Raw genomic sequence first — 141,228 nt, forward strand, 5'->3', positions numbered from 1 at the left:
GCGTATACACTGACTCTCTTTCCTGTATAACTTCCTTAAAACTGTTGTTATATGTTTATGCTGTATGTTTCGGTGACCCTGGTGACAGGGTTTTTCGCTCACTCCTGGCTCACCTTTTGAGAAAGAGCACGTGTGAGTTGTAGTTTGATGTTATTCTGTGTATGTGAAGTAATATTATTAAGTTTTTGTTTTCGTTGTGGGGGAGTAATGTAAGCAATGTTCTGTTTTATGTTCTGTTTTATGTTATTATGTTTGTTATGTTTTATGGCTTTAACTTGATTTTGTTTTGGTTTATAGTTTTTGTTTGTTTGTCTAGTATTGTGTTGGGGTAGAATTAGGATAGTGTATGGGATTGTGTTTGGGTTAGCGATTCAGGACGTGTTTTTGGGGTCCTTGAGGTCATCGTGATTAGATGTCATCGTGATTATATATATATATATGGGTTAGTGGAAATGACAAGGTAGTCCAGAACACTGCAACATACAGTAAGTTTTGCTGAGACTTTACAGTCTCACAGGGGGGAGTAATGTTGTGAAAAATCCTTGAACACAGGAATGCCTTAAAAGCAGAAGTGATATGCCTTAAGAGAATTATGATTGGAGTCATAAGACACATAGGAATACACCCCAGATGTTGTAATAATTTTAAGGTAATATATAACTAGAGAATATATTAACCACACTTGAGTCAGAGGGTGGATAAAAGAGGAAATGTTTATTATAGTAACTTAGTAAACAGGAGAAGAAAGAATGTAAATAGGGGATCCAGAGGCAGAATCGGAGGGAGAAGAAGGAATGTAAACAGGGGATCCAGGGCCAGAATTGGAGGAAGATGGCAAGGCGGGAGAGAGAGGACGAATATAGGCATAAGGAAGCAATGAGGGAGGAGGAGGAGATACAGGAGTAGAAAACTCAGGGCAGCAAGGCTCAGCATGGGGAAAGCCATCAGTTTGAGTTCTCTGGAGAATAGAGCTGTTCCAGGAACGTAGTGGGTGCACATGGGTGATATGATGTCAAGATCCAATGAGCTCATGGGTGATATGAAGAGCTCATGGGTGATATGAGGCAGCTGGAAGCGGCGATAGCCTGCCATTACGTCAGCAGGCACTGGCCTTGAGTAGCTTGAGATACTGTATCACTCAAGATATACAGGTATGGAATCTTATGTGTAATGTGTAAAGTTCTCCGTTTAAATATAAGAAAATAACAGAATTAATCCACAGTAATCCATTCCATCCATCCATTCCAACTTTCCCCTGTGGCAGACTGTTGAACTGCATGTATACCTTGAGTGACAGGTGTCTTGTCCAATCACAAACTATACCAACCGCTTCCGGGTTGTCTGAAATGTCGTTGTGTTTTCTGATTTGTTAATGTCTTTTCTGATTTGTTAATGTGTTTCGTGCACCAATTCAGACAACCCGGAAGCGGTAGGTATAGTTTGTGAATGGAAACTTACCAATCATTGGACAAGACAACTGTCATTAAGGATATACAGGTGAATGAAAGGTGTCTCGTCCGATGATGGTAAGTTTCCATTCACAAACTATACCAACCGCTTCCGGGTTGTCTGACTTGTTAATGTGTTTTCGGATTTGTTAATGTGTTTTGGGATTTGTTCATTTGTTTTGGGATTTGTTAATGTGTTTTGGGATTTGTTAATATGTTTTCAGATTTGTTAATTTGTTTTCGGATTTGTTAATTTGTTTTCGGATTTGTTAATGTTTTCGGATTTGTTAATTTGTTTTGCACTTCCCGGCCACCGTACCCTAGAGGTCAGGAAAGTAATTACAAGCCAAGAAAACACACAAGAAGAAGAACAGAAAGATGCACTGGGAGAGGGATATATTTTTACTCTTGATGCAGTAAAAGGCCATGATAAAGATAAGATAGAAATGGGGCAGAGTTATAGTTTGCCTCAAAGTAAGAGTAAGAACAGAGAAAGAAAACCTGAGCAATTTACCTGGGACTAAGCTCCTGAACATCCAGGACCAGTTACTTAAAACATGACTAGCTGGTTCCACTCCACAAAATATAATTATTTGACCAAATATAAGAGACCTAATATAGTCACCTAAGGTAAAAATAAAAAAAAACTCACAAGGGCTTGTATAAAGAATGGACAGGCAGTAATGTTCAACAAGAAGAACTTTATTATTTAATCTTATTATTTAGTCTAATTAATAATGAACGATTTCTACAATTAACAGGAATTTGAGACATTCAGACAGAAATATAGAACACACTTTAACATCAGTATTTTAGATTCAATGTGAAAAAACCTTCTAAAGACAAGTGAAGGTGGTCATTAATTTTTACAATTGACATTGAATTTTGAAGGGAAAAAATAGCAGTTAAGAAAATAGAAAGAAAATAAAGGTGAGTAAACAAAACCATTAAATTATAGTATTTAATATAGTATTTTAAGTGGGTGGATCATTTACATGAGGACTGTACACCATGGTGGTGTTCAGAAAATCCAGAGACTCTGGCAACAAAGCAGCAGATCTGAAGTAATGTCTTGATCATGTGATGATGAAGATGATGATGATGATGATGATGATGATGATGATGATGATGATGATAATAATAATAATATGTTACTGCATTTTGATCCCATGTACATGTGTAATGACAATAAAGTTGAATCTAATCTAATCTAATCTAATGTTGTTATGGATGAATATAAAATGTTGGAGCTTAAATTTTGTAGTATTTTTTTTTTAACCTTGAAGGTCAGCATTTAAAATTTACATTAAAAAAAATAAAGGTTAGATTTGGGATTTTCTGGGATAATCTATTACACATTTTTTTTTTTTTTTTTGTGGAAGATGTTTCCATCTGGCTGCACCTTCCAGGTCACAGTGGTGTTCTCCAACATTCTGTTTCCTTTCAGTTGCTGCTTAATCTGAAGGTCAGAATCAGGATTCAGGTGTCAGTCCAAAAAGATTGAAAATGTTTCTTACTCATGCAAAAATGTTTGTGAATAACAGAAATTTGAACAGGTGAGCAGCGATAACAGGTGAGTCGATATTTCAGAGACGTCCTGAGACTCACCTGCTCTAAAATGGACGACTGAACAGCAGGATCAAACACACTGCCATCAGACTTCACCTGCAGTCTCACTGTCTGACTCCTCATTGGGGAAACTGTGGAACACACACACACACACACTCAAAATAGTTAATCATAAACATGATGTTTTAAACTCTTATAAACTGCAAGCAACTTTTCTGTATTCAGTTATTTTTAATGAGGCCACATCAAACATCCCTCACTTTATAAGCTTACAGGAAGTTGGACCTGTACTCACTGGTGTGACAAAAAAAATAATGCAGGTTGGTGCATCGTTCATCATATAAGAATCCGTTATAAAAAACTGCACAGTTCTCACTGTAGTAATATTTGTCAGGTTGTCCAGGATACCATGGGAGGTTTGAAGCTTTGGTCCCATCTGACCAACTCCAAGAATCCATGTCTCTGTATAGACCAATCCAAGAATCTCCCTGGATAATCATTATCTGCTTGAACAGGGCATCGTCTGAGCTGTTAAGGGCGCTCGCCAAGTCTGTGTGATATGTCTGACAGTAAGCCCTTGCTCCTGGCCAGGTCAGCAGAGGATTACTGATGCGGATGAACTTGGCAGAACCACTGAAATTAGCTGTGAAATACCATCACACAGACACACACACACACGCACACACACACACACACACACAGACGCACACACACACATACATACATACATACATACATACATACATACATACATACATACACACACACACACACACACACAGACGCACACACACACACACACACACACACACACACACACACACACACACACACACATACATACATACATACATACATACACACACACACACACACACACAAGCTTTCAAAGATTTCAAAGGCACTGTGATAAAAACACCCACGAACCAAAAGTAAACCAAACAAACCAGATTGCTGACTCACCATTGTAGCATATGAAAGGTCTTATTAGATTGCATGCTACATCGTGCCACTGATAAGCTGCAGCTAATATACCACATGTTTCTTGTGTATAATAATTATCAGGCTGACCAGGGTACCAGTTGGTGTACGTGACATTATTCAGTGGGATATTATTTAAGGTCCAGCGCCAGGTATAAATATTGTTATAAACTCCGATCCAGGCATTTGTTTGCAGACCTTTACTTGTTGTAACTTTCTTCAATCTTAGAAAATCAGTATCACTTAGAACTGTTGCCAGGTCATCATACATCATCCTGCAGTTTTTCTGTGCATCAAACCATGTCTGGGTCGTCATCATTATTTCATATCTGTGAGGAACAGTTCGCAGGATGGATACAGTGACCGCAATAAGACCTGGAAAATTCACAATTATGGTTCAATTATTTTATAACCTTCTCTGTATTTATATGATAATGTGTGTGTGTGTGTGTGTGTGTGTGTGTGTGTGTGTGTGTGTGTGTGTGTGTGTTATTAACCCAGGCAGAATTCAACTTATAACTGAAATTATAAGTGATGCCATACAGAACAGTTACAAATGCTAAACTGATAAATGAAGTAGTTCAGTTTTATTAATCACTGTTTACACTGTTTATAATCCAAATTGTATTAATGTAATGTAAAAGTATTATAAAACTACTCTGAGTGTTTTACTCTGAAACAAACTGGAGACATACTTTATTGTGTCATGATATTTTGAATCGGGTTGAAGACATTTTTACGAAATATTTGTGAGGATCCACTTATTGTCAAATTTTTTTAGATGAAAACATTTCATGATTAAAAAAAACAACAAATAAATGAGAATATGAAGAGAATTTGATAACATAGTAGAAAAAGAGACAGTGCAGTGAATGTTAACATGACAGATCAAGTTATTCATTTTACTGAGTGTAACGTATTTAATTATAAAAAGAATTAATTGTTTGTAATTCTTCCTTCAGCATATGTTTATATTCATCTATATGTTTCTTTTGTTGGAGATGAATTTGTTAAATTTGCATTTGTTTTAAAAATTCTTTACAGTTTCACTAAATAAAATAATAAAGTAAACATATATTACATCCGTGTGTGGCAGGAGGAGTGATTTTGATTATGTGCAGGTGCAGCATCAGCTTATTGGCAGCTCCACGGGGCTATAAAATCAGGAGCATGCACGTTTACCTGGGATGCGTCACTTGGTTACTGGCCGCGTCGCTAACTCGCTTCCATCACTTCCCGGAACTGGATGAGAGTGCTTGAGACGTGACGGCGATTTGTTTGAAGAGCACTTCTGCCTTGACCCTACGAGTCGCTCTGCAATGTCGGTTTAGTATCGTCACATAAATTGGGCATAGATATTGAAGCAGCTGTGAGAACCTGACGCAGTGCTGGATCACTGTTTTGTACCGGGCTTTTGCGGTAAAAGATTCCGTTGGCTCTCTATAGAATGTTAATATCTGCGATTGGTGTTGTGACGTCCCGTAATTATTCCAGTCGGCGTGCTCCGCGTTTGTGTGTGGCTGCAGTGCTGTCCTGTTTCCAAATGTGGTCCTAAATCGGTTTCCAGACCTGTTTCCAAATGTGGTCCTAAATCGGTTTCCAGACCTGTTTCCAAATGTGGTCCTAAATCGGTTTCCAGACCGGTTTCCGAACCTGTGTTCAAGTTCACCTTTTGTTTATTTTCTTTTTTTTGTGGCTGTTTTATATGGTTTTGCCTCTTTTACTTTTGAAGTATTTTATTTGCAATTTTGATTTGTTTCTTTAGTTTGCTTTGATTCTTCAGTTGCATTCGGTTTCGATTGCTTCTGGGGTTTGAATGGTTAATTGGATTTTGGATTTCTTATTTAATTTACTTTCTCTTCAATTGTATTGGATTTAGTTTTCAACTATATAATTTGACAAAGTCTATTTTCTTTTTCTCTTTTACAATTTAATTTGTATCTTGTGGAAATTGATTTATTGTAGCAACTATTTATTGGTTGAGAATTTAATTATTTACTTTTTTTTTGAGTTGACTCAGTCTCTTAGGTGACAGTAGTTGTGTCATCTTTTTCTTGGCAGGGCCTGAGCACCAGGGGTGAAGGACTGGTTTTTGGTGGTGGTATTTCCTCACAAGTGTGCAGTGACCATCTCATTGTGTGTGTGCATGCATGTGGGTGTACACAGTGAAGTACAGCGATTCACCAATAATGAGTGTGGTCTGATTCCTGCTTTCTGTATTGGTAAGCTCTAGTCCCTGTCCCTCAACTCGTTCAAGAAAGAGATCTGTAGCTCGTTTGGTTGAAGAATGTTTCTTTATTTATTTTAATTTGTTTAATTGTTTTAATGAAGATGTCAAAGAGAATTTTGTATTGTTACCTATGTCTCTGACTCTAATTGGTGATACCCCCCCCACACACACACACACACTGCTACACCTGTAATATTAATTTATTGAATATCGCTTATATTGAGTAAAAAAAAGTTTATATAAAGGTTCTCACCAGTGAGACATAGGAGAAAAAAAAGATTGAGCTTCATGATGGTTGAGCAGCTGTGGAGTCAAATCTGTTAGATACAGGAACAAAACTAAAAAAAGAAATAAATCAAGAATTTATAAGTTGAATGTAGTTTATGTATTAACATGAAGTTAATTGTAGTTTATTTATCTCTGTAAATTCCTCAAATGTTATGATTAAATCTTTCTAATTAACATCTATGATGATTCTTGAGTAAATTGACTAAATAAAAAGTTCTGTTTACTGCCTCACATTTTAGAAGTATACAGCATTAAACAAAAATAACACTGCTTCAAGTAACAAGTAGTTTTAAGCACTTATAAGCAATTATAATTCTAACAATGATACACATCCAGAATTAAAATATACCTTTAATATGAAAAATCTGAAGGCTGGCGTTCCTTTAGTTGTTTTAGATCTTCACTGCTTGCACACAACTCTCTATAAGATGGATTTGTTTACTCCACCGACCCTCTTCTTAAGCACAGACACGTGTGACGCAGACTGATTTCCATCACAGTTTAACTTTCACACAGACTCCAGACACCTTATTTCAACAAAACCAAATTCTGCCCCTTTTTCCTCAGATTTCAGCACAGACAGAAAGTGAAGGAGTCCATCAGGTTTCTTTAGTGTTGAATAAACATGCCAATAATCAGATCCAACATTCAGCATGTACAATATGATCATACAGTAGCTGCTTTATAAAATCATCACAGTCTCTTCTTGGTAGCTAGGAGGCAGCATTTTTGGGCAGTGAGATAAAATCCAATATATATAAAATATAGAGGCATCTTAATTATAATGATTTCAAAATGATGGGTCTACAAAGGACTCCGTCCAGGGTGTATCCTGCCTTGATGCCCGATGACGCCTGAGATAGGCACAGGCTCCCCGTAACTCGAGGTAGTTCAGATAAGTGGTAGAAAATGAGTGACTGAGGGTCTACAAAGGAGCTCCATAATATTGTAATTATAAAGGAAGATCTACATTGTGTTAAAGGTCAGAAACAGGTCAGAATTGTTACACTTTACTTTTGTCATGAAAATATATTCAAATAGAAAGGGCTTCGTCTGTGTTGGACTTACATGTAAATCAGCCTCCGCATTGGAGGAACAACTATAAAAACAAAATGTGTCACTATGGAGGTTACAATTAAATGAAAATGTTCTTATATACTGTATTTTGAATATTGCTAGTGATTACAACTTGGATAATCCTGGGATACATAGTAGCAGTTATGTGCTCTGGGTTTTTTTTTACTTTAATATCACCGCTGAACAGGAAACCTACATAAACTGTCACAACTGTTTCTGTTATTAGAGTGGAAAGGTTTAATGCAGTGATCAAGGTTGCATAGAAAACTATATAGATCCATATGAGGGAGTGTTTGCGAGACGTAATGAGCAACATCTCTGTTCCTTACCTGGATGACATGAGAGTTCAGTCAATTATTTGAAGAGCATGTGCATCTCCTTTTTTTAATAATCACTCAAAGAAGAACATGAGATATTTCTTTAAATTACCTATGTGTCTAAACATTTCTCATTTTTTAGCTCACCATAGTACCCTGCAATACTGTAGTGAAGCTAGTATTTCATGGTCAATAAAAAAGGATGAATGGCTAATCACTGTTCTTTTACAGGTGGTTGATATGGAAGGTAACTTCTGAGGTATTTTTGTAGATAGATAACTGAGTGTGACTTTACTAGACATTGTAGGTTTGGATGTATTGGGGCTGAACTAAAAAGAATAACGAGTATTAACTTGTCAATGTGGATGTCACCATTTTTCAAACAATCAAACAAAATCTTGAACGCAGAGTTCAAGTTTAAGTTTTTCTTTTGGATTTGTTTACACTCCCTTTCTATGTTAATCATTTTTTTTTGTTGTTTTTTTTTTACTCTCCAACATTTGCATGTAAAATATTTACTCTCCTTCCTGGCATTTCAAGACTGCCTTGCAGTGTGGGTCTGTAAGCTGCTCCACAAACTCCACAACAAAAGCATTAAGGTTCATGTTCTGGTTCTTCACCAGGCTCGGGTATCAATGGTGGAAGAAATGTCCTTGAGATTCTCATCCACACTTACAGTCTCGAGCACTAAAGTCATTTTAATTTCTAGTGAATCAACATGTCACTAATTTTAGTGAGCATTGAATTTAGTGAGAAGTTCTCGCCTGGTCACAAACGTGCATCTGGTGGTGAATCTGATGAAGGTTTACGTCTTGTAGTATCCACAATAGCAGGTGGTAGAATGTAACAGGAATGTAAGTCCTTCAACAAAATCTACAAGCAAACAAACCATATAATGTCTCTCCCATAACAAAGAACCCACATTATAATTCAACATGTGTGATATAAAGAAGAACCTCTTTAATTACAGCAAACTCAACAGTGTTAAAAAATCCAACCACAAAATACAGTTCATGAAAAAAGCAAATAAAGCATTTTTTTACTTTTAGTTTTTAGTAGCTTAAAATACTATTTCACAACAAGGGTTGTGGAATTTTTTTGAACACAGGATGAAAACCATGCTTTCAACCTCACATGGTGTTCTCTTCCTCCACTTCTAAAAACTCTACATAATTCAGTGAATTAGGTATGCTAGGCCAGAAACAGGTCAGATCAGGATTCTTACACCTTACAATGTTATGAAAAGTGCACTGTGACTATTTGAATGTATTTTCTTAGAAAATAACAAACTAGCACTGCTCTCCAGTGTTGGAATACATGTTCAACAAGCCTTCAGACTGCAGTATGCAAGTAGAAGTAGAAGTAGGTTGGATGCTGCAGGATGGGATTGAGGAGTCTGTCAGCCCTGGGTCCAGCCCCATTGTTGTCGTGACTCTCTGTAATCGAGTGTCGGAACTTAGAGCCCGCCTCTAAGTAAACACATCGCAGGATGACCTATACTCTTAGACTTTTGGTTAATATAGACTGTTTTAGTTAGACTTAAATGATAACTTTATAATTACTACAAACAAAACAATGAGAAAACTCCTCAGACCTGGATGAGAATGAGCAAACATCTTTATTGTGGTCAATCAGCCAACAATTCTCTAAGAGAAATTGCCAAGTTGAAAGTAACAAAAGAAAAACCCAAAAAGAGCATCTTCATGAAGAGCATCTGCATGCAATCAAAAACAAAACTCTCAAGACGTTCTTGCAAAGTAAAGTTTTTTACACTCCTTACCCCAAGAAAATCTCCTCAATATATACCCTGGCGCTTCTAGGCGCCTCCTCCTTGGTTCCCATCCTCTCAGGCAAGTTCCCAGTATTTCTCAAAGTCCCACGGTGAAGTTCCACCTGGTGACCTTCATCATATCTCCTTATTTACCGGAATTACCTCCTACGTTTTCTAAATAACCTAACATCCTGTTCATTAACTTCCCCTTATTTCCCAGGACCACGCTCTACCTTTTACCCATATGCCCATTTATGGATTTTCCTCCCCTTAGTTCCCAGGGCCAAGGTCTTGGAACCACGGTCTGGGAACCAGGGTCTTCTTCATTCTACATAACAATGTATGAGCTAAGGTCTGGGAACCATGGTCTTCTTCATTCTACATAACAATTTATGAGCCATGGTCTGGGAACCATGGTCTTCTTCATTCTACATAACAATGTATGAGCTAAGGTCTGGGAACCATGGTCTTCTTCATTCTACATAACAATTTTGTTATTGTTATTAAAAATGTGCTCAAAAAAGCTTTACTTCCTGGTCAATGTCACATTTGCCTCTCAGTCTTTCTTGACAGACGTCCTGAGGATTAATCCTTCATTCAACTACAATGAGTAAGTTTCTCTTTTGCTATCTTCTTCTGTATATGATTTTTACTGATTATAAGTCACTCTATGAGTCTGGTTTATGTCAAAAGTTATTATGTTAAAAGCTCTTATTTATTCGTTATCTTATATTGTTACTATTGGTAAGCTATTGCTGCTATAATGTTGCTTGCGTACAAATGGAGTTCTTTGATGACTCCTCAAGCCTGCTAAACGCCTGAATTTATTATGATCTCATCCTGTCTCTTCCCAGGCTGGGCTTGCTTACGCATATCTCAAGCTTCAGTTCCTCTATCTCTACTAAGTTACTCCCCTCTTCTCCCCTTAGATCCTTCGCCTCGGGGTCAGCCAATTCATCCTGGTCACACCATCTGCTTCATATCACCCATGAGCTCACTACGTTTCTGGAACAGCTTTGTTCTCCTGAACTTCCTGAGCATCCTTATCTGCTTTTCCATATTGTGAGGAGTCCTCGCACTCGCACTTCCTCCTCTCAAACTCCTCTGGCTAACCTCGTGGACCAGAGAACTCAAACTGATGGCTGTCCTCATGCTGAACCTTGCTACCCTGAGCTCGGAACTCCCGTCTCTCCTCCTCGTCCCTCAGTGCTTCCTTATGCCTATATTTGTCCTCTCTCTCCCGCCTTGGCATCTCCTTCCTCCGATTCTGGCCCTGGATCTCCAGATTACACTCCTACTACCCCCGTTTACTAAGTTTTTATAATAAACATTTTCTCTTTTATCCACCCTCTGACTCAAGTGTTGTTATTTTATTCTCTAGTTATATATTACCTTAAAATTATTACAACATCTGGGGTTTATTCCCATGTGTCTTATGACTCCAATCATAATTCCCTTAAGGCATATCACTCTACTTTTAAGTGTCGGTGTTTGTCAGCTATCCCCTCCCCCTCCAAATAAGTGTTTTGCCGAATCACTTTTATCAAACAGCTTTTTTTTTAATTCTGACAGATTTGAGGTGTCCTGATGATGATTTTGTTATGGATTCATCATTAAACGCCACCTGACCTCTTCTCTAAGGGATATAATGTGACACGTGTTACGCAGACTGATTTCCATCATGGTTTAACTTTCACACAGACTTCAGACACCTTATTTCAACAAAACCAAATTCTGCCCCATTTTCCTCAGATTTCAGCACAGACAGGAAGTGAAGGAGTTCCTCAGGTTCCTTTAGTGTTGAATAGCCATGTGCCAATAATCAGATCCAACATTCAGCATGTACAATATGATCATGGCTGCTTTATAAAATCATCACTGTCTGTTCTTGGTAACTAGGAGGCAGCATTTTTGGGCAGTGAGATAAAATCGAACCCATTGGGAAACCAGAGGAAAAATGTAGAGGCATCTTAATTATAATGATTTCAAAATGATGGATCTACAAAGGAGCTCCAGAGTATTGTAATTATAAAGGAAGATCCACTTGATGTGTTAAAGGACAGAAACAGGTGAAGGCTAGATTACTACACCTTATAGTGTGAGAAGTGCACGGAGACAATTTGAATACATTTACTTAGCAAATAAAAAGCACTTCTGTCCAAGCTGTGAGCATAAAAATCTGTAAGGTTTAATATTATATTAAATACTTCTATCAGTATAAATCTGTCTGAACAGTAAATTAAAGCAAAGATGCACTTTATTTATGAACATAACTTAAATTGCTCTACATTCTTGAAATAAAATAAGGTAGTAAATATACTCCAACATCGTCAGTCTGTAATAATGCATCGTGAGGCTGAGGATTCATTTGCAGATTTATTGCACACTCTCGTAGTAACAACAGGCAGGGTCAAAGAAACGACAGACACAACAACGTAGGCAAGGCAGTAACGAGGTCGATAATAACAGGCAGAAGGTCGGGGCAGGCAGCAAACAATCATAAACACAGAAATACATCAAGAAACAGGGAATCAGAAACAAACAGGAAACGCTCAGAATGACAGCTGGAGCAAATCGAGACTTCGCACCAAGGTAAAGTTCAAGTTCCTTTAAATTGGAAGTGGGTGATTGGAACCAGGTGGCGGTTCAATCAGTCCCGGTGAAGGGCTATGGGAAGCGTAGTCTGTAAGTGATTAGTATTCAGGTGAACGTTCCCTCTGGTGGCGCTCAGAGGATGAGGCCGGTGCCTCATTCATGATGAAGCATGTTCTCCTCTCGTTCTCCTCCCGGACCACCGGCGGGTTTAAGGAGCGAGACATGGAACGTAAGAGAGATGTGGTACGAAGCTGGCAATGCCAAGCGGTATGACACCGGGTTTATCCGCTTTATGATCTTGAACGGACCCATGTACCTGGGGCTGAGCTTTCTGCAGGGCAGGCGCAGACGGATGTCGTAGAGAGCCAAACCCACTGCCCAGGCTGGTAATCTGGATGCGGTCTGCGGCGTTTGTCGGCCTGGAGCTTTTGCTGCCTGATGGCTCTCCGCAGCTGGTGATGAGCCTCGTTCCAGGTCTCCTTGCTCTGGTGGAACCAATCATCCACGGCGGGCAGATCCGAGGGCTCACCGGACCATGGGAAGAGAGGCGGTTGATATCCCAGTATGTACTGAAACGGGCTGATGCCGGTAGTTGCTTTGGTAATTGAGTGCTGGGCGGAAAACGAGAGCTGGGCGGAAGTTCTCTGGTACGTAGGTCTTGGCAGGTGGACAATGGGCAGGAGGCGGAGCCAGCGTGTTGGCTTGGGGATGATGGGACCGGTAGGTGGGTCCTGGTTGGACTCGTTGTTCAGGCAGGAGAGTGCGTCGGCCTTAGTTCTGTAGGTTACTGTGAAGCGGAGGCGCGTGAAGAACATAGCCCATCGTGCCTGGTGTGTGTTCATATGCTTGGCAGAGCGTAAATATTCAAGGTTCTTATGATCCATGAGAACCGTGAAAGAGTCGCCACTCCTCGAATGCTGCCTTCCTGGCTAGCAATTCGCGGTCCCCTACGTCGTAGATGCGTTCTGCAGCCGATAATTTCCGGGAGAAGAAATCACACGGGAACATTTTGTCGGCCGACCCCTGTCGCTGTGATAGGACCGCTCCGATCCCTGTGCTGAAGGTGTCTACCTCGACGATGAATGGTCGAGTCGGGTCTGGGTGATGGAGAATGGGAACCGTGGTAAAGCGCTCCTTCAGGAGATGAAAGGCTGCAACTGCCTCAGGCGACCACGTCAGACGGGACGGTGCTCCCTTAGTCATGGAGGTGAGTGGAGCCGCGATGGTACTGAAACCGCAAATGAAGCGGCGATAGAAGTCCGCGAACCCGAGGAACCGCTGTAGTTCCTTAATGGTTTGGGGTCGTGGCCACTTTAACACCTCCCCCGCGGGAGGTGTTAAAGTGAGGTGTTAAAGATAATGTAGCCCAGAAAGGATGTGGATGTCTTGTGGAACTTGCATTTCTCTGCTTTAGCATAGAGCCGATGTTGGATCAGCCTCTTCAGTACAGCTCGCACGTGCTGAATGTGTTCCTCTAATGTCTCGGAGTGAATTAGGATGCTGTCAATGTACACGATCACTCAGTGATCCAGCATATCCCGGGAAGACATCGTTAATGAACAATTGGAATACTGAAGGACTGTTAGCAAGGCCGAACGGCATGAGCAAATATTTGTAGTGGCCTGACTGGGTGGAGAAGGCAGTTTTCCACTCGTTTCCTTCTCTGATGCGAATTAGGTTGTAAGCGTTGCGTAGGTCCAGTTTAGTGAGGTATCTGGCCTTGCGCAGTTGTTCGACAGCTGATGGAACGATTTTGGAGTGGATAATGGAACTTTACGGTCAGCTTATTTTCTTCACAAAGAAGAAGCCTGATGACACCAGTGACACTGAGTGCCGAATAAATCCCTTCTTTAAATCCTCCTTGATGTATTTATTCATGGCTTCAGTTTCAGGTTGTGATAGCGGGAAGATTCTGCCCTTGGGTGGTGTGGCATTGGGCAGGAGCTCGATGCAGCAATCACTGGGTCGATGAGGCGGTAACTCGGTGGCCTTGACCTTGTTAAAGGCCTCTGAGAGGTCGTGATATTCGACCGGCAGGCCGGGAATTGTCGGGGAGTCAGGTGTGGCGATGGTAGAGTTAATCTGGAATGGTGTCTTGGAGGGTCGGAGGTGTTGGGCTCAGGTGTTGTCCCAGGAGATAATCTGTGGTTCCCTCCAAGAAATGACAGGGTTGTGGAGCTTCAGCCACGGCAGACCCAAGATCAGTGAGCGATGTGGAGAGGGGATCAAGAGAAGGCTAATGGTTTTGTTATGAGAAAGGCCCACTTGTAGTTCGATCTCTGTATGACTAACTGTATTCGTCCCTTTCCAAGCGGTCGCCCGTCTATCGCTTCCACTGCCATGGGAGAGGCGCATCTAGTCAGTGGGATGGCGTTAGCTCTCGCAAACTCCTCCAAGATGAAATTCCCGGCCGCGCTGGAGTCGATGAGTGTTAACAGACTCAACTCCTTTCCCCGAAACTGTAATCGCACGTCAAAGTAAGTAAAGCTCTTTTGAGCACATTTTTAATAACAATAACAAAATTGTTGTGGAGAATGAAGAAGACCATGGTTCCCAGACCTTGGCTCATAAATTGTTATGTAGAATGAAGAAGACCATGGTTCCCAGACCTTGGCTCATAAATTGTTATGTAGAATGAAGAAGACCATGGTTCCCAGACCTTAAATTGTTATGAAGAATGAAGAAGACCTTGGTTCCCAGACCTACCTTGGCTCATAAATTGTCATGAAGAATGAAAAAGACCTTGGTTCCCAGACCTCGGCTCTGGGAACTAAGGGGAGGAAAATCCATAAATGGGCATGTGGGTAAAAGGCAGACCTTGGTTCTGGGAAATAAGGGGAATTTAGTGAACAGGATGTTAGGTCATTTAGAAAACGTAGGAGGTAATTCCGGTAAATAAGGAGATATGAGGAAGGTCACCAGGTGGAACTTCACCGTGGGACTTTGAGAAATACTGGGAACTTGCCTGAGAGGATGGGAACCAAAGAGGAGGTGCCTAGAAGAGCCAGGGTATATATTGAGGAGATTTTCTTGGGGTAGTGTGTGTAAAAAACTTTACTTTGCAAGAACGTCTTGAGAGTTTTGTTTTTGATTGCATGCAGATGCTCTTCATGAAGATGCTCTTTTTGGGTTTTTCATTTGTTACTTTCAACTTGGCAATTTCTCTTAGAGAATTGTTGGCTGATTGAACACAATACAGAAGTTTGCCCATTCTCATCCAGGTTCGAGGAGTTTTCTCATTGTTTTGTTTGTAGTAATTATAAAGTTATCATTTAAGTCTAACTAAAACAGTCTATATTAACCAAAAGTCTAAGAGTATAGGTCACCCTGCGATATGTCCACTCGGAGGCGGGCTCTAAGTTCCGACACTTCCTCTAAAGCAAATCTTCAGAGCTTCAGAGCAGGTGTTTGCTCACCTGTTTAAAGAAACAGTCAACTACTATACAGGAGTAAAGAATAAGAATAGAAAGGGTTTTGTGTATATTGTGTGTGTATATATATATATATATATATATATATATATATATATATATATATATATATATATATATACACACTCACCGGCCACTTTATTAGGTACACCTTACTAGTACCGGGATGGACCCACTTTTGCCTTCAGAACTGCCCTAATCCTTCGTGGCATAGATTCAACAATGTACTGGAAACATTCCTCAGAGATTTTGGTCCATATTGACATGATAGCATCACGCAGTTGCTGCAGATTTGTCAGCTGCACATCCATGATGCAAATCTCAAGGTTTGACGTGTTATGCGTTCAGAGATGCTCTTCTGCATACCTCGGTTGTAACGAGTGGTTATTTGAGTTACTGTTGCCTTTCTATCAGCTCGAACCAGTCTGGCCATTCTCCTCTTACCTCTGGCATCAACAAGACATTTGCGCCCACAGAACTGCCGCTCACTGGATATTTTCTCTTTTTCGGACCATTCTCTGTAAACCCTAGAGATGGTTGTGCGTGAAAATCCCAGTAGATCAGCAGTTTCTGAAATACTCAGACCAGCCCGTCTGGCACCAACAACCATGCCGCGTTCAAAGTCACTTAAATCACCTTTCTTCCCCATTCTGACGCTCGGTTTGAACTGCAGCAGATCGTCTTGACCATGTCTACATGCCAAAATGCATTGAATTGATGCCATGTGATTGGCTGATTAGAAATTTGCGTTAACGAGCAGTTGGACAGGTGTACCTAATAAAGTGGCCGGTGAGTGTATATATGAATAAAATAAGGAGAGAAAGCAGAAATGGGTGAAAATGCTTTGCATTCTATGTCCGGAAGGTGAGAATCACATCACTCGTATGTTTTTAGTATCTTACGGTGTATATTATTTTCAGGTGTAGTTATTTAATTGGCTCAATTTAATTTCCTGTGTTCATATATATGAAATGAGATGACAGGTGCAGTTTCTCAGTTAAAAGTATTAAAGTTTAAACCTTTGTAGGCAGTGGATATGGTAGGACTCCACAGATAGCACTGAATCGAAATGTTAATTTAGTTTCTGCCACATGTTGCTTCACAGTACCAGATTGCAGAGCAGGAGGTGAGATGGGGTGTGTGACTCTATTTGAGCCTGTGGTGGGTCTACATGCTTTTGCCATGTTCATGACCTATCCTCTACTACAGCAGTATATCTACAGGAGGCTGTGGGAACAACTGAGTGGATCTCTATTTCCTGTCAGTATAAACCAGTCTCATTGCTCCAACAACTACACCAATCTGACTATTCATCAGGTAGGATTCACACACAGCCCTTAGGCTTCCCCCAAACTTTAACATTATATATACAAATTTAACTTTGACACTTTTAAAACTTTGAAGATTGCATAAAAGTTGAGTTTTGTGTTTACCAAGAACTTAGTTATTGTAATCCAGAATAATTACTCTATATTAAATATCATGTGCTCTTAGGATATTCAAAAATGCAAAGCCAATATTTTCTCTTTTTACCCATACAAGTTCATTAAGAACCAGTTCTGCAAAATACGATCCGGTTTGTACCTTTTAGTGTCATAATTACTGTATGTGTCATTTGATCTTTGCAATCTTAGCTAATTCCTTACTGTCCTTACTATTTCCCAGCCTGGTCTCCTTAGTGCTTCTGTTGTCATACAGTGACTATGGTGGCCATAAGGTGGCAATGGCTCACCCATTGGTGGGCAGTTTTTTCTTCACTCTCACTTTCTTCATAGTGGGCAAGTACACACTCAGATACCTCAGGTACTTTCTTGGTGCTGCTTTTTTTGCTGGGCTTTTTGGGGTAAACATACGCTGACTGGAGACTGTTTATTCTATGTGGCTGACAATTGTGTACTAGACTAAGCAGAGAATAGAAAAAGAGTAAAGGCTATTCAAATGACTCGTCTAGACATTGTTCTAGGTGTGCTGTCTGATTTGGGCTCCCTTTGCACTGGGTTCTATATTCAAGATGCTGGCTTCAGCTGGCCATTCCTCTCTGCATCCATAGTTCATGTGCTCAACCTGATTTATGTGCTGGGGATGCTGAAGGAGCCTCAGTGTCCTTCAGTACAAAATCTGACTCTGAAGCAGAGCTCGTCCAGCCACAGGGCAGCTGCTGAACCTTTCCCTCAGACAAGGTGTTTTTATGGTGTCTGTCTGCTTTTTGCAGCTTCTACAAGGAGACAAAATGTAGTGCTGCTTCTCATCCTGAGTGCCTTTGTCGTCTGAGTGCCTTTGTTTTTATCGGAGGTGATAAAAACTGGATAATTAATCTAGATTTTCAATAGGTTACAATTGAATTTTTTTCAAATTTCATTACATGTATGGTGAAGTCACATACAGTAATTAACTATAGTGCATAGAGTATTAAAACCTTTTAAACAACATTTTATTGAAGATTGTTCCTTCTTGCTTAGCATTTGCATTAATCACACATTTAAACAGTTTTATAATCATTAATTACTATATCAATGTGTCAATCCAAGGGTAACATACAAAAATAGTAAAGCAGTGTTCTATTTGTTTGCTACAAAATGTAAATTCTGGGAAATAGAATGTGAAAGTAATGTATTTTTGTCTGAAAAGTAAATGTTCATATTTGTGATTGATTCTGGAGTAATTTTTCAATTTTCATTTTTTCATAAATGACCCATTAAGTCTATGGGCAGTGGGAAGATGATGGTGGAGTTCTTCTCAGTGGCAATAGTGTTAAGGGTTTGCAGGTAACGGAGCTGAAGAGCAGATGGAGATTCAGCTATCACCAGAGAAGCTTCTTTCAGAGCACGTGAAGCGTTCATTTCTCCCTCTGCTGCGATCACCTGTATAAATAACAGACGTTTAAAATTTTAGAAAATAAGATTATTCATTTATTGATGTGGATTACAGGGCAATAATATTAACAATTGACTGATGATGATTACTCCAAACTCTATTTCACTGCATATTTGTAGTGAAATAAAATCTGCTACTATTTGATTTTCTTTAATAGTTTGTTTTAAGGGAAATATCACCACAGAATATTACACAACCAAAATAAAATCCTGTCAAAATATTTAAATCCCATCAGATATATTCTTGAAGGTTGAAGTCTCTGACCTTAGCTCTAGCTTCGCGGGTTGCCTCAGCCTCAGCTGCCATGGCCCTCTGAAGCTGACGAGGCAGCTTCACGTCTTTTATTTCCACACGCTCCACCTTAATGCCCCAAGAGTCTGTGGCGTCATCCAAAGTCACCTGAAGAAAGTGTGTAGTTTCATTACATGAGGTTAAAAAATTAAAAAGACATAAGAAATTAATAAATTATGTCACACTAACTGGATGAATAGATAGATGTCTATTAGGAGTCTGTTGTCAATTGCACTTTTCATGTCATTTATTTTCTCACCTGCATACTATGAGAGATGCCCTCACGGTCTGACAGAACCTCTGATAGGTACTTGGTGCCCAGAACATTCCTCAGAGTAGTCTGAGCAAGCAGGCGAGTAGCGTAATCAGCATTGTTGACATTTGCCACGGAAGCGATGGGATCACTCACTCGGAAATACACCACTCCGTCCACACTTACTGTCACTGAGTCCTTTGTCAAAATCTATGAACAAGGGGGTGGATAAAATATATATTTACTGCATAAAAATATATAAAATAAGCCCTTAAAGCTATTACTAAACTTTTTAAGTATATACTGAATAAAACAGTTTGTATATAATTATAATGCTAAACATTGCTCAAAATGTTGGAACTGTTTATTAAACTGTCATTTAATATTTAATATATAATATATAATACTCCTCTTGTAATCCTATCTCTATCCATAGCCTCTAACCAACACCCACACAGACCTGTATAACATGAAGCAACACATTAAACTCATTTGTCCAGCCTGAAACACAAAGAGTATATATAAATTCAAGAAATTTAATATATATGTTTAATTTATTCCAGTAGACTGTTTTCTTAATTATTTTGCTGATCTTGTTACTGTGTTATAAAGTCCAGCATCCTTAATCCTATATCTTTATAAATGTAGAAGTAATGTCATTAAGTATATAACACAGGGTATGTCCCTATCCTCTTGTTCCCCCTTGATAAATCACCTTACGTTAAATGATTGCATAATATATTGTACACTGAATGTGCTTTTGTCCTACGCTCACGAATTCATCCTCAGTCTAACCTACCTCTTGAGGAGGAATGTCGAATGATACTGTTCTCATGTCCACCTTTACAAAGCTGTCAATGCAGGGAATGATAAAGACGATACCTAGAAAGGGCAGAAAATAATACAGTCACAACTTCTGACCAATTTTTACCTGTGTTCATTTTTTCTGTCCTAATGGAAGTGGAGTCTTCAATGAGGACATTGTCTCCTCCTCAATGAATGACTGAGGAGTATAAAAATAATGGCAATCAAAGTCAAGAAGTATCAACATGTTTGGGAGCTTTTAAAGTGGCTTGTTAGACAATTTTATGTGATTTTTTTATTTCTCATCTGACCATAAAGGTTTTGTCATTGGAAATAAACTTTCAAGTGCTCTTCATCCAAATAATTTATTATAGCTTTAACAAAATATGTCAGCCAAACATTAAAAGCCAGGACTAGAATACTGGAAAAGAATTATTATTAATAGTAAAAGATAAAAGCAGTATTTTACCTGGTCCCTTTGGCTTTTTAGCTATAATGCGGCCAAGTCTGAATATAACGGCTCTTTCATATTCTTTAATAATCTATAAGAGAAAAAAAGAACATGATCGTCTTTTCTATTATGCTCAGAAATGATGATCTTTCATATTACAACAGGTTAACAAATCACATTTGCCTCCATGGTATTAAAATTAAATGAAAAATATTAAATAAAAGACAATATGTTTGTTGAGAAATATTGTTGTTAAATATTTTATTTAAGGTCACACAGTGGTGTATATTATTAAGATTTATGCTTGTATTTAATTTAGCCCTAATAATGCTTTGTAAACTGCAGGTGATTAATTTTTTGTTATGTTCTCAGGGAAGTGGGACTTCCTTCCTTACATAAACTTCCAAGCAGCTTTTTTTCTGGTGTTTAATAGTTAATTCTCAATTCTTCTGAACTCTACAGTGCTCATTTCCTAGCCATTTCCAGCTGTTTCAGATTACCACAATGTTTATTATGCCTTTTGTGGTATGGTATTATTTAAATATTTATATATTTTATACACATTCATGCACATGACAAGCAAATATTGTTAACAAATCGCTCTGAGATTTCTCATCAGGCAGGATGTCACAGAGATTTTACAAGATACTATGAGTGTCTTGAACAATCTGTCCTCACAAATGGTGCCACAATAATTCTGAACTTGACTGCATTTGTATTTTATATTCAATTCTATTTTAATTACATTCTTTTTTTCTTATCTCTGTTTGATGCTTATTGCATAACCACAACTAGCATGAATAACCAGAGTAAAAAGCTCTGTGCATCTGTAAAGCAATTTTTATCAGATACACTAAATCTACTATATCATTTCCACAAATTCCATTAAAAATGTGTTTTTGTACCTTGAGGCTAATACCAATTGTTATTGGGAAGAACAGCACTGTGAAAAAAGTAGACAGAGCAACAATTATCCATCCACAGAAGCCAAGGCCCGGTACACTCTCATCTAAGAGAGAGAGGGAGAGAGAGAGAGAGAGAGAGAGAGAGAGAGAGAGAGAGAGAGAGAGAGAGAGAGAGAGAGAGAGAATTGATACTCTATAGAATGTCTTAATTAATACTTATCAGTTTCTAATTATTTTAGCATTTTCAAATTATTTTCTCTTTTCTTAAAAAATACCTTTTGGGAAATTATCATTTACTGGTCTTTAGAAAAATATTTAGAACTGTATTTGTTGATATTTGCTGCCTTGGTTGAGTCACGTGTTTGGAGCCCGTGCTCTGGGTAGGGAGGAGCTCCCATTCTGTGAGAATTTCCTGTAATAGGCACTGATTTCTGGTTGCTGTCTTGATTATGCAAGACTAAACTTCCACATGTTTTAAAGACTTCACAGGTTTTATATATTAGGAAAAACCATGGTGATATGCATCAGACCAACTTTCATATATGAATATTTATCGTGAACAAACAGTGTCTCAACTTTATGCATACTGCATACACATGACCCATTATACAGTATATATACAGTATGTGACCGGAATGAGACTACTTTCGCTTTAAGAGGGTGGGTAGGATAATTACACAGGTGTTTAAAGTCTCGCGACTCTGAGAAACTATCGTTTGATCTCGTCCCCTCTGGTATTTGTGTGCGTTGGAAAGACTGCTGTGACTAGTCCGTTACACGATCTTGCTAAAAAAAAAAAAACTATCCTTTCATTCCGTTTTCTCTGGTATGCGTGTGCTCTAAATGTTGCTGTGGATATTCTGCCTCTTCAATTTGGTGGATTTAGTGACTGCTGGGCATTCTTAAGGAGTGTCATTTATCAGTTCATAAATGCAGACGCACAGCTTTCCAGAACAGGATGTGTAACAAATAAATCAATTGCTCAATAGCACCTGATATCATAAGTCAGTTTTATTCATATTGGACAAAGGGGAAAAGCTTCTCTGCAAAATAGGCAGCCAGTTAATCTGGCTTTTTTAAAAGGAGGAGTACTTTTGGCTGTTGACTAGGCAACCACTGTTTCTTTCCTTTTGTATTTTTCATTTATTTTCTTTTCCATTTTTTGTATTTCTTTACACTATTATACCCGATAAAATACAACGGGGAATTATACGCTCCCGTTTTACTAAGTTTGATTTGGGCATAAAATCTCCCTCTACCTGGGTTTGCGCTGTGGGTTTGTGTAGGAATTGAGTTCTTGTGTATTGGGTGTTTTCTTATTTGTTATTCTTTGGATTTGAGGTGCGATTGAAATATTTTCATACAGGTTTATTTCTGATGTGATTTTTATTGGTTATTTATATTTTTTATTAAAGCTAGAACTCATTCTTTTATGCCCAGTGGGTGTTTAAATCTGAACCAGTAGGCAAGCTGTTGACAGTCTTTGTATATGTGGAGCTTGTATTTTACCATCGCTGTTGAATAAATAGTAAACTCCTTTGCACTCTGGCTTCTAATTCATTCATTTGAATTGCTTGAGCGGGTCGTCTTATTTTCTCCCACTAAGTTGTTAAAGTGGTTGGTGGCGTATCCATTCTCAGTTTAATTATCATAATTAGGAATTTATACCTTTTATGGTTCACATCAGGGGCGTAGATTACGCGGGGGACATGTCCCCCGCACTTTTTTATAAAAAGTAAATTTGTCCCCCTCACTTTTTTAGTGGAGAGTTGTGTTCACCACATGTTGAGGTTTTAATGGAGCAATGTATATAAATGCAGAGTGATTTAAAATTCAAAGAGACAAGAAAGTTTAAGATAGTCTATACATTACGTTGACGGCAATCAGTCACTCATTTGTCACGTCATCATCACGCGCCCCCAGTACTGTAGCTCGAGTCGCACCCGCGGTCCAGCATTCGGTTACGATGAGCTCAAAGCGGCAAAAAACGCTTCACTTCTTTTTTATAAAAATGTCAAGCAGTGTAAGTTGGCATATGGTATCCGAATTGTGTTGCACAATGTTTAGTAACTCTGCCTGTTGCTCTTGTTGAATAATGAGCAAGTTTTAATTTAAAGGATTATAAGGAAAAATAGCTGCTTTGACAAACGTTATATAAACTCTTTTATAACGTCTTTTGTTTTAACAAGTGTGTTATCAAAACCATTCAAATAACTGAGATTTTACAGCATGTTTAACTCTGCCAATTCTACATAATATCAAGTATGTGTCACTGTATGTACACGACAGAGACGAGGACGACGAATAGTGACATTAAAGATGTCATTTTAATAATAAGGAGCAGGTAAATCACACGATAACCGACAATGAGTGAAGACAGTGGTGATGAGTATAAATAGAGTCCGGGTGAATAGACAGGTGAAGACGGGAAACAAACATGGTGGATGACGTGGTGCAAAGGATGATGGGTAATGTAAAAAATGTAAATAAGGTACAAAGATGTCCTTTTAAGGGTACTGTCCCAGTGGCAAGCTGTTCTATTTCTTTCTTTCTTTCTGTTTTATAATCATATATAATCATAACGCATATAAAGCATGATTAAAAAAATCATGATTAAAAATAAAACCTGTCATTTACACAAGGGTTAACTGAAGAAAAAAAAACAGATAACACTAGACATTTCGTCCCCCCCACACTTTTTAAATGATGGCTACGCCCCTGATTGACATGCTATTTGTCTCATACAGACATGCGCACACACACACACACACAAACATACTTGGCAATAAAGTGTGAGTGTGTGTGTGTGTGTCTGTGTGTGTGTGTGTGAGTGTGCGAGTGTGGAAACTTGGTATGGTTCATCAGCGACATATTCTGAGCGCATCTGATCGGCTTGACCCCGTGTGTGTGTGTGAGTGTGAGTGTGTGTGTAATCCACAGCGTCACAGAGCTCTGTTTCTGCTTTCAGGGGAACTTGTGAGGCTTGGTGCAAATGACCAGCACCACAGTGACACACACACACACACACTCACACTCACACACACACAGACGCATACAAACACACACACACACTCACAGACACACTCACACACACACACAGACTTCTTGTTGTGGCTCAGGCTGAGTCCGACGATCCCAAAAATATCATAGTGAAACCTACTTCCTGTCCGCCACTTTGATTTTTAAAAACAGCTATTTTCGCTTATAACTTCTGCAAACTTGAGTCTAAAATCATGAAGGAGGTGTTAGACTCCTTGAGGCATGCTGAGTCAAACGATACCAAACAGTTTTTGGATGGCCATTTTGAATTTTAAAGTTAAGTTCAGTATTTTACTAATGCAATGCCATATCGCTACGAAACTTGGTATGGCTCATCAGCGACATGTTCTGAGCGCCTCTGATCGGCTTGACCCCGGTATCGCTGCTTGCAGCTATCTTTTTTATTAGGCCTGTAACTAGGGTGATAAAAAAGGGTTCATTGGTCATGTTTACGTGTATGCATAAAGGTGAGCGATAGTTGATAGCTTAGAGAGAACAATGTTTGCTCAGTATACAGCAAAATCATAAATAAAGGTTGGTCTGATGAATATCTTTTCAAGGCTGAGTGGAGGGAAGTATATTAGAGTAAAATAAAAAAAACAAATGCTATTGTCTTTTAAATGGAAACAAATGTGAGATAAGGACAAATATATAAATGCATACTATACAAAGGTCTAGTGTAATTAGAGTATATAATATACAGTATATTTACTGGGAAAGAATGATTTCTTGCTCTGCTTTGTGTTTTGTATGAAAGCAGATAAAAACGATATACAATAAGTTTAATCCTAAGGAATCTTTTAGTTTTTCTGTAAGTTTTCTCTTTCCCTGTAACCGCTCCTCATAATCTCAGAACTACTTCTGATGTTTGTGTGTGCAGGTGAAATGTCACATATCATAATCATCACAACAGCAATGATCATCCTTAACTGTAAAGGCAAGCCACGTGACATGTGTCCTTAAAAATTCATAAACTTTGCTCTTGTGAGTGTAGAGCTTTTCAGAAGCCAAGAGATTCAAAAGATTAGAGTAAACGAGCATATTATCATACATACTGTGCGTTTTTCCTGAATAAATGTAAACAGAATAAATTTGGGTAAATGAGACATTTAAATGGAATGATTGATAAGAAAGATAGAAAAATATATATTAACTTACTAATTAAGTCTTGCTCACTTGCATTTCCCCTCTCTATTTGATGCTCCATTTCTGTATAACAAGTAGTCCCTGATCAGCAGGATGTGTATTTTTTACTGAATAGTATCTAAAATAGTAAAATATCAGCTTCTGCTTCATACAGTAAAATCTATAAATGCTTTGAGTCCAGCTTTTCAAGTAATGCGTAAAGTAGTATGTGGACCCCTGACCATCACACCCATATGTGGTTCTTTCCCAAAATGCTGTGGCAGATCAGAATCAGAATCAGAATCAGGTTCATTGGCCAAGTGTGTTGACACACACAAGGAATTTGGTTCCAGCTGTTTGTGACTCTCAAAAGTACAGACTTAAATAACATTATACTATACAAACTATACAAGACAATACAGACAATGAGATACAATATAGACAGAATGAGTATTAAATATGAATATAGAATATGAACATAAAGTGTTCATGGAGTGCAAATAACAATATTGTGCAATATTATGCTTTTTGTACAATATATAGCAGCAGTAATGTGTGTAATATATACAGATGATTTGATGACTGACAGTCCTGATAATGCAGTACTTATTGATATGAAGCAGTGAATATAATTATGGTGACTTGTTAAACAGGGTGATTGCATGGGGAAAGAAACTGTTTCTGTGTCTGGCAGTTTTAGTAAGCAGTTCTGTAGCGCCTGCCAGAAGGGAGGAGCTGAAAGAGGTTATGTCCAGGGTGCGAAGGGTCAGTGGTGATTTTCCTGCCTGGTTTCTGGTTCTTGTGTCGTACAAGTCCTGGAGAGTGGGCAGGGGGGCGCCAATTATTTTGTCTGCTGTTTTAACTGTGCATTGCAGTCTGTTTCTGCCCTGTTTTGTTGCTGCACCAAACCAGATGGTGATGGATGTGCACAGGACAGATTCAATGACTGCAGTGTAGAACAGCATCAACAGCTCCTGTGGCGGACCATACTTCCTTAATTGACATAGAAAGTACATCCTCTGCTGGGCCTTTTTGATGATGGAGTTTATGTTACACTCCCATTAAAGGTCTTGGGAAATGGTAGTGCCCAGAAACTTGAAGGCCTCCACAGACAAGGTGCTTTTATGGTGTCTACCTGCTTTTTGCGGCTTCTACAAGGAGACAAAATGTAGTGCTGCTTCTCATCCTTAGTGCCTTTGTCTTCTACAAGGTGATAAAAAATGGATAAGTAATCTAAATTTTCAATAGGTTACATAATTAACTATAGTGCAGAGAGTATTGAAATGACTTTTTAAACAACATTTTATTGAAGATTGTTTCTTCTTGTTTAGTATTTGCATAAATCTCACATTTAAACAGTTTTATAATCATTAATTACTATATCATTGTGTCAATCCAAGGGTAACACACAAAGATAGTAAAGCAGTGTTCTATTTGTTTGCTACAAAATGTCACAAATTTCTTTATATTTTTCCTTCTTGTCTGTGGTGTTTTCTTTGCACAAATTTGTAATGTTTATTTTCTGAAATGTCTTTATTGTATAGCAAAAACAAACAACTGGGCCTTGGCAATCTAATTCTTTTGAAGTGAACTATACGTACATAAACTGTAAATGTGGCATATGTTAAAATAATTAAACAGTTTATTGTGTTTTTATGTCTCTTTCTGAATCAGTTTTCACAGAACACTGCATAGTATCAGCAAAAATACATAGCACTGAGAACAATAATAAATGTTCCAATGTCAATCAATGGGTTTATAAAAGGCTTGGTACGTCAGAGCAGAAATAGAGCTGAAGGAATAGTTTGTAAGTCTTAGTGCAGAGTGTGTGCTTAAATAGTGTGTAGTGGAGATTGAGTCCAGGTGTGTGCAATGAGTATTGAGGTGAACTTGAACAAGTGAACTAGGAGTTGGAGTCCATGGTTGTCATGTTTGTAGTCAGAGGTGAATTCTGGAAAATAGAATGTGAAAGTAATACATTTTGGTCTGAAAAGTAAATGTTCATATTTGTGATTGATTCTGGAGTAATTTTTCAATTTTCATTTTTTCATGAAGTGACCCATCATGTCTATGGGCAGTGGGAAGATGATGGTGGAGTTCTTCTCAGCGGCAATAGTGTTAAGGGTCTGCAGGTAACGGAGCTGAAGAGCAGATGGAGATTCAGCGATCACCAGAGAAGCCTCTTTCAGAGCACGTGAAGCGTTCATTTCTCCCTCTGCTGCGATCACCTGTATAAATAACAGACGTTTAAAATTTCAGAAAATAAGATTATTCATTTATTGATGTGGATTACAGGGCAATAATATAAACAATTGATTGATGATGATTACTCCAAACTCTATTTCACTCCATATTTGTAGCGAAATAAAATCTGCTACTATTTGATTTTCTTTAATAGTTTGTTTTAAGGGAAATATCACCACAGAATATTACACAACCAAAATAAAATCCTGTCAAAATATTTAAATCCCATCAGATATATTCTTGAAGGTTGAAGTCTCTGACCTTAGCTCTAGCTTCGCGGGTTGCCTCAGCCTCGGCTGCCATGGCCCTCTGAAGCTGATGAGGCAGCTTCACGTCTTTTATCTCCACACGCTCCACCTTAATGCCCCAAGAGTCTGTGGCGTCATCCAAAGTCGCCTAAAGAAAGTGTGTAGTTTCATTACATGAGGTTAAAAAATAAAAAAGACATAAGAAATTAATAAATTATGTCACACTAACTGGATAAATAGATAGATGTCTATTAGGAGTCAATTGCACTTTTCATGTAATTTTTTTTCTCACCTGCATACTGTGAGAGATGCCCTCACGGTCTGACAGAACCTCTGATAGGTTCTTGGTGCCCAGAACATTCCTCAGAGTAGTCTGAGCAAGCAGGCGAGTAGCGTAATCAGCATTGTTGACATTTGCCACAGAAGCGATGGGATCACTCACTCGGAAATACACCACTCCGTCCACACTTACTGTCACTGAGTCCTTTGTCAAAATCTATGAACAAGGGGGTGGATAAAATATATATTTACTGCATAAAAATATATAAAATAAGCCCTTAAAGCTATTACTAAACTTTTTAAGTATATACTGAATAAAACAGTTTGTATATAATTCTAATGCTAAACATTGCTCAAAATGTTGGAACTGTTTATTAAACTGTCATTTAATATTTAATATATAATATATAATACTCCTCTTGTAATCCTATCTCTATCCATAGCCTCTAACCAACACCCACACAGACCTGTATAACATGAAGCAACACATTAAACTCATTTTGTCCAGCCTGAAACACAGAGAGTATATATAAATTCAAGAAATCCCTATCCTCTTGTTCCCCCTTGATAAATCACCTAACATTAAATGACTGTATAAAATATTGTACACTGAATGTGCTTTTGTCCTACGCTCACGAATTCATCCTCAGTCTAACCTACCTCTTGAGGAGGAATGTCGAATGATACTGTTCTCATGTCCACCTTTACAAAGCTGTCAGTGCAGGGAATGATGAAGAAGATACCTAGAAAGGGCAGAAAATAATACAGTCACAACTTCTGACCAATTTTTACCTGTGTTCATTTTTTCTGTCCTAATGGAAGTGGAGTCTTCAATGAGGACATTGTCTCCTCATCAATGAATGACTGAGGAGTATATAAATAATGGCAATCAAAGTCAAGAAGTATCAACATGTTTGGGAGCTTTTAAAGTGGCTTGTTAGACCATTTTATGTGATTTTTTTATTTCTCATCTGACCATAAAGGTTTTGTCATTGGAAATAAACTTTCAAGTGCTCTTCATCCAAATATTTTATTATAGCTTTAACAAAATATGTCAGCCAAACATTAAAAGCCAGGACTAGAATACTGGAAAAGAATTATTATTAATAGTAAAAGATAACAGCAGTATATTTACCTGGTCCCTTTGGCTTTTTAGCTGTAATGCGGCCAAGTCTGAATATAACGGCTCTTTCATATTCTTTAATAATCTATCAGAGAAAAATAGAACATGATTGTCTTTTCTATTATGCTCAGAAATGATGATCTTTCATATTACAACAGGTTAACAAATCACATTTGCCTCCATGGTATTACAATTAAATGAAAAATATTAAATAAAATACAATATGTTTGTTGAGAACTAATAAATATTTTATTTAAGGCCACACAGTGGTGTATATTATTAAGATTTATGCTTGTATTTAATTTAGCCCTAATAATGCTTTGTAAACTGCAGGTGATTAATTTTTTGTTATGTTCTCAGGAAGTGGGACTTCCTTCCTTATATAAACTTCCAAGCAGCGGTTTTTGCGGTTTCTGGTGTTTAACTCCACAGTGCTCATAGCTCAATAATTTGCTCATGCATTATTTTCCTAGTTATTTTCAGCTGTTTCAGATTACAGAAATGTTTATTATGCCCTTTGTGGTATGGTATGATTTAAATATTTATATATTTTATACACATTCATGCACATGACAAGCAAATATTGTTAACAAATCGCTGAGATTTCTCATCAGGCAGGACGTCACAGAGATTTTACAAGATACTATGAGTGTCTTGAACAATCTGTCCTCACAAATGGTGCCACAATAATTCTGAACTTGACTGCATTTGTATTTTATATACAATTTTTTATATTCTATTCTCTTTTAATTACATTCTTTTTTCTTATCTCTATTTGATGCTTATTGCATAACCACAACTAGCATGAATAGCCAGAGTAAAAAGCTCTGTGCATCTGTAAAGCAATTTTTATCAGATACACTAAATCTACTATATCATTTCCACAAATTCCATTAAAAATGTGTTTTTGTACCTTGAGGCTAATACCAATTGTTATTGGGAAGAACAGCACTGTGAAAAAAGTAGACAGAGTAACAATTATCCATCCACAGAAGCCAAGGCCCGGTACACTCTCATCTGAGAGAGAGAGGGAGAGAGAGGGAGAGAGAGGGAGAGAGAGAGAGAGAGAGAGAGACAGAGAGAGAGAGAATTGATACTCTATAGAATGTCTTAATTAATACTTAGCAGTTTCTAATTATTTTAGCATTTTCTAATTATTTTCTCTTTTCTTAAAAAATACCTTTTGGGAAATCATCATTCACTGGTCTTTAGAAAAATATTTAGAACTGTATTTGTTGATATTTGCTGCCTTGGTTGAGTCACGTGTTTGGAGCCCGTGCTCTGGGTAGGGAGGAGCTCCCATTCTGTGAGAATTTCCTGTAATAGGCACTGATTTCTGGTTGCTGTCTTGATTATGCAAGACTAAACTTCCACATTTTTTAAAGACTTCACAGGTTTTATATATTAGGAAAAACCATGGTGATATGCATCAGACCAACTTTCATATATGAACATTTATCGTGAGCAAACAGTGTCTCAACTTTATGCATACATATATATATATATATATATATATATATATATATATATATATATATATATATATATATATATATATGCATAAAGTTGAGACACTGTTTGCTCACGATGAGTAGGTATATATATATATATATATATATATATATATATATATATATATATATATATATATATATATATACCTACTCATTTTTATTAGGCCTGTTACTAGGGCGATATAAAAGGGTTCATTGGTCATGTTTACGTGTATGCATAAAGGTGAGCGATAGTTGATAGCTTAGAGAGAACAATGTTTATAATTATAATGTTTACAAAGTTTACAATGTTTATAATGTTGCTCAGTATACAGGTCATAAATAAAGGTTGGTCTGATGAATATCTTTTCAAGACTGAGTGGAGGGAAGTATATTTAGCTTCAACCATATTTTTCAGAGTAAAATAAAAAACAAATACATAAATGCATACTATATAAAGGTCTAGTATAATTATAGTATATTGCACTTCTTGCACTGCTTTGTGTTTTGTATGCAAGCAGATAAAAACGATATACAATAAGTTTAATCCTAAAGCATCTTTTAGTTTTTCTGTAAGTTTTCTCTTTCTCTGTAACTGCTCCTCATAATCTCAGAACTACTTCTGATGTTTATTTGTGTGTGCAGTTGAAATGTCACACATCATAATCATCACAACAGCAATGACCATCCTGAACTGTAAAGGCAAACACGTGACATGTGTCCTTAAAAACGCATAAACTTTGGTCTTGTGAGTGTAGAGCTTTTCAGAAGCCAAGAGATTCAAAAGATTAGATTAAACGAGCATATTATCATACATACTGTGCGTTTTTCCTGAATAAATGTAAACAGAATAAAGTTGGGTAAATGAGACATTTAAAGGGAATGATTGATAAGAAAGATAGAAAAATATATATTAACTTACTAATTAAGTCTTGCTTGCTTGCATTTCCTCTCTCTATTCGATGCTCCATTTCTGTATAACAAGTAGTCCCTGTAGAGGTTTGTAGGAGAAGAGTTGTTTGGGACCCTGGAGGAAGTGATTCTTGCTTTAATACCCTGCTGGCTGCAGAGGCGTGGTTTTATGGAAAGTGTGCCATTACGAAATATCAGCAAACTGAATCATGTATGAAGATTGTCTCTAATTTGATTAGAATGAATAGTTTATGATAATTATCCATCCGTAACTCAGATGTTAAATCTAGTATTACTCCCTCCCTCTGCTTCTTCATGCTTAGCAGTATCTGATCAGCAGGATGTGTATTTTTTACTGAATTTGGTTCCAGCTGTTTGTGACTCTCAAAAGTACAGACATAAATAGCACTATATTATACAAACTATACAAGACAATGCAGACGATGAGATACAATATAGACAGAATGAGTATTAAATATGAATATAGAATATGAACATAAAGTGTTATGTACATAAAGCGTGGGAGTGCAAATAACAATATTGTGCAATATTATGCTAATATTGTGTGTAATATAGTATATGCAGTTCTGTAGCGCCTGCCAGAAGGGAGGAGCTGAAAGAGGTTATGTCCAGGGTGCGAAGGGTCAGTGGTGATTTTTCCTGCCTGGTTTCTGGTTCTTGTGTTGTATAAGTCCTGGAAAGTGGGCAGGAGGATGCCAATTATTTTTTCTGCTGTTTTTACTGTGCATTGCAGTTTGATGATCCATCTCCACTCATCGCCATCTTGGATAAGACCGATGAGCGTAGTATCATCTGCAAATTTGAGTAGATATCACTGGATAAAGAGGATATCTTTGATTTTAGAATTTAAGATTAAGCTTTATGGTTTCCCTTCACTGGAGCTGTTGAATACTGATATGATAATGATTGATATCAGTGCTGAACTTATTTATTTTATTCTTGTGGCTGAATTCAAATCACTCTAAGCACCATATTAATGCTGATAGTTTTAGAAAGTGATGTTCAATACTCTGATGTTCAATACTCTGTGTCAACATATTTGTGCCCGTACATTTCTCTCTCTCTCTCTCTCTCTCTCTCTCTCTCTCTCTCTCTCTCTCTCTCTCTCTCTCTTTCAGTCCCTTGCATAAGTATGAACTCTCCTGTATTTTGAAATGTGTTGTAGTGAAACAGCATGTAGGAATGAGAAAGAACACACCTCATCAACTGATAGAAATTATTACAATTTAATTTAAATATTTACGTCTAATATTTGCAGGCACACAATGTGTTTTTGTGACACAAAAAAAACCCCACAATTGGCAGTATGTATATTCATAAATGTATTATTTCCATACCATGATGGTAAATACCTATGGAATCAAAACCTTTACTTTTTCACATTTGTGTACTACACTATATTGTTTTCCCCTCACTTGACACTTATGGGCTATGTTTATGTAGATTTGTGTCATTCTGATTTCTTTATCAGTTTCTGCTTAATCTCACAACATAGATCCTTGTTGTACATTAAACACACACACACACACACACACACACACACACACTCCTCTAAAAAAAACACTAATCTGAAATAGATATCTCCAGTTATTAATAACCAGTATACAGAGGTTGTATTAGTGTGGGCCTTGTATACTGTGGGCCTTGGCAAATGCAACACGATTTTTTAGTTGTCTTCTGTTTAATGCTAGTTTCTGGTGACCAGTTGTTATGTAGCTTTTTCAACTATGTAGCAGTTGAAATGGTCCTCTCGAACAGTTGTCTTACAGGGTCTGCCTGACCAGAGCCTGTCATGAACTTCACCAGTTTCTTCAAATCTTTTTCTTATCCTCTCCACTTGACGTTTAAATACATTAAAGATGTAACAGGAGACTTGGTCTTCAGGCTCTTAATGATCAGCACTTTGGTCTGTGGTTGAATCTTTGACATGCTGTCAGAGGTCAGGATGCATTTCAAATGTAAGTTGGGTGTGCTGGGGTTCTTCTTCTACACACCTGGGAATGTGTTAATTACAGTATTTCTCACAGGTGACACTTCAATCTGTGATTGGTTGAATCCTTTAAAGATGTGACAAGACTTTTGTCTAAGCAAAGTCTGACCTTTCTGTCCTAATTAAATAATTAAAAATCAAGGCATGATAAGATTTTATTTTGGTAAAATAAGCGTAATCTAGAGGCTTTTGCCTTTCATATAAGCCACTTCTGATTCCAAATGATCAAATAGAAGTCAAGTTATAATTTGTTGTTCCTACAACTTGGATAGGTGACAAGACTTATGTCAGGGAGTGTAGATTATCTGCTGAAGGCTGAAAGGCTGAAAGTCAGGAAAGAGACAAATGGACTGGCAAAACAAGGCATCACTCAACAGCTGAAATACACAAAAGGCACCTGAGGACTGAGCGGGTGTTTTATGCATTAGTATTTGCTCACAGCAGACACGGCATTATTCCTCGATTTTTTCCATTTTGTCACTGATATTTCACATTAGCTTAAACGCTTACAGAATGTGTTAAGAATTGTTCGTGCTAAATACATTTTACACTTATGTAAAAACAAAAAAGACTACATTCTATAGTAATTGGATGGCAAAATTATATGATGAATCAATAATGATAATATAGTGATAAGTACATCATATTCTATATTGTGAATGAGACCTTGATCACATGGCAAATGAGTCACAAAGGCATTTTCACCTGTTGTTTATCTGTTGTGCAACTGTATATAACTGGAGATATTTATTTCAGATTAGTGATTTTTTTTAGAGTGTGTATGTGTGTTTAATGTACAAGGATCTATGTTGCAAGATTAAGCAGATGTATACGATGAATACCAAAATAAAACTGAAGCAATGCTCTTTCCCTGTTTGCCAGCTTTAAATATGCAGGGGTTTTTGTACATATCTGCATCACTGCCTGCATCTGAAGAATTATTTTCAAATTAAAACAATCTTTATCTTTTTTTTAATTACGGATACATGTATAACAGAAATTATCAACCCATCTATCCATTATAGTTATTTGAGTTTGATTTATGTTTTATTTTATTATATAAACTTAAAATTTTGCGCTTTTAAAATTCAGCTTTTGGGTTAATTTATCTTGGATAATAATTTTCTTGAATAATAATTTTAAGCAGTAAATAAATTTCTTGAATTTCTTCATTCCTATAAAATGAAAGCGCTCTTCAGTTACTTGTCCAAATGCTCACCATCTCTTACACACAAAGGACAAAGCTCAATTTTAAATGCTGTGGGTGGTATAAAACATTTGAGCTGAAAGCATACAAAGTCTGCCATCCTGAATATTAATATATTTTATATAAATATAACTGAGAAAATGTTACCAAAAATCTATGGTGGGGAGGTACTATTTTTTTAACCATGGATAAAATAACATGAAACTAGTAGAACTTTGAGTAAACAGTATCATTGACAAAAAAAGGGGATAGAGTTCCTGAATGAATAATTTCACTGAATGACAAACAGCACAGAACCTATTGACCTTTCTGTGATCCTGATCAGATCAATTTCAATATCTATTCAGTTCATCAGCTGTAATAATAATTGCATAAATCCTTTAAAAGTTCAAATAGTAACACTAATACGTATGCTGGATATATACACAAGAAAAACCTGAACACATTATTACCTACAAAGGCACAAATATAAACAAAATAAAAACATGCATCATCCTTGAGAAGTGACTGAAGACATCCTAAATAGTGTTTGATTAGAGCTGATTCACAAGACCACATGTCCTCAGTGTGGTTTAATTAAATACCAATAATATATATTTAGTGGATAATTTGTGTTTGTTACATTGTGCAGTGCTAAAACTGTATAACTAAACAGTTTTTTACTGAAAAGAAGGCATGTAGAAAAAAATTATTTATTTCATGAGAAATAAAGCAGCCTACACCTACTGTTTTGTCTAGTACAGTAATTGATAGTCATCAACTTCATCTAAAAACATGTGTAAATCCATGACTAGTTCAAGAAATCTTATTTACCCATATTCCTTTTATACAGACACCAGTAAGTAAAAAAAAATCATAAAAAAAATAAAATAAAAATAATAAAAAAAAAAAAATCAGTCCAACACACAAATCATACACATTTACCAGCTGCTTTCATTTGTCACGGGTATTTACACATACAGTATATTACCAACAGAAGAAATTCATGGTAGAAATTCTAACTTGCGCAGTTTTAGGGAAGAATGAGGAAAATATCAAGATAGTCCTCTTCACAGTACTTATGCTGTGCATCCATAATTTTTTCATGGTTTGGTGGTTTAAAAACATTATGTTAAACGAAGGAAAGGTCCTACTGCTAAATATATATTTAAAAAAAATAATAAAAATAATTAACACCACACAATACTGTAGTAAGGGGGCACGGTGGCTTAGTGGTTAGCACGTTCGCCTCACACCTCCAGGGTCGGGGTTTGATTCCCGCCTCCACCTTGTGTGTGTGGAGTTTGCATGTTCTCCCCGTGCCTCGGGGGTTTCCTCCGGGTGTGTGAGTGAATGAGTGTGTGTGTGTGCCCTGCAATGGGTTGGCACTCCGTCCAGGGTGTATCCTGCCTTGATGCCCGATGACGCCTGAGGCTCCCCGTGACCCGAGGTAGTTCGGATAAGCGGTAGAAGATGAATGAATGAATACTGTAGTATTAATTCCATACATTCCAAAACTTCTGATATCTCTTCAAATCATTATATCATTGCTCAGATAAGCTCTCAGACTTCAACAGGAATACACATATCAAAGAGGTCAACAAATAAATCTTCAATTTGTTTACTCCCGCTCAATCTCTGGTATTTCTGAGCATTGCTGATTTTTAAACCAGCCTCTACACACTAAGTGACTCACTAAAGACCACATTAATTCTGAGAATGCTCAGTGTCTCACTCCATATTTCATGCACCCTTTCACCCCCTCACACACTCAGCTCAATGAGGTACTCATACTCTGACTGCTTCCTTTTCTCAGAGCTTGTAACAATAGTTTTCATATCATGAAAAATGCCTTTTTTTTTTCATCCGTTTAATACATTGTGTTTCTGTTAAAGGAAAAATTCCTACTCAGCTACACATAATAGGTCAGTTCCCCAAAAGTTCAACTTCCATGCTAATACCACCATCAAGCTATCATGCTTGTCTTGTGGATCATATAAGATCTGCAATAACTGCACAACTGTCTTATCAGCTGTCAGAAATGCACTCCAGAACATTTTTAATGTTTTCAGGTTGGAGTGTTCCATTGAGGGCAACCATAAGTTTTATTTATTCTTTTACTTGGACTTCAAACTGACTACCACTTTTTACCTGGTATTGTGTTAATCACAAAACTCTATTTTTCCATTATCAGCTTTTTATACTAGCATAATAATTTTAAGTTGAACTGTTACAGTGGTTATTGCATGCAATGCTGCTTTTAAACATAATGCTAGACAACTTTCCCCAAAAGAGATAATGGCCAAGGATAATGATTGTATTTTGAGGTGTCCACAATATCACTGTGGATGTTTAATATCATGGGGCATCCTGCAACTGATTATTGCCAGCCAAGCTGTGGGTGAAGACCGGGTTGAAGGGGAAAGGGGGTTCCCGCAGCTGGAGGGGGAAATGGAGACCCTGCAGGATAGCTGCTGAAGCCATTAGGTTGTGGAGAAAAGCTTTCCAGTGCAGATGCAGAATGAGCCTAAACATCAAAACACAGATTAGAATAAGACCAGTATACAGTATTACACACAATAGAATTAGGATTTTTTCATTCATTCATTCATTCATCTTCTACCGCTTATCCGAACTACCTCGGGTCACGGGGAGCCTGTGCCTATCTCAGGCGAACCCCGACCCTGGAGGTGTGAGGCGAACATGCTAACCACTAAGCCACCGTGCCCCCCCGAATTAGGATTTTTACATATTAAAATTATTATTAGTCAGAATATCCAGAGTCAAGTGGAGCACACTGTACATTAATGAAGTGTGTCCTATAGGTTGTTGGTACCTGCAGCAAAGCCGACTGCACTGCTGGGTTGTGGAGGCCTGAGAGAGCTGCAGGAGCAGCACTGGAGGTAAAACCAGGAACTCCTGCAGGAAAAGACAGCAATCCAGGAAATGCAGCCCCTCCTGGGGCCTGAAGACCACCACTGAAGAGACATCAAAACAAAGGCTTACAAATTTGAGATAAATACATGTTTTTAATGCAACCAATCCTATGCAGAATGTTAAACTAGGTAAAGGGGTCATTTAATAATTGTTTTTTGACCCATAAGCCCAATACAAAAACTTGAAGGCTTGGAGCTGCTCTTTGGAGCTGCTCTCTCCTCATATCAGAAATGTCTCTTATGTCATGCAGTAATTAGGGAAGACTATCCATCATTTACAATTTTAGTTTTTTAACTAATTTCTCTACTCCATCAACACTCCATGTCATACTTAGTGTTAAAGGGTTTGCATATATAGTCTTGTGAAAAATGAGGACACTCCATTACATTTTTAGTTCTTTATTAAGAAATATCAACATGGCAATTTCTAATCTTGTTTTAATTTTCACCTGTAGATGAAAGTGATGTAATTGCATGTAGACAACAAAAAACACTTTTAAACAAAATTAAATCACAATAAAAAACAAAATTGTTTCAATTAAACAAAATAAATCAACAAAAATATGCATTTCAACTGAGGAAAAAGTTAAGGCACCCTGCATCCTAATAGCTAGTGTTTTCCCCTTTGGCATAAATAACCCGAATGAGAGGTTTCTTGTAGCCATCTACAAGTTTCTGACATCAACTGGAAAAAAGTTCCCCCCACTCCTTAATGCAGAATTCTTTCAGCTGTGTGATATTTGAGGTGTTTTACATGTATAGGTCAGTTTTAAATCACCACACAGGATCTCAACAGGATTTAGATCCGGGCTTTGACTTGGCCATTCCAGAATTCTCCATTTTTTTACTTTTCAGCGATTTCTTGGTGGATTTATTGGTATGTTTTAGGTCATTGTCATGTCAAGGTCCAATTCCACTTCAGCTTAAATTATTTGACAGATGCTCTCATGTTCCTATTTATTGTCTTTTGTGTACTGCATTTTTTGTACTTTTTGTATTGTCTTGTAACTTGTGTCTGCACTGTCATTGTCCTGCACTGTCTTGTCCTGCACTGTCTGGTCCTGCACTGTCTTTAGTCCTGCACTGTCTTTTGTCCTGCACTGTCTTGTCTGTCTTGTTTGTCTTGTCCTGCACTGTTTGCACCAGGTTGCACAGTTGCACTTTATGTGGCTAAGACTACTTACAAGTCTTTAGCCCTGTCTTTGTTTCTATGTAGCACCTTGATCCTGGAGAAACGTTGTCTCATTTCACTATGTACTGCAACAGCTATATATGGTTGAAATGACAATAAAAGCTTCTTGACTTGACTTGACTTGACTTGTTCCTCAAGCATCTTCTGATACAATGTAGACTATATAGTGGATTCTGTGATGATGAGCTGGCCAGGTCTTTCTGCAGCAAAGCATCCCTTGTATCCCTTGACATCAACTGTAGCAAGAGCTTACTGTGTGTCCTGTGATAATATTTTAGGGTTTTTAAAGACTTTAAGCATCTTGTAGTCTGCTCTTTGGGCGAATTTGTTTGGACAACCTGACCTGGCCATATTGGTAGCTGTTTTAAATGTTCTCCACTTGTAAATGATTCTCAGACAGTGGAATAGCTGATTAATATTCTTTTAAGATCTTTTCATATCCCTTACCAGACTCATGAGCATTAACAATCTTCTTTCTAAAGGATTCAGAAAGCACTTTGGATCTCACCATGGTTATAGCGCTCACATCAACAATTAAGAGCAAACCAAACTAAATATCTAAAATTTAAATAAGGCAAACCTTTTTCAAAATGCTCTATAACAATGTCCAAAAGTTGCACCTGATATGATGCACCTGTAGGTAATCTTATCCAATTTAAGTACAAATAAATGTACTTACTTTTTCCTGACAATTTTTTTATTTATTTACATTTTGTAGATCATTTAAAAAAATACTTTTTTTTGGTTTTATTTGTTTAGTTATATTATTTGAATCTTCCAATATTGTTAAAATGAAGATTAAATGCCCATATGTTTAACTGTTTAAAAAAAGCACAGGCTTTCATGGGGTGTCCTAATTTTCACGTCAACCATAATCGCCTTTGTGTCATTTAATAGCCTTTAGCTATTGTCCTTTCAAAAAACTTGACTTTCACAGATTTGCTAATTTCATTTTTACTTATTTTTTTATTTTATATTATTTAAGATATAGATTGGTCTAAGACTGCTCCAAAATCAGTTGAAACTTTTGATAAATAGTGTTGATGTTTAAAAACTTGCACACACTTACCCTGCCTGGCCCACCAATGTTGGGTTGAAGTTGGAGCTAAATGCAGAAGCAAATCCAGGAAGCACGGGCGAAGTGGATGGAACACCTGCTGCTGCCGCCACTGCAGCTGCTTGTAGAGGAGCCACTGTGGCCACTGAGGAAGAGGCACCTGGAAGCCCCATAAAAGAGGAAAGCACAGGGCTGCCTGCTGCTGGATGACCTGAACCCCCAAACCCAGGGAAAGCTGGGCTCTGCCCTGGGGCCAAGCCTGGGATCATAGAGGGAGTTGTGCTGAGTCCAAGGCCAAAGGGTGAAGGAGAAGAAGCCCCAGTGGGGTCACAGTAAGCAATGGAAGGTGTTGGCGGAGCGGAAGAAATGGAAGAGTGCATGGAGGACTGAACTCCAGATAGAGGTGATGCTGTGGACAGTGTAGGAAAAGGAGAGATGCATTGGAATGGTGTGGCAGGACTGCCTCCAGCCTGGGAACCTAGGGTGCCCAGAGGAGAGGCTGCACTGTGGCTCAAACCCAATGATCGGGCAGCAGAGTTTGGCATTACTAATGAGCTGAGCGAGGGTGTGCCTGACCTGGATGATGGCCCTTTGAAGGCAGAGGGGACAGGGCTGTTACTGCCACTGCCTCCACTATGCTGGACCACTGAGTTTGAGAGCTGGTCACTATACAAGGCAGGATTAACTGTGCCAGTCTGAGATGGCTTGGGACTGGGTGTACAGGGGGTCACTGGGGTACCTGAGGATAACGTACCCATTACCTGCATAGGAGTGGAGCGTCCATGTGGCATGCCTGAGGGTGTGTAACTGCGAATGACTGAATTGTTAGAGCATTTTGAATTAGCAGAATTTAACTGGAGCTCAGCAGAAGGCAGAAAGCCCTTGGAGGATGAAAGTGCTATACTCAGTGAAGGATCTGCTACCCCCTTGGAAGTGGGAATGCCTGACGGTGTTCCTGCCCGGGACGTTCCGTAGGGTGGAGGAGGTATGCCAGGAGTGCCAGATGGGGTGTGAGATCTGATAACTGAGGGTGTGTTTCTGCCAGAAGATGGAAGACCAGTGGATGTAGGGGTGCTATGACCACTGGGGTTTGGTGTAACCTGAGGAGAGCCAGCATGCAAAGGAGGGCTTTTAATAACTGATGAAGATGGGGCAGGGCCAGGAGATGGGGTAACAGGACTCTGAGAAGAGACCACACCAGGAAAAACAGGGGTCACTGGAGTGGTGGGTTGAGACTGAGAGTTGACAGGAGTAGGAGGAGCTGAACTGGTAGGGGAGACAGTTGAGGTGGCGAAGACAGCGGAAGAAGGATTCTGACTGGCAGGTCGAGCATAAGCTGGAATAAAAATGAGGATATCATTACTAGAAAAACAAATTATGAAACTAAAGCTCTATTGGGTGAAATCTACTGGCATAGCACAACATGCAAAGCTTGTAAATAAATGCTTTTACAGTTGAGCACAGTATCTCTCATTTTAAAGCCACCACCTAAAGCATTAAAGGGCTAAAAAAAAACATAGAGGCTGAAAAAGGAATGAATGTTAATAGCAAAGAAAACCTATTTAGCATGTGACAGAAAATCAAGCCACAACATCAGTACATGTCTCAAGCTAAAGTTCAACGTTTTGGGTGCTACAGTGCCGCCTTATGACAATCAATTCAGTGAGGCATAACACCTTTGTATGTCAATTAAATGCAAGCACTTACAAAATGTGACGGTTTATACGTTTTTTTCTCCATTATATTACTAATCCATTCAAAACCTTCAATGTAAACTCTGCCCACATTACACATGCAATACTAGCTATAATGAGTTCTAATTAATCTAATTATCTGATTAGTGTTACTTTGATTTATGTTGCCTTTATTTTCTATTAAAATATATATAACCTGTTTTAGCAGTGGAGATAGGATCAAAACTCTATCAAAGCATAAACACATATTGTGCTCCCACAAAAAAAGTTCAACTTAAAACATTTAAATTTTAAAATGCTGCACATGTTCAATGAGTTGTGGTAAATTATAAAACTACATATAGATAAACCAACTGGATTCCAAAAATAAAAAAATCTTAAAAAATATTTTCAACAAACCACCACACCACAGTGTACTGTGGATGCTGAAGTTCAATCTGCCATGTAAAATATCGCAAAGGCAAAATTATATCAGATCATGCTAGGTGCATTGTTGGTGTAGCGTATGGATGTTAACACAAACACTGTTCATGTAGGTAGACTATTAATAAAAGTTCAAATATAGCAATTAAATATTCACTTTTAAATTAATCTGATGAAATCATTCAGGACAAAGAAAGCAGCATGCTGAGTGCATGATAGAAAAGGATAAGTGCCGTTAGCACAGCCGCAGTTAGCAGAGGACGAGTTAGATTGTCACTGAGCAGCATTGATTGCAGTAGCAACAGCAGTTATCATACCTGCTGATTTTGGAGTGGCAGTGTAGGGTGGAGGGGGCACATTTGCTGTAATGACCCCTCCTACTGACATCAGGCCTGCGTTGTTGTACGCACCTGAGCAGGGGAACACAACCTACTGGATTCTGGGTACACTACTCCAAGATATCATCCTGCCACCAAGTTTAACATATGTACATCAGCTAACACACTTGCTCTAATACTGACCTCTAATATCGAATGATAGCTCAGCTCACCTCACCTTCACAGTTAATTATGATGAGTCCTGTCTGTCTTTCTACCAGAAGAACTGTAGTTTCTCAAGCCACATTTCTTCAGGTCTCTAAAACAGTGGGACTGTTCCCTCTCTTTGGAAAGAGTGTTCCATGGGGTACTTGTATTCCTCTTGAGAAACAGAACTGTCTATATACTTCAATTACATTTGCTTAACCAACCGAGTAAGTGAGATTTTACAGTTCTCCTTCCTCAATCTTGCACTCACTTCTTTTCACCATGTTTCTCTCTAGTATGCCTCTGACATATCGGTTAGAATACTTATAGTTAGAATACAGCTTTCTGTCAATTACTTAGTTAGGAACAATAAAGTACACCTATCTCTCTATGCTGGGTCAGGTCTCTCTCCTGTACTTATGCTTGTTGTCTATATGTGCAAGACATTTCTTTTTCTATGTAATAAAACTTACTTGGTGCAATGGTGGCATGCGGCCTGCAGGGAGGAATTGGGTAAGGAATAGGCCTGTGAGGATTGTAGGTCGAAGGAGACTGTTAAAAAAATAAAATACCAAATACTTTTTATCATTTCTTTTAGGCAATTAAAATAAATATTGCAGTGATGACAAAAAGATCAGAAATAATGAGAAACAATAATGAGAATTGTCTATGAGAAAATGCTTACAGGTTTGCTAGGTCCAATGATGCGGCTTGCGATCCCTTTCCCTTCTGTACTCACCTCCTCTCCTTCCTTTCTAGGAGGCAATCCCTGAAAAGGCAGAGAAAGTGTTGCATAAACATGGGTTTTGTTCTCCTAAACCCCTAAAGCTCAAGACATCTAAACTTCTAAAGAGCAGCACTCACAGGGAAGGTTCCAGTGACCTGGCTGGGCTTGCCTTTAGGATAAGGATTCCCAGGGATCATCCCACAGGAGGAAACCATTGCCACAGGAGCTTTACATCCCACCTTACACACCTGAACACAATTTCACACAACACGCACATTTAGTGTGTAATGTAGGTTCACAATTTTAATCCACTCTAGTTATAACATTATTTTTAAATAATTACAATTAAAACCAAAATATTACTAAAGGTTTAAAGAAAGAACAAATATTTTCTCTCATCTGGTTTGGATCTGCCTTTAGACCTGGCAGAAGCATTTCAGCCAAAATGAAAGAACCCACAGCAGTGCTGGCATACTTAAAATTTCATTAAAAAAATTGGGGTAGGTAAAATTTCCGCAATTATGTTTTGGCAAAAGCACATTTCACCTGCTCAAGGATACGTCGTGCACGTTTCTTCTCTGACAGGTGAGTGTGGAACTGCTCCTCTACTGGTAAGTAATTATGAGCGTCAGATATATTCCTGTCATGGAAAGTGTACTGCTATTTAAAACATATTGCACAGTTGCAGTTGATGATAAGCAATACATTCAACAAACAAATAACATGCTGTATGTTATGAAGTTAAATAACTTACAGAGCTATAAGCTCAAGCACAATAAGCTTGTCTTTCGAGAATGTGAAAGTGTTCAAGATGTTTGCAACCTTGGTTGTAGGGATGGCCACCATTTTCTGCAAATAACAAAAACAGATTTCAGGTATTGTTAAGAAAAAACCCACTGCTTTACATTGTACAATTTTTATCATACCTGCAATGTATAAACATCTAAACTAAATTTTATTGAACTCACATGTTGAAACGCTTTCACTGCCTTCACCTGTGGCTCTGCCCAAGAGAAGTATTTCAGAATGTCGATCACCTAAAGATGGAGATGGTATCAGCACTAGTTTCACAACAAATCATATGGAAAAACATTACACTAGCATTTCTTCCTGATCTGCCTTAAATAACCAGCTAAAACTATTAAATTCTGTATTGTGAAGATGCAAATCCTTGAATACAAGTATTTGGGACAGTTTTTCAAGCCTTCATGATGTTACACAATAATGTGCAGTCATTATAAAATATCCAATATATAATTTCCCCTCAGAAACCATAATCAAGTGTTTATGTGCAATCAATAACATTACCTTAGTGGTTAACATTTACTTTTATTTCACCTTAGTAATGCAGAGATAAAATAACCCTGACATGTCGACCTGCAAATAGGACAATGAACATTTGTTCTGACAAAGTCTAAGATTTACCACAAAATACTGTTAAGAAAAATAAGTTAAGATTTTAACCACAATATGTGAAAAAAGACATCCTTATGCCTTGCAGCAGCAGGTGCTCCATTTCAGACATTACCCCAACTCCATGATAAAATATTCCTATTTCATTCATTCATCTTCTACCGCTTATCCGAACTACAGTACCTCGGGACACGGGGAGCCTGTGCCTATCTCAGGCGTCATCGGGCATCAAATATTCCTATTTTACCTAGTAATTTAATTGTGATTCGTTTTTATTTTTAGCAGTGAAATCACTAAACCCTACAGGACAGGAAAAGGAAGAAAGCTGTGATTCAGAGCAGATCAATAGCTGTACCTGTTCACTGGAGAAATATCCATGCACCTGCTCGATTGCTTTAATCCGCTGGTCTGTCAAAACACACTAAAAAGAAACAGCTTGTTTTTATAAAACTCATTCTATTTACAATAAAAACAAACAAACAAATCAAATAAATAAATAACTTGTTTTAATCACATTTTTAAAGATTAGTGAAAATTATAAAAGGATGATTTTTACCTTTCTTATTTCGTCCAAAACAATGTCAAAAGATTTCTTATCCATCTTAAATAGCTTCTCTGTCACAAGCTGGTCGATTTAAAACTTAACTTCGAGTTTGATGATTTAATATTCAGTAAATGTAAATAAACCAAGTTGTGCTATTTCATTTTAGCAGCAATGATAAAAGTAATCAAAACAGACAGATTACTAAAACAGTCATTCATGAATTACACGAATAAACTGCATGCATTGTGACTAATATATTAATCTAAATAGCTCAGCAAATTCATTTTGGCTGAACAAGCGTTTATTTTTGCTAGCTGGCTTGTCAGCTAGCTGGTTATTGATTTGTTGGTTGACTAGCTAGCTTAACAACATGACTGCAGGTCGTATAAAAACAAAATGTTGATGTTATACTGTACTTCTCTTATACGATTATAACTGTAGGGATATCACCGGATGCATTTGTGCTGCCGGACAAAACAGCACGATCAGAGAAGCACACTTTACGCGTTTGTTTCTTTCGTGTCTGTTGTTAGCTATGCTAGCTGTCGAGCCCCTCGCTTTCAGTAGGTTTAACGACTTCTTCTCTTAAGGACCCCTTTCTGGCTGCACGCAGCACACGCGCACACCGTCAAGCCGTTCATTCTCTAAAAAGTCATATATTATCCAGAACACAAAGTGCGTTTTACATGTAGATAGATAGACAAAATAAAATAAAAGCGAATTGATGTGTTACCTCCGGCAGAGCTTGTTTTGAAGAATAAAAAAAATACCGTTCAGTGTCATAAAGAATTGTTATTCTACACAGGCACTGAGTCGGGCAGCATACCGGAAGTAAACATTAGCTGGCTAAGAAACTTCATGTTGGAAATGTGTTAATCCATATTAATATATCAACACAAGTATTTATATATATATATCTTAAGTATGGATCGATTCATGTGGACTAATGGACTTCTTGAAATGAACGAAACCTTAGTAATCCAGCAGAGGGGTGTTAGACTGTATGACGGAGACGACAAGGTATTAATAACTTTAGACTACAGAGCAGCGAGCATTTGGTCAAATCCTAAATGACACACTTATCTCTGGATAATGCACTACAAAGGGCAGTATGCTTTTATTAGGGGTCAAGCCCCGAAGGGGCGTAGACACCTATTGTTATTGTTCTTCGTGTTCTTATTAGTGTTCTTTTTCTTCCGCCATTGAAGTCAATGGCAGCCCATAGAACCGTACGTAGGAAAGTTATGTAATTTGGCACACATGTAGAGGCCAGTCTTAGAAGTTACTATAGCAACTTTGGTGTGTCTCGCTCAAACCCTCTAGCGCTACCAACAGTCCAAACATCCAATTTTGTGCTGACTCGTAAGGCCTAGAGACAAAATTCTTGCAACATCAGAATCAGAAAGGTCTTTATTGCCAAGTATGTTTTCACATACGAGGAACACACACACACACACACACATTTACACAAACACACACACACTTACACACACTCTCACATACACACACACACACGCACACACACTTACACTCACACTTACACACACACACACACACACACACAATTTTCACGTTAAGTTCAGTATTTTACGAATGCAATGCCATATCGCTACGAAACTTGGTATTTTTCATCAGCGACATGTTCTGAGCGCATCTGATCGGCTTGACCCCGGTATCGCTGCTTGCAGCTATATTATTCCATGTATTCATCAAGCTACACGAAGGTCTGTGTAATTTCTGTAATAGAAAATTAGTCACATTAATTTGTGTAGTAATTAAAGGCGTGGTGGTTTATTTATATTACCTTATTTACATTTACCATATCTAATTTCTTTTATACAACTGAGTAATTGAGGGTTTAGGGCCTTTCTCAGGGGCCCAACAGTGGCAGCTTGGTGGACCTGGGATTCGAACTAGCAACCTTCTGATTGACAGCCCAACACCTTAACACTAGGCTAAAGCCAGGGCAAAGGGGCTACCTGGAGGGGGAAAGAAGGCGGGAAATGCTACCACATGCCCCATTTGACCTTAAATAACAAATTTGTTAATACATATAAAATAACGTTTTATTTTAATATTGATCTCCTCTGAGAAAAGAAATGGTTTTGTTTTGCAGGTGAAACTCGACGTAGGAGTCGTCCTCTTAAGCACACATCGATTAATTTGGAGGGATCAAAAGAATCATGTAATACTATCTCCAGTGTCATTTCCACACTGAACTGAATTGATCCACTTTATGTTATACACAAGTGTGCACCGATTGTAATCACACGTCAGTGTTAAATGCATGTCTCTCCACTGTGTTTGAATATCTAGGAGTGCTGTATATGTATACCGTTGTCTCAGATCATATTTTTTGAGGAGCAGGCTGCAGGAATTGGAAAGAGGTATCTGTTGTTGTTTTTTTTTGCATGTATACAAAAACTTGTATCTAACTGCCATGTTTATTACACATTTTATCAGAATCAGAAAGAGCTTTATTGCCAATCGTGTTTTCACATGCAAGGAATTTGTTTTAGTGACAGAAGCTCCACAGTGTATCAGAATGACATATACAATATAGACAAAATTGTATGTACACATTTACAGGTGTGAAATGTGCAGTTGAAATATACATATACAAATATAGGCAATTTGTATGTACAAATGTGCAAGTGTGAGAAAAATGTGCAATTGAAGTATACAATATATACAATTTGTATGTACAAATGTGCAATTGTGATGTGCAATTGAAGTAAACAGTATAGACAATATGTATGTACAGATGTGCAAGTATGAATGTGCAATTGAAGTATACATAGTACAAATGTGCAAGTGTGGAATGTGCAATTAAGTGTAGTGTGTTCCATGGTGCTAATTGTTCATCAGATGGATTGCCTGAGGGAAGAAACTGTTCCTATGTCTGGTCGTTCTGGTGCTCAGGGCTCTGTAGCGTCGACCAGATGGCAACAGTACAAAGAGTGAGTGTGCTGGATGTGAGGGGTCCAGAGTGATTGACTTTGCCCTTTTGCTCACTCTGGAGAAGTACAGGTCATGGAGAGTGGGGAGAGTTGTGCCAATGTTTCGCTCAGCAGTCCGGTCCCTCTGTAGTCTTCTGAGGTCAAATTTGGTGGCTGAGCTGAACCAAACAGTCATTGAAGTGCAGAGGATGGATTCAATGATGGCAGTTTAGAACTGTTTCAGCAGATTCTGTGGCAGGTTGAACTTCCTCAGCTGGCGAAGGAAGTACAACCTCTGCTGAGCCTTTTTCACAATGGGTCCTGGGAGATTGTGGTTCCCAGGAATCTGAATGACTCCACTGCTGTGACAATGCTGTCCATGATGGTAAGTGGGGGGAGAGCAGGGGGGTTTCTCCTGAAGTCCACTATCATCTCCACTGTCTTGAGCGTGTTCAGCTCCAGGTTGTTAAGGCTGCACCAGACAGCCAGCCGTTCAACCTCCAGTCTGTAAGCAGACTCGTCACTGTCCTGGATGAGGCCGATCAGTGCGGTGTCGTCTGCAAACTTCAGGAGCTTGACAGAGGGGTCATTAGAGGTGCAGTCATTCGTGTACAGGGAGAGGACACAACCCTGAGGGGCGCCAGTGTTGATGGTGTGGGTGCTGGATTTGAGTTTTCCCAGTCTGTCAGAAAGCTGGTGATCCACTGAAAGACAGAGGAAGGCATGGAGAGCTGGGTTAATTTTGGCTGAAGGAGTGATGGTATGATGGTGTTAAAGGCAGAGCTGAAGTCCACAAACAGCATCCTCACATAAGTCCCTGGTCCAGATGCTGCAGAACATAATGCATTCCCATATTGAACTTTTGAAGCATGAGGGGACTTCACACAGCTCCAGTGACGTGTTGAATATCCGTGTGAAGATGGGGGCCAGCTGATCAGCACAGGCTTTCAGACAGGCTGGTGAAACGCTGTGTGGGCCTTGTGCCTTTCTTCTTTTGTTCTTCCTGAAGACCTGGCACACATCATCATCACTGAACTGAATTTTAGGTGTGGCGGAGTCGGGGTTACAGGAGGTGAGAATTGGGCTTTTTCAAACCTGCAGTAGAACTCATTCAGGTCGTCTGCCAGTTGTTGATTCATCACAGTGCAGGGGGATGGTGTCATGTAGTTGGTGATGGCTTTCAGACCTTTCCACACTGAAGCTGAGTTGTTAAAGGAAAACTGAATCCGTAGTTTTTCGGAATAATTCCTCTTTGCCACTCTGATCTCCTTTTCCAGTGTGTATTTGGCCTGTTTGTACAAGACTCTATCCTCATTTCTGTGAGCATCCACTTTGGCCTGACGGAGCTGGCTGAGTTTCGCAGTGAACCATGGCTTGTCATTGTTGTAAGTTAAGTGAGTCCTGGTAGGAATACACAAATCCTCACAGAAACTGATATATGATGTTACAGTCTCTGTGAGCTCGTCCAGGTCGGAGGCAGCAGCTTCAAAAACAGTCCAATCAGTGAGAGAGAAACAAGCTTGTAAATCCTGCTCCACTTCCTTAGTCCATCTTTTTACAGTAGGTCGGTATCAGATGAACTAAACAGTGATCAGAGAGTCCCAGAGCTGCCCTTATTGTTGTGTAGTAGTGATCCAGTATATTACTGTCTCTGGTGGGACATGTAACATGCTGTCTGCTGCATTGATGTTTTACATTATCCCTAAATTCTTCCAGTGCCAAAATTGCCATTCACCTGCATCAATCTCCTGCTAATAAAGAGCCTGGGCCATACCAGCACAGCAAATTCTCCTACATTAAATTATCCTTTAAAGAACATGGGCAAATTGAGGTATGTGTCTGAAGATATGAATTTAAATGCCACATCTTATGCATGGTCAAAGATTCATTTTAGTTCAAAACATATTGCACAGATATATGGTAATATTTGACTTTGTGCAGTTTTACAGACGTCTGACAGAGGAAATGACTCAGAGGAGGTGGGAAAAAACGCCAGTGTCACAGCCAATTAGTCCAGCAGGACTGCAGGTCTGCCTGAAGCTTTGATGACTATAAAATTATGTGGCATGTGGTTAAAAGAAAGACAGCTTATTGTTTATTAAATTATACCTCCTCATTTAATTTCCTTTTCCTAAGAAAAAATAAAATAAAAATCATGTCAATCATTAGCTGTGGTTGTGTTTAACTCTGCCTCTAGGTGGCACTGTTTAAATATGGTAAAGTAGATATTTAGATGTTCCACTATATATAAAAGATATGTATATGTTCCACTAAACATGATATGTGATATGTCTGTAGCCTAAGCTTTATTTGCACTATGCAGTATTGTAGTTAGGACAGTGAGGAATTAATGCTAGCCTTACCCTTTCCTTCCTCTCCCTTTGTTGTTTTTTTTTTTGGAAAAGGGTTGTTTGTGTGCCTGGTGTTTTTGGTGATTATGGTGGAGGTGTGTGTGAGTGCACGTCCATGTGCGTAAAAGCATGTGTGTTTTATTGTGCATGAGAGCAATTAAGGTGAATATTCCCCCCCCAATCTATTGTGCTTCTGCAGGCAGGAAGAACACGTGCAGTAGGTATTGTTGGCATTGAGCGGAAGCTGGAGGAGAAAAGGAAAGAGATGGACAAAAACATTTCAGAGGTGAGATGTTTTACAGTGACAGATAAATTTAGTAAGTTGGACAGAATAAACTAAATGATGGATAATGAATATGAAGGGACTAGAGGAGAGGACTTATGATAGGTTTGTGTTACACTTTTGTAGGATGATTGTATCCCTTTCTGGTCCACTCAAAAAAAAAATGTTGGAGTAGAACACAGCCCTGTTTGTGTGGGTGTGTGACGCCATGCAGTGGGACTTGAAAGGCTTCCTGTCCTGGTTAAAATAGAGATAAGAGCTCATCCAGCCAGGAGCCAAATTGAAACGCTGCCCACTGATTTAACTGCTACGTCCCTCTCTCTTTTGGACATGGAAATACAGCTTTAAAATAAAAGGCAATGAAAAGAATCCTCTTCCCTTATGTGAAAAAAAACAGCATCATGTATTAATGATCTAAGCCAGTTAGCATTAAAAAGACTACAGATTTATAATTAATAATTTATAAATAACGTAAATGTGTTATTAATACCAGCATTGTTAGCTTTTATGGTGGATTTGGTACGTATTTCTGTAATAATTATCCACAGTATGGACTGCTATCAGCTGATGGCTTATTGTAATCCTCCTCTCCTCCCCACTCTGTCTCCACCAGGCTTTTGAAGATCTCAGCAAGCTTATGGAGAAGGTCAGTAACTCAGCCCCTTATGCCATACCTCCTGTTTTTGTAGGCACAGTGTGACATCATAGTGACCTGTCATTGTCTTTTTCTTCCTCAGGCTAAAGAGATGGTTGAGCTTTCCAGATCCATCGCCAACAAAATCAAAGACAAACAGGGGGACATCACTGAGGATGAGGTGAGGCAGAAAACAGCTACAGTGGAAAACAACAGGAATGTAAAACACTTCAGGCAAACAAAAATATAGGACTTTATTGCAGTATATTCATCAACAAGAATACAACATATCATTCAAGATTATATTTGCACCAGGATATTATTTTTGTTACATTTGGACCACTTTTTTATTTAATATTTAAAATACATTTAGGATGCATTTTCTACTTGTGCAAATACGCAAGAAAATTGGAAGGTTGCATTTTAAGAGCTTCTATTAGGAGTTGTCCTCTGAAATCAGCATTAAATAGATAATTTGAAGCATGCTGAATGTTATTAATGGCTTAACTTGGTTAAGGCCTGCAGCTCTTTGGGAAACATGCAAGCAGTTCTTTTGCAAAGCCAAAATCCTTGCAGCCTTCCTTTAAACGTGACATGTTCACATGGAATGATAAATTGTAAAATGATGCTAGAAATATTAAATTGTACTATTATATGTTATTATTGACTTTGTAAATTTGGTGTACATTTCTTGGGGATAATTAGGGCAAAAAATTAACCTGTACTTAAATTCGAATAAAAAAAATACACAGAAAAGAAGAAAAAATGTCTGTATTATCTCACAGCAATGTTTTTTGACTGATACTATTCTTAGTCAGTGACTTAGTGTATTGATGTATGCATTGGTCAATACTTTAGAGCACTTCTTTAAGTCAATTTGGATAATGTCATCTGCCAAGTGCCGTAATGTAAATGTTCTCAAATGTAATATGTGAAAATAAAAAGAATACCTGGAAATGCTTAAATAGGACATTAGAAGAAATTTTTACTTCTAATGTCTAAAAAAAAAACTCCCTTATGATTTCAGTCAATGATGCAATGTCCTGATGTTACAATGCCCAGTGTTACCTCTGCTTTTTGCAGACTATTCGCTTCAAGTCGTATTTGTTGAGCATGGGCATTGCCAACCCTGTAACCAGGGAAACACACGGCTCAGGCACACACTACCACATGCAACTTGCTAAACAGCTGGGAGACATGCTGCAGGCACCACTAGAGGTAAGAAAGGCTATACATAAACGTCTTTGTGTTTATAAGAGTTAAGAAACAAGCAACATGTCGGAACAAGGGTTTTTTTTTCATTGTATGTAATTACATGACAGACTTTGGAACACTTTCAAGAAAATGTAGTTTGTTTAAAATAATATAGCTCTTGCTGCATTTTGTCTTATTTTTCCAATTCTGGTGCTTTCTACAGGAGCGAGGGGGAATGATGGCTCTCACAGAGGTCTACTGCTTAGTAAACCGAGCACGAGGGATGGAGGTAAACTAGCATGCCTGACATCTTACACCTATCTACACATATTGCATTTTATTCAGCGTAGATGTTACTAATGCAGTCTAATTTGACAGTATTTATTGTAAACGAAAAAGAAATAAAAATAAAAAAGACATGAAATTAAACTATTATCTAGTGCTTTTCCACCAAACAGTCTGGTAAATGCATTGTGCAGTTATTAATCTGAATCTAGAATCAGTATCCTGAGGACCTATTAAGGTTAAAGTAACACTTAACAGAGAGTGCAGGTATTAAAAAAAAGATTCACTCTAGGGTGGTGTTATATGACCTGACACAAAGCAGATAATTATTATTTTTGGATGATTTTTGTACAGAAGTTTAAACAGCAGTCTGCAGTGTGTGTTCTCTTATTGCCACAGACCAAAAATGAATCTTTTCTTCCATAAATCTTTGAAGAAAATGTTACAACTGATTACTCTCAAATCCTATTGTGACTGAAGGAGTGCTTTATTAAGGCAGGTCTACTTGGAGGGTAAACATTGATCCTATATATTTAAAAAGAATTAAATTAAATAAACTTAGATAATGCTAGTGTTCACTAGAATATGTATGTATAATTATCTGAAGTTCCACAAGTACCTAAATACAGTGAGAAAGATTTTGGATTTATTTATTCATTTATGTGAAATCTAGATTACTCCATTTCATAAATATATGCTAATCAATAAATATATATGCCAACATGAATAGCTGCCAAAATAATAGACTGGGTAAGCGTTGAAGGAGATGTGTGACAGACATATTGCACTTGTTAGTGAACATAAAGAGGTTTAAAAAACAATTGGGTTTTAGTTATTTATGCAATAGCAAATTCAAGCTCTTCAATCTTGTTTTTATAATAGTATACTATCATTTTCTTTTTATAATACAACAGCTTCTTTCTCCTGAGGACATGGTCAATGCCTGCAAGTTGTTTGAGTCTCTGAAACTCCCTCTCAGGTGAGAGTGTGCGTGAGAGTGCGCGTGGCCGAATGTGTGCGTGAGAGTGTGCCTGAGTGTGTGTGTGCGTGAATGTGTGCGTGAGTGTGTGCGAGTATAAAGGGTTGCAAGCCAAAGGAAGAATCAGCAGCCACTTCCTGTCTTTCTTCCTGTTTTTAGAGGCCTCTTTGCTTTCCATCTTTCAAAAGAAAACATCCGTTTGCTTTCTCAATCCCACTAATATTACCAACCTAAATTGAGACATGGTGTATTGGTTGGATACTGCTTCAAGGAGCTTGGCCTAATTTTTATTATTGCTGTACTTGTGGTTCTCTGTGGAAAACAGTACATTGTTGTTTTTCTTTCTCTCAGGTTGCGAGTGTTTGACAGTGGTGTAATGGTGGTTCAGCTGCAATCTCACAGTGAAGAAGAGATGATTGCATCTGCTATCGATAATGTGAGTGTTAAGTCCTTATGTTTTTCCTGTTAAATCATTTAGAGGTAGCTATCCATACCTCGGCCCCTGACTATACATCATGTCTAATTGGGGGTTTGGGAGAGCGGAACTTGGAGCTATGCGTCAACCACAGCCGTGTGCTGCAAACTTCTCCCTCATTCCCACAGCACTGCGTGGAAATGAGGCCCTCAGTCCACACAGGGTTAGTGTCTCAGGCAACTGCTTAACAGTGGGCAAGTTTTAGAGCATTTCCACAACGCTCTCAGAAGAAATGATTAATCATTTAATGTTTTTGTTTTATTTTATTATTGTTATGCAGATATTATTAAGACTAGCAGCAAAGCCAAAAGAGCCTGACAAATAAATACCACATAGAATGTGTACTTTTTAATGGTTTTGTACAGTTTTGTACATATACAGTTTAGCCACAAGCAGTAACACAATATGATTGTTATTGTTAATAAACCATACAAAAGCTGATTAAGTGTAAAAAGATTTACTAAAATCAGCATTAATTATTAGGCAAAAGTTGTTTCCCCATTACTTTTTATTATATCTCCTTATCTGTATGGTGAAATTCATATCTCAGCCAACTCTAATGCTTAATATTTAAACATTTTTCATATATCCATTAAGAATTCTTTATCAAATTCACACATCTTGTAAACAGGTGGATGGTAAACAGGAGACTTGGAGCAGATGTGTGATAGCTTTTTTGAAATGTGGTTTAGATCAAAGACCATAGGCATGTCAGTACAGCCAAATAGAAGCAGTGAATTTTTAAGATATATTGCCCATTGAAAAGCTTAATGTACCAGACAGCAGAAGTTAACCTTTTATATAGTATATGTATAGTATGATTATAATGTATTTTATACACTTTTGTTTGCTCAAAAGCTCAAAATTGTAAAGAGGGTCCTAAGGTGGATTTTTATCATGGTGTGAATACACATGTGATGCATGTCTCATTGGCATTTAATGGAATTATATTCCTGTTCATAGGTGTCTGATAAGGGCTCCTTGACAGCAGAGGAGTTTGCTAAACTTTTAGGGCTGTCTGTTCTTCTGGCAAAAGAGAGGTACTGCTTGATTAACGTGTTATATCATTATATTTTGTTGCAACAGCATTTTAACTTGCCCATTTCTCTTTAAATCTCAATGTCGCCTTTTTTCTTCCAGATTGCTATTGGCTGAGAAAATGGGGCATCTATGCAGAGACGACTCTGTGGAAGGCTTACGATTTTATCCCAACTTGTTCTAATGTACTAGTCTGATCAGTACTCATTTTTCTACTGGACTCATTTTCTGCTGCTCACACAGCATCCTCCATACAGAAGTGTTCACATTGTACACTGGACTTGGAATTGCAGGAACATATAACAGTGAGCAGTGTGTTATTGGTGAAAGTTGGTTTTGATTCTAATTTTACTGTACTTACTTCTTTATATATGGGCAAGGCTTTGGAGAAGGCATGCTTTTCATTGATTGGCTTCAAAAAGGTTTGTAAAATGTACTATAAAACCTGAATTAGGTTTCTATGTAATATCTTATATCCTAATACTAAACAGTTATTATAAACTTATTTCTGTACAGCAAGTCCTTGACTGAGAGCCTCATGAATGAAACCAAAGGCATACTGTACATGTGTATGTATATATACTGTATACGGCAAATGTATGTGACACTTGACAGTCTAACCCACATACCATTCCAGATTTCTGTTATAAATATCCTGTACATTTGGGAAGGTTTTCCACTAGATTTTGAAATCTTTGTCTGTGGGCATTTGTGCTTATTCAGCCATAAGTGCATTAATGAAGTCAGACATTGATGTTGGGTGAAAAGTAATGATGTACGATCTGTTATCTATGGCATTGTTCCATGTCAAAGATGTTCAGTTGTGTTCAGGTCAGGGCTCTGTGCAGGATATGCAAGATCCTCTTTGGCCAACTTGCCAAACTGCGTCTTCATGGACTTTGATTTGTACACAGGATATTGTCAGTTGGAACATGTTCAAGCCCCTTAGTTCCAATGAATGTGAAGCTACAGCATACAAAGACAATTCCAGACAATTGTTGCTTCCGACTTTTTGGTGACAGTATGTGAAAGAACCACATATGTGATTATGATAGTCAAATGTCATTAAACCTTTGGCCATATAGTGTATTTTTAATCCTACATATCCTGTGTTAACTAAATAAAGTGACATTTCTTCCAGTGTTTGATTTTGGGATAAACTTTCATTTTACATTGACATTAAGATCATCTAAGATTTTCTTGAATAAATTTTTGTCATATGATGATTTTGAAAATGAAGAAATGTGACTATGTTCCCTTGTGTTCTTGTGGGTTTCTCTGGTTTCTGCCCACAATCTAAAACATGGGTGAATTCTCTTGCCACGCTGTACTCACTTACTCCACATACAATACAACCTTGACCAGGATAAAGCACATTTTGAAGATGAACGGATGACTAAATTCATGTTAGATATTTTTTTACTTTTAACAAAATGCTAGTAACACATCACCATCACTACATACATTGCACACATTATAATCATGTAAAATAATAAAGATCTTAGTGAGCATTTTAAGGATATACACTGGAAAAAGTTCAGTCAACATTTTAGTCGGTTTTCATATATATTCATACCCTATTATGTTGAACATTAACAGAAGCCTGTATCTGCATGATTTCATACATGCAATGCTGCCACGTGATGGTTCAGTGACAGAGTGACAGTCACGCTCTCCCGCCACACATCGTATTTCTCACGCAGAAAAACATTTTGACTATTTATCATATATTTAACATGCTGCAGCGCCCAAAACATATCTGTCCGCACCGCTGTCTCTATGGAACCCGGGCAGGAATAAAGCGCGTCTCCCCTGGAGTTCTTAATCGAGCCTGATACTTATCAGCCAATCAAAAAAAGAGGCTACACAATAGCCAATCAGAAAATAGCACTATTGTATCTGGGTAAGATTTAACGCAACAACCAAAAAAAAAAAAAAAACATTTATTAGAGAGGGTATTCTCGATGGTCAGTTCAACAAAACCTCAACACGATACAGTTTGTCTCTGGACGGGACATTGTCCTCAATCATGACACTAAAAATGGCTGGGCTTGAGCCGAACTGTTTTAATGGGAGCAGCATTACAAATGATAAAGGAGTCCAAAAAGGCAACAAACACTTACAGTAAACACCACCAGTCATAATCTCTCTCTTTCTCTCTCTCACACACACACACACACACACACACACACACACACACACACACACGTTAATAAATGGAAATTGAACAAATACTTTGTATTTGGTTAAAATGTGGTCAGTGATCCTGGTGAAACACGTTTTTTTTTTTTTTTTTTTTTTATGGGGGGGGGGGGGGGGGGTGGGTTGTGTGTGTGTGTGTGTGTGGGGGGGGGGGGGGGGTTGCTGGGGGTTTGGAAATGTCACTCTTGCCTGTCTTCAAAACTTGAGAGCCCTGTTGGATGATTAGATAATTGCATGAGTACAGATATTCCTTTTAAAGCGACCGGTTAGTGTTTGTTGAGAAAATTATTAATTTATGATTCTGATATTGTTAAAAGCCTAAAATTTTGTCCACTCGCCCAAACAAACATATTTTACTCTGTACAATCCAATGAAAACCAGCGGCTAATCCCGCCCAGTCTGGCCACAGTGTGAGACTCTGTGCTAAACAGCTACTCTTCTCTCCTCATAGGGATCCTCTATAGGGATAAACATGTTGTCTGATTTGCTCTTTTCTCTTTCTCTTCTACACTCCGATGCTGTAAGTAAACATTGCTCTTTATTGTATCACAGACTGATGGAATAACTGTTTTTACTTATAGAGAGTTTTGTCACTGAGTATGAACAGAAAATATCAGAAAATGAACTCATTTAAACGTGGAAGCTGAACAAGCAAACTTTGGTTCAAGGAAATGTATTATTATTATTATTATTATTATTATTATTATTATTATTATTATTTAGTATTACTATTACTACGTTATGTTTGAGGGTGCGTTCACATGTATGAAACGTTTCAATGGGTGTATAGGCTGTCAATTTAAATAGCACAATAAACCACAACTTTAAATTAAATTAAGAAGTACTCTTGCGGTTGACTAGAGTTATAAATAGACAGTTTATGAGCTCACTAACAAGGGAGTGAATTCTCTTTTAAAGACAGAAGACTAAAAGTTTCAACTCTCCAAAAGTTTAAATAATGCAAACTAAAATGAATCCAAATACAATCTCTGTTTTCTTAAACAGTTTAATGTAACCCATTTCTATATCCCTTGTGCAACATATGTTTTATTTAGAAATGTAAATGTTTTGTTCATGGTGAAATGGTTCATACACACATCTGTGGTTGTGTGTGTGTGTGTGTGTGTGTGTGTGTGTGTGTGTGTGTGTGTGTGTGTGTGTGTGATAGATAGATGGAACACTGAAGATGGAGAACTGATGGTTGTGTATTTTCACTGGACATCAGACAAGTAGGAAAATTGGAATCACTGGTTTGGGGAACAAATCTGACTCTGATCTGTTCATTCCTGAGGCAAGGATTGTTCAGAAAGTATAAAGTATATGGATCCCAGGAACCCCAAAAATACAAGGATTGGTGCTGAGTCAAGCGGAAAAAAAGCATCTGAGTTTTTAATACATGAATCAAACTACTTGGGATAGATGATGATTATGTAAGAACAAAGTGGGGAAACTCTAGCACATACTGCTAATGTAAAAAGATCATACACTATATGAGGATTTGTTGAACTATTTATCCTTTTTACTAGCTTCACTGTGATATTCTTAGTCCTGCAGTGCCTTTTTGATGATATTATTAAGGAGACAGTTGTGTATATTTACTCCCTATTATCCTATTTGATCAGTTTTTGTATCTAGTTCATGAATGAAATGAAGCATCTTGTAAAACAGTTGCTAATTTCTGCTCTCTGTTGGAATAGTGTACAACTTTGCATACTGTTTAATATAAAAAAAGGTGATGTTGAGCAAACAAGCAAGAGCACACATGCGTCGGAATGATACAGGGTTTCACCCCACTTGTCCGCTTTCTGCTCCTGCTCCTCCTCGTAGGATTTGGTAAGTAGACACACTGAGATATAAATAAGAATTGTAATGATACAAAAACTACAGGATTTTCTAAGTTCAGCAAGATACGTTTAGCTTAAATGCTTTCATCCATAGCTATATAAATTCATGGTGAATCATTTACTTCTACGTGTATTATTATGCTACCTGATATAAAATAGTGGTTCAAGATATGAAGTCCTCCTTTGGTAGAGGAGGCTTAGATAGGAAGAGAAGGGAGGGAGTGTTTTTCCTGCCTGCTTTTCCGTTGGTATATTTTTTTTTTCTTGGGAAGTGACCTATGTGTAGCGGCATTTGTAAATCACAATGACTTGCTCAAATGAATGTAGGGTCCCAGAGCCTATTGTTCTAAACAATATAAAGTGTTTTTGTATGGGGGTGGGCATTATTTGGAGTGTTAGACAAACATGAGTTTCTGTTAATGGTAGTTGCATTAAATCATTTTAGTTCACTGGTGGTTTTAACAATAGATATTGCAACAAATCAACTTTAGAGAAATAAATATAGCTCAAGATCCATAATGAGCAAGCTGAGTGTGACAGTGGCAATGAAAACAAACTCTCTGAATTGACAAGCTTTAAAAAGCAGAAAACCAGGAAATCCATCCTCGACTGGGTGAAACCAGATAGTGGAACTATAAATCATTATTACTTTACACTATAAAGCTTAACAGTAAGCACATTGAAGCAGCAGTTCTAGGTACAGTATGAAAAGATGATATCCATTAAAGCAAGGGGAAACTAAAGGATATAACTAAATACATACCTTATGGAGATTTCGATTTAAGGAAGGTTTATGACCTTTCAGGAAGGTTATGATTCAACAATTGACAATATTTTGACTGTTTTTTTACTTTATACTTTTTATATTGTAGATTGTCATCATCCTGTATTAATTGTTTTAATTTACAATCTGTGTCCTTTTTCTTTTTTTGTTATGTTATGTTTCATGTGTTTTTTTTTTCCTTTTTAAGCAATGGCTGGTCTAGGTCTGTGGTCCTCAGTACATGTTGCTCTAAGCAATGCCAGTGTTTTTGTCACTTACAATGCAGACAACAACATGACAGACAGTGAATTGTCCATGGATCTGGTTGATCTTGATAAGAATATAACTGTGCTAACTAGACATCTGCCATTCAACCAGTCAGAGGGCTTTCTGGAGTTTGACTGCACAAACTTCCTACATGCTGGGAACTTCAGCTTCAGATTAGACCAAATGGGCCACAAGGGTGCACTGAAAAGTACCTCCAGCTGGTGGAGCCCAGTACTACGCAGCCAGTGGCCCACATTCCACTTTGGAGTGGAGCGTGTTAACAACTACAGCTCTGGTGCATTTCAGGTTTCTGTGTCTACCAATGTTGACTTCCATGTGTGCCTGAACAGCAGCTCATCCCTCTACCTAGAGGTCAGCTATATGGAGCATAACCAGATTGGTAAGAACATAATTGACAAGGTGCAGAAACGGACGACACACAACATCCAGGTTGTGAAGTCCCAGCATATGGAACTAAAGTGTGCCTCCCTGTTGACTGAGGCTGGCTTCATCCAAGTAGCTCTCAAGTCCCACTACACCAAACAGGACATAAAATCCTCAGGACCACTCTATTTATCTCGTATTTACTCATATAAGCTTCTGGTTGACAACGTCTACAAAACTGGCTGTGAGGGCACAGTTTCTGTTCGCCTGCTCTCTCCACCCTGCACGGTCACTACAGGGAAAGTGTTGCTGTATAAGGAGGCCAGTGCAGCTGCAGAGCAGCAAAAGCACTCTCAGCTTGCATTTCACTTTCTCACCCAAGGGGAGAATGAGACAGAATTTAATTGCTCCCAGTTTGATCTTGGCCAGAAAAAGTACTGCTTTCATTATGAGCGCATCTACAGTCAGTCCTCCAGTTTGGCACATACATGCATCATTGTGCAAAGAAATGCTGGTGAGACTTTTAAAGAACTTTTACAACTATTGAGTTTTTCTACAAATCATGTGAATGAAAAGAATAATATTTCTGTTATATTCAGATAATACAATAATGCTGATTAAACCACCACCAATACATATTGCTACTGGCATGCATAATCAGTTCAGTTCTGCATAAACTGTATGTTTGATTTATAAGTAGAGATGTGGGGCCCGTGGCAGACATGGAGTGGGTGCAGTGTGACCTGTGGAGAGGGTGTGCGAGAACGTGTGCGTGAGTGTTTGGTGCCCCCTGGCGGTGGGATGCAGTGCAATGGTATGGTGAGAGAGCAGTCACTCTGCTCCCTGGAGGACTGTACTGGTAAGCCAAATTCCCTAATGCACTTATAATGTTTGAGAGCAAGTTTCTTAAATCTCATGTCTTTATTCGTTTCCAGTCTTTGAAAGCTCTAATTTATATTTGTAGCACATTCATTTCTGGAAGTCTAAATCTGTCCTATTGTCTATAGACATCCTGCCTCCTGTTTCTGCCCCACCTCCTCCATCTGTGGACTCCTTTCTTGGAGGAAACTTAGTTGTGGTGACTGGTATCTCTCTCTGTCTAGCTGTCATCCTGATCACTATCGTCATAACAGTGTGGAGAAAACTGTGCCATGCCCCAAAGTTTTTCTCAGCAAAGCCTGAGACTATGCATTCACCTGGCGGACGCAAACACTCAGATGAGGCTTCTATTTGTGGACACAGCGTGCGGAGGCCTAGTTTCTCTGAGAGTATGGGGGCATCTGCATTTCAGAAAGGCCAAACATGTCCTGTGTCTATTCGAGCAGCATCAGACAAGGGGGTACTGGCCTGTCAGCAGAGTTTCCCCCTCCCCGTGACCTCACCTCAAAATCCCGAGCGGCTATCCCCATCTGGCCAAAAGATACTTCCGCCGGTTTTTGGGTATCGTTTGGCACAGCAACAACTTAAGGAAATGAAGAAGAAAGGACTTAAAGAGGCCACACAAGTCTATCATGTTTCCCAGAGTCCTGTTGATGACATCATGGTGGAGGCCACAGCCTCAACATCTGCTGGTCTTACACCAGTGCCTCAGGACCTGGAAAGTCAAGAAGAAGTCACTATCAGACACATTCGCAAATCTCCTTTCACAGAGCCCACTTGGCATCACAGAAACTCTGCCACTTTGCCTGACAGACTGAGCCCCAAGGTGGATCTGATATTGACCACACCAAAAAGTTTTAGTGATCGGGACCGACGACAAGAACGGACTGCAGACTGGGTGGCAATGGTGGAACGAAACAGATTCAGCTTTTCTAATAACCCAAACTTCAGGAGGACATCTAGCTTCAACGAGAGCAATCTGCAGCATTTACCTAAGCCACAGCCATTTAGGGAGCGAAGCATGACTCAGGTGGCCTCCCGCCAGATTCCAGAGGGCAGCTGTAGAATCAGAGCATGGGAGCATCCAATACCTGAGCTGGAGGACTGGTCTCAGTCTAAATATAGGATACCCGACAGCTCTAGTCACCAGAGGCAGAGACCTTTGGTAGATATACCTTCCTTCACAAAATGCAAACCTGCAGTGGTTCAATCAGGGACAGTACCAACAAAAAATCGAGTAACTGACAGTCATGGAGTGGGCTGGGTCCCATCTTTTGGCATAGAGCGGGTAGAAAGGGCAGAACAAAATTGGAACAGGAGAGGTCCCTCTCCCATCCAGAGGAACATTTTGGCCAGGAAGTTGCGAGAAGCCAGTTCATCAGCCAATTACCAGAGAAAGAGAAGTTCTACCTTCTCCAGCTATGATCAGAGCAGGGGCCGATGCCGTAGCCTCCCACTCTCTGCAGACTACAGCAGCTCCTCCTATGGCCTGACTGAGGATGAGCAGCAAATGATGGACATTTCTGGATATCTGGGAGAAGAGGATGGAACAGGAATAACCAAAGACCTCAGACTCACTTGATTATGCCTGAGAATGTTCAGATTAGAAACTCCAAAGCAGAATTCCCACAACTGATTGTTTTTCCAGTTTAAGTGATTTACCGTTTTGAAGCCTTTATTTCTGAATTACTTTTTGGGAATTAAGATTTAGAATTAGAGTTTATTCTTTTTGTCTTTAAAATGTTTTTTTATATTCCTTGTAAAATGAACATCACAAATTATATTAAATTATTTTATTTGCACAGTGTAAGAATTGTATGTGTTCTGAAGAGAACACACCTAATTAACCAGTTAAATGTTACTGTAAAGCTGCCAAAAAATCAAGTTGGATATTTTAACAGATACTGTGTAAAACAATATTGAATTATCAAGTAAATAAGTATAGCTTTAGCAAAACCAACTATACGATAATTGTATATTGCAGAAACTTGGTTTGTCTCTAAACCCATTTAAATATATAAGAAATATTTAATCTAAGTATAAATGCTTTTATTTTGATTGTAAATGAAAAATAAGTAATTTTCATATATTTTCAATTACAGACATTTTAAATAGTTACAGCGTATTTGTTTTAGTGTATCTGAATTAAAAGATTGTAATGATAATCTGGCTGTAATGTAAAGGATAATTCAGAGTAGTTTAAACTGTGGCAGTCTCTTTACACTGGACAAAATGTCTCAGAGCAGGGAAGAATTGCACTGTATGCATTGTAAATAAATTTCTTTCATATTTATCATTCTTTATTTTTGTTCTAAATAAAGGTGAGGTTTATATCATGTAATTTAAAGGATAGAGATATCTAATAGTCCCTATGGGGAAAACAATAGAAACTGAGGTTAAGAGTAGGATTATATGTAGGTATAAAATATTGTTTATTTGCTGTATTGAAGGTACCCATACTGATATTCTGAGGTGTGTGTGTGTGTGTGTGTGTGTGTGTGTGAGAGAGAGAGAGAGAGAGAGAGAAAGAGAGAGTCTACTCTGGTTTCAAATAAAGTTCATTTACATAGAAAGATACATTTAACAGTAATAACATTTCATAAAGGCAGATTAAAATGCAGGTTTTCTATAAACTTTTACACTTTAGAAAGCAAAAAAATGCTGTGTTATATTTATGATCCATATGCTGCGGACTGTGAGTTATAATCATAATGTTCTACTGCAATCTTTTGCTGTATGTTTGGATTGCATAATGGTAATGAAAAGCATATTTTCATTTCTTATGACATAAAGCATAAACATTAAAAAAGTATAACATTTTAGCTATCAGGTCCTGATCCACTTCCCAGGCTGTCCATAAATGTTGTAGGTCGCACCTTCAAGCTGACGTGTCTGAGAGAGTACCAGATTCCTCGCCAGGTGCTCCACACCACGCCATTGTCATGTTTTGCTGTGTACTTTCCTCCACGATAAAACTTTCCATTCAAGTTGGCAGCATGGCACCTGAAGAGGAGCAAGCAATAATGTACCAGCTAGTAATGAGGATTAGTTTAAATAAGTGAACTTTGCAGGTAACACGTTCTGAACCTCTGTTGAAACTCAGAATAAAAATTAATATACGCGCTTACACTTACAAAGATTGTATACTTTTTGTACCTTACCTATTGTACCACCAGCCTCCCTTGTTCTCTACAGCACAGTTTCCTTGTAAGTAGCGATCATTGTCCTGGTCTCTGGTGCTAAATGGCATGCCACTGTGGGAGGCAGACCACTGCTCCATCATATTGCTCCCACCAGACAAGGCATCTCCAGCCCGACCACTGTACATGCCAAAGTAAAGTCTGTACTTATCCTGCATGTAGAAGAAGGAAGGAAAGACATTTTGTATACATGTTATGTTATAATTATATTATTTTTATTTTTTTAGAAATTAATTACATTACTCACCTTTTCATCTGCCACTCTGAAGTTATCATATATTGCATATGATTTTTTTCCATCCCAGTCCATCAGATCAATCTTCATTATCTTTTCACCTTTATGGAATATACACATAACATAATGTAATGAACATTGGAAAAAATGTTCTACAGAATAACCAACATCAACCTACCTCCATGAAGCAACGAGTGGATATGGTCATTGCCCAGCCAGAACTCATCATTGCTTGATTTGAGATTACCAAACCCATTCTTATAATCCACCCAATCTCTGGAAAGAAGGTATTCGAGTAATAGATTAATAGTCATGTTAAATGAACAGGTCCAACCATCATGATGTATTGTTATTTAATTTTAATGTACAGAATCTTTAATAATACGATATCGTAGCCTGTAACATAGACTTAGTCAAGCTTTATCTTTTAGACTGTTTCAAAATGCCCATTCAGGCAGAGATTCTAAGGTAGATATTCATTCCTCCAATAATATAATGATCTCCAAGTATAGCCTAGTACATGAATTGGCTATGCTAAATTGCTCCTCAGTATGAAAGCGTGCCCAAATGTTTGTGCTCCTGTTGCTCTGCGATGGAAATGCATCTCATTTGGTGTGTCTTTTTGCCGTACACGTATTCCTTATATAAGCTCCAGAATATCCAACCCAACAACCCAACCAGGAAAAAGTGGTTACTGAAGATGACTAAGTGAAAAAATCAATTAAGGAAATACTTTTGAAATTCTTATTTGTCTGAAAATTTGTCTTACCACATTCCATTAATGGTGGAGAAATGTCATAGCCTACCTATTGAAATCCACTTTACCGTTGCGGCGTTTCTGTACCACAGTCCAGCCTCCTCCATCCTCCATGTCGCAGTAAACAAGAAAAGGCTCTAGTATTGTATCTGGTCTGATCCGGTAGAACCCACTCTCAGGTCTGAGCCTATCAAACACCTCAGAGCAGTCTGGAGATTTAAAAAAGCACAGCTCAGGTAGCTCTGTTTCTACACCGCACCTTATCCAAGTCCTTATATGGCATTTTTCCATAAATTTATAGCAATTTATTGGAATTTTTAATTCCTTTTTTTGTCACTGTTATCAACTACTAATGCTACTCTTCTGTTCTTCAAACACTGGTTATCTTTTTTCAATAACTTAATCGGATATTTACATCTTTTTCCAGCCATCTTCATGCAGGGATGTCCTGAATACCACTTGAGACAACACTGACCTCCTCTGTTATCTTTTCTCTTTAGTTGATAAGTTCTGAACTTAAAATTAATTGTTTTCCTGCCATATACTGAGTGTAGTCTTATTTCTGTAACCTGTATTTTTAAAACGTAGCCAATATATATATATATATATATCATTTTTAAAATCTATAATCAGGCTTGTACCAATTTCTTGAAGTTTTATGTGATGCAGAAATACAAAAGAAACTAAAACAATTGACCAACATAACACCTCTATCATGAACCAGCAGGCTTCCCCCGGTGCTTGGCAGAGTCGGTAGGGTTATGTTGTCCTGTTTTGATTCTGCTGCAGGTCTGAGCCAGCGGTGTGTACGCAGGTGCAGCAGTTTCCAATCCCCGATTATCAGCTCATAATTAAGTTTCTGAATGCTCGATTTCAGCTCCAAAACCTCCAAAGGACAGTCATCCCCTGTCTCAATTAACCAAATAAATGATTAAGAACATTTTGACATTTCTCTAATCACTAAATATATTGACAGTTTCTGAAACTCTATGCTTGCATACATATTATAATATTGTGCCAAAGAGATCTCTTGTGGGAACCCAGGAACTGTTAAGTAAATAAGGAATCAGTGAGGAAACGACATCTTGTTTATTTTGCCAGTTTTTGCATATGTTTAGCATGAAGTTGTGTAAATTTTACCATTAGGGAAAATAGCTCAGATAAAATGTCCTGACATGTTTAATATGACTTCTCATTGATAAGACTGTGATATTTTATACATACAAATTATCATTATATCATATTTACACATATCAGTATATTTGTTGTATATTGATAACACCAGCCATCTCACTTAATGTTAGTAAAGTAAAAAGAAAGAAAGAAAGAAAGAAAGAAAGAAAGAAAGAAAGAAAGAAAGAAAGAAAGAAAGAAAGAAAGAAAGGAACATGACAGATTTGTTTGAGCTGAAGCTCAGCCACTTCACTGAAGCTAGAAGCTTGGTATTTTTATAGATCTTGTTTCTAACACTTATTTAAATATAATTAAAACACTAAAAATACAAACCTGAATATATCATATTTAGAATTAAATAAGTTTATATTATGTAATTACTGTATTTTAATAGAATGACTGTCTAATGTTGCATATGTGATATTGTTGAACCCTAAATCAACATTCTTCGTTCACACAATGCACCACCATATGTTTCATATTGTCCAATCAATCTGATGGAAAATCATTATATGCATTGCATTTTCAGAATGGCATTTGTGCAGCAGCCCACTATGCTCCAGTATATGAATAAGCCACCTGTTCAATGTCAAAATGTGTTACCTCATCTGGGATACTAAAATTACATTTCTTATATATTACATTTAGAATTTAAGAATTATTTTTTTTTATTAATAATTTCAAAATAGACCCAGTTTAATATCTACATACATTTGAAATATTGTGCATATTTTAAATAGAGTTCTCAATGATTTCGAAAAAAGCCAAATGTACCTAATTTACCTTTGTCAGAGAAAAAATGAGACATGTTAAAATAGTAACCAAAAAATAATATTTCTTACCAAGCCACCTGATGACAGAGTTCCAAAGAACACCAACAAAAGAAGAATCACCACTGACATGACCACAAAATCAAAAACTCAAATTTCAAAATCAAAAAAGAGGGAATAAAATCTACAGTTTCACTACAGATTTGTAGGCTTTTGAAAAGCTTAAAAATAGCTTTTTTAAGATAGTCAAGACTTCAGTGGCACTAGAAACAGTAGACCTTTTGAAATATGCATTCTGCTAGCTTCATTTCCAGGAGCTGTACTCCACATGCTGATGACTCAGAAGTGAAGATCTTTCACGCTTTTATTTCTATTATTTATAGGACCACTTGGTTCCGCATGGTCTACATTAAATCCAGAGAAGGTGTTGCACCACTTTTCCATTCCTTACATTCCACTGGCCCTTTTTTCTCTCAAAAACAAAATAAAATTCAAAATGAGTACCGTGAACCTATGAATTTGAATTTTCAATACCATTACGTCACCGAAATTTTCCATAGATTCACATCCACCCAAAATGCACATATATTATACCAGAATTGTTCATTTGTATTTTCAATTCAGTTCACTTCAGTTTTATTTAAATAGCAGAAAATAGAAGCTCAAATGATAAATCCTCAGGCAACAGTGGTGAGTAAAAATTCCCTGAGAGGACATGAGGAGGAATCCTTGATAGAAAAAGACTCAAAAGGGAATGCATTGTCTTGTTAATGACATCAAACATTCTACAATTGCATACTATAAAGTTACTGAGTACTGTACAGAGTAGGGTGGGTAATATGAGCATCAGGTTCTTTATCATACAGCACAAGTATTTTGTGTCTTTAGTTATGTACTAAAGAGCAGGTGAGACCTCCTCATAACTGTTTTTAGAGATTGCTCAAATGTCTTCTGTTTGACTGATTAGTTCTATATAATTGTATACGTTACTTTTGCAAGATCTCATCTCTCTCTTATTAATAATTATGCATAAAATTTAAATAAGAGAGGAATACAATACTAAACACAGATATTTATATTTAGTTTATAAGTTTGCAGTTTGACAAACTGGGGCAACAGTACACTACAGATACAGTCTGTAAAATCTGTATTAACCTAGAAGGTTTGTAGTATGAAACTATGTAGTATGACTTGGATGAAAAGCCTGTATATGGATCTCTTTGTCTTTCCATCTCTCTCTCTCTCTCTCTCTCTCTCTCTCTCTCTCTCTCTCTCTCTCTCTCTCTCACACACACACACACACACACACACACACACAGTGAGGAGTGCACATAACTCTTGGAACTTGTGTCCATATTACTTGCCTGCTATACATTATAATGACACACTGTGAGTTTTTCTTTCTTTTTCTTTTCTTTTTTCTTTTTCTTTTTTGATTCTTGATATGATCGAGATCACAGCATTGATGCTGGTTTGAGTTAACGGAATGTTGGGGGAGGTTCAGGACTATTAGTCTCCGGGAAGTAGTCATGGAAACTCCGAATCTTTTCAGTGATTCATATAACTCGGCTCGGCTCACGAATAAGATCCGGTTCAACTTCCAGTTTTTATCGATCACTTAACTTTTCACGTTCTTTACTCTACTCTACCATCTGATTCATAAGTTCTTGTAGTTTGCACAGTGTTTGCGGTGAACTTTGTTTCAATAAATGTTATAAATGAACGGTGTTTACACGAGTTGTATCTTCCCTGCTGTCACATTTCAGCATAATACAATGTAACTTAACGACATTAGAAAGTCATAAAGGCCAAATTGTTTTTAGCGACGTTTTAGCTACAAATTCAAAATATCTACTTTGTCATTATAAGGAAACAGCTCTTTTAAAAAAAAAAAGAAAGAAAAAAAAAATCAACACCTAAAAGAACCGATTCGTGGAGTCGACTCGTTTACAAATGACACATCATCAGCAGGAATGTTTCTCCGATGTGTTTGCAAAGAATATGGGCGGATAAACGTAAATATGTGGAGTGGAGGAAGGAAAAACCTTTGAACCGTTTCCTCTGTCACGAGATAGTCAGGCCATCGTAAAGAAAATCACCAAAAAGGTAGGACACCAAGCACAGAGCACAGAACAACGCCTGGCTTTGAGATTTACTTGTGAAAGCATTTTGGGAAGCAGAATCAGCAGGATTGTAGAGAAAATTGCAAACAAAGTAAAAAGGAACAACCATCAGATGCTCTCTGGTTTGGATCTGCTTGCTTTGGCAGTTTTGCTGACGGATCTAGATTTAACATTAAGAGTAATCAAGTGTAGATTATATAGCACTGTTTTTAAGATATAAATCAGAAGTTTACTGTCATATTGGAAATGTTTTGCTTAGTGAACTTTAGAATTTTCTGTTTGCTTTTGAAATAGGCCACAAAGACTCAAAGAGAAAGCAGACATGTTGATTAAATCTCAGTATTGCTGAGTTCTTTAAAAAAAACAACCTTTGAGGACATTTGGAGGTAAATGTTTGTCACATGGTCTGCATAAATGTAGTGATGTTATTGTTTTGTGTATATTTGACTAAAAGTGTCAAAAAGGTGTTGTAAATGTAGAATGTATTAAATGTGACGCCTGAAACAACTGATCACACACTTAAATGCAACCGGTTTCTTCTCATGGAACAGAACAGGAGACCAGTTTTTAAAATCTCTTAAAAATGACATCTGTGCATTATAATCCCCGGTTGGATTCCAAAGATGTTAATGGGTGAGTGAATAACGTTAAGTGCAGTGAATTGAACCTAACCACCACTCTTTTACTCTGACCTTTACACTTCTCTCATGCAGTGTCATCCTATTTTTAAATGCAATACACATCACGCTTCTAAGTTTAATCCTTTGCTAAGCACAAAGTGTGATCACAAAATATTAATTAAACCCAACCTCTGATGCCACAGCAATGGGATCTTAAATGGGCACTTAAACACTATACATTGTGCACTTAAACTTAAGATTCTAGCTATTTGATGCTTTAAGTAAAATCCTTTAGAATAACAATAGGGCTGCATGATATGGACGAAATACTGTACTGAAGTCACATATTCCAGTCACAAATTATGGCAATCTTTGAAACAAACCCTGAACATACCAGGGTTATAACCTCTCCTCAATTACTTTGAGCACTCATGTGGAGAGATTGTTTAGGATGCCCCAGGCACACAAGAAAATATGATTTATTAAAGGCGGCAAATTTGTATTTGTAATGTAAAGGACAATAATTTTGATGCAGAAATGACATATAGTGCAGCCCTAATACACGGTTAGGGGCCAATCTTACACCATGTTCACTCACAGTGCTGATCCATCTGTAACAGGTTGGATTTAATGGGATAATAACACGCTCTTTTGCTATTCGTGTTTCTTTTATTGCTCAGGAACGGTGTGATGGAAGAGGCAGAGGTTCAAATTGATGATGGGAAAGAGGAAATTGAGGAACCAGACACCATATACTAGTAAGAAACTGTCTTGCTGTCGTACAATTAAAAACAAATCATGAAAAAAGTAATGAATGAGATTTTTTTTACTTTGGCTTATTGACTTTTTTCCTCATTGTTTTGCAGCAATGTTAGGAAAAGGATAGCTCCTTTTGTGATGTCCTTTGGTTTTCGGTGAGTGATTGTTAACTTTATTACTTTGTCCCTTGAATTACAAAGTATTTGTACTCTTTAAATGCCACCACCATTTTATAACAGTGACCGTGTTATTAAAAAATATTATTTTGTCTTATTTTAGCTGTATTTCTTTTGTAATGTGGACATTTCTAGGGTCTTTGGCCTGGTGCTCATCTTTGTGGATATTGTTCTGGTCATTGTTGACCTATCGCTGTCATCCAAAAGCCGTGAGAGTGTGGGGACTACTTTGGAGGCCATCTCGCTTGCCATCTCGTTCTTCTTCCTCATCGATGTGCTCCTGCGGATTTATGTAGAAGGGTTAGTTTGGGACAGCAGAGTTGGAAAATATGTTAGCTTTATATACTGCTTTCCAAATATGAAGATGTTTCAGGAAAAGAAAATAATGCTGAGAAGTCAGAAGGAGACAGGAAGTGTTGTAACAGCTGTTTCCTGTCTGACTCTAGCAAATTATGTAGAACTCTGTCTGTTGCTGACTCTCATTTTATAGTATGTTACATCATTTCCTCATTGCAAATCTGCTTTAATTTCAATACGAGTTTAATATGTGTTCAAGTTTTATGTGAATAGTGAATTAACGGTACTCTACATATTTCAGATTTAAGGTGTACTTCAGTTCCAAGCTGAACATCATGGATGCCTGCATTGTGGTCCTCACTCTGGTTGTCACTATGATCTATACATTCTCTGATTTCTCAGGAGCAAGCCTTATTCCTAGGTACACTTATAGCAGCTGCAAACATTCACTCTCTCACATGCCTCTCTATTGACTTGAACCAAAAAAAATCTAGCTTGTTCTATTACATAGATCCTGTGCTGGAACAGCTTCACCTCTGACTCTTAGAAAGTTCTGACACTGGAGACTCCACTGGATGTCTAGTTACAGAAAACATAAACCATATAAATAATTGTTTTTTTTGTCTGTGAAATAAGAATATGTCTTTAAAACTATGTAGAGTTTCACATTCTATTTTGATGTAAATAAGCCTTACAAGTCCCTGTGAAATAGCTGTTACTTTACAAACAGTGTGTTTGAATGGAAGCAATAAATCTAATCCTTGCAGCAGGCATTATTATCAGAGCTGCTGATATAGAATATTAATCAACACCTTTTGACACATTAGTGTCAGGAATCCAACAGCATTATCAGTATCAGTCTTTTGTGAATGTTGTTGAATTTGTCAACTATCAACAGGTTAGTGGCATTCCTGAGGTCCTTGAGAATACTTATCCTGGTTCGTATCTTCCGACTGGCCTCCCAGAAGAAAGAGATGGAGAAGATCACTAGAAGAATGGTGAGGATCTAAATTAGGAAAGGCATGTTTTCTGATCTCTGTTCAATGGGAACTTATATTTGTATTTGTGAACCCCTCAGGTATCAGAGAACAAAAGACGTTACCAAAAGGATGGATTCGATTTGGATCTCACATACGTCACAGGTCTGGGTTCTTCATTTTTTTCTGTCTTTAAAAAAATAAAAGATGGGATCAGTTTTTGCTTTTGTCTCCCAATATTTTTAAAGTTAACTCTTTATTGTTTCAGACAGAGTCATTGCAATGTCCTTTCCCTCATCTGGGAAACAGGCCCTGTACAGGAATCCCATCAGAGTAAGTAAAGTGTTTAAAAAAAAGGTAGCAAATAATATGATTATTATATAGGAAATTAAAACCACTTAATCAATGGCATGGCTGTACCATTTGCCTACAACTAACTGTATTTCTTTTTAGGAAGTTGTCCGATTCCTGGACACTAAACATCAGGATCACTACAGAGTTTACAACCTCTGCAGTAAGTGTGTTTTTTTCCGAGTTCATATGCGCACTGCATCTAAATCTTACTAATGATGCTGATGAGCAATATTAAGCCTAAGGTTTGTCTTATTTCAGGTGAGAAAGGTTATGATCCAAAACATTTCCATTATAGAGTTGAGCGTGTGATGATTGATGATCATAATGTTCCATCATTAGAGTGAGTAATCGGACATTCTGTATAAAAGGTCTCCTGTTGCTTTGAAGAGCTACAGTTTGAGGTAACTGTTGTGCATTATGTGGTAACCAGGGACATGCTGAGATACACAGCCAGTGTTAGGGATTGGATGGCTTCAGACCCAAGCAACATCATTGCTATCCATTGCAAAGGGGGAAAAGGTGACACTACACCTTTTGTGGTTCATGTTTTTAAGTCTACCACAAAAACTTAAACTGCAATAAATGATGCATGATGATGCATGGAATGGTCGTAGCAAGTCTGGTTAAGTTTATTCTGCTGTGACAGGGCGTACAGGGACGATGGTGTGCACATGGCTAATTGACAGCGATCAGTTTGAAAATGCACAGGTACTGTTCTTTTTTAAAAAAAATCAGTTTCTACAGATTAGATGTTTACAAGTCTTGCTTTCATGTTTGGCAGGACAGCCTGGACTACTTTGGTGAAAGGCGCACGGATAAAAGCATGAGTTCAAAATTCCAGGGTGTCGAAACTCCGTCTCAGGTGAGTTGTGCCAAGCTGAGCACTGTTTACAAGCCATTATTGTTTTCAGAGTGAGATTAGTTTAAATGGTTGCCTTTTTGTATTTTTTGTAGAGCCGGTATGTTGGATACTATGAGATTATGAAGAACAAATACAACCGGCAGCTACCCCCTTCAAAAAGCTTGAAAATCAAGAGTCTGCGCATTCACTCGATCACAGGTAATCGTTATATATTTATATTTCTTCATATGTGACTGTATGCATGTGGTTCTGATTTTTTCCAGATTGTGTAATTCCTTTGTTGCTTTATTTGCTGTGCAGGTGTTGGAAAGGGCAATGGCAGCGATCTGAAAGTACGCATCATAGTGAAGAAGGAGCAAGTGTTCCAGTGCACCGGTGCCAAACAGGAGAACTGTGCGGTAATAAAACTTTACCTGAGGAATGACATTTAAACACATTACTGTGAAGTGTTTGGTGTTTTTCCTATTTTTTTGGTCAATTTGTTGGGTATCACACCATGTAAGAAATGGTTATGCACAACACAGATAAGAAAAGCCCTGTGATTTAAAAAAACTCTGCTTTCTTTTTTCCTTTTTAAATCTATTAAACTACCTATTGGATTCACCTTTCATGATCACTTGGTGTATGCTGTATGCATGCTATCATCAGTGCTAGTTGTATTATGGACGTTTTCTCTAATCAGAGACAGTTCTTAAAATAATGCCTTCTTTTTATTGTTTGCAATGAAACTTAACATAATGATGTCATTTGTATATAATGTACACCTATATTTTCCCAGCTGTTTCCTGATGCTGGAAACAATGCAGTGGTGATCAGTTTACAGGATGGCCCAGTGGTTTGTGGTGATGTAAAAGTCATGTTTGAATCCAATGCTGTAAGTCAGCACACTCTCTCTCTCTCCTATATATATATCTATATATATATATATATCTATATATATATATATATATATATATATATATATATATATATATATATATCTATATCTATATATATATCTATATATATCTATATATATCTATATATATATATATATATATATCTATATATATCTATATATATATATCTATATATATCTATATATATATATATATATATCTATCTATCTATATATATATATATATATATATATATATATATATATATCTATATATATATCTATATATATATATATCTATATATATCTATATATATATATATATATGTTTTTAATCTTTATAATTGATTGATATATAACCATGTATCTCTCTTTCCTCTGTGCCCAGGGTCTTCCTAAAGGATATGAAGACTGTCCATTCTATTTCTGGTTCAACACTTCATTTATAGAGAACAACAGGTAGGAGTCTAATAAAATGAGAATCCTCTGCCACTGGATGCTCTCAGTTATCACAACTGTTTAGGATGGTATTTTCTTGTTTTCTAAAGTTCTGCTCTCAATGCAGGCTGTATCTTTCAAGGGAGGAACTGGACAACCCACACAAGTCCAAAACCTGGGACATCTATAAAGAGGACTTTGGTGTGACAGTGTTATTCAGTGATCCCTGAAGAAAGATTAAATGTGATGCACTCTATAGTTTAACACATTCCTATGCTAACTAAAGAATTGTCACTGAGCCATACATAGAATTTAGGCCCGAACGTTGTCTGTTTACTCCTTGTTCCAAAAAAAGGATCCTGTAAATAAGATGGGGAAAAAAATAGAGAATGGTAGAATATTTGGCAGCACAGGTTTAAAGGAAAAATTCACAAGTTTCCAAAATGTTGCAGTGTTCTTTCTATGCATACTTGACTAGCAGGATCACAAGCTTGAATTAGATTTGCCTCTCAAGTTTGTGTCTTTAAATGCTTCGGCATAAATTTTGCCTAAGTCAAAATCTAGGCTGCTGTATGCATTATACACAGTTTCATGCAGCATTCTCTGTAAACTTGTAAAGAAAACTTTACACTAGATGTGTAAGCTTCTGCTTACATGCTGCAATTCAGCAGACAGTAAACACTCCACATCCACTATGGAACTAATTTTTTAAATACGTTTTTGTTTGATATCACTGGAATGGGGAAAAAATTAAGTTGATGTAACAAAAAATTAAAGTAACTAATAAGTAAATCCTGCTCCCAGACTCTTTTTCACGTTTGGAACGGAACTATATGTAAAGCTGAGGACAGATCAATAAGTATTTTAAATTGGGTTTATGTGAACTGGAAGTGGAGTTGAACACCATTATATGTTAATGGAAATATGGAAGTAATAGCAGACTTAATATTGATTATTAAATTGTACTATAGTTTCTTACTACAGAAAAGAAAATTAAAAAAATAAAGCATTGCTTTAAGGCAATATTTATAATGTGTAAACATCAGTTATAATTCACTGTATCAAGTATGTTTGAAATGAATGAAAACCTAAGATTTAAATGTGAATGCAGATGCTAATAGACAGGAAGGAAAAATGCAGTTTAAAAAATGTCTATGGCTGCCACAAGAATTTTCCATTATAGCTTTCAACCAGGATTTCCAATACCAAGGTCCTTCCGAGTGATCAAAATATGAATGCCCACTATTCCTTTTGATACAGTATATAGCCAAATGTTTGTGGACACCTGCCCAATCATACCCATATTCACATTTTAAACATCCCATTTCATAAACTCCATTTTTAGCAAGCTGTTCCTCCAGAGGTTAGAGTGTGAGTGCAAGGATACCACTAAGGTCAGATACTGATGTTAGCATTACAGTCAGCATTACAATTTATCCCACAGATGTTGAACACATCAGGCAATTCCATAATAATTCCACTCCATGGGATGCTGAACAATCTCATATGGGTTTGATACGAGGTTTCCCCCTATTTTCAGACTCCTTGTATATTCTAAATGCATAAATTTACATGCCATAGACAACATTCAACTTGGCAAACATACTAATATCTTAAACTACACTAAAAATTCAGGTGGGTATTGTGTAGTGTTGTAGTCATAAGGTGACTCATATCAGTATAGATGAAATGTGAATATTCTGATACAGATAATTAAATAATTTAGCAATTAAATTGCAAAAGTTATTTGTTGTACAATCAGTTCGTAATGCCTTAAATCTCTGCTAGTAAAAGTCTAAGTCTCGTGTATTTTAATAAAATATTTTGTTTTAGATATTATTGTTTCATCACTTTCACGATCTTATACACATTGCATAATGTTTATGGTGGGATAAGCCCTAAACAATTTACAGTAAGAATTCCATTCTGGGATAAACTTTGCATAAAAAATGTTATTGAACTTAGATTGTGGAAGATAAAATTAATGTAATCCTTGTGTGTTTGTGTGTGATGGAGGGAAAATCCCAATCTATATACTTACATATGTACAGCTACATTAAGAAAAAATGAGATGGAACTTTTGGATTGTGGAATGCCAAATACCATTTCATCCTTCATTCAAAATATTCCAGTTTAACCAGTTGAATCAACAATTTTATACACACACAAAATCCAACAATGTTCTCATTTAGAAAAGAGACATCTTCATTAAATGTGCTACATTCTGGGAAATAAAGGCCAAGGTACGGTCAACTGTAACTTAGAAAGGAACTTCTATAGAGCCATGTGTAACATTCTACTGTTGAGTAATATCCACTTTGTACATTGAAAATTGTATACTTTAGCTTTGAAAATCAATGGTTTGTCATGAAGTCAATCAGACCATGTATGTACAGTGGAAGCTGTGATAACAGTAGTGTTGAGGCCAAGTCATATCACTCCACTTGATATGAAAAAGCAGGAATTCTACAAAGGTAAGAGGTAAAGTACATAAGAGTGCAGTTTCACCTTAACAACATCTAAGGTTTCAGCATGACCAAATGTGTATTCTAGCTTTCTTTTATTGAGTTGTTTTATTTCTGCACAGCACTAACTACAATATAAGCTAACCAGAAATGTGTCTCTACTACAATACCCATGGCATTTCATCCAAGCGTATAATGATTTTTAGCTGTACTTCGTAATCAATGCAAAATATTAATAAATTAATTACAAATTCATATGCAGTGATTCCAAATGGTCTGATCTTTGTATAACAAATAGCACAATCATAAAGTGCATGTTACACATTACAGAAACCCTGAATGACTCTGTAAAATTTCCACTTTACTAAATTGGCCTAAAAAGTGGCCAGTAGTTGCTCGTTTCTTAACTTCATCTATTACTTGATTAGCACAGAGACTGTCTGACAGAATATCCTCTCTGTTTCTTGACATCAATTCGATCACACTTTTCAAACAGGTCATAACGGCCACTGCGCAGGTAACAGAGAATCGAACTTTTACATACATCGTTGCAGGGTTCTGACACATGACCTTTGTGCATAAAGTACCAAAATTGTTGGAAGATTTGGTCATTTGTAACAAAGGCTCGGATCAGTGCATCCCAATCAGCAGGTAACATGGTGGACACACCATAGGCCTGGGAGGCCCGGTACAACAATGTCCATTCTGGGTCAGGGTCAGGTTTGGGGAACCATGAAGAGTTATCATGAAAACCATTTGCCAAGGTCAGGTTGAGGATAAACGTCTCATGATCCAGGACTAGACGACTGCTGTCAGAGTAGTTACCATCAATATAATACACACGATATCCTACAAAAGATTAAAAAAAAAATTAAAGAAAAAATATCAAGATTAAACCATAAGGTATCTTATTAAGGTGCAAAATTCAAATATGATTTTTATTTTTAAGGTCACATTCACAAAAGCTACATAAGGTATTGTATGTGTGCACAATTGAAAGCAACCATAATTTTAGCTAACGCAATTAAAATCTGCAGTGTAGTATTATATTTGTGATGATGCTTAAAAACCACAGATATAATTTTTGTTCCCATCAAAAAACAGTGATAGAAATCAATTCAATTTCTAATTGAAAATAAGAAACAAACTTTCAGACATTTAAAGTCCATGAAAAGGCTTAACTTTGTTTCAAAATTAATTTTAAATGTAACGCTTATTACTCTAACATACAACAAATTATTTATACATACACATATACATATATATATATATATATAAAATAAAATAATACAACAAAAACAAGACCAGCACTTATGTTCATGACAATCTTACCTGGATTCAGGTTAATGTAAGTGGTTACACTTGGAGCAATGTAAGCCACACCCACTGCTCGGGTCATCGTTTCTTCATCATAAAACACCATAAATTCATCATAGTGTGTGTGTCCAAAAAACTGCCCTGTTATAGTGCTCTCATACCTGATACAAAAAAAAAGTTAAATCAGTTAAAGCTTAGTATGACCAAGAACCCTAAAATATCGGAATCAGTGACATGCAACATGTTTACAAAAACTCCAGAATCACATGGTCTGCAAAAAACATGACCTTAATTTCGAAGAGGACAGACACTAAGGAAGTACAACAAGGAAGTAGGAAAAAGTCCACATCTAAAGTCATGTGCTCATGATAAAATGAAGTCGATCGAGATATGGCACACAGACAGCTAGGTTAGTAGCAGTCAATTCTGGACGTACCTGTTCACAATGTGATAGTAATTCCAGCTCCAGCTGCTCAGACAAAGTCCAGGTGGGATGTGGCCAATAATGTGTACCTAGTAAGTTGGAAAGCATTCATTATGTGTCACTACAGATTAATAAAATATCCTTGTTAAAAACTAGGCCAGTGTTTATGTTCTACTTATATATATCATAGCACTTCCCAATTCTTGAATCTGATTTGTGATAATTTTCTATAAGGGTAACTCTGACAGTAGTGCCGAACACAAGGTTTATATAAATGTATTCATTATACTGTAGTGTGTTATTGCATCTAGTAACAACTACAGTATAGTAACAACAATACAGGGACCTGTCTGGGGAATGCACCACATCAAAGGAATTAAAAGGGTTTCTGTGTGGAAATATTAGCTTAGCATTTTTAAAAGGAGTCTCAAGTGTCAGTCTTTTATAAGAGCGAGAGGTAAAGCTGTTGATCTACACTATTAGCTTCAACACAGAGAAAAAACAAGCCAGCAATGATACATGAATATAGCCTCTAACTTATTTCACATGTCACACTACATAGTAAAATGAATCATTCCTTAGGAAAAACAAAAAACATTTTTAAGTGTTGGCAAATTGATGTGTCCTGTTTTATTATGTGTTGTGTAAGTTTTGGTATCAAAGTTATGGACCGAAGAACTTTTAGCCTTATAAAAAAATATTGGATTGAACTTCAAGGCAGCTGTCAATTACAGTCAGGAATCTGCTTGGGATGTTTATTTAAAATCCAACTAAGACTGCAATTTTACCTTTTCTCCCTTGTTTTCAGCCTCCTGCAAGATGTGCACGAGCCACTGGAGCTGGTCCGCTGGGTCTGTGGAATTCACCATCAGCCAGTAGTTCTCCCTCGCACAGAAGTTCATATTCAGGGACACCACCCGCAGACCTGGCTGCACTTGAGCCGTGTAGAAACCTCCTCGGCTGAAACAGAATTTCCAGCACTTAGTGGGGTTTTCAACACTTAATAAAATAGTTGAAAGTGCCAGTGGTTATTCTTGCTTGGCTCACTATATATTATTTATACACATCATACTCATGTATATCCAAACAGTGATGCCCCAAAACAATTACATAATTATAGACAAGCATATAAAAAATCTCACCATCTGGAGCATAATCTGAATTAATGATGCTTGAAGGAAAAGTTTATTTATTTATTTATTATTTAATTAATGAAATAATTGCTTTTTAGTATTATGCTTACCGTAAAGTCTGCAAAGCTTGAGCAGGCAACCAGGAAGCCCATTCTTCAGCCATGGTGTCATACAGCCATCGGGACGAGTGATTCCCACCCACAAATGGAGGTGGAAAGCTGTTGACTGGTGTGCTCTCGTGGTTGCCCACAGCTGGGTAAACGGTAACGTCAGGTCCAAGGTGCTTCCTAATCAGCGTGGAGATGGTGGACAGCTCTTTCAGCTGCTGTGCCCTCGTTTGGGACCATACATTGTGTGCAGGGATGTCCCCAGTCCAGTAGACCCAATCCCAGGGTCCTGCCTTGGCTACATTCTGCAGTAGGTTTTCTACTGTATGCAATGGGATGTCACACTTACTATATGTACCCCAGTGACCTGCAGCACGGTGCCTCCAATTGGCTCTACCAGATTCATTCCTGCAGCACAAAGGCTGTTTGCAATCAGCTGCACTTCCCACCGAGTATTCCGCATCCCAGTGGATATCAGTGAGGAAAAGCACCCTGCTTTGTGGTGAGCCAGGTTTGGGTGGTGAGGGAGGGACCACTGGAGGTTTGGGGACACGAGGCAGGGTGATGTTCCAGGGGGCATAAATGTCAAATTGGCCACATGAGGGTCCCAGGAGTAAGGCACAGGCCTCTGAGGGCAAAAGAAGAGACTCCTGGAGGGCACGTATGAAGTCGCCACTGAACAGCTCTGTAATATTCCGGCACACATTTTTATCTGCTAGGTGCAAACGAATACAGGCTTCTCCTACTGCACGAGCCACATGTTCAATGTTCGTGTCACTCTAAAATAATAGCCAAGGCAAAAGAAAACAATTTTTAAGTTGTAGGATTACAATAGTGACAACATGCAAAGGTTTTAAAATCTTACACGTTGCACAGTGTCAGAATTGAGGCACACATTTTCCGACAAAACTGTTTGACAAAGTGAGACAATCTGGTCACAGTTTCACACTTAGGGTAGTCATAACAAAACACAGTGCGAATATCCTCAGCAACACACTCACACAGAGAGTTAATAACAAGAACCGGATGAGTCATCACAGCTTCACAAAAATGAAAGCTGCAACAGGTCAATAAGAGAACTAGATAAAAGTGACATTATAATGGATGTTAAAATAGATTTTTTTGTGCCATATTTTTGAGCTCACCTATAAAGTGTCAGAACTGTTATATATCATTTCACTGTTCAACAGTCATTTTGGTGATATCTACCATAATTTCTACATTGTTTGTGACCGAATCATCCGCATGACTGAATCTAGTCCCAATCATGAACCATGAATATTTTCCATCTTTTTCACTGGGTAGTTCATGATACCATAAAAAAACCAACCTATTTCACCAACTGGTAATTTATCTGTGTTTGTAAGCCAGTTTAATGAGGACACTGTATAATATAATTACAATGTTTTTGATGTTAGTAGAAAGGTTTTGCTGAAAACACAAAACACAAATACAGCTTCCTTACCCATAGTGCAATGTCCACCACGGTGAAAACAACCTTACACACCGGACAGCTAAGGTTGTGCCAGCTAAAGTGGACTTTAAATCGATCCAATGTGTTTACAGCCATTCTGTCAGCCATGGTTCCTTCATCATGAAGAGGATAAGACGACCCGAGAGAGAACAGGAGCAAAACAACTAATGTAAACAAACACATACTGTTCATCTTGAACGCCTAAATGTGCAGCTACAGAAGTGAGGCGGTAAATTCTCAGTGATCCTCTCATGAAACACCAGATCTGTCGTCCAGAGATATTAAATCCAGCAGTGAAGTTGTCACTAGCTCCTAATGAGCGTTTATAAGTAAACGTTTCTCATTGTCGTGACGCCTGAATGACTTGTGTTTTCAGAGAGGAAGTCACAAATAACCACTAGATAGCAGTCCCACCCTAAGCAAGCTACAGCTAAGCTACAGACTGCGGTACAGTTAAGCAAACAGCAATAAGTTGTTGAAGCAGAATAAACCGGGCAAAATGTTTTTTTTTTGTTCCCTCTAGTTCATGGATTCCTGTCAACTTCCTACAACGTTGTGCTCCCTGGCATTAATAAACACTGAGTCAGCTGACTGATCACATGACACCGGCACGTTGAAGTTAACCATTTAAACACCAATACTCCTTGTTATTTCTGACTATTTATGTATAAAAAACTTTATGGAAGATTATGGAAGCTCATCTGAGCTAAGAGTGTGTGATTGAGTCAACCTAAACAGTACTCATCTGCACGAAGGGATGTTTTTGTAGCTTTTATTTGTCAACTGTTTTAGAATCAGAATCAGAATCAGGTTTATTGTCCAAGTGTGTTGACACACACAAGGAATTTGGTTCCAGCTGCTTGTGACTTTCAAAAGTACAGACTTAAATAACACTATACTATACAATATAATACAGACTATACAAGACAATGCAGATATTTGATATAATGTGATACAATAGATAGTATGAGTATTAAATAGGAATACAGAATATATGACTGATCAGTTATGTACATAAAGTGTGAGAGTGCATGGTATTGAAAATAACAATATTGTGTAATATTATGCTTTTGTATAATATATAGCAGCAGTAATGTGTGTAATATATACAGATATATATACATAATATATACACATGACTGACAGTCCTGATAATGCAGTACTTATAGATATGAAGCAGGGAATATAATTATGGTGAGTTGTTAATCAGGGTGATTGCATGGGGAAAGAAACTGTTCCTGTGTCTGTCAGTTTTAGTAAGCAGTTCTGTAGCGCCTGCCAGAAGGGAGGAGCTGAAAGAAGTTGTGTCCAGGGTGCAAAGGGTCAGTGGTTCTTGTGTCGTACAAGTCCTGGGGAGTGGGCAGGGGGGAACCAATTATTTTTTCTGCTGTTTTAACAGACTGCGTTGCAGTCTGTTTCTGTCCTGTTTTGTTGCTGCACCAAACCAGATGGTGATGGATGTGCACAGTGCAGATTCAATGACTGCAGTGTAGAACAGCATCAACAGCTCCTGTAGCGGACCATACTTCCTTAAGTAGAAGTGTAGAAAGTACATCCTCTGCTGGGCCTTTTTGATGACGGAGTTTATGTTGCACTCCCATTTCAGGTCTTGGGAAATGGTAGTGCCCAGAAACTTGAAGGCCTCCAAAGATGACACCGGGCTGTTGGATATTGTGAGGGGGTGTAGTGTTGAGAGGTCTTTCCTAAAGTCCACTATCATCTCCACAGTTTTAATTATTGATAATTAATTAATTATCAATAATAAATTGCAATTATAAATTGTAATTAAAAAAGTTTTCTATTAGTTTTTTTGGTAGCATGTTATTTAATCTTTAAAAGGCTTTTGGAATACCATGATACATATGACCATGCAAAATGCAATATAATGCAGTGTTTTTGGGGGGAGCATGCAGGACAGGCAAAAGTGGTGTAGAAAATTCTATAAATAAATAAATAAATAAACAAACAATATGCAAAATCACTGTGACCAACTTAAGGACAGTATGTATTTTTAAAAAGTTTTTATTTTTGGGTTAACTGGTAACTGAATTGTGATTCTGTCATGATTTTGTTACTCTACAATGTTTGTGCTTTGAAGAATGTCTAGTTATGATCAATCATCCCTCACCTTTTTTGTTTTTTACTGCCTGTCCTTAGGTGTGCTGTAGATTTACTGCTTTTGAAAAACCAACCTTCAGAACCTCAGAAGAAAAGGTTTGACACTTGAGTAACTGTAAATCAGGAACTTGACACAGCTACAAGCTGAGGTGTATAATCAAACTCACATAACAGGTGCAAGTAATGATAAAACACACTGTTTATTAGGATAAGGCAAGAGTGAATTGCGCATACAAAAACTCAAGTCTGTTGATCTTGAGATAAATTTCCTACTAGACTCATTTCAATCAGAATAGTGGCAAAAAAAAAACTCTAACATCAAATACTAATACTGAATACATGGCAGACAGAAATGCATAATTTGTATCCTAACCTAATGTGCCTAACGAAAGATGAACTAGAGAATATTGCACCTGTATTGTGTATAGTGCACCTAAATTGTAGGTTAATATAATGCATAATAAACAGCTAACTGGGTGTGAGATGTTATATGCTGTTAGAACTGGGGTGAAAATACAGAGGAAAAAAGAAACCCAAATTAGTATAAATTGTGATTGTATTTAAAAACCCCTGAAATAATAAGCTGTTGAACAGTACCACTGAACAATAATATTACTAAAGTTTGAATTCAAGCCACTTTTAAAACACTAATCACAGTACAAGGGAAAACTTAAAAACACTAAGGCATATAAAACCACAAAATGCAAACAGCAGTAGCATGAGCAACAAATAATTTTCTAAATGAAAATAAAATGTGTAAATATACACATATATTATAGAATCTTTTAATCCCTGAGGCAAAAAAAAATAAAAAATAAAAAATCAGCAAGATGGCATTCACCCACCATTAAAATAGCAAAAGTACTTCATTACACACATATTGTATATAACACTAATTGGATAAAAGTTAACTATAAATTTTGCATTACAATAATTTTTGTTATTATTATTTTAGTTATCATAACAACTGAATAAAATAACGCAATAACGTAATGTAATAATCAAGAATGCTGAGTAAACTTTTGCTTGTCATTTCAGTTATGCTGCTTATTAACACTTCCTTGAAAAGGTACGATGGATCCACTGGATTTATGATGTATTACAGGAATAATTTACCTCTTTGATGATAATCATATATGGAGATGTATATGAAAACCTCAGAAAAATAGACAGTTGTAAAAATAGGAAAAGGTCATATAGAATAATAGAGACATTTGTAGAAAGGTGACAAATTAAAGATAAAAACAATCTCTGTTATTGTTTAAGAAGCGGTTTAAGTCCACTTGAAGAATTTCGTTTATCCTTTGGTGCATTTCCAGAGAACTGATCTGTGCTGTGGTGCACCAAAACTACATCTTATTGAGACACAAGAGGATGTTTTTTTTTTCATTTGTCATCCATATGTAAATATGATGCATCGGTATGGTTCAGTCTAGGTAGCAGAAAATAAAAGAAAAGCCTTTTTTGTAAGAATTTGCATAAATAGGTGTATGTGCAACACTGGAATTTTTATTGCATTGCAAAGCAGACGCTGTGTAATCTCTGAAACGCTAGGGGGCGCCTCTCTTCTGCAACTCTTCTATAAATGCTGTGGGTAAAAGAAAAGCAGTGGTCAAAGCAATGAACCTTCATTATTCAGAGAAGATAAGGCAAATTAATGTATTTATATATGTGTAAATGTCCAACCAGTTCTGAGGACTTTAAAGTGAATAAAGATAGTATGTAATATGCTTTACAGAAGAAGAAATTCTGAGTTAAAGGACAGACCTCCAATAATTTCATCCTTCACTTTCTGCAGTTCCTTGCGCACCTCCTCCAGGATTTCCTGTAACAAGGAAAAATCAGCAAATGAAAAATAAGGTATCATCGGGCCTCATCTATAATTAATCCAGACGTTAGCAATGATATATTATCTGACCTGCTTTAATTTCTCCATATCCATGCTCTCTTTGGCAGATGTGTCACTCACATTACTACCTGGCCTTTGCCTGGTGAGAGAAATAAAATGATGTCAGATGAATCACTCTGTGCATATGCTGGATATTTACTGTAGTTCACAGCCATACCAAAATGTGGCTTGTATAATCATTGCAGAATCTGCGATCGCTCCAAAGAGTTAGGGTCATTATCACTTTTTTTTTTTTTTTTTTTTTTAACTTTTCCTATTTCTAGTGTACAAAGAAGAATTTTGACATATTGTCCTGTGCTGAGAAAAGAGTAAAAAGTTGTTTACGTCCCCAGATGAATCTTTTGTTATGAGTTTATTGTATATAGGTTTCCATGCTTTACTCAATACAGGCAAATGTAAAATTGTCCAATTTGTCCAGTCAGCCATACTCTACAGATGTGGTTAATAAATTGGATTAGGTTGTAATATTCCTTTTACAGAACGATTTAGCTGCAGAGACAAAACTATATTCCAGAGACTTCCTGTTTTATGCAAAGTAATCAATATATGAGATAACAGACATGACAAAGGTATGCACAGACAATAACATAAAACAATGAGTGGTTAGAATGACTCATTTGCTTTGTCTACTAGTCCTTACATTTAACTTTGTTATCAAATTTAGCCAGACTCAAAGCACAAACAAAGCACAACTCAAAGCACAAACAACCCTTGAAAGTTTTTAAGACACAGAGACAAGATCAAGTTATACTGAAGCATAGAAATGAAATGATTATAAGCATTTAGCTTGTTGAAGAAAATGCACCACCCCTTCTGCACACACAAAGAAAAAGAGAGAGGGGGTGAGAGAGAGAGAAGAGAGAGAGAGAGAGAGAGAGAGAGAGAGAGAGAGAGAGAGAGAGAGAGAGAAAGACTGCAGCTGTATCTGTAGAGTAGCTGTACCTGTTTAATGTAGCTGAAGCTGGAGCAGGGCTTTTATCAAGACCCTTAGGGCCAGAATTACTTCTGTATGAAATAAATAGAACTATTTAATTCAGTTTACACAGAAATATTTTATTTTAACTGTAATGATCTGTGTTTTTTTCTTTATCTGCTCTTGTATCTACGTTCTCTAACTGTAAGTGTTTCTCTTTACTCAATACACTTTAAGTTGTGAAACGGGGTGGAATAAGATGAATGTGACAACTTTACCGTGGAAGAGTACTAGACTTCTCCCAAGGCTTGCAAACTGGGGGAAATGAGAGATTACAAACATTATTAGAAAGGGAATTGGGATCGTAGAACATATTAAGATTTTAAGTCTTGTTAATACTCTGACCTTCTGATTTGGTGTCTGAGGAAGCTGAATTGTCCTGTAAGCAAGAAGAAAAAAGAATTAATTTCCCTACAGCACTGTATACAGTATAACTGAACTTATCTCTATTCACATGGACTGTGTACTGAAACCATTCTGGGTTATTTATAGGAAAATTACATTGTTATCTTCTTTTTTCACCACTGGGCTATCTGTAGCCTTGCGCCTATAAAGGAAGAATACAGAAATATCTTAGCAGGGCACAAACATTTTTCATATTACAATTGTAGTGTAGACCCATTTCTCTCCTCTCTTTTTTTTTAACTAAGGGTTCTGGACTAGGCTTTAAAAATTAAAAAAGCTTGCATGTCTATTTTAGGCTATTTTATGTCCTTGAGACTCCAAATAACAAAGAATATACACACTGTAAGTCTAAAACTTACAGACAGGTTAGAAAACAAATTTGATGTAACCAGTGCTGTCCAGCTGATGACGTATAACCACTATTATACTGACTGACATCCAAAAGTAAAAGCTAATTGTATATAATCTTTAAAAAAAAAACACTGCTGGTGATCTGCTTGTGTACTGATTGGGTTTCAGTGTAACATTCCCAAGCACACTTCCTTAAGATCTTTCTAGCCAAACCCTATATAGGATATAAGCTTACAGTATTATTTTAAAAATAGAGGCTATTATATTCTAAATATGGACCTATTAATAATGAGTTTAGGTTGTACAAACCTTTTTGCGAGAAGTTTACTCATCTCACCCATCAACCCTCCTCCTCCTCCTCCTCCTCCTCCTCCTCCACCTCCTCCTCCTCCTCCCCCAGAGCTCTGGCTGCTCTCTTTCGGTGCTGGAGCAGCAGATCCACTCTCATCCTACATGCCCAGGGGAGAAGTGTCCATTAGCTCCATTTACAACATATTGAATCTTATTACTGCCAAGTTAACATTATTTTACCACTCTCCATACCTTTATTGCTATGCATTCATCTCTCTTATATTAGCCCTGTTGCAAGCTATATAATCTATGACATTCTTTAGCCCTGGACATTTTCTACTAAGATCAGGATACAGTATATACACTCCTCAGCCACTTTAATAGAAATACCTGAATCACCTTATTTCAGAAAAGTCTGAAACAGTCTCTAGAATTTACACATAATGGTTTGGGAAAAAAAAGACGACAAACTGGTTCCAATTCGCAGGTACACCACGGTAACATTAACTGAAGGTCTTGACCTTTATCTGCATGACTTTAAAAAAATAAACGAATCAAAATTAGAGAACAATTTATTAACATTTGCTTTTTCCTTAAATATTGTTAATCTTTATTATAGAGTGGACCAAGATCACACGCAGTAATCGCAGTGAACACAGTGTCGGATATTAGTGATGTCCATTGGCCGCAGATGTGCTGAAGCAAGGGCGTGCTCTTCCTGTTGATCTTTGACAGCTGTAACCCTCAAATATTTTATTTGTAATCTTTCATGTTACAATGGTTACTGTTCTCTAATTTCGACGACTGTGGTTTCCAGTACATGAAAGAATTTGTTGAAATGCCTTGGTTATTTTGTAAAACATACTATTATATAACAAATTTTGAGCAAAAAAAAAAATCAAGTATTTATAAATTGTTCTCTAATTTTGACCTCCACTGTGATATATGTCATAATGATATGTGTTTTAATTCTGATGCTGAATCTTTTCATATGCAGTGCATATATGAAGTGATAACCACATTGTTTCTGGTTAAAAACTCCTTTGTTGACAATGCAGTGTGTGCAGGTGCATTGTCGCGGTGCAAGATCCAGTTCTGGGTGCACCACTTCTCTGGACAGTTTTTCAGATTCTTTCCCTTAGATTAGTCAGTTAATGTCAAAAACACAATCATTGTTGCCTTGATGTGTGAATAAACCTTAAATGATTTCTTTGATTGTGGGACATAGTGCTTGCTTTTGTAGCAGCTTTTTAACATATGCCATGGGTATTGAGGAACAAAAATCGCCAAATTCATATGCAAAACCTTAAAAATAGTGACAAAAATACCTCATGCATCCACATGGTATGATGCTTGCTGATTCAGTAGACTGTAAGCATATACTACCTAGAAGCAAAACCTGCAACTTTATTGAGTATTATGTATTTGCTTACTTACCTTGGATACTTTTCTGAGTTTGGCCCCAGCGAGGGCTGATGCTAATCCTCCATCTCCACCAATACCACCACCTCCTCCTCCCCCTGAAGGTGGTGGTGGTGGTGCAGGTGGAGCCCCACCAGACGGTGGTGGTGGAGGAGCTGGGGGAGGCCCAGGAGGTGGTGGAGGACCAGGTGGAGGTGGAACTCCAGGGGGAGGAGCTGCAGCTGGAACTGGAGGAGGGGCAGGAGCTGCAGCTGGTGGAGCAGCCTGTCTCTGCCTCTCTAGCCGTTCCTGTTCCTGTCTTTCTCTTTCCTGCTGCTCTTGAAGTCTATTGAGAACATGCAAAGGCTGTGTTGAGGCATGACTGAGTAGAGACTATTCAAATGTTCATAATATTTAGGGAATTTAAAGGCAAAATCCATGTCCTATTTTGGTAAAATAAGTCCATAAACATTTCCTGAATTACATTTAAATTACTCTTGTATTGTTTGACAGAGGAAAAGGTGATTAAGAAATTCATGTTATTTGCTGCATGTTTTATTTTTCAAATTGCAATCTTGAATTTATTGGAAAAAAGTTCAACCTAAAACTGATAATCCATATTAGTAGTTGAAAGTTTTTAACAAACACTTAACAGAAATGTCTATATGGCAGGACATGCACAATGTACATTGCCAAAAGGATCTTTTGTTTTGTGATGAAAATATATATATAGTGAATATTATTCCTGTTTTGATTTGGCCAAACGCTATAAAAGAAAAGTACTTAATTGGATCTCAACAACATGAACAACAATAAACATCAGAGTTTCTTTTTTTTTTCTTTTTTTATATATATATATATGATATTTTATATAAAGAGTTAGAATTAGGTAATTCCATGCAGATATTAAATGCAGTATGTGTTCCAGCTAACTAAGTAAACAGCTGATGTATGTTTATCCAGAGACCCTGTGCTGATTCACTGTGTGTGGTGATGGTTGAGTTGCGTCAAGGTCGCTGTGTGCACTGCACTGATGAGTGAGTACCTATGCTGTTCTTCAACACTCGGTCCATTTGAGGGAGGCCGGGGTGGAGCTGCACCTACAGTATGAAACAAGCATTCTCTTAATGCACTAATGTAATGCTAAACACAGGAAAGTACCGTGCCTAACCAACAGACCTAGTCAATAGAAACATAGTAGCTTTAGGTTAAATGTACTTTATTTACTGAGGTAATAGTATTTTTGGAATTTGTCTTACCATTGAGCACATCTAAAGCCTGCATCATGGTGTTTGCAAACAGAGTAGCTTCATCTTTCCCGCTGAAATTTAGGCCCCAGACCTGGCGTGCATCTCGCCACTGGTGGAAATTTGGAGTGGCCTGATTGTATTTTATACCTCTCATAAGTGGGCAATTAATGACAACCTGAAAAGGAAATATAGCAAAACAAACATTAGCATACTTAAAATTCTTATATTACTTGTTCTGTTCACACACATATGCAGCAAATTGGACTCCTATATGTGCAGCTTACCTGAATTTAGGAGTGAAAATACATTTACCATTGGCCTATAGTTTCTTGATCTTTAATGCAAATCATATCTGTACTGCATGTAAGGTCTTACTGGATATGTAGTTTTATCACAACCTAGAAGTTGTGTACCCATTTAGAAAAACCCATGTAGAGGTACTACCATTATACAGTGATGGTGTGTGGATGATGTTCTGTGCTTTGTGCTTATATGAGAAGTTCAAATTAGAAAGCAGATGTTTACTATATTTAGAATAGTTAGAATCAATTAGTGCAGAAAACAGAACTTCTTCAGAAGAATAAGGTACTCCAGGTCATTCACCGATTTAACTGGGGTTCAGGATGTTTAGAAATGTCTTAAAAAACAAAAAAGGAGGCACATGAATCCTTAGAACTAGTGAAACTAGTATTTTTATGTGCTAACACTGTAGATGACATTGAAACGTACATTAGGCATCATTATCTGCTCATAATTATCTGTGTATTGTTCTAATTGTGATTATCTATCTAATTGTGAAAATTAACTGATTAAATCTGTTTTTGTTGGCAGAGAGATTCACAGTACTTTCACTCAGACACAGGAAGTCACATGTAGACAGCAAACTGAGACTGACAAAAATAAAACCAAAAGTTGAGGGCAAAACTACACCCTACACTACTATATGTCACACATACATATCCCTGTGCTGTTCCTCCACAGCACAGAATAACTGAAAAAAAAAACCTTAAAAATAGGCTTGTAAAATTAGTACTTACATTGCTTTTAAGCTGTTCATACATGCCTAATAAACTTCTATTGCTGACCACTGAAAAGAGGAGGTGATACCTTATTCTGTTTCTCAGAAGCACTATAATCAGAATCTCACAGAGGGCAGATAATACAAAGAAGGAAAAGATCTACATTTTTACACTTACACTCTGTATACACCAGGCCCCCAATTTGATCTTACCCACCCTATTTAACAATGTAAAATATAATACAAACATTATTTATTATTTTTAGACATACTGTATTATTTTTAGACATTATGATATATAAATTAAAAACTGCAAATAGGTTTAAATTTACACTACAATCACTTCATATAAAACAATAATCCTCCATTACTTGGAGTGGGACAGTATATTGTACTGTGGACACACACAAGTGTATCTTGATGTAATTAATGTTATAATGTTATGTTATATTTATTGTTTATTATTATAGAATATTACTATTACTAATATGATAAGCATATGATATGTTTGTTCATCTGTTTGTATATACATACACACAGATGCACACACATATATATGTGTGTATATAACTATATAATAACTGAACCTGATGTTCTGACACAGTGTATTGCTGTGGCACAATTATTACCTGCTGGTCAGCTTGCAGTTTTCGGCCCACCACTCTGTAGGCGTTGTTAACAGGGTTTTGGTAGATGTGCACTCTGCTCACAGACTGACCTCCAGTGCCAGCAGGAATCCAGCGCTTTCCAGCATCATCATACAGCATGACAGTAGCTCGTGCATGGCACAAGCTCACCTCACTAAGCACAGAGTGGAGACATTGTGGAGAAATTATGAACCAAATGTTCTCTTATTTCGAATGTAGGCAGAAAGGTTAATAACGAAAAATACATTTTGAAAAAATGTTTATCACTAAAATTAGCAACTGGTGATCTATGTTGGCCTGGATAAGGACAATGACTCATAGGCTATAATCATTAGAATTGTACTCTTAAAAACATGTAAAAAACATAGGAGGAAGTAGAATCATGCTCCCCTCTTCCTCTGCAATTGTCTCATCTATAATATTGCACCTTCTGACTTCCCCTAACATGACAGTCCGCTTCTGAAGAAAAAACACTGGCTAAATAAGGACTAAAGTTAAAACTTGAGCAAGCATTCTTTCACACACGATCTTCAATAAGTGCAGTTTCCTATAAAGCACTAGCGAGCTCTAGTCGCTAACCACATTGGCCAACTAGACATAGCAAAGCTAAAAGAGGATCTGAGATGTTAATTAATAGGAAGTGTTGTTTTAGAAAGAGAGGTGAGAGTAGTGCATGACAGTGAGACATCGAGTGATATGAGCAGTAAAAAAATGCAGAAAGATTGAAGCCTTCCTTTAGTGTTCTACAATGCAAAAGACTTCCTCTTTTGCCACCACCGGAATAAACTACATTAAAATGATTTTATTGGTTTATTTTATAATGGTTTCCATCAGACAGCAGAATAGGAAATTGTGGTTTACTGCAGACAATAACTACAGATTGATTTACGTGCAAGCACACACACACACACAGACAGACAGACACACACACGCTCTCACACACACACTATCTCTCTCTCTCACTCTGTCTTTGGCCTTACTCTATTTACATTTACATGATTATTGAAGAACCTAGTTACATTTAGGCTTTACCTACATCTAACCATTTCCTTGACTTTACTAACAGAAAATATTTTTTGACCATTTATTTTAATATATTATCTTTTTTGTTTTGTTTTATGGTCAGATACTACTATAAAAACATCACACACATCTATATAAGGCGTATATAGTTATATATAGTTGTAAGGTATGATTAACATAGTTGTAACATGATTGTTTAGTGTATTGGTATTTTATTGTATATTTTGTCAATCTTTATATAGCTGTGTTGCAAAAGCAGTTACAACTGTAACAATTAAAATAGTAATCAAATAAGTAGCATTACAAACAGGGTTATCAGATCACATTAATACAATGAACACTCTATAATATAGGCCGCTTTATGTAGTTGCTGTTACTTTCATGTAACAACTACGATTGTCGACACATTCAGAAGCAATGAACATAGTGTCTTTTTATCTGTAATTTCTCATCTGTGATATGATGAAAATTTGTTAATTTGCTTTCCAATTACTTACAAAGAGCTTACAATGTACTTGCATTACTATTAACATTTTCATTCTCACACAAGACGGTTATGTGGTGTCTTGATGTTTTATCAGTTCTTGCAGTCTATTTTAGTAGCCTGAGTGTGTCGTATCTGAAATGAAATCGATTCTTCACAACCTTACAAGGCCGGACTTGCACTGAGGCTAAACTTTTGAGTTGTGAATTTTTCTAGATCTGTTATTTATACATGTACACACTCTTGCAGTGAAATATAACGTGACAGAAATCATTACAATCGATTAAACCTATATAATGGTGTAAGTTACTTCATTATAATTGCACTATTGCATAGTCTCTTATTTACAGATCACTATATTAAAAATTTAAACTACATTATATTATATTATATAAAAAAAAAGAACCCAAAGATATTTCTAAGAGATTTGGACCTTATATAAGCCACAAATATAACATCTAACATATTTCAAAATCAATAGTTTAGCTTGAATTGTAATAGTTTAATAGATATTTAATGTCAAATGGTATTTACATTCTTGTCAGTCCTGGTTCTGATTCTGATTTATTCTTTATGCTTTCACTAATCCTTATTTGGTTCTGTTACTTCAGCTTTAAGATCAACAGCCACCTTTGTAAATATAGAAGACACGGCTATTGTTTTAACTGTTTCCAAAATTTACATACACACCAATCAAAGGAGAGTTTTAGGGGCAGGAGAATTTACATTCACTTTTAAAATGTATGTCCACACATTTAATTCATTTCAGTCCTGTGTATGTATGTCTATGTAGGTGTATCCATACATGTCGGAGGTTCTATGTTATATAAGAAACCACAATAATAAAAAAAACAAAAAAAATGTGAGAAATTCATTAACACCTGACATTTGCTTTTTAACCACAGGGGATGTGTATTCACTTCCTCAAAACTATGGTGGAAATGGTTAGGTTTAATGTAATTGAGATCCCATAGCTGTTTCAGTTTCCTAAGTGTGTGTTGGACAAACTGTTAAAATCGATCCAACATCCTAAAATCAGGCACATGATCCCATAAACAAACCCTATGTGGTTTGCACGATGTTGCCAGATTAGAAAATCTGCTGAAGTGAGTCATTTGCTCTAGGTATGGAAAAAGTGAATCCAGATCAGTTACATTGTACACCACTGAAGGGTGAAGAGCACACATCTGTTCTGTCTCCGAGTTCTACATGTACTGCCTGATCTTCACTCAATGCTATCACATTTGCTTTTTTCCCCCCACCTAATTCATCCTGATTCTCTAATTCAGTTTGAAGCTTTCTGCACTTGTAATTTACCTTCTGCTGTTCTAGACGGGCCTTAATCTTTCTTTAGTGCATAATCTTCTACGGATCATACAGATTTGTACCTAAGATCTGTAGCTGCTAGCATAACAATTGTCCTGTGTTCATCTCAGGACTCATTCCCAGTTTCAACCCATTTAATACTGTTAGACTTTACAGTATTCAGTTGGGAAACAGTAATGATTTGTAATTCCAGTAATCACCAAGAAAAAGAACAGGTTTCCTTTTGAGTCTATTTCCCCTCAAGTTTTCTTCCTCATGTCAAGTCTTTTTTTAAATCACTGCTATGGGTTCTGACTTGTTCATGAGGGTTTCTCTAAACCAGTTTTGTGACAATAAAAATAAAACTAAATTTAAATAAAACTAAACCGAATTCAGTCCAACATAACTGAGACGCAGTGTGAGCAATAAGTGATGATTCTCCCCTTTAAAGTTGAATGTAGTAGTGTATATACAATAAAAAGGAAACACTGTCTCATGATATATATATATATATATATATATATATATATATATATATATATATATATATATATATATATATATATAAAACTGTCTCATACAACAAAAAACCTTCTGTTTTGTAAGAAAAATATCATTTTTACACCCAGGAACTCAAATGTACCGATGCCACTGAACGCAGCACGCGCTGTAAAGTCTAAAGTCACATGAACATAAAACATATATCACAAAACGTAGTGCATGACAAAGTTATGTTGGACTTACCTCATTTTTACGAGATGATCTTGTCACTCTCGTTACAAAATAACAAGCCACATTTATATAAAAGGCATCAGAGAAAAACCGTTCAGAGGCATCCGCTTCTCCGACGGCTGTTCAGAACAAGCCACAATTTCCTGTTTTGAATAACGAATCTGATCTGAGATCAGCTTTACGCTTCATCCGCAGTGACATGAAATAACGTTCATTCTTTATACACGTGGTTTCGTCAGCAATTTCTTTAAATGAGGCTGGTTTTATAGCAAAAAAAAGCCTAGTACTCAACTCCAAATAGTTTGGTACTATAGTTCAAAAAGGACAAAAACCACAAAGCTTAAAAAACGACACATGCAAAATGTATTAAATTTGATTTCTATATTGTTTAAAGGAATATAAGTGTCTCTGCCTTCTTGTGGCCGTTTGTGGTATTACAACATAAACCTAACGTTGAACTGGAACCGTCAAGGATTTGGACCTTTTGTATGTATCCTGCAGTTATAAGTCATGTTCAGTAAATAATAAGGATCACTGGTGTACCATTGAAGCTCTACTCTAAAAGCAAATTAAAGGTATACACCACATGCCCCTTCCAAGGTTCTAGAGGTTACAAAACCTGCCCCATTGATGGTGAAACCACAGTGAAGGAAACATAATGTTTAGTGTCTTTTATTCTCATACTGCAATAAAGTCAAAGGCGGGATATATATGATTTTAAAAAAACTCAGTGGTGTCCCAGGGATATAAATAAAATGTAGAACAACACCCAACCAGCCAGGGCAAATAGGTGCTTATTTGCCTGTCAATCATGTTGCTTAATCCTTGGGCATGTGCTTGGGGCTGTGTTTTTGAAGTGAACAAATTGTAAAGTTTCAAAACAGCCCACTAGCTGCAATTTTACCAAAATTACTACCATAAAAGAAAGCTGACATGAAAGTCACCTACCTGAAAGTACTTCTCACACCCCATTCTGTACCATGTTCCCTTTGAGCCTCTAGCATGGCTTGACTAGGCCCTATACAGCATACACCCTATACACCCTTATCCAGAGCAACTTACATTTATACAGCTGAGCAACTGTTAACGACCTCGCTCCGGGGCACAGGAGTGGCAGCTTGGTGGCCGTGGGATTCAAACTGACAACCTCCTGCTCAGTACTCCAATATCTTAACCACTGAGCTCACACTGCACTAACATAAGACTCTTTATTGTCACACAGGTGGTAAAATGGACCCCAACCCCCCCAAAAGAAAAAAATGAAAACCTATTTGTTCACTAAACCCTTAAATGAGCTCTAATACATTTGCAAAATAGTTTGACTTGTGAATTTAAGCATTAATAATACCAACATATTAGCCTAAAACAGCAATTGTTATAAGCAATATAATGTGTATAAATTGCCAATTTCATGGCCCATTTTTAGGTCCTGTGTATTATGAATAGAGTTTGAACAAAACACTTATAAGTGTGGCCTTATATGAGACATTCTTTTGATTATAAATAGGCTCTTGACATCATTTGCACCATGATGTGCACACTGCTACTTCTGCATTTGGACCAACCTTAATTAGACTGCACAGCACTTCCTCCATTCCACTTTGTATACTTGCTCACTGCATTGTAATGTCATCATTACTGTAAACCATATCCCCGCACTCGTTTATACACATTGTGCCATTTGCACTGGGATTTTTTTCGTGCCTTAAATTCAATTTGCAATGTAGATAAGGTGCCATTTGCAGGTCACTTGTACTATTCTGACGCCTCATCGTCTCTGTGCACTTGAAACTTTGGTTAGAGGATAACTGCCTTTTGTTGACTTTGTACTAGTACTCTGCTAAATGGCAATCTATCTTGTGCAATTTCTCTTCATTATTACTGTTTGTTATCACCTCGCTATGGAACTATGGAAATTGATCTGTGGCTTCAATAGGAAGAAGTTTTAAGGAAAGGAATATTACCCAAATATCAGGATCTTACAAGGGTATATAATAACACAAAATATAGTGAAGACACTGTAAATAAATATATAAAAATAGTTGATAGTTATAGTCTAATAGCTTATTGAAGAATATAATTGTATCCTATTCATCATTGTCCATTCATTTTGTGAACTCTATGTTTGTTCAGCATGTTTAGTCTACTATTCTTTTCACAAAAAGGTGCTTAAGTGAGGTCTACATGTACAACCTTTTGTCAGTAGAATGGTCTTTTATTTCTTTAATTACAGGATATATACACATTCAGATTAGGAAAAAAAAACTAAGAGTACTATTTCTTTCTGTCTCTAAGCTTTCTGAAGAATAGAGGCTTTTGGATCCAAGTAACTTGATGGTTAGTTCAAGTAATGATAGTAAAGAAACATTTCATATAGAGTGAATACAAATATTTAAAACTGACTACTGTTCAGCTTCAAACTAATGTAATCCAAAATGTAACTAAGCACTAAACAGAAACACCGGCGCTTCAATGAATTTTATAGCTTTTTCCCCTGGTATTCTGAAAATAACAGTCCAAGTTAGTGTGCAACAGTCCTATGTTATTCAACCAACACTGTTTTTGTCTGACAGACAGCTCTTTTCACTCTGCCTGGTGCTTAGTAGTGAACAAAAAGATGCCACGTTCTTTTCTTCTTGTGTGGGTGTGGTTCACATTAGGAATAGGAACATTTAAAAGTCAAACACGGCACCCTCCCTCACTGGTCACTGTTCAAATAACTATGCAAAACTGCTATGTTCACTACAGAGTGTTTATGTTTGCTCTGCAAAGTACACTTGGTAGAACAATAGAAGCATCTCATATGCATTTTGAATGAAAGAGCTTATATTTTGCCTTCTTACCCTCCAACAACATATGATTCGAATCATTACTTTACTTTTATATACAATAGCAAAAATAATGAGTCTGCCTGTGTTAGTTTGTCTGAGGGCGAGGGCAGTAAGTCAGGAGGGAATTTGCATACAGTTAGAGAGCGTCTCTAGATGCCAGTGAGTGTACTGTACCATATACAGTGGCATTTCAGACAGAGGCCACCAGTCCACTGTTCACAGGCACAGAGAAAACGATAGTTCATTTAGGGAAAGTAACTGCACAGAAACATATAGTTTATAGGTTATAGTAGCTATGCTTAACCTAAACGATGCCTGATAAATGACTGACTGTTTTATTTAAGATGCCCTCATGTAATGTAATTAAATAATAATTAATAACCCATGAATAAACATAATAGTAGGCCCCAGCAGGTAAAGCAAGTGTGACTTATGGAAGAATAATTAGAAATAGTAAGATATAATACTTTTAACATACAAAAAGGCATAATTTATTTGAAGAAGTATAAAAAGTGATGAAATGTGTTAAAGTGTGTTTAAAATAATGGCTCAATATATATCTTAGTCAAAGTATGTATTAAAAAATAGTCTACTTTACCCGTTTGAAATAGGTATAATTGTGGTCTAGTGAGTTCATTTTAATAATTACTTATTATTGGCTATCGGTTCATGAAAACTCAACTACTTTCAGTCTTCATCTTCTGCTATCCAAGAGGCAAAGAAACAGTTTGCATACAGTCTACACGACAATGATGCAATCAGATATATTTGCCAGTCAGGGCTGTGTAATAAGCCTAACGCTCATCCCTCTGAGCTCATGTCTAAATAACATATAGCTACTGTATAGTGTGTAAACATATTCCATTTCATTCATATTCAAATACGTATACAATTCACTTATCCATTAAATACGTGAACATTTTCAAGTTTTATGATGCTCCCGGTCATGGCGGGAATGATTTTTTACTCTTTCTAATGTGCAACAAAAGAAAAAGCCACCTGTAAATTGGGGAGAGACGTTCTTTCAATTCTCTAAACCGGGTAGTTAACAGATAGTAAACAGTAAAAGAGATATTTGAATAGCCTTTGTCTGGGCCCAGGCGATTCAAACCCAGCAGACAATTATATGGAATGAAAAATAAAAGCCAAATTTTACTAGCAGTCCAAGCTGTGCGTGCTCCTGTTAGGCAGGCCGTGCCCTCCATGCCTCCAGAGCCAGTGGGCCATTTGCATGGAAGGACCAGTTGAATGAAGAGACCAGATTCTCACTACCTGGCATGCAAAATCATCAGGGCAGCAGTTAACACACACACACACACACACACACGTACACACACACACACACACACACAGGTGTGTCAGCTGCCGTAGCCTCTCTCCAGAGGTATGGAAATAAGCACTGAGATTTGCGCTTTCTAACCGCTGAATAGGGTGGGGGGTGGGGGGGTGGTTAGAAGACACACACGCAGGAGGATCACAGTGAAAGCAGAGGCGCAGATCAGCTGTGATCACAGTGTCTGTGTACAGGTGAGGTTGGGAGGTTTAAGGTGCTGGAGTAGATGCAGTTCCAGTTAGAGTTTGAGCTGAGTTAACGTATAAATAGAGATTTTAATTATAGCAACATAACCTGTTAGATTGAACCCAAGGAGGCTCAAGGAAAAATCAAGGATGCCACGTTCATTTTTGGTGAGGAGGAAGCGGGATGTGTGTGGTGAATGGACATGGGGAGATGCTGAAAACTCATCCTGGATCAATAACATCAGTGAAGGTAATGCAGTAGTTTTAGAGAACCACCATCCCTAAAGTTTTTTTAATTTAAAGTTAATTAAAGATAATTAAGGAAACGTGTGAGCAGAACTGAATTTGGGTGATTTGGGCCCAGTTATCATGATTAACCTAATTATCAGAGAACTTTAGAAGTGAAACACTTTTACATTGTATTGATATGTTTATCTTGTGATGATTGCCATCCCACAAGAGACTCGGACAGCTCAAACGGGAATCAGATAACTGATTAGATATTCAGTTAAAATATATATAAATATAAAAAGAATAATATAAATAAAATGATTCAAGATTCTAACACATTTCAACTTTACAAACAAACAGTCTATTATTCTGTAATTAATTGAAAATTAAAATCAATGTTTCTATTATTTCCACATTGCATGCCCTGAATTTTTTTGCATATTCCATGCTACATCACAGTGTTTCAGAACATTCTTCCACATGCTACCATTTTTAACATGTATTGATGAGCATGAATTAAAAAACACGACATATCACAATGTGCTGCGAGTAAGCAGTTTGTCTTTCTGTTTATAAAAATGATAAATCCCATTTTCTGTATAAATTTAATTCATTATTATCATAGTAAGTACCTCAAATCTTTTAACACTTGTCTCCAGGTCCTGACTTACATTCATTACTTGTGTAATTATATACGTTTTCTATTAGATTCGGTAAAGTCAGTTAGCATTTAATTAATATATGCTTTTAAAATTAAATAAGTTTAATTAGACAAAATGTCAGTTTTGTTTTTTATTCATATTGTTCCAGAAGTAACAGTAAAGGCACCTGGCATTGTCAGTCTGCAGTCAGTGCCAGAATTAGACAGTGTTCCTTCTGGGCCAATAAACTCATCCAGCAGCACTGACCTAGAGTCAGCATACGCGTCCAGCAGTAATGAATCAGAAACAGCGAGTCCTGAACACTGCCACTCTCAGCAGCCTCCTCAGAGTCTCTTTCAGACAGCTTCTCCTTCTGACCCAGCCTCAGCCACCAGAGCCAAGGTAACTTAATCCACACCATACAGGTAGACTTCATTTAATCTATTTGCTATTAATTTATTTGCTATTTAATTCAGGGACCTCCTACTGGAAGGTGTGCAAATAAGAGAAAAAATAATGTTTAATGTTTGTTGAAAATGATATTTAGAGACATTTTTAGTATATTACACAATTGTAAGTAATATAAATATGCATAGTGTTAATTCATCATAGTGTTAGTTGTTCCGAGCTGGACACATACATACTAACGCTGTAACTATTATAGTATTATTTCATATTAAGACACTACAGGTGAAAATGGTCATTTTTTAAATAGATACCAATCTTAGTTCATTTCTAAAATTCTTGCATGCATTTTTCATATTTAAACTTTTTCACAAATTTCAAAATTGTATGTCATATTACGCTTTGTTAAAAAAGAGAGATAGTTTAAGTTTTAAGTTTCAGTGAAGACATGTTTTGTAAAAAAGAAAAAGAAACTCGTGAAACAGCTTTCCACCTGTATCGTACACAGGTTCCTACGCCTAGCTCTGGAGACTTCCAGTGTCCTGTGTGCCATAAAGTTTTCCCACTCCAGCGCATGTTGACGCGACACCTGAAGTGCCACAGCCTTATTAAGAGGCACCCGTGCAGGTACTGCGGCAAAGGCTTCAACGACACCTTTGACCTGAAGAGGCACATGCGCACACATACAGGTGACGACACTCTACACACCAACCTCTTGTAGAGATCTGTTCCTGCTAGAAGCCTTCCGTTTCTTACCCTCACAACCCTGTGTGCAGGTATCAGGCCATACAGGTGTGAGCTGTGCGAGAAGGCCTTCACTCAGCGCTGCTCGCTGGAGTCCCATCTGCGGAAGATCCATGGCGTGAGGCAGCAGTACGCGTACCGACAGCGCCGCTCCAAGATCTTTGTGTGTGAGGACTGTGGCTTCACTTCCAGTCGGCCCGACGAGTACTTCATGCACGTGCGTCAGAGGCATCCGGATAGTCCTGCACTGCGCAGATACTACCGCAAACACATGCAGGAGACGCACACCCAGCCCCGCATCTCGCCCTTCATGCTGTACCCTACCACAGCATTTTACATGTGAAACCCAACACAGTTTTTCTGAGCCTCTGCTGAAGCTGTATACATGATCACACGGGTATATAACCTCATGTAGGCCCACTAGCATGATGTTATTCAAATACACAGCTTGGCCAAAGATTTGTGAACTCCTGACCAGAATACACAAATGTGCATTTGTAAGCAAGATTTAATTCTCCTTGCCATTACAATAACCTCCACTTTTCTATGGAGGCTATCTCCTAGAATTTGAGGTGTACAGTACCTGTGGGGTTTTGTGCTCATTCAGCCACAAGAGCATTAGTGAGGGCCAATACTGATATTGGGGAGGAGGTCTGGGGCACATTCAGCATTCCAGTTCATCCAAAAGGTGTTCAGTGGGCATGAGGTCAGGGTTCTGTGCAAGACATTCATGTTCCTTCAGCGCCAACTTTGGCAAACCATTTCTTTATGGAGCTTGCTTTAAGCAGAGGGGCATTGTTAAGATGGAACAGGTTTGGGCCTCTTAGTTTCAGTGAACAGAAATTGTAATTCTACAGCTTCTAAACGCATCATATACAATTGTGTGCTTCTAACTTTAGTTTCCATTAGAACCACATATTGGTGTGACGGTCAGGTGTTACAAACTATTGGGCATATAGTATATATGCAAAGGTGGACAGTGTATAGAATATATGATTCGGGTAATGTCTGTGTTTTATATCAGATCTTACAACTGTTTTCCATCTTTAAAACTTTTAATTCTCATACTTTTAAGATGTCATGTTCATGCCTGTATGTTATGGCTGTACAGTTAATATAATCTTTACCTTGGTTAATATTTTTATATGTGCTAATAATGTTTGTATTTTAATAAACATAATTCTTGAGAAGTTTTGGGATCCAAGATCCAAAATTCCATACCGAAAATCTCAAAATATTATCCAGATAATTAATCTAAACTGTTCCGGCCCAAAACAATGCATTACAATTAACAAAGTGAAAGTGAACATAAATGATCTTGGATGCACACAGTTTTTATTTTTTGATAAAAAAAAAAATCTCCATTAATACCTTTATAAAGATATAATAATGCTTTTGCCACACCATAAACAGCAATTATTCAGTCAAGCATTTTATGGACATATAAACTTTAGTAGTCCTGAAATAAATATGTAATATTTAGCTAACATTTATAGCTTTAAAATGTGCAATAGATTTAATACTTTCTTTGTACAAAAGATAATAAAATCTTTTCAGTACACAGTGCATTATAACAGCACACCTGGGATTCAGTGGTCTTTCTATATGTCCGCTCCTATTTATTTTTTGTCTGTAACTTAAGCTAATGTGAATGTGTTAGTGTCAGTGCCTGACACACAAACTTGATATATCAGAAGGCACTTGTTTTAAATTACTTTCCAAAAGCTTAAGTGTGTATACAAAGGAGAATCATACAAACCAAAAGACCATAAACCCATTTTTCAATAACAAGTGCAATCAAGTGTCAGCCTGCATGAACCTGCAATCAATGAGGTCTATAAAGTAAACATTAAGAAATTAAGCTTGCTGATTGTTACTGAATGAACCCCAGTTGCAAATACAGTACTCCTGAATGGTGTTAATGACAGAGTGGCTGTCAGCAGTGTGGTGTAGATTAGTATGGAGAGTTTTATAGACTGAATTATACAAACACACTGAGAACATCAGACTATTATGCTGAACCCACACAGTAAACCCGAGATCAGTTTTTCACACAGTAGCACTCAGGAGAGCTCAAAACTGCAGAAGCACTCCCACATCTGGAGTTCTCTGCTTGCTGCACACACCAGCAGATACGACTCAGTCTTCACCTGTGGCAAACGTACCTGAGAGACAGGGAAAGATGTTTGCCAATGGCAGCTATATACATGTGGGTACATACAGAGAAAGGCTTTATATTTTAAAGATAAAAATATATCAATATATGGTATTCCTTTTGGCACACACAATATTTAAACTGCATATTTAGATTTTTTTGTGGAACCAAGCACACCAGCACCACAAACTTGTCTTAAGACAAATACAAAGAATGGATAAAGAATTGAGGCAGAGACTAATTTTTTTTAGTCCAGATGGTATATATACATGCAGCCTATTAATGACAGCCATGTCAGGTAATTACACAGGAGCAAAACTATATCACCTAAAAATGTCTCTGAATAAAATGTCTCTGAATTAATGTTTGTTTGTTCAGCAGCCTGAGAATTAGATTTCAAGCATGCTGTGTACCTTGTGTGCTCCTTTCATACGACTTATGATAGATTTTAGATATACATTAGATTTTTAGCTCTTCTATTTGATATCAATTCTTGGAATTAGTGGTCAGTGTGTGAAGGCAAAGAGTAGATGAGATCTTACTACTCACCCTGTGGAAGAGCAGCAGGTGGCGCAGCAGAGGCCTCACTAGTGGGTAATGGCAGGCAGGGGGCACTGATGAATTCTGCAAACATTAGGTCACCAGATCAGGCATGGAAAGTAGTGTACAGAACAGTATTGTGAAGCACGATGAGGATATATATTGGCTTCAGGGTTAGCACTTGCTTTGTTTACTCTTTTAAAGCGTTCCTTATGTTTCAAAATGTTTCATAAGCAATTCACAGTTTAAAGTACCACTGATTTTATACCTAAAATCATAAATTGTTTAGTATGTTTAAAACAACAACAATAAACTACTAAAATGTTTTTATACTAAACATCAGTTTCAGTATCAGTATCTGTGCATATGCATTGGAAATACATGTGTCCTTTTCCAGTGTCTATACTACTCCCTAAAGTTTACAATCCAGAGATTGTCAAAGTGTGGCCAAGGCCTCTAGGGGTCTGTGAAGCTCAGTCAGGGAGTCTGTGATTTTCTTGTATTAAGTTACATTAAGGAAAATCACCATTATCAAAGTTATTAAATTTAATATTGAGCTTTCATAGTTCTCAGCCCATTTGATTGGTAACTTGAATAAAAAAGGTTTATTCCAAACCTTATAACTCAAAAACAAGTCCTGTAAAAAATCAAAATGGACTTAATGTGTTCTGTCAGTTCTATCAGTTCTGTCAGTGAAAGCATTGGAAACATTCTCAAAAATAAGAAAAGTCTCAAAAATAAGAAAAAATCCAACAAATCCAGAGTCTTATGTTATTTATAAAAAATGTATAAATGGTGAAATTTGAAACTAAAATTAATCAGTCTGACTGTAGCATTTTTGCTAATGTACAACTATGCTGTAACGTATTGTATAATTAGCATAAATGTACCTGTCTTGTTCTCTGATATTAAATTAACTTCCTTTTGTTACAAGAAACTACAAATTTAGTTTTTTAGTCTTGATTGGTAATGTCATTTTCTCAGTGATTTGTTTAATATTAGCCAAACAACTGTGAATGTTCTTTAAAGATTTAGCTAGCTGACTATTTTAGTAAACAATTTCTATGACTACATTCATATGTATTAATCCCTGCAGTAGTTTTTCAGAGAATTAGTAATAAAGTTGTGTTTTAAATGGAAAAAATAACCTGAAACCGAGTCTATCGTTCCTTACAAATGTATTCAATCTTCCAAGAAGAGTTAGTATTTGAGTTCAGGTATACTTTCGGACATTGTTGTAAAAGCCATTTTTAATATTGTATTTTAAACAGATGGTACTGCTCCATTCACACAAAAGCAGAGAAAGGAAGCTAAGAGGCAGGCTTACATCCCTGAAAGGCTCCAAACAGCAGGCAGGCAGAAAGACAGGTGATGGGCACATACACAGTTCTGTGATCAGATGAAAAAAGCCATTAGTGCAGTCCTGTGGAAAATGGAAACACACATATATACAAGTGTCCTTCTTACATGACTAGGTACTACACTTTAGAGAGGAATGCACAGGCCACTAAGCCACACAACAGGAGAAAGGTCATGCTTTTTCATGCCTGTGTCCAGTGGCATGCACAATGGAAAGTGAGAGCTTGGTGCCTGTTTCGCACATGTAAAGTGTAAGAAGATACTGTAGGGTTCATTTCTTGATGAATAGCTTGTTGGTGTGAAAGTAGGAGGCAGTGAGAGGTAGTTCAGTGCTCTGCATTCTAGTCACATGACCTGGGTGAGGAGCTGCTTCACACACTCTTTGATTGGCATGTGCTGGTGTAGACCTCGCAGTGGCCTATTCCTGGATGACACAATTATAACTGTTCTCTGGGTTAAGGCTTAAACATAAACATTTATGGCATAACAATGAGCTCTACTGTTATTGTGTGTTGGTGAGTTGGTTTATGTCCATCTAATACCCTTCAGCAACTATTTTGAGCATAAAACAGTTCCAAATTATAATTTAACTAGATATAATTAAACAGAAGACTTTTTTGGAACTACAGAATGAAAGTTTCACTTGTTGTGTAAGGGTTTTCATTAAAAAACACCTTTAAAAACATTATATTACATCACAGATCTAAAAACAAGGAATGGCCACTGTTATTGCTATTTGACAGAGAAAATACAGTAAATTTCATGGACCCTGCAATAGAGCAACGTGAGACATTGGCAGTCATAGGCTAAACAAAGAGGCCCAACATTAAGTTTCCAAAATTATTCAGCATTTCCATTCCATATGGGTTGTTTGTGTCATTACTTTTTTTTTTTAGCAATCTTTAACTGATTCTACTGGTATAATGTGATTACGTTTCTCAGTTAGTGATTCAGACTTCCAGCAGTGATTCAGACAAAAACTGTTTTAAAATAATGTACTGACAAAGAACCATTTTTTACTTTGCTTCAGTTGAATTATTAGAATCTTGTACACAGACTGTATAAAATGGCCTAACCTTATGATTAGTACTAGAACTTCTTCAGTGATCCTGTTTATCCTTTTATAAACATGCTCAAGCAACTAATTCTAAACTAAACTAAATAACCAGCTTTTCTTTAAATTATGTAACATTCTCAGCTTGTTTTATGGGTTATAGCTTTGTTTCTTGCCTTTGTCCTGCTGGACCTTGAGTCTGTGGATCACGTCATGAAGGGTTTGTACTTCTTGTTTCAGGTCACTGTTTCTTTGCTCAGCCTCACTCAGTTGCCTGAGAGAACAAGGTCTTCAGTTAGGACTGGAGTAGAATAATAACAGCAAATTGCAATCAAAATTTAAATAACTGGTATTGAAGATAGGTAGGTTGGAGAGGTTGGAGGATAAAGATGTGGTCTCTGGTCCACGCACATGGATAAGATCTTGATTAAACACTCTTGTAACATTTGTATGATATGTAATAATAATATGTATATCTTGGAATAATATGTATATCTTAAAATATTCTCAGGTTTGACAAAAGTATGCAAGCACCTGTTAAGGCCCACAAGTATATTCATGTATTTTTAGCCTTTATACAAGCAGGTCAGTGGGCCAGGAAGAGCACTGTGGTTTGTAAGGCAATGGGTTAGAGAGAAAAGTAGGGCAGACAAGGAGCAGACAGGTATGCAAAGCAGGGACAGTGGGATGGGTAGTTTACCTCTGCAGCTCCTGGAGTTGGGTGTTGTTCTGTTCTGTATCTGGTGTGGTTGATGGCTCTACAGTACTGTGTTCAAGGGCCAGGGAAAAATCTGTCTGTGTTGACACCTCATGAGGCTCCCTGAGCTGCCACACTTGATTCTGAGATATTAAAAAATAAGTTTCACCATTGTGAGACGAATAAAGGTATAACTTATCTTATCTTATCTTAAGTTTGTGGCATCCAAGTGCAGGTAACACAGGTAATTCAATGAATAATATTACATATATATACCCACTCTAGGTCAAAGTGGTGCTCAGATATGACCTATAGTCTACTTCTATTTTTATATACCATTTCATATAAAATATTTACAATTGTTTGTGTGTTTTTAATCATTATCACAGTGTTTTTGTGTTGCAAAGTTTAAAAGTCAAGATGTGAAGGTGAAATTATATATGACTAGACTAATGTCACTGCTGATGTTGTTTTCTTGTACCAGTTTCTCCGGCAGGTACAGAGACTCAAGCACTGGCTGCTGGTCAATCTCCATCATGATGTCTTGGCTGCGGTCCACAGCACCTGTTTCTCTGTAAGAGAAAAATGAAAGAATAAAAGAAGCTCACATTCCCCGTAGAAGATGACAGTGATGTGGAAAAAGTGTAACTGTTTATTTATTTAACTATTAACTATTTATTGTTTGCTTGAATCTTCATTAGGTTGCAAAAGCTCTTCTCTTTCAATAATGTAACACCTTAACAAATGTAAACTTAACAAATAAATAATAAAGAAGAAAAAAACATATGATGTATTCATTATCAATAATGAATCAAATGAATATTATTACAGTAACTTATCACCTGGTAGCTGTATAAGAGTATCCAACAAATGCTAGGTGAATTCCTCTAGGTGCTCTGTCCATTACATCAGTCAGAGTCTCCTATAAAACATATGGGCACACACAGGCATAATCATAAGATCCCAGTAACCATAGTCTGACACTAAAATATTACTAAATACAGTGGATATTTTTGTACTGTTTCACTGAGGCAGTCATCCAGCACATCAAAGTTGGAAGTATCTGTAGCATTGGAGACTTCAGGCCGATAGGGAGCAGGCAACTGGTGCAGGACACTCCACTCGAGCCCACTGAAGAAAGGATGACTCCGGAAATCTGCAGAGCCATTTCTACCCAGCCTCTCATTCCTGTCACATAGCAAACCTGTGATGAGGGCACGTGCCTCCTCTGAAATCTCCACAGCAGATGCAGGGAACTCAAAATAATCCTGTAGAGACACAAATACACACACAAGCCATTATAATACACTAATTCCAGTTCTCTTCTAGTACTTATGAACTGTTGAATAAGACTTGCTGTGCATTAATATCTCTCCTAGCAATGTCTCATCTCTCCATTTACCTGAAAGTGGATTATTTTTGCATAGGTTTCAGACAATGACTCTGCATAGAAAGGTGTGGTCCCCAGTAGCATTTCATATGCACACACACCAAGAGCCCACCAGTCACACTCTATGCCATAGCCTCCACCACCTTCTACTGCTCGCAAGATCTCGGGAGACAGGTAGTCTGGAGTACCAACAGCCAGTGAGGAGTGAATCTGCACACACATACTGTACATTCAGACACATGTCTCCTCTTTACTCACACACATTTATTAAGTCATCTCAAAAGACAGAACAGAGGTGGCCAGATGATTTTAACAGGTTATGGATAAAGCACTATTGTGACCCTACCAAGCCATCATCATGCAGTCTTAAACATGACCCAAAGTCCCCCAGTCGCACATGTCCATCTGCTGTTAGCAGAATGTTATCAGGCTTTACATCTCTAGAGGAAAGAGTACAGATTTAATACCACACAACATCCTTATACATCCAAACATAACACTACACACTGGGGCTTGACTGATATTCAGTGGATATTAAAAGTCTACACATCCCTTATAAAAAATTGTTTCATCCAACTGCAGAAGCCATGATGTGCAAAGAGCTTACAAAGCATGCATGGGATCTCATAGTCAAAATGTATCAATCAGGATAAAGGTACAAATTAATTTCAAAAACATTAGACGGAACATACCATGGAACATTGTGAGGTCAACATTAACAAGTGGAGAAAACAGAGCACCACAATGACATTAGACAGAGGAGATCCCTCCAAAATTGCCAAAGTGAAAATGCAAAAACTTTTCAGGGAGACCTACAGCAACATTAAAGGAGCAGCAGGAAAATCTGGTGAGCATTGGTCAGTCTCTTCATGTGACAATTTCTATAGGTTACGGGGTTGAGTGGCTAGCTTGATGGAAGCTGTGAAACACAGTGGTCTACCTAACATTTCACAAAACATGAGATGTGTTATGGTGTGATGAAATCAAGGCAGAACTAATTCTAATATATGTTTCGAGAAAAACATCAGCCACCCAATGTCACCCAAAGAACATTGTATCTACAGTTGAGCATGGTGGTGGAAACACCATCTTATGTGGAAATTTTAACAAGGGTTTGTAGACTTTTATATCCAGTCTAAATATTTTGCCACTGATAAATATGACAGATTTAAGGTGTTATAAGGTGCTACAGGTAAACAGAGCCTTACTGTAATGGCAGGCAAATAAACAGCTGAAACATTTATAGTATACACACGAAATGTAAATTTAAACACAGGTACTTCATAATTTATATATTTTTATTTATTTATTTACTTTTCAGCAATTTATCAGTAAACTACTTACATCTTTAAAACAAGTCATTAACATGAACAGTGATTTCAAGTTTCAAGTTTCGAGTACTATCTCAAGTTTTTCAGTCATCAAATTTTAAATTCAAATCCTGGGTATGCCACAGACATCCAAGATACACCACTGAACTTTACAAACCAAAACAAAACAAATCCAAATATACCTGTGGACATAGCCCAGTCTGTGGACTGAGTCAATAGCCATCACCATCTCTGCCAAGTAAAACTGAGCCATGTCTTCTGGAATATGGTCACCAAATTTACTAAGCAATGTCAGCAAGTCTCCACCAACATAGTAATCCATTGCTAAGTACTAATACAAAGAAAAACACAGAAAACACATCATTTATATACAGTGTGTTTCGTGACAATTAATATATTTGAAAAGATCCAGCAGAAATGTTCAGTAGATGGAAAGTGTGATTTATAGCTAAGCATACAAGGTAATTGTCATCTTGGAAGGCATAGTGCAACTCTGTGATCCAGCGACGATCCCCTTTTAGCAAAACCTCCCTTTCCTCCTGATAGCATGCTGTCTGAACATAACGATAGAGAAGAAAATAAAGCACAGGGAGTGAAATACTTAATGATGTGATACTACAGTAAAATGAATAGACCACACAAAAGGCTACGTAAAGTGTTACGTTTTACCTCTCCACGCTTCAGCATGTCCCATTTGTTCATTATCTTCAGCGCATAGACCTGTTGAGAATTGTGCATTCTAGCCACAGCGACCTGTAACAACCCAACTATATAATCATATGTTCACATTCACTAGATTTGGCAAAATTACACTGTGTATTATACAATAAAAAAATCAGTGTCTCAAATTCTGTACCTCACTGAAGGTCCCCCGGCCAATCACCTTTAAGATGTTGAAATCATCCCTTTTTATGCGGGTCTTCTTCACTTGGCTCACCAGAGGTTCCGCTATGATTGGATAAGAGGAGTGTTATAATGTCTATAATGTCTATAATATAATGTAAATTGCAGGGTTTTGGGCACATGACTGACATAATTTAAAAAAGTCTATTAAACTAATCCCCAACAAGTCCATGTAAGGAAAACAACACAAAAGGGGTTTCTTTTGTAAAATAACTATAGGGTGGTATGACCCCACTTTATTCTATAGTGGTTTACCAATTATTACAATTATTTATGGCTTTATTTTCTAAAAGTTTGTTCCTGCTATTACATTATAACAGCTGAAACTAATTTCACTTATTAACAGACAAAAATAAATGGGTTATTTTATTTATGGGTTATATTACTGCCAAAGCTAGTGTTATTCTGGGCAATCAGAATTAAAAAATGCATTCAAATTATAAACAGTATGTATATAATAGAAGCAGATTAAACGAATCATATACTGTATATCTCATGTTCCTTCATATCTCATTTAAATCTCAGCATTATTAAAAGTAATTTTCAAACTACTATAAAATTTATTACAAGTTAATTTATAACAGAATTTATGGGTGACAAACCCATATATTATCATGTGATTGCCCCAGTTGGCTACCCATATCTAAAAACCTGGATGGGAAATTTGTTTGATTTTTATTTAAAATTCATTTTAAAATATATGTATCAAAACTAAACCAAACAAACTACCAACAACTTTCCATACAAGCTTTTGCCATAAGACAAGATAACTGCACTACTACTCTGTGCTTTGGACAGAGTTCATTTCCCAGCAATAACTTTTGTGCAAGTTTTCCAAATATTTAATGACCTGTGAATGCATTCTAGGAAGTGACAAGAGGAACCAGAAATGATAAATCAGACATCTGCATGTTGCACCACATTTACAGTCCTGCTGAAATACTTTAATTTTGAAAAATTAATCTTTGGAATCTTTTTACTTAGCAAGCATTATAGAATGATATGCACTTGTAAGGTATTTCAGACATCAATCCAATGATCAATGATGGCTGAAAATAAAATGCATTCTTTTTTTCCCCCAGTGGCTTATTTGATGAAGCCTAACTTGCAGGTAATAGATAAGCTCATTTCTCACTAAGAGTCAAGCATAAGGCAAAATGGTTTCTCTTTAAGAAAGATGTGTTCAGAAATAGAACAGATGATACTAAGAATAGGTTGCACTGCCTAAGACTTTTTTAAGGCAAGTTTTTCCAGTGCCTTGGATCGTAGACTCATACACACAGACACACACATACATGAGAGGAATGTGAGAGCAAGGCAACAGTGTAAACTGTTTTAGTGGAAAGAAGTTTCCAGAAGTGTTTCTCCCATGTCCCAAACACTTCTCACAATAGTAACTGACGCAGGAGAACAGTGGGAGAAACCTCATATCATGGGTAGAGAGAATGGAAGAGATTTTGGATATAGACAAGTTAAACTAAGTTTAAGAAAGAGAGATAAACTGAGAACGGTTTCATTAAAGAGAAGATGAGATAACACAGAGAGGGTAAGGGGGGGTTTGGAATAGAAAGAAAGAATGTTTTGGATAAAGTCTACACAATTCCACCACTCCCATAGCCAGAGGTGTTTAGAAAGTGATTTAAAGGTGTTGTAGTAATGACTTGATACTTATGTAACGTAGTCGTACTTTGAACTTTGTACAAAGCACAAGTGTTTCATAATGCTTATCTTTTTACTTTGCTTAAAATTTAACAAGTAGACCCTCTGTGCTGTTTTTGCCTTTTGCAAAAAGAGGCTGAGACATCAACAAGCAGAAAACTGACCTGTCCTGTGTCCTGCCCAGATAAAGCTTTGGGACATCTACTAATTATTAATTATATGATGTCTGTTGAATTCTCAAATGTGTTTGGTAAGAAAGTGTTGATTAATTCTGTAATAGCTTATTTACAGAGAGGTGTATGATTAGAAAAGAACTCTACATTGAGAAAAAGAGAGATCCGTTTACACATTATTTAACATAAATAATAAAAGAAATTTTGCAGTGGACATACCGCAACATTAAATTTTAATATAAATGGTTAAAATGTACAATATATTATTCATTAAAAAAAACTTGATGAGAACCAATTTTTGGCAAATCACTGTAGAAACACTACAGGATTCCATTATATTTGATTCCTTATGTAAAACAGGTTTTCTATCCCTAGCCTACTCTGAGACATCAACTTTAGGAAACCACACACATCTCCTTCTTTGTCAAGCTTCATTACTCCTAAGATTCCACTGATCGTGACTGCTTCTGTTCTCGAAACCTGCATGACTCATCCTGATGCTCAACTTATGGTCTGGGTTTTCATCACTTGGAGGCCACTCACTACTGCGGAGGATGGGATTACTATGAACTATTACTACATGGGATTACTTTGAACTTTACCACTTACAAACCATGGAGATGGCTTTAGACTGCAATTGACAACAGTTTTGCTCTCAAGTCTACTGTACTGTATATCAGTGAACAGTTGATCATTTCAACAAGATATACTTCATGTTATAACTGAAATTAACTTACTAGTTGTACATTTTTTATCATATAGTACACAGATATAGAAGTTCAGTTATTTTATATTCACACTGGTTGTCACCCAGATGAGGATAGGTTCACTTGTGAGACTGGAATCATCTCTGTCATCAATATCAATGGAATCATCACTATCATAATTTTTCGTTGCCACTGTCAACCTCTGGCTTGCTTATTAGGAATAAATAAAAATTTAATGTAATTTATATGTTGAATTATTATAAAGTTCTGTGTAGCTACATTGTGACAATAAGCATTGTTAATATCACTATACAAATAAAATGAATTAAATATATATTTTAGCAAAGCACTGTGGAAATGTTTTCATATACATTTTAACTGTGCCTCAACTTCCTGCAGAGATGGTGTTGAGAAAGAGGCCCTTCCCTCAAGGGACTCTTAAAGACCCAGAATAATGCTTAGAAATGATGATACCAGTTCAATACAGTATTATTAAGCACTTAAATGGTTTAAACTAGTCTAAAAAACTAGAGATTGAACAACAGCTAGACAAGAGAAGTCTTGAGCTGAGCTGAGCTACCTAAGGGAAACAAAAACAAATATGCAGTGCTAGCTAATCAGAAATCATGTACAACTTTAAGAAGAAATTACACTGTGATTCAGTAGCACAGAAAACCCACCTGAAATGTGACAATGTGTAAAGGCAATGCTGTACATGTTTGGTTAATTGTTCAAAATATTTTCTTGCTACTTTGCTGATATGTCGTAATGATTGTATTGATAATGATAATATTCAGGATGTTGGTTGATGGCAAGCTGTTTAAAAAGTGAGTAGGTAAAGTTTCAAGAAACAATGCAGAAAATGGGAATAGTAATATAATTTTAGGAAATGTTCAAGATTATTAGCTGGAAAGAAAACAACTGTATAGAAGAGAAGGGTTTAATCTATGACAGGTCCTCACAGTGTTGTTTTATGTTATGGCTGTTGCTAAGATATACAGCAACCTGATTGCATTTATTGCATGAGAAGAGAAGTGAGTAATGATTTCTGATCAAACATGAGAAGTATGGCATGAGTCACTCATGAGCATATAGATTAAAAAAAGTTATGTACTTGCCCAAATCCCTGCTGGAAAAAATAACCCATTTCTAATCAATAATTGAATGAGTGGTGATGTTTTACACCATGTACTAAATTTACTGAGACACAATTTGCACCAATGTTTTTTATCACTTAGCTAATACACACACACACCACACACACACACACACACACACACACACACACACAGTCTGTATGAGTGATGTGTATACATGTAAGTGAATTCTTATTGACTTATAAAAAGAAAATGGTCTGTACCTACAATATGAGAGAAGCACATGTATATGTATAATAAATTTATTTCTTTTGTAACTACAGAAAGAAATTATGCTGAAATAAATGCTTAGATTTAATTTAATCACCAGCAGGATCAAGACTATGCAGATATATGATCTATGATCATGATACATGCAGTGATTTTCTATTTGTATATATTTGTACAATTTTGTACAAAATTTCTATTTGTATATATTTATCTGATTTTTTCTTTTATCCAGTACTACATTTTAATAGAAAACTCTTTCAACTACATTTTTAAACACCACATTTCTCTGTTATATCAAATTTGTCACTTTTTATTTGTATTATCAAGACAGTTTGTATTGTGACAGCCAGCATTTAGCATAACTAAAATCATGCTAACTAATATTTGAAAGATTAGGTATGAAGCTGTTGGTTAGCCTTAGCTATTGTTTCCCCACATTCCCTGGTTTACCATGAGTAAATAAAATAAGTTAGTGGTTTATTGCATTTTTGCGAATCTCTCTTGTAGACTTTACACTTTTTTACTTTAACTTAAATTCAAAGTTGCAGGTGTGCAATATTAATATAAACTAAACGAATAATGCTTGAACTTTCACTATTGTGTATAAAGCTGAACAACACAAGATGTGCTACAGTAATGTTCCTATTCACATCTGCTATAAAACATGCTACTCTTCATAAACCATTCTTATAGCCTTGCAAATACAGAGCAATAAACATTTTTTGATAGTTCTCTAACCAGAGCACTTATCCTAATAGCCATAGCCAATCAGTTTCTTCATTGGGGCAGTGACAAAGACATGATGCTGATGTTGAGGCCTTTTCATGCTTGTGAAAAGTTGAGAGTCACTCCACACCCTTCCTCCTGTTTACCACTTCTCTTCTGTGGAACATATAATTTGAAATATATCTGTAACAGATACAATTCCAATTAATCCTGCTTGCGCTTCCCTCTATTCATGACATACCTAAACAAGTTTTCCTAAGCCTATTGGGTGACTGGCTATATACTGGCAGCTGACACTATGTGGGAGCCGGAGACTCAGTTGTAACTTAAGCAAAAATAACTCAGCCTCTGTTGGGGCTTTGTAATGTCCAGTGGCCACTGATATTCTAGCACCTGTTAGATATCCAGTGATTCAGCAGTTCTGGCATTGTGCCATCTTTTAAATACGCACACACATGCAGTCATCCATATCATTGTTTAAAGTGTCTTTACAAGCGCCTATATTGACTGTACATGTAGAGCATAACAGTACCCGAGAGTGTTTGAGGACAAGTGTGTTCCTGTGCCTGTTCCTGTGTGTGTTTATTCTGGCTATATCTGCTGCTTCTCCCTCATGAACTCATAAAGTCATGGCCAACAGACCTCCATGTACGGAATGACCGGAGTAGTGTGTTTTTGTGTATCTAGGGGGCACAAATGGATGTGGCAGGGGCACCTAATTTTGTCATAAACCAGTTGGCACTTTAGTTTAAATCTCTGGGTAGTTTTTGTTTCTTTAGCTACTTAGCACAGTGAGAACCTAATTGTTAATGTGTTATTATTAATGCTATGCCTACATTAAAACCCATCCTAACCTTAACCTCACCATCCAACAGGAAACATCTGTCTCTTTCAGGTTTTATATTAATAGCAGCTTTTTGACAACAGTTTTCTTTGCATGGATGAGTCAAAATTGTAAGATCCTTGTGAGGATATTTTATCATGACAACGATTTTAAAAACATTGCCCCCATCCAACACAAACACACACACAAACAAGTTAAACACAGTTAACACACAGATAAAGAGTTTTTTGATAATTTGATAAGTTCTGGGACACTTAGTAACTTTGAAATATTCTCTATCACATGACTTCATCAACTCAGAACAGTGTTCCCTTTCATGACCTTGTGTTCAAGTTCACCTCCCAGCTACATCCTTCCTGAGCCCACTGGAGCTCAACACACTTACCAAGCAACAAAACACACACACACACATACACACACACACACACACACACACACACACACACACACACACACACACACACAGAGGCAGCACTACTGACCCCACTGCAGGAAGCGTCTGATGTATCTATCTCTGGTCGTATCGGAACACTGGAACTCCTCGTAGACTCCAACCAGCAGGTCAAGTAACGTCTGAAGTCCCACAGGACTATGAACCGAGCTCCCCACTGTCACACCAGGCTCCTTCAGCATCTTCTCTCTGGACAGAGGGGCCTCTCGGGACCCGGGGCCCGTGGACATAGTGGCACACCACAGCTTACAGTATGTGCTCAGCTGCAGCTCTATTCCATAGCCTCATATAAAAGACACTCCCTTTTCACCCAGCCTTATAAATATGTACACTACCACTTACCTCAAAACATACTGCACATACTTAATACACTTACCCAGTCTTTAGTTTGCCCTGTTGTTTTTCATGCCCCTCACAACTCTCTCTCTCTCTCTCTCTCTCTCTCTCTCTCTCTCTCTCTCTCTCTCTCTCTCTCTCTCTCTCTTGCACCATTTGCTGTTGTTGCCTTATTCTTCTCCTGTGGCGTCTCCCGTTTGTCCAGTAAGCATTGATTCCAGCTCTGGCTCAAGCCCTTTTTTGGTGTGTGACTCCCTCCCCCTTGTTTCCTCTCTCTCTCTCTCTCTCTCTCTCTCTCTCTCTCTCTCTCTCTCTCTCTCTCTCCCTATCTCTCAGGTACTGTGTGTTTGGTTTCATTTATTTTTCATTGTAAGAGTTCCTCTTCTAAATGTCCATCTAGAACTTCCTATTTGCATGAGGGTTTCCTGTTCTATTCCCTTCCTGAAAACCACATATGTAATGTGACTCACTTTTTAATATAGATGCATGCTTCCCTGCTCTTCATCCCATCTTCATCACAGTTGTCCAGTTTTCAGCTTGTCACTACTGACAGCTCTGCACCCTTTGTCCTGTGGTGGGTCTGTCCTAAACAGCTGTTGCTCTTGATTATGTCAGAGGGCAGAACTTTCACTCTCTCTCTCTCTCTCTCTCTCTCTCTCTCTCTCTCTCTCTCTCTCTTTCACACACACACACACACACACACACACACACACACACACACACACACACACACACACACACACACACACACACCTAACTTGTTACCCTCCCTCTGTTGTACTTTTTACAACACATTAACTTGTCTCCCCTCCCTTTTTCTTTCTCTGTTTATTAATACTTTGCCCTTTCTCTTTGATTGCTGCATGTAAAACATTTTATTTCCCCCACTATGAGACTGGAGAGCATCATGCTGTGACTCTTTCACAGCTTTTTAGAATTAGATTATTATTTACTTCATAGCATGTTGAAATTTTGATGTTTTACACATTCCTGTTTTTGTACTATAAATAATCATGTTATATAATAAACAGACTAATTTAAATTAGTATAAAGGTGGAGTTTTAATCAGATATAAAAAAAATGTTTTAGATCATTATTAGATAGAAATGCTACCTTATTCTTTACACTTAATTCTAAAATGATCAGATTAAGTTACATACAAAGTGAGTATCATTCAGTTATATATAGCTAAATTTGCATCCATAACTGATTAAAAAAAGGAGCTGGTGATTTCATAGCCTTCTGTTTGTTTGAAAAGGTAAAAAAGAAGGAATTAGTTTCGTGTTAGCTACTAAGCATGCCTAAAGGTGTTGTTATTTGCAAGGGAAATACGTTCACAAAAGTGCACATGGATTTTTGAAACTGAAAGCAAAATTCAGGGTTAATGGAATATCCATTGTTTATGAAAACTGCCCACCTGATCATAGGACTGGAACAGGAAAAACCCTGTTTTTTGTGCTCTACATGATGTTATGGTGCTCTCTAGTGTTCTGATAACCATGAAATTATTAACTGGGCAAGTTTTTCTCCTTTTATATGTTAATGAATATCATGTACACAGACAAAGAAAAGCTGAATGTTTGTTATGAGCTTAGGTCCTCTGCCAAATATTTGCATCCCATTTTCATCAGTGGTCTCAACAGGAAATCTCAAGCTGGTTGAGTAACACATAATGATGTAAAGATGGATATTTATGAAAATGAGCAAACATGAAGCAGCTCACTGTTTCATGTCTTGTGCAATCCTTATAAAGAAACCTTTTCTAAAAGACCCCTGAGTTTCAACAACTGAAGAACTGAAGGGTTTTTTTCACTGTTTCTAACAGCTTTGAATGAAAACATAATTTAAATGACAGCATTTTCAAATGTATTGAGATGCATTACCCAAAAACGCAATATTTAAAGCTGCTCAGTATCACTCACTCACTCACTCATTTTCTACTGCTTATCCGAACTACCTCGGGTCATGGGGAGCCTGTCATCGGGCGTCATCGGGCACCAAGGCAGGATACACCCTGGACGGAGTGCCAACCCATCGCAGGGCACACACACTCTCATTCACTCACGCAATCACACACTACGGACAATTTTCCAGAGATGCCAATCAACCTACCATGCATGTCTTTGGACCGGGGGAGGAAACCGGAGTACCCGGGGGAAACCCCCAAGGCACGGGGAGAACATGCAAACTCCACACACACACAAGGCGGAGGCGGGAATCGAACCCCCAACCCTGGAGGTGTGAGGCGAACGTGCTAACCACTAAGCCACCATGCCCCCCCTGCTCAGTATCAAAGAGTGCAAAATAAACAATTGCAGAGAAGCAGCATTACATACACTGCCAGAGTCGGAAAGTGACCCGTAGATAAAGCCATGGTCATTTTAATACTGGCTGATACTGCTGAGGAATGCAACTGTTAAAAATCACGGCCTTTAGGAACATTTACTGCAATTTTATTAAAAGCATAAAAGGCACACATTTAATATTTGTTTTGCTTGTGGATAAGCCAATGCCAATGTGACATAATATGTTTGGGCAAGAACTTTTGGAAAACTTGCTAAAAATAACAGTTAAATAATATTTTAGCTCAACAGATAGATTAGTGTAATCCAAAAGAGATTTGAAATAGAAAACCTTACTCAGTAACTCATTTTATTCAATTATTCATTTTCAGTAATTGCTTTATCCTGGTCAAGGTGATGTTTGATCCAGAGTGGATCTCATAAATCCTGGCAATGAGGCACTATTAAAATGTAGACTCATCAGTTCACCTAAAAAGGTGTGAGTAATCCAGAGAACCAGGATGAAGCCCATGTGATCACTGTGAGAACATGAGAAATATTGTAAACTGTTTATCAATATAAACTGAATACAAATTTTGTCTCATGTATCAAAGGAATATAAATGAAGTGATCATGCAAATCCAAATATATTAATTCCTAAAGTTAATAAAATAAAAATACCACAATGTTGTTGCACATTTTAAGTATAAATTATTATAATGCCTTAGAGAATTTCTGTGTCAAACTGCACCTAGATACATGACCTTGTTATTACATGACAAATTAAGAGAAAAAAGCTCTAGAGTTGATTTAAAACAGTCCAAAGAGGTGCTGATGCAAGTGAAGCCCATCATTATGCTAAAAAAACAACAGACTTATCAGAGAGACAGAAGAAAGTTTAGGAGTTGAAAAATCGATTCTTTAAAAGAAGTACTTCACAGGTTAGCCACAGCTCACCAGTGCTCGGCTGAGCAACACCAAAAGGCCTATCAGAACATGGAAAAAAAATTAATTGATTGCAGAATTCCTGCATATCCTGAAGTATATGCCATACAGTAGGTACAGGTAGGCGTATCAATGTTTAAAATAAAATGAAAACTTTAATTCAAATTTTTTACAATTGACATTGTCTCATAGCAGCTTTACAGAACATAAACATAGAACAAAATGTTATTATAAAGAATAATATAAAGATCAATAATACAAAAAGTTGGGGGGCATGGTGGCTTAGTGGTTAGCACGTTCGCCTCACACCTCCAGGGTTGGGGGTTCGATTCCCGCCTCCGCCTTGTGTGTGTGGAGTTTGCATGTTCTCCCCGGGTACTCCAGTTTCCTCCCCCGGTCCAAAGACATGCATGGTAGGTTGACTGGCATCTCTGGAAAATTGTCCGTAGTGTGTGATTGCGTGAGTGAATGAGAGTGTGTGTGTGCCCTGTGATGGGTTGGCACTCCGTCCAGGGTGTATCCTCCCTTGATGCCCGATGACACCTGACGGGCTCCCTGTAACCCAAGGTAGTTCGGATAAGCGGTAGAAGATGAATGAATGAATGAATGAATGAATACAAAAAGTTTAAGTCTACAATCATGAGACACCTTCATAAATGTAAATACAGAGGCTTTACCTCAAGATGCAAACTACTTTTAACACTCAAGGACAGAAAGACCAAATTAGGCTTTACTAGAAAACATCTTATAAAGACTGACCAGTTCCAGAACAAGAATCACTGGACAGATGAATCCAAGATTAACTTATGCCAGAATTACGAGTAGAGAGGGGCATGGAGAATAAAAGGAAGGGCTCATGATCCAAAGCATAACACATCATCTGTCAAACATGGTGGTAGATTTGTTTTGACATGTGTATGTACCAAATGTATAAAAAATCTGGCTCACTGGTGTTTTTTAATGATGTGACTGCTGATAGAAGTAGCAGGATGAATTCTGAAATATATAGAGATATACTTTCACAGTAGAGATGGACAATGACCTAAAACAAACCATGAAAGCAACCCAAGAGCTTGTTAAAGCAGAGAAATGAAATATTCAGTCACCTGACATCAACCCAGTTGAGGAAGTTTTTCACTTACTGGAGACAAAAGAGAAAGTAATGGTAATGTTTATGGCTTCCAGACTTTAGGCGGTCAAAATTTGCAAAGTATTTGCATCCAAGTTTTATTAATTAATTAATTAATATGTTTGCTTACCCAGTTAGGTTTGAGCCTGTGAAAATAGAGAGGCTGTAAAAAAATTGCTGTATTTCCTAAATTGTTAATTACAAATACTGTCACTATTTATATATTTATAGACTTGAGTAGAACTAGATTCAATGATTTTATATAGACTAGAACTATTTAAAATTTAAATGTTCTGACAGCTCCCTAAAATGCCATACTGATGATGTACCATAAAAGACTGCATTTTATATTGTGTACAGTGGTGTGAAAAAGTGTTTGCCCCTTCCTGATTTTTTTTTCACGTTTGTCACACTTTAAAGTTTCAGAATATCAAACAAATTGAAATATTAATCAAAGATAACACAAGTAAACACAACATGCAGTTTTTAAATGAATGTTTTTATTATTAAGGGAAAACAAAATCCAAACCTACATGGCCCTGTGTGAAAAAGTGTTTGTCCCCTAATTATAATAACTGGTTAAGCCACCCTTAGCAGCAAGAACTGCAATCAAGCGTTTGCGATAACTTGTCTGTTACAGCACTGTTGAGAAATTTTGGTCCACTCATCTTTGCAGTATTGTTGTAATTCAGCCACATTGGAGGCTTTTTGAGCATGAACCACCTTTTTAAGGTCATGCCACAGCATCTCCTTAATCCTGTTGTGACTTTGACTAGGCCACTCCAAAGTCTTCATTTTGTTTTTCTTCAGCCATTCAGAGGTGGATTTGCTGGTGTGTTTTGGATCATTGTCCTGCTGCATCTTGGTTGAGTCATCTTTTTCACACAGAACCACGTGGGTTTGGATTTTGTTTTCCCTTAATAATAAAAACCTTTATTTAAAAACTGCATGTTGTGTTTACTTGTGTTATCTTTGACTAATATATAAATTTTTTTGATCATCTGAAACATTAAAGTGTGAAAAACATGCAAAAAAAAAAAAAATACAAAATCAGGAAAACACTTTTTCATACCACTGTATATCCCAGAAAGCCAGATAATAATGGTGATGCTTTTTTGATCCAGCAGACTAATGAGTTTTTTTATTATCTGCAGTTAAGACTTTATGTACGTCATTTACTGTATATAGTGTTTGCTCTACTCTAAGCAACCAAGTCAGACTCAAGCCTGTTATGTAGCTGATAGCTTCCCTTTAGTAAGTTACAGGGAAAATAGCTAAATGTGCAGGAGATCTCTTGGACCGGAATAGAAACACTAAATGTATTTGTTAAAAAGATACAATTTTCAAAAAAGCTTCTTCATATACATTTATACTCTTTTTATACAGTATTTCACAAGAAGTAAGATACATTTATAACACAACACATTTATGCAGCTTTTTTCAATATATTTTCATAGAATATACTGCTGACATCCTTTTACTCTATTTGCTCTGCCAGATTTTATTTAAGACAGACATCAGAACAGACACAAGATCCTTCCTGGTATTTCTAATTGAAGCAATATATTTTTCTCTTCAGTAGGAAATCATCAGGCTGACTGCCTACATACAAGGGTAAGTATAGATATGATTATATCCTACTAGTAACAGTCAGCCCTCAAATACTGCTTCTATCATTTTTTTTTCCCCAAAGTAATTTTGCTACTAAAATGTTCGAGAAATAAAAATACATTTTTACTTGTTACACTTTATAAATTCAGTCACATGGGGGCGCAACAAAATCAACTGATCAATTAGACTCAACCAGCACAATCTTACTGCAGCCCTATCTATGATGAGCACAATGAGCTCTAAAACATTTTGTTCCTTCCAGGATGTCAAATAAAATATGCTGGAGAAAAAGATTGAAATAGAGAAATATGAAGCCGGATCTTTCTAAAGAAAGAGAAAGAAAGCTCCTGTCCTGATATACCTTATAATCTATAATATACTGATAAACTGTAGTAATACTGTTTACAAATACTTTTAGACATATAACTAACATCCAGTACTTTTCAGCAGTATTCATAAAAATGTCAGTGTAAAATTCATTTAACACTGTCAGCTCTGTAGGTTTTAGAATCATGTCCAGTCATATTTGAGGTCTGCCTACCTGTGGAATTTTTAGTAGTCAAGCTGTCAGATATACTAGGACTTACACAGTGCAGAACTACTGTCAATCATAGTTTGTCCTGTTGTGTCCTGTGCTTCCAGCTTTGGGGGCTGGGAACAGGTCTGGACTGGTGGACATGGTGCAGCTGTCTAAAAAGTAACTTGTCCCAGAGACCCCACTTTGCATCAAACTCTGTCTCTTTTTCTGCCCCTCTTTCCTTCACTGCTCTGCTTGGCTCCTCTCCCAGACTTTTGGAATGCATACAGAGCCAACCAGATTCAAACATAAGTCCAGAACTGTAAATGGTCTTCAGATGAGATGAGTAAAGTTAGGGAGTGTGTGCATGAATTATGCAAAATGAGAAGTTCAGAGATGACAAGAGAAAACGAGGAAGTATACAGACAGCCAAGTCTGTATAATATATATTGCAGTGAGTCAACTTCTAGAGAACAGCATTCTGGACAGTCTCACTGATGTGCATATTCACACAGAGTGCAAGAGAGAGAGAGAGAGAGAGAGAGAGAGAGAGAGAGAGAGAGAGAGAGAGAGAGAGAGAGAGAGAGAGAGAGAGAGAGAGAGAGAGAGAGAGAGAGAGAGAGAGAGAGAGAGAGAGAGAGAGAGAGAGAGAGAGAGAGAGAGAGAGAGAGAGAGAGAGAGAGAGGAGCAAAAGAAATATGGCAGTCCTACTTGAACAAAGCACCGACAATGTAGTTCTTTTTCCGTTCAGTCCCACCCTTATCCTTCTCCCGTTTCTGATCATAGGCCACCCCCACCCCCTTCTTCTTTATAATATAGACCAGATGTGGCGTAGGGACTGTCTTGCTAAAAGTCTCCTTTTCCCCTCTTTTTCTGGCTGTTTTAATTTCTTGTTTCTGTCTTCATTTTCATCCCACTCTGCTCCTCCCCCTTTTACAGGAAATTCTCCAGGTTCTTGGCCTTGAAGGGAGCCTCTTTAACCACGTCCAGATGGGGAAAGGGAGAAAGAGAGTGGGTTTTAGAAATATAGAGAAGCAGGCACAAAGCTTCTTTCTTCCCAGAGTTTATTCAGATTGAAGCTAAAGGCAAAGACTCAATGCTTTTGTCTGCATCAGCAATGGCACCTCAACATCCCTTCATTACATTGTCCTTTTGGTTGTCATCTAGTGGATCCCACTTAGTATATATTACAGTAAAAGTACATATATTACATCTCCCTATGGGAGAAAACTAGCTTGTTAATAGCTCAGTACATGTAGTCTTGCCAACATCAGGAAATTGTGTTCATAACCAGATCAGGAATTTTGTGATACAGACAGATGCTATCAGAGTCTAAAGACTCTAGTTCCAAAAATGGCCATAGTGTTTCCGGTCTAAGTACAGCTTACCTTTTTCTGATGCGTGCACTTCACCACTATAATATATTATTGGCAAATTCCTCCTACTCATTGAATCTAATCAACTCAATCTCATCTAATGTGGGAGAGTGATCCATACTATTTCCTCCTATAGACAAAAAAGAAAGAAGAAATCTTTTCAAACTGCTTGGAAAACATCATGTACACTTGCACGTCTGCATACTTTTGCTAAAAGTGGTTTGTGATTGGCTACTGGTGTGGTGGAAAATGAGATAATTAATATATCATCAATTATGATATCTAGTATCCTGTCAATCTTCACTACCTGGTCTATTTGTAACTGGACTAGGACTTTTTCCTTTATTATCCACTAGTCAGTCAGGTAGACCATCTAACTTCTACTTTGGTACCTACTGGTAATCTCAATTGCAAAAACAATTTGCCAGATCCCCACAACCTTAGATAACATGCCTCCAGTTTAGGAAGTGTCTCAAAATTCCGAGAGATAAATTATAGTGCAGCTGGAGTTAATTGTCTCATTAGTGTTCATAAGTTTTGGCTGAAAGTTGCACCTACATTGTTAGTTTGCCAAAAAGGACCTTCTTGAGAACATCTACCCTTTTGCCTATACCCTAAAGACATAAACCTGGGTGGCCTTTGTGTAAAGCTGCAGCAGTTAATTTCCTCACACTGGCCATGGTGGAACACCCACATCACTATGTCTTACAAATAAACAAATTTCCCAGGTCAAGCTAAGAAAAAAATATTGTGGAATGCTGAGACATAATTGCTATTAGTTCGCACAGGCATCTACTCCAGGGTTTGCCTCTGGCTTCCTATTGTGGGAGTGTAACACTGCACATGAGCCTGTTTGTCTTCCTGTGAGTTGTCTGTATTATGCTTGGCATGTTTCTTTGTCTGCATCTGTCAGGGCAGGGCAGACTATAAGAGTTTCTATTTTTCTCGTCACGGATCACTGATACTTCCTTGTCTCTTTCTCAGTGTGGAGAAGCTAAAATATTTTTCTTGTACTGCATTAATATGGATTGCTTTGACTGAAACTAATGTAATACCATAAATATATTTTACACAAAAAGATTGTTTTGTAGCATGCAGGTGTTCAAACCATTGTCTCTTAAACCACAAACATCCTAAAGCCACAATGCCAGTTTTTTATTTACAGAGTACAATCATAAATACAAGCATTTTTATCACATACACAATTATATACATGGTGGTTTTAGGTTTAGATTCACCATAATCTGAGGCAGGTAGCCTGAACTCAGATCTTTCTGCATTGTATCCCAAGACTGTAAAGAGAAAAGACCTCCACAGATGCTCAAACCGGTAGCTCAAACAGTGGTCATGACTTTGAGAGAACCAGTTCTGAAACGAAGGATCTTCTTCTTGAGAGCATGTGAGGCTTTAATCTTTACCAAGGCTTTAGATTGCAGGGGTGCCCCAGAAGGTGTGGGGGGTGAAGGAGGAGCCAATGGTGGAGCAAGTTGCTGAGGCCACACCAGTCCTCCACTCTCGTCAGAGTCACTAGACATTGAACTGGAGCCAGGGGACTCCCCTTCACTCAGACTGGACTCCCACTCTCCAGGGCCTGAGTGCTTGTAGCCCCCCTCTGGACGGCACACTGAGGTTTGCAGTGGGTAGTCTGAGTGAAGGTGAGGATGAGGAAAGTGGTGTGGATGATGTGAATGAAGGTGCTGAGGAGTCTGATTGTAGACATAGGTTGGTGCAGAAGCTGTAGGTCTAGATCTGCGGGTGCGTCTGACCTCTCGCTCTGGTGTGGGCTCGGCTTCATCCTGGCTGAGCTCTAGTGTAGAACGCCAGCGGCGGTGCCCAAGGCTGGTCTGCTGGCGTCGTGATTTGGACTGGTTAGTGCGGCCAGTGTCTCGCTCCACTGTACTGTACTTTCGTTCAGGGACACCCTTCTGTCCCAAAAGGCTATTCTCTGACTGTGAACGACAGGCTTTTCGTCCAGGTTTCTTAGTTGTTGTCTTTTCTTCACTAAAACGGCACTTCTTTGGCATGGCCCGTGGCTTGGGCTGTGGTCTTTCAGGGGAGTAAGTGTCACCACCACGGCTGGCTTTTGGGGCTGCATGAGCACGAGATGTTTTGGCTCTCATTGGTGCTTGGCATGGCTGTGCTGGGATGTATTGTGCATTGACTAACTGCTCTTCTGAAGACGGTGAGTGTGGGAGCTGGTAATGATGGGGTGAGTCTGCTTCACTACTGCTTGGGTCTAAATCTCCAGAGGTGAAATCCAGAGATGTGGAGTGAATTCCTGGCAGTGCAGCCCTGGAATATTGTGTAGACAGCTTCTCCTCAGGCCTGGGATAATGGCTAGGGTGCTGCTCCTCAGGTCTTGAGAAATGAGCAGGGATCTGCTCCTCAAGCCTTGGATAGTGAGAAGGGGGGTGCTCTCCAGGGGAAAAACCCCTAAGCCGCTCCTCTTCAAGGTTATATGTGCACCATGTTGGTCTCTCGGGGCTTGAAGACACCTTGCAGTGATCAGGAATGAAGACAGATTCCTTGCGGCAAAGACTACTTTGCCTCATCACTCCTCTGGCCTCAGGACTCATGTTGGTGCGAGGTTTGCACTGCTTTGTGGCCAGAAGACGTCGCTGGATCAGACCCACTATGTAGGTCTCCACATTCTGAGCCTGATGGTAGTCCTCTGCAGTGGAATCAACTTCATCTCCTGCTCCATTACTTTCAGGCCATAGCCAGTGCTCCACCTCCCCACCTCTCTTTGATAGACCCATTAGAGGTGGCTGGGGGCCTGAGAGCAAGCGTGGAACTGGAGATCGTCCTGCAGAGCCTCCACAGTCCTGCAGTCCATCACGACTGGTCACAAATGTATCTGCTGTAAAGAGAGCCCCATTTAGAGCGAAACCAGAATGCAAGATGTCAACCATATGAAATTAACAGACAGGCAAGTAAACAGTTTAAGGCTGGTCAACAGGTTTTATTTACACCCGTATCTAAAGACTCAAAGTTCTTGTTTTATCAAGACTATGTTATTTCAACCACCAGCCATAAGAATTATTTTCCAATATGCTAATATAGTTAATCTTCATCTGACTGACTGATACAAAATATTATGCATAAGTTATACTGTATATGCTATTGTTGTTATTTAATGTTATTATTAATAAAGTTAATATAGCAAAATAAAAAAGAAATAAATAAACTAATTGTTTGAGCTGTTTGAGCTGTTTTAATTCATTAACATGCAGTGGAAGTATTAGCTTTTCTATACAGTATCAACCTATATTTAAATCTATCCAAAATAGTCTGGGTAGAGTATGTATTAATCTGATTAGTTGACATTGCACATTATAGCCCTTTTCCAAAAAAAAAAAGGACTTTGGTGTATTTTGACCAATGTGGTGTTCGTGGTTCAGGCATTTAATTAAATAAACATTAAGCCAGTGCAATTGTCTTGAACACTGGAAAATATCTGGGGCCAGAAATTAACCCTAGTGTTGTTTGCAGAGGCAGAGAGTGTAAGTGTGGTTTTGGTTTAAGTAAAACAGTATAATTTGCCAGTATGATTGAGTGCTGGCCTGTTTTAGACACAAACATCATGTGATATTGTATATGTTTGGATGTATAACACTGTTTATGTGACTGTGTTTATGTGATTTATCTAATGTATAACCATTTTTGACTAGGCCAGAAAATAAAAGCCCTTATGAAACTATATTCTTTTCTAAAAATATACACAATCTTTTATTTCATACTCATAAAGTTTGTGAATATATATAAAGTTTCATAAAAAATATTTTGAACAGTCACACAATGTAAACTATTGCTAACGTGCTGTGTGCACACATTTGTGTGTGTGTGTGTGTGTGTGTGTGTGTGTGTGTGTGTGTGTATGTGTGTGAGTGTGAGTGAGAGTGTACGTGCGTGCATGTGTGTGTGTTAATAACTATGGTCCCACCTATCAGTGCAACTATTACTACTGTTTAATTCATCACACCTGACCATCCTCTCAGTGGCAGCATCCCACAATTAAGGGATGTTTATAGTAGTTCATGTCTGTAAGACATACTAGAAGAGAAAATGTACTGTATCAGTGGACAGTTACAGATAATTAAGGCAGAGTATTCTGGTTGTGTTCTCATTGTGAGGAAACGATTATGACATGACACCTGAGGACAGACCTACTACTAGTTGACTGTGACTAATTTGGGATTTTATGTAAAAACTGAGAACGCAAACCCATAAACTGTGTGTGTGTGTATGCTCGCTTTTCTCTGAATATACTGCCGTTCTGTCTGTGTCCTAGGTCTGCATGCACACAGTGAGGTCTCAGTTCACAGCAAATCTCTTGACTAAACGGTAGGTCTGTTCCTGCCTGTAGGACATTTTGACTGATGTAATTATAGGATGTTTTCAGGTTAACCCCTTAACTGCACTGAAGTTAAAAAAAAACTTAAAAAAGGTAAATTCAGCAAAATTAGACTACCAGTTAAAGCGAGTACCATGAGGCATTTTAATTCTAATTAATTTCAAACGATTACTATTGAGACATAATTGTGAAAATGAAGGAAGAGGAGCTTTGGTGGGCTACTTACCCACAGACTTAAGTCTTTCACTGGAACTAGGTGACTGGATGGGGAATGAGGTCCTGGAAGAGAGGTCACCGGAGTCCAGAGGAGACTGACTCTCTCTCTGCTCACAGAAACCTGGCCAATTACACAAACTCTGAGTCAGATTAACAAATACATAAATCTGTGAGAAGTCTGAGTTTGATACAGTCTTAATATACTGTGTGCTAAAAGAATGTCCCTGCAGTGCAAACAGTATGACTACAACCACTTTGCGAGAGATTTTTGTTTTTATAGCAGAGCCACAGGCTAGCTTTAAACAGAACAGTATGGTTATATAGCCAATAAGTGAAACATTTTGTAGAGTACGTCATACTAAGCTAAATGCTCTCTGTGAAGAGTATTTGGCAATATGTTTCTTTGTTATGTTGATGAATTTAGACTCATCCCAACTTTAAGAAAAATTAACTAGTTGTTTGTAAGCAATGATTATTCTAATACTGACTCTAACAGCTTTGATATTGCTTATATAATATAAATCTCATGTAACCCTAAGACAAAATGGTATTATGTAGATTTTATGTATTATGTATCTGGGTATTTAAGTAATAGGTATTTTCCATAGTAGAAGAAAAAAATGTTTCAGAACATTACTATGTTTAAGCTGTTTTTTGTGCTGCAAATTTAATGTCCAGCTTCACTGCTTTTTTAACTCCACTGTTAACAATGAACGTAAACGGAATCTGATAGCTTATTGATGGATGGTGGATGTTAAGTCTGGAGTTTTTTTTTTTTACTCCATGATCCTCCTGTCTTAATAGCTTACAAAAATAAGTCTGGATCGGTTTTTCTGACCTGGCATGTGATCTGACTCTAAATTAGTTGATAAGGATTGAAGAGTGATGCACAACTTGCAGCTTTGAAATGCTCTTTCTCACATCACTGCTCACAATGACATTTACTAAGACACAGTACAAGGATTTTTTTATTTAAAAAAATTGACTTTAGTTTTAATGGACAGCATTCGGTAACTATGGGAAGAATTATTTTGGGTATGGGAGAGAATAGCTATCCACTTCATGCAAAGTGTTCAGTGTTCATGATCCATTAAACAAAACAAAACAGACTGCCCATCACAGTGTTGCATGGTGGTCTGTTTTTTTAGGGACATAGACTTTACATTTCCATGCTCTGAAACATGACGCTAAATAAAACAAACTGTGATTGGTTGTTTTACTTGTCAATCAGACACCATCTTGTGCGGTCTTTGGCCAATAAAAGCTGCTAGTATGGAGTCCAGACCTTCTGTTGTTAGCCTAAAAGTCTGCCTACACGAGACTACACCAGCTCTCACTAAGCCATGTAGTAGGATGTAGGCTTGTCATATACAGGCAATTTAGTCTTCTTTTTCCCATACTGTAATGTGTCTCATTGGAACGTTTCCTTCTCCTACTCTATCATCTTTGGCTAGCTCATTACAGACCAAAACCTACATCCATATTTCTGTAAAAAAAAAAAAAAAAATTGATTTGTATCATGCAAGCAGATTCACTGAAGAAAACCATGGTGTCATTTATGGTGAAATGCATACAGAGGTATTGTGGGATACACATTTATGTGGCTGAGTTACAGATCAATGAGTTGAGGTGTACCTGAACTTGGTCCGGTATCTCCTGTGTCTGTGAGGTGCTCCAGTGAGCTGTTCTCTGTATCCACTCTCAGTTCTCCTACCTGCTGCTGAAGAACTGCCATTAAACCCTACACACACACACACACACACACACACACAGACACACACACACCATGAGGACATGATTTTTTGAGTCACTAACATAACATAACATGTGTTAGTCACTAACATAGAGCTACTCTTCATTTCAACCTGCTCTGCTAACACTAAAAACGTATAAAGGCTGAACCTTAGGTTTGTGAAAGTTTCATGAACAGTGCAGCAGCTTCCAAATGCTGGCTGACTCATCAGGGAGAGCATGGAGAGGTAATAATGTGTGGCTGCAATCTAGCATGCTAAAAAACATTTATGCCTGTATTTATTGGCCGCTTAATAAGTGTTCAAAGATTTCACTTATTATTCAGCATCGTTTCAGTACCTTGGGTGCAAAGTGCTGGCTAGCAGGCAGCACTGTTATAATACTGTAGCTATGTTAAGCTCTGGCCAACATACAAGAAGGAAATATGACAGCAGGCAAACACCTTCAAATCCCTGATTATTATTCAGTTATTCATCTTCAAGCTTATTATTCTGGAACCGTGGTGAATTATTCAGTAGCTGCAGTAAAATAAATTCTAATGTTGTCTAGTCCTGCTGATGGGATTTAAGAGTTTTGTATTCATGGTAATAGTAATAGTTAATTGGTATCATTCTCTAAAGTCTAACTTATTTCATACAAACGTATACAATCTGCTACAATCTAAAATTATGAATAGTTTTTATTTTGTAATACAGTAGTCAATAATGTGTTTGTCCATCTCTCCAGTCAGACATGATTGTGTAAAACAAACAAAATAGTATAAGTAATAGTAAGTATATTTGAATCCTTTTCAAAGCCCTTAACTTACAAGAACTTGCATAAAATATCTACTAAGGCTTATTCCAAAAGGCATCCAAAATCTGTCAATTTTGACGCATTTTTGTTCATGTTATTGTGTTGTGACATGTACAGGACTGACTTTTTTTTATTTTAGTACTTTTTCTGGCATGTCAGTCACATAATTATGATCTTTAAGTGTCACAGCATTGCCATGTGTTTTAATCACTTTGTAGAGATAGAAATATACACTTTTCTTACTGAATAGAAAAAAGAATAGACAACTCTAACATGACATTAAAAAAATGTAGATACAGATCAGTGGCTTCATGTAATGGTTACAACAAACAGAACAATGGGGAAAATGTGATTTCCTTGACCGCGTTTTCTATGAAAATGACTTTGTTATTGGTGCCAGATGGGTTTGTGTCGAGCATTTCAGAAACTGAAGATACAAAAAAATAATAATAACAATATTAATAATATAAATTTTATAAAATTTTATATAATTTTATATTAATAATAAAAATAATAATAGTACGATAACTAAAATAACCACTCTTCACCTCTGTGATGAGCAGAAATGCATCTCAGGACACACAACATGTAAACGGATTACAATAGCAGAAGACCACACCAGGTTCCACTCATGTCAACCAAAAACAGGGATCTGAGGCTAACATCAGCTCAGGCTCACAAAAACTGAACACCTAAAGACTAGAAAAAATGTATAATATTTTATTCTCAAGAAGACATTTATGGAAAATTGTCAAATATGGGATTCAGCCCACCAGAGGTAGTAAAATGGAGGGCACTGTACTTAAGAATCAGAGAAAGTATGCATAAATCTGTTGTCAAGCTACGTTCACACAAGTCACCAGTTGCTGTACTCTTAAGTAGACAGTAGGTGTTCCTAATACTGGTAGGCAGAATAATAAGGTTTATCAGTGGGTGGTGCAACTAGCATTCCAATACGATTTCTTGCTGCTAAAATAAAACATTCTGGAGGGAGATTTGGTGTTTGTATATAAAATTCAACAGTGTACAGATACGCATCATATGGTATGAGATAAAGGAGAAGCAGTGTGTGCTCTATTGTCTTCACTCCCATTGATAGTTGCTGCACGTTTCGCTCTTTATTTTGCATAACGTTCAACTTTTCACAACTTTGTTACATTACTGGTCACACCAACGTCACAGGAAGTCGCTTTGCCACTGTAAGTCGCTGTATGTGTGAATGTAGCATTACAGTGTAAGAATTATCAGAGCCATATTATTTCACCCTGTCCCTTCAGAAGGTTTACATTTTTCAGTGTTTTCACCAGGAGATAAGTTCAGGAGACACTTTGTTCACTTTTCCATCATCACCGGTTTGTGACATACCAGAACACTGAGCTACAAGGTCAGATGTCATGATGTTCTGATGTAAGTCAGCTTTGTACGTGTCACTGCATAAACTCATAACATGTCTAAGGACAGCTGATGCCTGCTAAAATAACTAATCTTTCTGTCAGCTTATCTCTGTTGTAACTAAGGGCTAATGTAGTTCTTATGTATCCCTATAAACACAGGTATAGCATTACATGACATAATGAAATAGGAGTTCTCCTTGTACAAGACAGAATATAATCAAGCTATAAACCTAATGGAAGATATTTAACAAACACCAGTGATCAATCCCTTCATTTTAAATGTTAATCAATATTTCAAGTCACTGCAGTCAATGCAAGTCATTTTGTAAGTCTGTAAACTAAAAGCTCCAGTTGACATTCAATAGGAATTAAGCTGATTATTTACAAAATGAACGTAGGGCCGAAACAGACTAAACACACTGTGTATAATCAGTGAAGTCTTTATACAGTCTGTCTGATGCTACTTTTTCCATTACACTGAAGTCCTCTGGTATCTGTGTGTTGCATCCTGAGTGAGCAGGATTTAGTATTCCCAGATGAGTGAGAAAGAGAGGGTGAATCAGCATCTCATCAATGCACTCAGTCACACACTATGAGATATCCGGGAGTGAAAAGAACACAACGTCCCATTTATTAAAGGAGTCTCAGCCTTATCTCCCAAAATTAGTTCCACCTGATTGCTCTTTTCTAAATATCTGACCGCAGATTACACAACAATGAGTCAGACAGAGAAGAAAAAATATAAAGGAATCTCAAGAAGGTGTGAAAATTAAAATAATAACAATAATAATAATTAAGAAATGCCTGGTTGTAATATTCTAGACCTATTCCAGATTTTTGCATATGTGGCACTGTTAACAGCTACACCCTCACCCACACACCCTGATTCATTGTATTAACAACGCTTAAGTGTAAAATGACACGTAGGAGTGAGAGAGTGCATGTGGCCCAAAGGAACGGAGGGAAATTGAAAAAGACACTAGTGGATAGTTGACTGATTGAACTTGGACAAAAAGACGTCTGATGTTATCTTCAGATTCATTTGTTACCTATTATTATTATTATTGTTATTAATATTAATATTATTATTATGCGCTTAGTACATTGTGCAGTTCAGCAGGCTAAAAACATCCCATTAAAGTTTTTAATTACTGTATACTAAATGATTTACTGAGGACAATCTTCAGACATTAGCTTTGTATTTATTGGGTAGTTTTCTGTACTACATAAACATAGAAGCAGACAGCTGCAGCTCCAACGTACTGTAGCAAGATGTGTTTGCCTAAATTAGCATACCATGCTCTGCAAGGCTGTAAAAGCAATCCTATACAGTGATTTTGCCCATGATCTGCTAAAACACTTTCCCACATAGGTTCAGTGATGTATTAAATATGAAATGTAATTTATGACCTGATTTTTTCCTTTCTGCCATCATAGCAGAAATAAGAGCTGTTGCTGTGCTCTCATCTAAATGTGCTAATGCAAGTGTTGGCTTAAGCTCTGTGGTTAAGGGGCTCCTGTGAGGCCACTGCTTCAATGATCATTTGTTTCTCTGCAGAGTCCGTCCACACCCCCTAAATCTCCCCACCCCCATCACATGCTGAGCCGATCCACACTGCTCTGCTGTCCCACTATTGCTCTGCGCAGCACCTACTTCCCCACCAAAAATTACCCTACCTAAACTTGGATGATAAAAATGTCAGGGTATTCACAACGGCAGGGTTGTGTCATGTCAAAAATGTAATTTGATTTGTCCTGTATTTGATTGATGAGTCTAGAACAGTGTTGATCCAAGTAAGTGTGTGTGTGTGTGTGTGTGTGTGTGTGTGTGTGTGTGTGTGTGTCTAAACAGACCACATCTATAACCACATTTTCTATGAAAAGCCATAATTGGTGACAAGTAGTCCTCAATCAGGCACAATGGCGAGGTGGCACATCTGCTCTGTTAGTGTGGCAGGAAATAGCTAGGCTGGAATTCTGAACATAAAGGCTCTGTGGTTCTACTCGACCCATGATTCTCTTGCAGTGATGTCATTTCATAGAAATACAAAGACTACAGCGACGACAATAAGGCCTTTCTTTTTATCTTTGCTTGTGCATTCCTTGAGCTGCACCCATGTATGGTGCTGTTGGCCACTGATGTTTGACTGATTAGCAGTTTAGCCAAAGTCAAGGAATAAAGATATTTTCAGAAGATTCCTTGGTGTGAAATACAGTGTCTGCAATTACAGAAATGAACACATGCTAAAAAAATATAATTTGTTTTGATGAGTCACAAATAGCTGAAGTTTAACAAGACCATTATTTACTTTGAAATGTCTAAGGAGATGATGTAATGTAACAAATTCCATTGCTGCGTGCAAAGCTGCATGGATCTTATTCTCAATTTTAAACTCTCTTTCACTCCTCCACACTCAAAGTCAGACTCCATTTGACTAATCTACACCACTCATCCATGGAAGAGTTGGCTGGAGTCTGTACTACGTCTGTAACCTTACCCAACAGCCCTACACCCCCATACCTACACACCCATCCCCCTGGCCTCAGACTAAATCACCCAGTGCCTGTTAGCTTAAAATTATGACATAACACAAATTAACATGGGAACAGAATGATGTTAGGGAATAACTGGATGCAGAGAAGAGGACTGAGAGGAAGATGCCCAACAGACAACACTCAAACACGATTGTATTGAACATTTATTTTATTGACTCACAGGCCAATTGCTCTTATGCTCTTCTATCTCACTTCTCAATTGCTCTTCTGCTCCTTCGTTGTTATGCTGGCAGGGATACTGATTGTGGTAATTAGAGCATCAAGCCAACAGATACAACACAGTTTTCTCCTAGGCCCCATAGACTAACCTCCAGAGCCCATAAATGAGTTTATCCAGGGCTGAAATTTGGAGAAGCGGCCACGAGACAAACGGGTTTATACTAAAAATAAGTTCTAAAAGCAGCTCTCTGCTCCAAAGAAAGAAGAAACATTGACCGTAAATGATATTTAGCTCAGGAAATAATTGCCAGCCTCACAGTCACAAGAGCCCACATCAGAAAAATGTTCACTTAAATGAAAAACTAAACGTTTGCACCCAGGACTCATGCTGACTGAACCTCAATGAGTCCACTTAAACTTTCCAGAATCTAATACATTTTTCATGACCAATCAGAAAACAACGGCACGTGCACATATAATCTCCGTCCAGCACTCAGGCACCTCTGTGCAGCCGGACGTGCGAGCGAATACTGATAGCGGGCACATGACACACAGACACAGTTGCTCAATGAGGTACAATGCGGCACAATTCACGCACATGCATGCACACACACACACCCAGATTGCGGACAGTATGAACGGTGCTTTCCCAGCTGTCGCCTGCTGTCAGATTGCTGTCAGCACCATGATGCCAGGAATAAACTGGTCTGGTGTGTTTGAGTGTGCTTGTCGAACAGCAGGCCTACTGCATATCTTTACTAGCCTTGATATCCCCCTGGCCCCCAACACACACACACACAAACACATGGTGGCTTGCTGGTACACAGACCCCCCACTTCTTTCCACCAGAGCCTGTCACATACTCAAACAATGAGATTAGGCCTCTGCAGACGCTATTTCTCTGGAAAAAAGATAACAAACCTACAGGAGCAGAAGGGATATGGGGATCTGTAGTAGATGTTGCGGTGTCCTGTAGTTTCAAGAATCCAATACATTGCACTTTCCAGATATCATCTAACTTTTTAACTTTTATATTAAAATAACAGCTAAATGCAGAACTCGGCTTCACAGCCCTTAAAAACTTTTGCTGCAAATTATATTTAGCCTAGGAAAGATTGCTGGCCACAAACAGGATTGCTCACTTAAATGAAAAACTATACATTTGCACCCAAAGTATACTGTTATTACTTGCTTGTGGACGGTATTGTTGGGATCCAGTAGTAAAGTGTTAGTGTGTGGTTTTGAGGCACATGCTGACAGTCATCATCTGGTCACCCATGGTCTGATTTCTTCCATAAAAATTACACTTTCCATGGTTTAGAGAACTGACAGAAGCCTTGTGTGTGTGCTGCTTTCTGGATTGTGAGTATTCAATTATGCTGATGTTTTCTTTTCTTAACTGATTCATGATATTTTTTCTAATTATCTAGCAATTTGGATGCATGATATTTATTTATCCTCAACCATTAAACTTGGTCATAAAACTGTATCTAGAAATGCAGTTGAAATGTTCCTATATAAAAAGTGCTTGAAACATTCCTCTCATTGCTTGGTCCCTAAAGGGTTCTTCAGTTTATGTCTGGTGCGCCAAAGAAATCTCAAGAAGACACTTTTCATCCATAAACATGCAGATGAAAACAGAGACAGTTGTGTAACCAAACATGAGATGCAAATGTTTATGCATTTTGAAAAGAACCTCTACTAAACCTCTACTAAATCCAGGTTCAAGATAATAAATCAGACAAGTATTGCAGTAGTATAAATGAGTGTGCACTTTCTCTGAACTCTATTATTTTTACCTGCTGTTCTGCTTGTGGTTCCTGCTCCAGGTTTGCAGAACTAGGGAAGCAGTGCCGAATGAGTGGCCACGGTGCGCGCACACAGCCTGGGACGGAGTCTCCAAGACTGAGCGCGCTGAGGACGAGACTCTCCTGGCGTTGCTTCAGCATCTCCAGCTCACACAAACCGGCCAGAGTCGCCTCCAGTCTCTCCTTATACCGGCTCCGTTCTGCCGCCATCGCAAAAGAAAAAGCTCGGTGCATCATAAAACCGCTTTTTTATAAATAAACCCCGTGGAACAACTAAATAAAACTCCACCGATGTACTCTACATACACCCTCCTATTGTCCCGAGACTTGTGTTACCATTCTACCCGGTTAACCATGCTCAAAAACCGCAGTTAAAACCGCAGCTTCCCAAAACTCCAACTCCATTCTCCATCTCTGCTCTGCTACGCCTGGACTGCATGGGATTCTTCTGCAGCTGTCAATTGCTAATTAGCATACCACCCATATGCAATTCTGATTGGCCAGAATTTCTTTCCCTCATAATTAATATTTATAAGATGACCACGCCTCCGATCCGAGTTTAGGGTTTGTTGGTTGTATGATTTGACAGCTGAAAAGAGCAAAAGATGTCCAGAGCAGAATTAATGGAGTGATTTGATAAGTTCAAATGACCCACTTTTTCTCACTAAAGGTCTGGACAATGTTTTACGATATTCGAAAAGGAATTGTAGTAATAAGGATTATGAATCTGGATAGTTTGAAAATTTTCATTTAATTTGTTTTTGAATTCACTTTATAGAACACAATGAAATGAAATGAATTAAATGGCACAAAGCATTTACACCTGGAGTAAAGCTCTGGATTCACCTTGATCCAGAACAGGAAAAAGTTTGCACTAAAGATTAGTGAGATGAATGAACATTTAGCAATTTCAAAATAGTTGTTATAATATCAGATTAAATCTCTTACCTATTACCACACTCACATTTTAATTAAACAAATGAGATTATTGCTAGTCCAATCCAGGATGTATCCTGGTCTTGTAATTTGTGTTCCTGGCATAAGCTCTGTATTCACCACATCACTGAGCAGAATAAAATATTATTCGAAATATTATTATCATGCGAAACCTGTCATTTTTTTTTAGAAGCAGAGCAGCCTCAATAGTTTATCACAGTATCCATGGTGGTTTGGAAAATTGGAATTGTTTTTAATAGTGATTAGCTTTCTAGGAAAGCAGGTACCAAACAAACTGTAAGGGACAGGTAATTATTTACAACTTCTGGATTTTTCAGCAGTAACTAAAGTGACCTACAGCCTTAAGATAAAAGCTTTAGGTTGTATTTGTTTAAAATGAACGCTTTTTCTAAAACCATCACTAAACTTGCTGTTTTGTGCTAAAATTCATAGACTTCACAATGAATTTCTTCAGTTGTACTGTCAAAAGTACTATAACATTTAAAGCTTCGGGCAAGTGCTGCATTTTTCCTATAATAATACAAGAGCGCCCCCAATGTGGGGGCAGGAAAAATACATTATCAGTGTGGACACAAAAGTCTCAACAATGCAAATTCAAACAAATCACAGGAATAAGGCACTGGTGTGACAGTTGGTAAGTGAATTTATTGTTTTTTCTGTTACATTCTCACTGATTAAATTAGCATGACAGAACTTGGCATGGTGATATAAACAAACATAACAATTCTCTGGGTACTGCTGAAATTAATAACGCTGCTTTATGTTGAGATCAAGTTTGAGGCACTTAGCCTGGAGGCCAGCCCAGCTGACGACCACCCAGAACATGAAGGTGGACATGGTAGACAGACTGACCACCATGAGGGCCTTCATTCACCACCATGCGGTAGCCATCGGGTAA

General features: G+C 37.5%; 13 protein-coding genes across 30 annotated transcripts in view; 5 read left to right on the forward strand and 8 right to left on the reverse strand.

Moving 5' to 3' along the window:
* The first annotated feature begins 16,838 nt into the window (after positions 1-16,838).
* On the forward strand, positions 16,839-17,978 carry slc46a3 (solute carrier family 46 member 3). Its single transcript, XM_060896649.1, is given in 4 exon segments — positions 16,839-17,024; positions 17,202-17,263; positions 17,373-17,545; positions 17,548-17,978. Coding segments are annotated over 4 exon segments (852 nt in total).
* Positions 17,979-18,331: 353 nt separating this feature from the next.
* Positions 18,332-31,876, reverse strand: stoml3b (stomatin (EPB72)-like 3b). Of its 3 annotated transcripts, none has more exons than XM_060895908.1 (7): positions 31,759-31,851; positions 21,286-21,389; positions 20,399-20,471; positions 19,925-20,007; positions 19,132-19,335; positions 18,846-18,980; positions 18,332-18,568 (listed from the first exon to the last, which is right to left on the reverse strand). In XM_060895908.1, the coding sequence occupies exons 1-7, from the start codon at positions 31,805-31,807 to the stop codon at positions 18,389-18,391; spliced, it is 828 nt and encodes a 275-aa protein (XP_060751891.1). In that variant the 5' UTR covers positions 31,808-31,851; the 3' UTR covers positions 18,332-18,388. The 3 variants fall into 3 exon arrangements, with proteins under 3 accessions (XP_060751891.1, XP_060751890.1, XP_060751888.1); XM_060895907.1 differs by lacking the exon at positions 31,759-31,851 and adding an exon at positions 25,483-25,623; XM_060895905.1 differs by lacking the exons at positions 18,332-18,568; positions 18,846-18,980; positions 19,132-19,335; ... (1 more) ...; positions 20,399-20,471; positions 21,286-21,389 and adding exons at positions 26,734-27,677; positions 27,955-28,089; positions 28,234-28,437; ... (1 more) ...; positions 29,356-29,428; positions 30,257-30,360 and having other exon boundaries at positions 31,759-31,876.
* A 3,766-nt stretch (positions 31,877-35,642) lies between these two features.
* On the reverse strand, positions 35,643-46,185 carry proser1 (proline and serine rich 1). 2 transcript variants are annotated; one of them, XM_060896657.1, is made up of 12 exons: positions 45,468-46,184; positions 45,267-45,332; positions 44,467-44,535; positions 44,253-44,347; positions 44,045-44,138; positions 43,636-43,746; positions 43,457-43,540; positions 43,245-43,323; positions 42,565-42,657; positions 40,143-41,466; positions 37,782-37,923; positions 35,643-37,472 (listed from the first exon to the last, which is right to left on the reverse strand). In XM_060896657.1, exons 1-12 carry the CDS (start codon positions 45,510-45,512, stop codon positions 37,326-37,328), a joined length of 2,349 nt encoding a protein of 782 aa, XP_060752640.1. In that variant the 5' UTR covers positions 45,513-46,184; the 3' UTR covers positions 35,643-37,325. The 2 variants fall into 2 exon arrangements, with proteins under 2 accessions (XP_060752640.1, XP_060752641.1); XM_060896658.1 differs by lacking the exon at positions 42,565-42,657 and having other exon boundaries at positions 45,468-46,185.
* A 73-nt stretch (positions 46,186-46,258) lies between these two features.
* Positions 46,259-56,773, forward strand: vps36 (vacuolar protein sorting 36 homolog). Its single transcript, XM_060896659.1, has 14 exons — positions 46,259-46,475; positions 47,572-47,640; positions 47,772-47,842; positions 50,111-50,225; positions 50,336-50,422; positions 50,945-51,031; positions 51,642-51,674; positions 51,766-51,843; positions 52,746-52,880; positions 53,080-53,145; positions 54,056-54,120; positions 54,472-54,556; positions 55,559-55,635; positions 55,736-56,773. The coding sequence occupies exons 1-14, from the start codon at positions 46,380-46,382 to the stop codon at positions 55,815-55,817; spliced, it is 1,146 nt and encodes a 381-aa protein (XP_060752642.1). The 5' UTR covers positions 46,259-46,379; the 3' UTR covers positions 55,818-56,773.
* Positions 56,774-58,026: 1,253 nt separating this feature from the next.
* On the forward strand, positions 58,027-64,265 carry LOC132863222 (thrombospondin type-1 domain-containing protein 1). Of its 3 annotated transcripts, none has more exons than XM_060895910.1 (7): positions 58,027-58,100; positions 58,287-58,355; positions 59,004-59,265; positions 59,533-59,668; positions 60,651-61,607; positions 61,791-61,952; positions 62,101-64,265. In XM_060895910.1, exons 4-7 carry the CDS (start codon positions 59,608-59,610, stop codon positions 63,552-63,554), a joined length of 2,634 nt encoding a protein of 877 aa, XP_060751893.1. In that variant the 5' UTR covers positions 58,027-58,100; positions 58,287-58,355; positions 59,004-59,265; positions 59,533-59,607; the 3' UTR covers positions 63,555-64,265. The 3 variants fall into 3 exon arrangements, with proteins under 3 accessions (XP_060751893.1, XP_060751894.1, XP_060751895.1); XM_060895911.1 differs by having other exon boundaries at positions 59,008-59,265; XM_060895912.1 differs by lacking the exon at positions 58,027-58,100 and having other exon boundaries at positions 58,230-58,355; positions 59,008-59,265; positions 61,794-61,952.
* A 374-nt stretch (positions 64,266-64,639) lies between these two features.
* On the reverse strand, positions 64,640-68,266 carry fgl1b (fibrinogen like 1B). The gene is made up of 7 exons (XM_060895913.1): positions 68,180-68,266; positions 66,873-67,074; positions 66,214-66,373; positions 65,586-65,683; positions 65,420-65,508; positions 65,134-65,324; positions 64,640-64,975 (listed from the first exon to the last, which is right to left on the reverse strand). The coding sequence occupies exons 1-7, from the start codon at positions 68,237-68,239 to the stop codon at positions 64,792-64,794; spliced, it is 984 nt and encodes a 327-aa protein (XP_060751896.1). The 5' UTR covers positions 68,240-68,266; the 3' UTR covers positions 64,640-64,791.
* Positions 68,267-70,055: 1,789 nt separating this feature from the next.
* tpte (transmembrane phosphatase with tensin homology) lies at positions 70,056-76,382 on the forward strand. Of its 5 annotated transcripts, none has more exons than XM_060895407.1 (20): positions 70,056-70,213; positions 70,525-70,616; positions 70,782-70,863; positions 71,531-71,608; positions 71,717-71,764; positions 71,921-72,085; positions 72,384-72,503; positions 72,981-73,080; positions 73,161-73,224; positions 73,328-73,392; positions 73,513-73,573; positions 73,672-73,753; positions 73,844-73,932; positions 74,060-74,121; positions 74,195-74,275; positions 74,368-74,473; positions 74,576-74,673; positions 75,054-75,149; positions 75,541-75,611; positions 75,718-76,382. In XM_060895407.1, the coding sequence occupies exons 3-20, from the start codon at positions 70,814-70,816 to the stop codon at positions 75,818-75,820; spliced, it is 1,539 nt and encodes a 512-aa protein (XP_060751390.1). In that variant the 5' UTR covers positions 70,056-70,213; positions 70,525-70,616; positions 70,782-70,813; the 3' UTR covers positions 75,821-76,382. The 5 variants fall into 5 exon arrangements, with proteins under 5 accessions (XP_060751390.1, XP_060751392.1, XP_060751393.1 ...); XM_060895408.1 differs by lacking the exon at positions 70,056-70,213 and adding an exon at positions 70,223-70,352; XM_060895406.1 differs by lacking the exon at positions 70,056-70,213 and adding an exon at positions 70,227-70,408.
* A 1,751-nt stretch (positions 76,383-78,133) lies between these two features.
* Positions 78,134-83,067, reverse strand: smpd1 (sphingomyelin phosphodiesterase 1). Its single transcript, XM_060895405.1, has 6 exons — positions 82,502-83,067; positions 81,040-81,815; positions 80,585-80,756; positions 79,809-79,885; positions 79,388-79,533; positions 78,134-78,904 (listed from the first exon to the last, which is right to left on the reverse strand). Exons 1-6 carry the CDS (start codon positions 82,700-82,702, stop codon positions 78,480-78,482), a joined length of 1,797 nt encoding a protein of 598 aa, XP_060751388.1. The 5' UTR covers positions 82,703-83,067; the 3' UTR covers positions 78,134-78,479.
* Positions 83,068-84,809: 1,742 nt separating this feature from the next.
* On the reverse strand, positions 84,810-96,582 carry vaspa (vasodilator stimulated phosphoprotein a). 2 transcript variants are annotated; one of them, XM_060896230.1, is made up of 13 exons: positions 96,430-96,582; positions 92,856-93,027; positions 91,218-91,383; positions 91,004-91,058; positions 89,995-90,304; positions 88,576-88,715; positions 88,012-88,057; positions 87,856-87,889; positions 87,729-87,765; positions 87,480-87,542; positions 86,547-86,616; positions 86,396-86,453; positions 84,810-86,216 (listed from the first exon to the last, which is right to left on the reverse strand). In XM_060896230.1, exons 1-13 carry the CDS (start codon positions 96,432-96,434, stop codon positions 86,179-86,181), a joined length of 1,194 nt encoding a protein of 397 aa, XP_060752213.1. In that variant the 5' UTR covers positions 96,435-96,582; the 3' UTR covers positions 84,810-86,178. The 2 variants fall into 2 exon arrangements, with proteins under 2 accessions (XP_060752213.1, XP_060752214.1); XM_060896231.1 differs by lacking the exon at positions 87,480-87,542.
* A 4,206-nt stretch (positions 96,583-100,788) lies between these two features.
* Positions 100,789-103,141, forward strand: zgc:171929 (uncharacterized protein LOC100124596 homolog). The gene is made up of 4 exons (XM_060896232.1): positions 100,789-101,016; positions 101,808-102,040; positions 102,552-102,732; positions 102,820-103,141. The coding sequence occupies exons 1-4, from the start codon at positions 100,917-100,919 to the stop codon at positions 103,128-103,130; spliced, it is 825 nt and encodes a 274-aa protein (XP_060752215.1). The 5' UTR covers positions 100,789-100,916; the 3' UTR covers positions 103,131-103,141.
* A 1,459-nt stretch (positions 103,142-104,600) lies between these two features.
* Positions 104,601-119,104, reverse strand: LOC132863426 (myotonin-protein kinase). Of its 7 annotated transcripts, XM_060896226.1 has the most exons (16): positions 118,520-119,104; positions 118,175-118,426; positions 112,170-112,261; positions 111,983-112,066; positions 111,772-111,867; positions 111,496-111,644; positions 110,329-110,422; positions 109,995-110,192; positions 109,612-109,860; positions 109,435-109,514; positions 109,074-109,164; positions 108,596-108,735; positions 108,072-108,169; positions 106,810-106,871; positions 105,492-105,566; positions 104,601-104,952 (listed from the first exon to the last, which is right to left on the reverse strand). In XM_060896226.1, exons 2-16 carry the CDS (start codon positions 118,371-118,373, stop codon positions 104,851-104,853), a joined length of 1,809 nt encoding a protein of 602 aa, XP_060752209.1. In that variant the 5' UTR covers positions 118,374-118,426; positions 118,520-119,104; the 3' UTR covers positions 104,601-104,850. The 7 variants fall into 7 exon arrangements, 4 of the variants coding, with proteins under 4 accessions (XP_060752209.1, XP_060752208.1, XP_060752210.1 ...); XM_060896225.1 differs by having other exon boundaries at positions 118,175-119,104; XR_009650118.1 differs by lacking the exon at positions 104,601-104,952 and adding an exon at positions 107,196-107,265 and having other exon boundaries at positions 105,523-105,566; positions 118,175-119,104.
* Positions 119,105-127,473: 8,369 nt separating this feature from the next.
* dact3a (dishevelled-binding antagonist of beta-catenin 3a) lies at positions 127,474-139,989 on the reverse strand. Of its 2 annotated transcripts, none has more exons than XM_060895459.1 (4): positions 139,365-139,989; positions 132,545-132,650; positions 130,920-131,030; positions 127,474-129,196 (listed from the first exon to the last, which is right to left on the reverse strand). In XM_060895459.1, exons 1-4 carry the CDS (start codon positions 139,608-139,610, stop codon positions 127,674-127,676), a joined length of 1,986 nt encoding a protein of 661 aa, XP_060751442.1. In that variant the 5' UTR covers positions 139,611-139,989; the 3' UTR covers positions 127,474-127,673. The 2 variants fall into 2 exon arrangements, with proteins under 2 accessions (XP_060751442.1, XP_060751441.1); XM_060895458.1 differs by having other exon boundaries at positions 127,474-129,199; positions 139,365-139,988.
* A 966-nt stretch (positions 139,990-140,955) lies between these two features.
* hint1 (histidine triad nucleotide binding protein 1) overlaps positions 140,956-141,228 on the reverse strand; it is a 3,942-nt gene continuing 3,669 nt past the window's right edge. Inside the window, exon 3 of the mRNA XM_060896412.1 lies at positions 140,956-141,228. This exon is cut by the window's right edge and continues 51 nt beyond it. Within this exon, the coding sequence (XP_060752395.1) occupies positions 141,115-141,228 (114 nt within the window). The 3' untranslated portion in view covers positions 140,956-141,114.

Source organism: Tachysurus vachellii, chromosome 20, assembly GCF_030014155.1.
Source record: "Tachysurus vachellii isolate PV-2020 chromosome 20, HZAU_Pvac_v1, whole genome shotgun sequence".
NCBI lineage: Eukaryota > Metazoa > Chordata > Actinopteri > Siluriformes > Bagridae > Tachysurus > Tachysurus vachellii.

Coding starts and splice junctions, on each gene's coding strand:
- zgc:171929 (XM_060896232.1), top strand. CDS start 100,917: ATGCCACGTTCATTTTTGGTGAGGAGGAAGCGGGATGTGTGTGGTGAA. Junction 101,017..101,807: donor GATCAATAACATCAGTGAAG/GTAATGCAGTAG, acceptor ATATTGTTCCAG/AAGTAACAGTAAAGGCACCT. Junction 102,733..102,819: donor GCACATGCGCACACATACAG/GTGACGACACTC, acceptor CCCTGTGTGCAG/GTATCAGGCCATACAGGTGT.
- vps36 (XM_060896659.1), top strand. CDS start 46,380: ATGGATCGATTCATGTGGACTAATGGACTTCTTGAAATGAACGAAACC. Junction 50,423..50,944: donor TTAGTCCAGCAGGACTGCAG/GTCTGCCTGAAG, acceptor GTGCTTCTGCAG/GCAGGAAGAACACGTGCAGT. Junction 55,636..55,735: donor GTTCTTCTGGCAAAAGAGAG/GTACTGCTTGAT, acceptor TTTTTCTTCCAG/ATTGCTATTGGCTGAGAAAA.
- dact3a (XM_060895458.1), bottom strand. CDS start 139,610: ATGATGCACCGAGCTTTTTCTTTTGCGATGGCGGCAGAACGGAGCCGG. Junction 132,651..139,364: donor AACCACAAGCAGAACAGCAG/GTAAAAATAATA, acceptor GTGTGTGTGTAG/GGTTTAATGGCAGTTCTTCA. Junction 129,200..130,919: donor TGAAAGACTTAAGTCTGTGG/GTAAGTAGCCCA, acceptor CTCTCTTTACAG/CAGATACATTTGTGACCAGT.
- proser1 (XM_060896657.1), bottom strand. CDS start 45,512: ATGGATAAGAAATCTTTTGACATTGTTTTGGACGAAATAAGAAAG. Junction 42,658..43,244: donor GCATGCCACCATTGCACCAA/GTAAGTTTTATT, acceptor TCCCCTGCTCAG/GTGCGTACAACAACGCAGGC. Junction 37,924..40,142: donor ACATTGGTGGGCCAGGCAGG/GTAAGTGTGTGC, acceptor ATGTCTCTTCAG/TGGTGGTCTTCAGGCCCCAG.
- vaspa (XM_060896230.1), bottom strand. Junction 90,305..91,003: donor AGTGTTGAAGAACAGCATAG/GTACTCACTCAT, acceptor TGTTCTCAATAG/ACTTCAAGAGCAGCAGGAAA. Junction 87,766..87,855: donor CTCAGACACCAAATCAGAAG/GTCAGAGTATTA, acceptor CATTTCCCCCAG/TTTGCAAGCCTTGGGAGAAG.
- stoml3b (XM_060895905.1), bottom strand. CDS start 31,807: ATGGAGCATCGAATAGAGAGAGGAAATGCAAGCAAGCAAGACTTAATT. Junction 28,090..28,233: donor GCATCTCTCACAGTATGCAG/GTGAGAAAAAAA, acceptor CACTTTCTTTAG/GCGACTTTGGATGACGCCAC. Junction 27,678..27,954: donor CCCGCGAAGCTAGAGCTAAG/GTCAGAGACTTC, acceptor TTATTTATACAG/GTGATCGCAGCAGAGGGAGA.
- LOC132863222 (XM_060895910.1), top strand. CDS start 59,608: ATGATACAGGGTTTCACCCCACTTGTCCGCTTTCTGCTCCTGCTCCTC. Junction 61,608..61,790: donor CATTGTGCAAAGAAATGCTG/GTGAGACTTTTA, acceptor TTGATTTATAAG/TAGAGATGTGGGGCCCGTGG. Junction 61,953..62,100: donor CTCCCTGGAGGACTGTACTG/GTAAGCCAAATT, acceptor TATTGTCTATAG/ACATCCTGCCTCCTGTTTCT.
- tpte (XM_060895407.1), top strand. CDS start 70,814: ATGACATCTGTGCATTATAATCCCCGGTTGGATTCCAAAGATGTTAAT. Junction 73,081..73,160: donor AGAAGATCACTAGAAGAATG/GTGAGGATCTAA, acceptor TGAACCCCTCAG/GTATCAGAGAACAAAAGACG. Junction 74,276..74,367: donor GTGTCGAAACTCCGTCTCAG/GTGAGTTGTGCC, acceptor TATTTTTTGTAG/AGCCGGTATGTTGGATACTA.
- smpd1 (XM_060895405.1), bottom strand. CDS start 82,702: ATGAACAGTATGTGTTTGTTTACATTAGTTGTTTTGCTCCTGTTCTCT. Junction 81,816..82,501: donor TGGTGGACATTGCACTATGG/GTAAGGAAGCTG, acceptor CTATTATTTTAG/AGTGACACGAACATTGAACA. Junction 78,905..79,387: donor TTACATTAACCTGAATCCAG/GTAAGATTGTCA, acceptor AATCTTTTGTAG/GATATCGTGTGTATTATATT.
- LOC132863426 (XM_060896226.1), bottom strand. CDS start 118,373: ATGTCCACGGGCCCCGGGTCCCGAGAGGCCCCTCTGTCCAGAGAGAAG. Junction 109,861..109,994: donor CAAAAATAATCCACTTTCAG/GTAAATGGAGAG, acceptor GTGTCTCTACAG/GATTATTTTGAGTTCCCTGC. Junction 106,872..108,071: donor CAAGGTCCAGCAGGACAAAG/GCAAGAAACAAA, acceptor ATCTGATCACAG/AACTGTGTATGTGCCCATCA.
- fgl1b (XM_060895913.1), bottom strand. CDS start 68,239: ATGTCAGTGGTGATTCTTCTTTTGTTGGTGTTCTTTGGAACTCTGTCA. Junction 66,374..66,872: donor CCTGCTGGTTCATGATAGAG/GTGTTATGTTGG, acceptor TTAAATCTCCAG/ACTGCTCTGAGGTGTTTGAT. Junction 65,509..65,585: donor CCACTCGTTGCTTCATGGAG/GTAGGTTGATGT, acceptor TATTCCATAAAG/GTGAAAAGATAATGAAGATT.